The sequence below is a fragment of the Sphaerodactylus townsendi genome, linkage group LG08, assembly GCF_021028975.2.
Source record: "Sphaerodactylus townsendi isolate TG3544 linkage group LG08, MPM_Stown_v2.3, whole genome shotgun sequence".
NCBI lineage: Eukaryota > Metazoa > Chordata > Lepidosauria > Squamata > Sphaerodactylidae > Sphaerodactylus > Sphaerodactylus townsendi.
This window is the reverse complement of record NC_059432.1, coordinates 50,337,928-50,482,106: the sequence shown is the minus strand read 5'-3', so window position 1 is coordinate 50,482,106 and position 144,179 is coordinate 50,337,928. Positions and strand designations below refer to the sequence as shown.

Here is a 144,179-nt window from a genome sequence, read left to right as displayed (position 1 = left end):
GGTGAAACTGTGATGAAAAGGTGCCGTTTCTTTTGAAACTTGGTTGTATCTGGATTTAATTTCTCAGTGGGAAAATGGCCACTGCTGTCTTCCAGTACCAGAACGTTTTAACATATTAAGCGGGCCCAGCCACGCTTTGCTGTGGCTTTGTGTGGTGAGCTCAGAGGGGAAGGGAGGAGGGAGGGGAGAGGTGTTACGGCTGTTTCTTACCGGGTGCCTGGGAACACTCCTCCTTCCTCTTCCTGTGCAAGAGAGTCCGGCAGCCTTCAGTTTAGGCTGGCATGCATGCACACGCTGCAGCGAAGGCGGGCAAGCCACGCCCCCTGCACGGCGGCTCCTGATTGGTTTGCCACAGGTTTTGCAGAAACGTGCAGTTTACCGGGTTCAGGTATGGACTTTCGGCGATTTGAAGGTCTGATTATCTGCCAACAATGGGGAGGGACATCGTGGGAAAATTTGGTAGCATTCGGTCCAGGTGTTCCACGTTAGGGTGTGAGGAACAAATGCACGGTTAGCTTTTTATATATATAGATCAGATAGTACTAGCCCCAAGACCCCACTGCTTACCTCCTTCCTTTGAGAGAACTGCCCATTTATGCCTACTCTTTGCTTCCTGTCATTTAACAAAATTTTAATCCATAAGAAGACCCATTCTTTTATCCCATGACTGCTAAAGGTTAGTCAGGAGTCTTTGGTGATGTACCTTTTTAGAAGCCTTTGAAAGTCCAAGTATATAATATGTACCTGGTGATTGTTATCTACATGCTTGTTCACTTTCTCAAAGAACTCCAAAAGGTTGGTGTGGCAGGTCTTCTCTTTGCAGAACCATGCTGATTTCCCCTCAATAGGTTTTGTTCCTCTGTGTGCCTAATCATTCTGTCTTCAATTACAGTTTCTACGAATTTGCCTGGGACAGATTTTAGGCTAACTGGTCTGTAATTTCCTGGTTGCCCTCAGGACCCTCTTTTAAAAATCTATTTAACATTTGTTACTCTCCCATCTTCTGGTACAGTGGCTGCTTTTAGTGATAATTCACATATATGAATTAGCAGATCAACAATCTCACATCAACAATCTACACCTCTGAAGATGCCAGCCACAGATGCAGGTGAAACGTTAGGAACAAGATCTCCCAGACCACGGCCACACAGCCCGGAAAACCCACCTCAACCGATCTCACATTTGATTTTTTTTCTCTCTTGGGTGTATGCAATCAGGACCTGGAGAATTGTGAGTTTCTAATTTCCCATGTAAATCTGGAACGCTGTCTCTTATCACCTCAATTTAACTCAGTTCTTCAGACTTCCTTCCAGAAAATAGTGCTATAGCCTGGGTACTTGCCACACACTTTCCACAGTGAACAGATGCAAAGAATTAATTTAACTTCTTTGCCATCTCCCCATCTTCCTTCACTAATCCTCTTATTCTTTGGTCATCTGAAGGCACAACTGCTGTTCTATCTGGTTTCTTGCTTTGGATATATTGCTTATTGTTTGTCTTAATGCTTTTAGCAATCTGCTGCTCTAATTCTCTTTTCACATGCCTAATTATTACACTTCTTTTTCCTTCTGTTTCAACTTTTTAAAAGAAGACTTTTTGCCTTTTATAGTTTCCTTGACTTGAGGCATTAATCATGTAGGCATCCTTTTGACTTGGCAATATCTTTCCTAACCTGGGGAATACATTCTCTGTGGGATTCACTTCATGTGGTTTTAATTAGCTTCCAAGCATCATTTAGGGATTTGACTGTCTTGTGTCTCCCTTTCAGCTTTCTTCCAATTAATTCCCTCATTTCTGAAAATGTCGCTCTTTTCAAATCAAATGTTATTGTTTTGAACTGTAGCAGTAAATTTCTATTGATGTGAATGCTGAACTTAATAGCACTGTAGTTGTTCCTTATTGGTGCAACTACATCTTCATTTTGCACAAGATCTTGAGCTCTACTCGAAACCAAGTCCAAGATCACTATCCCTCACATATATGTGAATTATCACTAAAATCAGCCACTATACCAGAAGATGGGAGAGAAACAAATGTTAAACCAGGAAATTACAGGCCAAGTCCAAGATCACTATCAAGAACAAGTCCAAGATTACTATCCCTCAAGTCAGTTCTACAACCAACTGTTCCAGTGCTCATTTATGATGTCAAGGAATCTCATTTCTACATCTGGGTTCCAACATCTCTTTACTCAGCCAATGTGAGGGTAGTTGAAGTTACCCAGTATCACCATATCTTAGTCACCTCCTATAACAGAAGGTGCTTATATATTCTTCTTTTCGCTGCCACCAAAAATTTATTTTCCTATAGCCCACTAAAACTGATTTCAACAGATACCACCTCCCTTTTTGTTTGAGGGGACACACAGACACAGACAGAAAAAATAAAGACTGGAACGGTTTTTAAAGATGAACAAAACTTAAAACTTTTATTGCTGGCTTGACAGAGGCTTCTCAGGTAAACTGGAGAGGATGAAAGCGTATTGGTTTCAGAGAAAGTTTGTTTAAGCTTAACGGTTGCAGAGTAAGTTTGGTTTTAAGCTTAATGGTTGCAGGCACTTCACTTAAGTTACAGAATGGACACTCGCAGGTGTCACTTTACTTAAGACTTTTCACTTTAGACAAAGATGTTCCACAAAGATGTTTCTTTGGAGGTTTCACACTCCCTCATAAAAATAAAAAGATTTCAGTCCGCTGCACCTCACCACAAAATAAAACACCCAGTCTACGCCCAGTGGGATTCAGGCATACAGCCTCCCTCTCCCACACTCCCACAATCTGGCTTCTCTGCCACAGGAACTGGGCCTCCCAAGACTGGTGTTCACTTTGACAGACTTTTGGACTTTTCAGAGGTTTCCCTCACAAATAAAACAAAACACTTGAGGGCGGACACTCGCCTCCAAACTCAGGGTTTTAGCTGGTATAATAGCTTCTTCAGCTAATACTACCACAGCAGTGAGAGATCTGGTCGGATTCTCCTCACTCTGTCACCAAAAAGTACCCGAGGGCACACAAGCTCAGTCAGAGCCAAAAAGCCAAAAACAAGAACCCTTCAGCACTCTCGCTCACAGTATTTATAGTATGTGCGTTTTTTTTCTCTGGCCAATCAGGGTTGGCCAGGGCTTAACTCTTTCAGGGGCGGTTCCACCCTGTAACCTGAATGCAGGATAATGCATTCGTCACACCTCCCTTATTTGCTCCTACATTTTGAGAACAGCCCCCAACTTAGGTGGATAATAGTATGGCCCCAATTTTAAGTAACACCTAGGGACCAAAAGCTATGCCCATACTACTTCTGTTAGGAAGTTCATTCCTTTAGTATTGTCTAACTTATTTGACTTCCTTCCCAGAGGAAGGTTAAGGAAAAAATGTTATACAGAGATATAGAAATATGCATGACCTAAATCCTGGTGAATATTACACTAGCTGAAGTCCTGTAAATTCAGACAAGCTATTCTTTTGCACTTCATTATTTGTATTTGAGTCTTAAGCATGCTTTTGGGAGTCCTCATCATGTCTATCACACATCACTATAATTTCATCACCACTTCATTTTCCATATACATTCTAATGAAACAGCTGTAGGCCTTTGCTACAGTTTCTACTGTTCCCATGGTAACCAGTAGAGCAATTTACATCTGCCTAGATTTCACCACAAGAATGCAATACATCACTTCTGGCCCTTCAAGTGGTGTTGAAGAGGCAGTTATCCCAGGAGTGTGGGAAGGTGGATGTAGCATCTCATGAACTTGAGTTTAAATCCCAACTAGCCATGGCTTCACTGGATATTTCTGAGCAAAATTATTTATTTACTCATCTGCAGATCTGGATAGTCTGATGCAATCACATTTAGTAGCTGTTACAGTACAAGTAAAAATTCCTACCAAAATAACTATGGTAGCTTCCCACACAAGGCAGGGCAAACAAAGCAAAAGAAAACAGGTCCTCTAAAAACAAAGGAAGTTACCTTGCTGTGGCTTCTGGTTAGTGCCAAGTTGCAGCACTGGCTGTGGTGGAGACAGTTAATTACACACATATCTTCTCAGGACCAAATATGATCACTCTTCAGGATTACCTATATTTTTGCTTATTGCAAAGTGTGTAGAAAAGTAAATCCCCAAAAAGTAAATATTCTCACAATCCACTGCTTCTAGTAGTTGAATCTGAATATGGCACCATCCTCATATTGGTGGACATTCTGCTATTGCTGCTCTGTAGCAACCTTGAACAACTGTATTGCCTTATTCACACAGTAAAATCCAGATATGGATTGTTGCTTTGGTGCACAAAACAATAGCACAAAACTGAATGATTTCTGGATGCAGCTCACATATAGCAGAAGATAATCAATTGAACTGTGAATCTTGCAACACACTATGCTGCACACTACTCAGGTGAGCCTTTTGGTCAGGCATGTATCAGAATTTGGAGAAAACTCAGTTATTATGGCCTTTTGTGCGCTTACTGTTTGCAGCATGGCTGTGCACTTTGCAGTGGGTTTCCCCCATGGTTTTCCCTTCAAAATGGAAGTCTCCTGCTGAGAAGCATCCCTAGATGAGATTAATCTATCAGCCATTTTGCCTGCCCTCTGCTGCCTTGCTTGCTTTGGTGTGTTTTTTGGTTTCCTGTCTTTGGTCTAGTATTATTTCACTGGATTAAAGATCTTCACTGCTAATGTTAAAAAAATCTGCTAATTTTTTTTTAAAGCCCTTCAGATTGCTCTGAATGTAATGATGAAACTGGTGAAACTACTGTCTACCTTCTGGTTCCTTGTTTCCATTGCCTGCTGCCTTTTTTGTTTGTTTGCTGACCTCTTTTTGCTTTTTAAAAAAATGACTTCAGCATTGCTTTGTTAGCAAAGTCTTTTGCTGCATCAATAGACCTTTAGACTTGTAAAAATAAAAAATAAAGGAAGCCCTTCTGAATGATCTCAAATGGTGAAACTAGGACAAGAGAAGGCAGAGAGGAATGAGAAAACTCAAAGAGAGAGTAATGCATGCCATCTCCTTCACTTTTCCTGTGTAAGTAGCACTTTCCACACTTTTGGAAATTGTGGGGATTCTGTCATCTGCAACACACTGAGTTCAGGAGCAGGGGAAAGATGTGCAATTAAGAATCTGAGCCAAAGGTAGCATGCACTCACTGCACACACAAATGGCCAGAATTAAAAACAGAGAACCCTGGTTAGTAGAGCTCATTAACGACTATATGCTATTGTGTATGTTAATAAAGCAACAAGTCTCACTACTTTAAAAATACACACAAAAACCCCTAAGAAGAGGTCAACATGAGAGAATTCTCCATTAATGGAAACTACGGAGGGACTCTTTGCCGATAGTCTCTGAGGTCCTGTAGCTGACACTGTCCCATAACAAAGTATCTTTGAGTCCCTTGACTGAAGTCAAAATGGCACTTGCTCCACTGACAGGAGTGTAGGCCAACTGAACAGGCCTTAAGATGGAGTATAAGGGGTGGATAGACTTTATCTTGTGGAATGGCTTACCTGAAAAGGTCAGGAGGGCCCCTGCGCTCGGACATTCTGCAAACTATGTAAAACAGAATTGTTCAAGAGTGCATTTTCTGTAAAGGCAATATGATTATAAAGGCAATGGATCAAGAAGGTAATTTACTGAAGGAAATGGGAGTGTGGGCTATTCTGTTGTGTACTGTATTGTGTTGTATTGTATTATTTGATTTGTATACCACCCTCCCACAAAGGGCTCAGGGTTGGGAAAAACAACAGCATTCCAGCAGACATCAATAATCATATCAAACTACAAAACATCAATAAATATAGGGTTATAAACAACAAAACATTGATAATCACAACATCATAAACTATAAAACATCAGTAAACATAGCATCATAACTAATCAACATAGAATAAATATGAATAAGCATTAGATGACGACTTCTCCCCTTCTGTAACCTAAGACTACAGAAAACACAATGACCTAAGATTAACCCTCAAAACAATCTACAGCAGTGTTAGTACAAAAAGCTTAGCCTAGTGACTAATCTAAAAAATACAATATCACATCACTAAACTAAGCCTAAAACAAATCTAAATATATCTGACACTAGCTGTATACAAATTACAAACTATACAATAAACACACTACCTAAGAATATTAAACATCAGAGTGGGAGGGAAACCAGTACAACCTAACTAACCAACCTACACTCACCTCCCATTTAAAGATACAAAACACCTTAAAACTAATTAAAACAGTCAATGAAGGTAACCGGAAACTTCAGGAGATTGAGTGACAGGTCTTTAGTAGTTGTTATCACCATCCCTCGCACAGTCAGCATCATCTCTTTATCTCGCTGTCCACTCACCGGCACACAATCCTCCTGACGGCCGCCACCATGTTCTCACTGAGGCACGCCCCATCTCAGAGTGGAAAACTCTCGCACTCTCTGTGGGGGCCCTGCCACCAGTCCCCACTGCCATCCAGGAGCCTCTGGTGTCAAACAAAAGCATCCTGCCCTGGCACTTTCACTGCCGGTGGGCTGCCGCTGCTGTAGTCACCACCACAGTGCATATTATCTTTGCTGTATGTATTATCATGCTTTCACTATATTGTTATCTATCTCCCTATGAAATTCCCATTTTATTTTGTTTTCACAGCCTTTTAGCAAAGATCAAGTGTAGTATCTGTTCTTAGCAGTTTAATATATAATACTGATCCTTTGCTTTCAGATTTCTGTAACCCTAGGGCTATTTCTGGAACCAACGTGGTTTAGTGGTTAACTCTAATCTGGAGAACCAATTTGATTCCCCACTCTTCCACATGAACTAGTTTGACTCCCCACTGTTCCATACTGGGTAACCTTGGGTCCATCACACTTCTCTCAGAACTCTCTCAGCCCATGCATGGGCAGGCAGTGGCAAATCACTTCCAAAAGTCTCTTGACTTGAAAACCCTACAACACCACCATAAGTCAGCTGTGACTTGATGACACAAACAGACTCACACAGAGGCCTATTACTTCTCTTACTAGATGTCTCATTCATGTGACTACACTGACTTAACACTGTGTAATCTGGGTTGAGTTTCTGCACTGGAACAGAGAATAGGAGCAAGTCTCTGAAGGCTCATTGTGCTTTAACTTAAAATGTTGGAAAGCTGAGTGGGCCAAGAATTGCCCTTTGCTGATTATGGTCACTTCTTCATTGTTAAAGAAAACAGAGAATGTATTTGGAATTTAATGTCTAAATTTATATTACACAGCCTGTGATAAATTAGTTCCATGTTTGAAAGCTTTAAAAAATCATTTATGCTTTCCTATATGAATGAAGGCCATTGTTGCAATCACCCAGAATTCATGCTATCACTGTTCTAAGGGAGGGGGAAAGAAGAATGTCAGGATATGACCAGTGGTGAGATTCAGCGGGTTTGTACCACTTCAGCAAAACTGGTTGTTAAAATGGTGCTTGAAAACAACTAGTTGTTGGATTATTTGAATCCCTCCACCAGAACCGGTTGTTAAATTGTTTGAATCCCACCACTGGATATGATCCTTCATCTTTCCTTCTTCTTTATCTCGCTGTCCACTCTCGCTGTCCCTCCAACATAGCACACGACAATGACAGCACTTGCATGCTGGTAATGAGATTGGCAATAATAGTTATTTCTAACAGTTTTATCCATGTCACTGTTAAGAAAGAGGGGAACACTTTATTTCATACGTTGTTCTGTTTCCATTACCATAGAGTGATTTGTAGTACTTCAAAGAGATTAAAGTATGTTAAACCTTAAAAATCAACATGCGTAATTAGTGCTGATTCACTGTGGCATAGGGGGACGTGGAGAGGCTCAAGCCCTGGGCACTACTTCCTAGGGACAAGCAGAAGGGTAGCACCCTCTCCAACTGCATCCCACCTGGAACTTCCCAGAGTTCAGGATGGTATGCAGTTGAGGGCTGGCAAGCAGGGCTCACCCCAACCTCAATCTCCAGATGAAGATTGGTAGTGGGGCCAGCCAGGCTCACTCTGCCCCCATCTCCATGTGGAGGTCAGGAGTGGGGCCAGCCAGCTTGCCTTACCCCCAATCCCCATGCTGAGTCAGGAGTGGCAAGGGCACATTTGAGCCTGGGTAAGGCCAGGCTTGGATCAAGCTATAAGCAGCAGGCTTCCAGTTTGATCCAAGCCTGGCTAAGGGCAGGCCCAAAAGGGCCCTTGCCATTCCCAACCTCTGCATGCGGATCAAGAGGGTGAGTCAGATGGCCCCCACATAGACATTAGGGGTTGGGCAACCCTGCTCATTGGCCCCCAACTGCAACCACCTCCAATTTCCCAGGTGGGGAGTTCAACACGGCACAGTTCGGGGGGCACGGTGCCCGGGTAAGCTCCTGATGCCATTTTATTCAGCTACACCCCTGCTGATTCATACTTCTTATTAAATGCAGGCTTGCCATGTTTCACTTCTTGTATCCTAGTTAATACTGTAAAGTGTGGTAAATGCAGCAGACATGCTGCCACTGTATAATGAGAATGACCATAAGCATGGCTTTGTGTACCTTTCTCACACTACTTCTTTAATCTGTTTTCCTTCTTTGTGTTCTCCACTTTTCCCTCACGGTTTTCCACCTTTGGTGAGTATTAGCACCTGCCGTTCCCAGGCACCCCACAGTGGAAGGCGCAAAAATTTCAGGTTCATTTGTGTGTGTTTTGTATTTTTTAGTGTTTTTCAGTTTTCGGCCTGCGGGGGGTGCAGGTTTTAGGCTAGCAGCACCAAACTTTCAGGGATCTTTCAGAAGACCCTCCTGATGATACCTCCCAGGTTTGGTGAGGTTTGGTTCAGGAGTCCAAAGTTATGGACTCCCAATAGGGGTGCCCCCATCCCCCATTGTTTCCAATGGGCGCTTATAGGAGATGGAGGCTACACTTCTCTTAAAGATATTCTGAAATTTTGGTGCTGCTAGCCTGTGGTTCTCCAGATGTTCATGGACTACAAACCCCATCAGCCCCTGCCTCCAGAGATGGAGACGACTTCAGTCAGCTCCCTCCTGCGATTGAGGGCTGGCAGTGTGGTGCACTGGCCATCAGATTTATATATAAGGTATCTTTTTGGCCATTTACATTAATCCCCAGAAGTTTAACCTTCTGAGATATGACATCACATGTGTTTCTTCTTGTTTGGTTAAAAACTTTGTAATAATCTCTGTTTTCAATGTGTTGACTTTATATCCTGGAAAACGTCCAGACTGTTCTATTTGGTCCAACAAATACTTTATTGATAATTGAGGGTTTCTGATTGTTATCACCCCATCATCTGCATAACTTTTCCTCTTAAAGTCTTCTCCATCTATTTGCAGGCCTCTAATTCTTTGATCTTATCTAATTTTTGTCAACAATATTTCAAGTGCCAAAATAAATAATAATGGATACAGAGGGCATCCTTGTCATGTTCCTTTTTCAGTTTGTAGTTCATCTGTAAGAGTACCATTAATTAGTATTCTCGCTTATTATTTGGTTCATCAGGTTTATATCTTGTTGAACAATACGATCCATTCTATCTGTTATTTGTTTATATAGGTTTATACTTTTTGAATATTAAAGTGTGTTTTAATTGATCTGCTGAATCTTTTTTCCTTATTTGTGTGTTTTTAAATTGAGAAAAATTGATAAAAATATTTGAAAGTGAAATCTTTATTTCTCTTTATCTAGCTGTCCGTTTAGCTTCAGAGAAAGAGAAAGCAAAATCAGGGGGATTTAGCAGTGAGAAAGAACCCCATCTTCCTGGCATTTGTCCACAAACATTGGTCTCTCCTTCACACCCTGTGATGTTTCTTTAATTGCCCATTTGGTGCACATATGTATCAAAAGAATATGCCACATAAAGTATCAATTGACTATGAAAAGAATTGAGAATGAAGAGCTCTAGAGCTGCATAACTATCACTGACTACCTTTTCTCTGTATGTTCTCTGTATGAGAGCATGCCCTTTGTATGCTGTCTGTATGAGAACCAGAGTGTGGTATAGTGGTTCAGAGCAGGTGGACTCTGATCTGGAGAACCTGGTTTGATTCTCCACTCCTCCACAGGAGTGGTTGACTCTTATCTGGTGAATCAGATTTGTTTCTCCACTCCTACATTCCTGCTGGGTGACCTTGGGTTTGTCACAGTTTTCTCAGAACTTTCTTAGCCACACCTTTCTCAGCCACAAGGTGTCTGTTGTGGGGAGAGGAAGGGAAAGGAGTTTGTAAGCTGCCTTGAGTCTCCTTACAAAACAGAAAGGCGGGGTATAAATCCAAACTCTTCTTCTTTTCTCAACATTTTATATGTACATAATTGAATTATTTTTCTTTACTGTTGGCTTAGTACCAAAAGGCTGTCTTTTGTTGACAACAGAACTTGCAGTGGTGTTTTGGAGAAGAGATATGATATTTGAAAAGTCAAACCATTTAGGGCTTTCAAAGTTAAAAATAGCCCATCGTCAATTAGTGTCTGTGTTCTCTTGTCAGCTCCCCATCCATGGTTAGTCTCCTGCATTAGTGGGAAAAGCTCCCACTCCCCACCTTTTATCTCTGCCCACCACCATTCACATGAATGGTGGGGAAAATGCCTGGCAAAATGGGAGGCAATTGGCATCACCTGATGTGATGATGTCACATCTGATGCAACCGGAAGAGGGATAGAGGGAGTATTCAAGTCCATGACTCCTATGAAGTTCCAAAACATCTGAACCAAGCCACTGTAAGTTGAAAGGACAGCCTTAACTTCAACCCCACAAGTTGGAAAAATGAAAGATTATCATCAAATCCCCATTCAGCCATTCAGCTGAATAAAAGAAAGCAAAACTCGAAGTGAAAGATCTCTGTTGAACTCAATGGCAGAATCAGATTCTTTATTGAAAAGTTACACAGAAAAACAGATTACACATTAAATAACTTGTAAATGGGAGGTATTCACATTGTGTACTGGTAACTGCTGGGCAACTCACTTGGAACAAGATTTATTGATGCTTGAAATAGATTACCTTTAATTTACTGCCTGAGCGTTGATGCAAGAGGAGAAAAAAGCTTTTGCAAGCAGTTCCATTAATGTCTTGCACCTGGCTGTGAGAGACTGCTGGTTGAAAGAAAGTGCACAAAAGACAAAAATGTCCACAAAGCTGAGGCACGCTTCTCTGGATGTTAGCTTCAAGATTCTGAATCAGCTGAATACTGGAAGAAATCATTGTGTTTACAGCTAAATTACAGCCATCTAATAAAGGAGCAATAGTCTGTTCATCAGACTGTTTTATTGACTGAATACAACTAGTTAGAATCTTTTTTTAAGACCCTAGGAAATGTAAGATATGGACAGGAGGTACACCCACACATCAGATGGAAAAATATTTTGTTAATTGGTGTTATTCATGTTCATTAATCAACTTTTGAGGACAAGAATATATCTTAAGGCCTTAAATCATCTTTGTCCATTTCTCCATGCTCTAAAATCATCTATTGAGGTCTGTTTTAGTTTTCTCTTTCCAACATGTTAGGTAAGGGCTGCTCAGAGCAAGGCTTTACTTTGGTAGCACTATAATTTTGAAACATCTTCCCCCAGAGGCCTGCTCACTACCTCCTTGTTTGATTTCAAGAGCAAGTGATGCTTTTTGACCAGGCAAGGTATCTTTTGTCCATGAATCAAGAGTTCCAGAAAACCATTTAGGAAGTTGAGGAAGTTCAAACAAGTGAACAGAATAACATTCAAAAAAGACAGGTGGTAGAACGACGTGACCTGAAATATGATGACACAGATGAAATCTGGTGTGCAGGCAGAGGCAGATAGGCCATTAAGGCCACAGCAGTCCCAGTGGGGCAATTACCTGGTAGACCACCACCACCACTCCTTTGGAGCCATCTGTCTTGGAGCTACCCCACATGAGGTGGGCTGGAGCTATGGTGAGCTGGTAGTATTCACCCCCTATGAGATAGGTAAGATATGCCATGACCACAAGGTAGAGATCTCCCTACCTCGTAAAACACTACTGCAAACCAGCATCACCCCCCTACTCATGCAAGGCAAGCTTGTGATTGGTGACCCCTGCCTTGTGTGAGGTGGGTGCAAGCCACTGCCACACAACAGCAACCCCTGCCCCCACAAAATAGATGGATGCTAGTTGCCACAACTAGCATCCACAACAAGGTGGATGGGAGTTGCCACAAACGTGCTCTTCCATCCTCCCTCTGTCAGGGCCATTTTGGCTTTTCAGTTTGCCTGTGTGCGAAATGAAAAATGAAACCAATGCACTTTGAAGAGTGTAACTGCTTAGGATAGCACTATTCATGATTTTTGAAGAGGAACTTTCATGAGGTAGAACTTAGAAGCACAAAAATATCTGGTAGAAGATGCAGAGTAAAAAATTTGTAGGTCTGTCCTAAACAATTCCATTTCTAGTAATACACCAAAAAGAACTATTAATTTGCACTTTTTCTGTTCCCACATTTAATCATGTCCAAAATCAGAGTAAGCAGAAGAAGATCCACTAGATCTCAATCACTATTGGCTTGGATACTTACAAGAGTTGGTTAGACATTCAGTGTCTGTTCAGATTGGAGCAGGATTGTGTCTGGTTACCTTGCCCCAACATCTGTACATGAAACATCTACAGAGAATCCTACATGCATAAATACATTTCGGAATGTTGCAAAAAGGAGGGTTCTGCTCACATGAATAGTTTATATCTCTACACTGGTTCATGCACTGGGCTCTTGACAGATTTTAGTTGAAGACACAATTTTCAGGAGGTAGGACAGTGGGTATGATCATGCTTTCCTGCATGCCTACAGTCTTCTTTCATTGACATGAATACTGCTTTCTCCTACTGAGTTAGCTCTAATGAATTAGCAGAGTAAGACACATTCCCCCTTTTGTCTTTTTAAAAAACTAAACCTGATCTATAACCAGTGTGATTTTCAGCATGTGAATTTTTAGCAACACTTACTCCCTCGTGAATATATATTCTAGTGTTTTCAACAATGGTGCTATCAGACTATGTTCATTTCTTTATAAAAAGCAATAGTATTATTAGCCTTTGGTATTTTCTATGTTATTTTGTCACAAAGAAAAATTGTTGCTTTTTTTAAAGCTTCCCAAAATATCACACATTGAACCAGTACAATATTGAGATTAACTGACATTAAAGTAACTGTTCAGCTATAATAAAAGACAGTTATTCAACTAAAAAAGATCTTTTACAACCCTAATACAAGCATAGGTCTTGATATGGCCATTTGAAAACACATGTCCAAACATGCTTTGCAGGCTTCCCCTGAAAGGTTTCTTCAGCAGATTTAATCTCTGACATACACCACTACCCACAAGGTGATTGCATTTTTAGGCAATCCCTAGTCTGGATTTGCATGCTGGTTAGATTGTCCAGAACAGATTTTCAATTAACAGCATCCATAAAAACATTGGTCTTCCTTTTCCATTTATGGAAACATTTGAACAAAATGGGGTTCGCAACATGAAAAAGCAAACTGGAAGGAAATAAGAACATGTGGTCCCACTGCACCGTGGGACCAATCAGGATCAGGTCCTCACTGCATTTTTAAATGTCTGACTTCTTCTCTAAAATGATGTCAGAATCCACAGGTTAGACTTGTGAACTCCATAACATCGTAGAAGTCTCTTCAAACATCTATAGGTCCCAATGTTGGCAATAGCCTGTAAAATATATCTTAAAACAAATTTAAATAGTTATAGTATTGTTACCAAATAGTAAATAATACTTCTCAAAATATCAGATGTAGTTTTCTAATCTGGAAATTCTGATTTGTTTCACATTTTCAAATTTGAACATGAATCATTAAATTGAATGTGCTTGTTTCATCATTAGTTACAGTCTGGTTTAAATCCTCTCTCTGAAGAGAGATACTATGTTGTCATAGATTGTTGCAGTAAGAATAGGTAAACCTATGTTCAAATCCCCACTCATCCAAAAATCTAATTATTACCAACCGTAGGTCAATCACTCCATCTCAGCCTAATCTACCTTGAAGGACTGCTGTTCTGATAAAGCCCACCTCATAAGATTGTTTTGATGATAAAAATTAGGGGGGGGGGGGGCACATGTCCTTCCCTGAGCTTTTTAGAGGGAAAATAACATAAAAATGTGATAGACAAATTCACACATTTTTACTCTAAATTGATGATGTGGTTTCTAACAGCAACAAAACACATGTTTATGAAAATGTTCTTAATGTAATAACCATAACAAGATGTGGCTTTGTTTCTCCCAGGTAATTTGTATAATGCAAGCATAGTTTAATATTTTTTCCTCATCAAAGGAAATGAGGCTTACTAAACATTGCACCAAAAGGCAAAATAATATTTTTATTGCATGAGAAATGATCATCTGAAAATGAATACTTTGCACAGGAATCATGTGCTTCAGAGTAGTCATATAAAAAGTCTGTGGTACTTCTCCAAAAGAAGCAATTGCCACCTCTACTTTTTTAATTATTAGGAGCTTGTGCAATTTAGAAAATGCCTCTGTGTAGAAAGAAACATTTGTTTGCAGGACATGCTGGTTTCTCATCAGTCACCATCTTGAAAGTATTTGTGGCTGTATTTTGAACTATAGAGCTGGGTCAGTACCAAAAACATACTTGCTGTGCATTGATGTGGTTACTAGCTAGGAGGCATAGAGGAAGTAAAGGATTTCCCCCTTGGTTTTATTACTGAATGCTCAAAATGTTTCCTGAAGTAAACAACATAAAAGATGTCTGATTTTTTTCCAAAACAAAAAGAGAAACTAAAGAAGACGACGGGTGAACAGGACAGAGTGCAAAATGAAAGACTCATAATGTGCCTCGCTTTTATCTAAACAAAATACATTCATATTCTTGACACGTGCTCTTAACAGCATTCAAAAAGTTCAAATGTTTGATTTCTGGCCTGGTAGAGTCTACCTAATGAATGAGGGAGATAATGATCAAGCCATCAGTGAGCTCATTAAAGACTAACATTTTACTGTGCAAAATTACTGTTTCCCAAGTTCTTTAAATACACAAGAACAGCCTGTTGACTTAATAAGTCACATCCGTCTCTACACAGCTAGGAAGAAAAGCCAAGGCACTGAGACCATGGAAAGTTACAGCAGTTTAGACAAACCCTTTCCACACTTTTACTAATGAGTAGTCCACAAGATTCCTGAAGTAGCATGAATCTGTGCTGGGCCTGCTGGCCTGTGATCCCATTCCACTGCCAATGTGTTTGGACAAGCACATGGGCAGAGCCAATAAAGTTGTTCTTTCCCATGCTATGCCAAATGTTAGTATATCTATGTGAGATTAGCTTGGTTATATATTAGTTATTATTATTTATTTTAAACATTTTTATGCAACGGTTCCACCCAAAATGGGGTGGAAAGAATGAACAGGAAGCCATGAAAACACATAAAACATTAAAAGCACAATTAAAATGTACATATAAAAAATGTAACAATGCAATAAAAATGTGTGTGTTGTGTTAAGTGCCATTAAGTCATTTTGGACTTAGGGTGACCCTATAAATTAAAAGTTAAATATTAAAGGTAGTTTCCTGTAGATGCATCAAGTAATTACTGACTCATGAGCTAATGTTACATAATAACGTTTACTAGGCAGATTGTTTTTATGGGGTGATTTGCTGTTGTCTTCCCTAGTCTCGTACACTTTATTCTCAGCAAGCTGGTATCCATTTTACCAACCTCAGAAAGATGGAAGGCTGTGTCAACCTTGAAAAAGCTACTCAAAACCAACTTTTATCAGGTGAACTCATATTGGGAGCAGAGTTTTGACTACAGTTCTACAGCTTACCACTCTGCACCACAGGGGTCTGATCCTATAAATTAATGACCTCCACAATGCCCTATCATTAACATTGTTGTTCAGGTCTTGGGAAATGTGGGCCATGGCTTCCTTGATTGAATCAGTTGATCTCATGTTGGATTTTTCCTCTTTTTGTGCTGCCTTCAACTTAGCATTATTGCCTTCTCCGGCCGAATCCCCACTGAAAATTAAATACAGATACAACCAGATTTCAAAAGAAACGGTACTTTTTCATTGAGGTTTCACCCTCCCCGCTGCGGCATGTGTGTGATGAGGACATCCATCTCGATCACGCTTTCAAACAGTGCAGCAATCCCCACTACCACACGATCGAAGCGCAATCTGCTCAGCAGCTCTTCCTTCCTCGCCCTGATTGGCTGTCGTGTTGTGTTGTGGTAGGAACTTGGTTTTTTTGTATGAAAAAACCATGCTAACGTTGGAGCAAGTACGGTTCATTCATGCACACATTTAAGCAAGTAATGTTCTCTTCTGCACACATTTAGTAATGTTCTCTCATGCACACATTACAATGATAGGCTCAGCCGGAATGGAACAAAAAAAAGGCTGCGCACACATCGCACACAGCCCGCCGCACTCTGATTGGCTGGAAGGCATTTGCATCACTCTCTACGGCAAGAAATTTGAAACCACATTAGACCCCCGAACCTCCCCACCGATCTGGATTGGAGACGTGGTTTTTTAAAAAAGGTTCACATTCAAGCAGGTTCGAGGGAAACAAGGGATTGGGGGGGTGCCAGAACCGTGATGAATCTGTGTTCAGTGGTTCAGCTGTGGGGAGTTCTTCGTGAAACCTGGATATTTTGAGTGAATATCCCAGAATTAATTGTCAATGGGGATTCAGCCTCTGGTGACTCTTATCTTCTCATAATGTGACCAGTTTAGCCTCTGTTTAGTCACTTTAGTTTCTAGGTAGAATTCAGACTTGATTTGATCTAGAATAAAAACATATAGATAGAAACATAACACATCCAGGGTGGAGGGCCAATAATTTGCTGGAAGAGTGCCAAATGAAACAAAAAAAGTCTTCATTTGGTGGCAGAGGACAATAACAGAGGGAGACAGATCATTCTCCCTGTGGAGGAATTCCCGAGGTTTTCAGTGCTGGGACTGAGACAGTCCTTTCTTGGGTCTAGCTGTCTCAGATGGCAAGGGTACCCAAAGCAAGTCTTCCAAAGATGACCTTGGTGGATGAGTAGTTTCATGTGAAAGTTTGCTCCATGCCTTATGAGGGTTTAAATGTCAATGTTAGCACCTTGAATTTGGCTCAGAAGCAAACTGGGAGCCAGTGTAGATGAAACAAGACTGGAGTGATATGGCTATTGTGACCCACTCCAGTCAACATTCTGGCTGCAGAATTCTGAACCAACTGTAGCTTCCATATGAAAGTATGATTGAGGATTCTGTTTAGTCCTCCCACTCCTAAAATTTAGTGTTAATGTTAATAGGCCTTTGGAACTAGCCAAAAAATTGGTTAGGCAGTTTGCCTCTAAAAACAGATAATTTTTTCAAAATAAGATAATTGTTTATTATTTTGATTGTGATGCTTTATGGTTGGCTTCATACATTGTTACATCTTGTTCACCTTTAGATTGACAGTTTAAAAAATCTAAATAAATAAGTAACTATTAAACTCCAGTGGAAATAATTGCACCCTTATCACAGTAAGCGAATAATAAGAAAAAATGTAGCTCAGCGAAGGGTTTTTTTATGCTTATTGGCTACGATTAACATTTGGAAAGTACAATGGGTTGGCAAGAAAAAAGAAAGTTTACTGATACCTTCTTTAACATCCAGCTGTGTTTTTATAGTGATATGAAAGCACAAAAATGCACGCAGGGAAAAAATATATAACATTGGTGCATCAGGATGTAGCAATAAGAAGATTACCAGGAATCAATCAAACTGAAAGAATCATTGTACATGACCTCATCTGCAGTAAGAATGCATTGCTTTCATGATCCTTTTCTCCAAACTATGGCTCCTTACTTTTGCTTTCAAATATTTTTATTCACATAAACATTATGCATAAAGCAATTAGTGTAGTATTCCTTCCATTTTAATCAGGGCACACTGAAGCAGAGGGCTGTATTCTGTTCTGTCCAATGCCTGCGAATAGTGACCACAGCTGGCCAGCTGTGAAGCAGCTGGCCAGCTGAGAAGCAGCAAGAACATGGTAAAAGTACCCCTAATGGAATGGGCACATTACGCCTTTCTATACATGCTATTAAGACAGAGCAACCACAGAAGCTCTCTCAGCCTGCCATAGCAGGAGTTTCCAACCTGTAAGTTGGTCCTGGAGTTCACTCAGAATGACAAATGATAAATTTCCCAGGCAATGAGCTGCCAATTGGTCAAGGAAGGTTTTTGTTCCTTCTTAGGCCTTTGTGTTAGATTAGTGACTTTGTCCCTCTGCATGTGTAGGAAGCAAATAAACCCATGTAACTGACTCCCTGGAATGAAATAAAAGGCATTACAGAGAGCAGGAAGTAACAAAAGCAAATATAGTGGCATCAGAGTTTTTATTCAGGGAACTGGGAAGAAAGTCTCAGCTTACAAGAACACAAATATTAACCTCAATGTTCAGGCTTTCTCTTGGGGAGAAGGGAGGTATCTATGAATTGCCAAATATTACTGCATCCTTCCTCATATAATTGCTCTACACATGTGGTGTTGAACAACAGAGAATGAACAACCTGTACAGTTATGTAAATATATCTATCAGTGTATGATTACAGCTATTCAACATCTTTCCAACTCCATTAGAATCCAGAAAAATAAAATAAACAAGGCAAGAAACATTTGCATATTTGAGCAAAACAAGACACTATTGCCAGATGGGTAGCACTACTCCAGCAGGGCCGTTGTTCTAAAGGACAGAAGCACACTCACACACACCAGCTGTTTGAGCTGATGATGTTCCCATCTCCAAAATCATTGCCACTGGCTTTCTCCTTATAATTAGTTTGTGCTTTAATGGCTTCAGTTAGCCTATGACAAAGTCTGGAAGATTGTGGACAGCCGTATACAAGATACAATGCAACCATGCCAATCTGTCAGCCAGTACATCTTTGGCGCAAGTCAACCAGGACATAAACCAGGAGTTCTTTATCTCAAGACAGCAGACTGAGCTTTGGCTTAATTGCTCAGCTATGCTAATGAGCCTTGCTGGTGACCTCAGGTGCTTTGTGATGGGCTCTGTTTGGATACAATGCAACACAATCCCTCGAAATGGCTGAAAAGAAAATCCAACCCCGAACAATCCAGGACCTTTACAAGTCTTTTCAAAGGACACATTATCAAAAGCATCAATTAGCAACTGCTCTTGGACATACTCACGTCTTTTTAAAATAAATTGGAAACATGATCAGTGAATAAGAAACAAAGAGAAAACAAGACTCTGGTTGTACATATTGACCTATTCATCCAGCTGTAGCTACTTTCAGTTATTACTCCTGTTTTCTTCATATGCATAATTTCACAAGTTTACAATACAATTTCATGAAAACCAACAAAGATATCTTGAACAGAAAACTAGGCCATTCATAATCAAGGCTGCACCACTCCCTTTGACATAGGTCCAGTTGAAGTCAAAGATGCATAAGTCCTAGTAAGCATGAACAAAAATTGGCCAGCAAGTGTATCAAACACTAATTCAAGTTCTTCCATCTCAGGAATAGTAGCCCCAACCAAAATAAAGGACCAAACATAGGATGCTAATCTATCTACTTTCATGGTTTCACTGACCTTCCATAGTAATTTGCTGAAGAGAGCAGTGAATGTGAGCACATGTAGCAGTACATAATAACTGGCACTTCTTCATACAAAATTATCATGTGAGGATTTAATTGCCCTAGCTACCACGAGACCTGAAATGAGAGTCTAGGAAGATCAGGATGCAGCAAATCAGAGCAGACATTTAAAAGTAGGCACAGTCCATAGCTGGTAGAGGCTCAGGGAAGGATTTGAGAGATAGCATGTCTGTCAAATCATACATTCAGGAGATCTGTCAAATCAGTTGATGGATAAAAACTGACATAAGACCCAAGGCACAACAGGTGAAAGGAAAATCAAAATCACAGGCATGTTCAGAGAAGCAGCAAGCATGGACAAAAAAGCAGGTCCAGGCTGAGTTATTGACCTATCAGTCAGCAATCTGTTGTCTTTTTTGTGGGCTTGATTGTGGATTGAGTCAGTTAAGACCAAATAAGGAGACATAAGTCCTGTGTGAACTTAACTGACAGCTAGCAGGGCAGAATGGATGAATGATTCCTGCACAAATGTTGCAGTCATCAAGTTTAGGGCTCTGTTTATTTGGCAACAGGGAACTATGCTTCAGTCTGGATCTGTTTTCTCACATACCATTAGTCAATGTCCAGTTGGATGAAACTGTACTTAATGAGCATTGTTTCAGGAATATTGTAGATCACATCCACGTTGTGCCTAATAGTACTGGGTAATATCACCTTGCTCTTACAGTCTTTGTAACAGAATTGCATCCCAACTAGTATGTAAAATTTTGGATTTCCTATTGTACTCTGAGATTTTTGATCCTCCAGGGTTCTGACTTTCAGATGGGTGGGCGTGTGTGTGTTAATATATGTCACGTGAGAATGTATTCACGTGAGAATAGTATTCTTGCAGCAGTGAGAAGATGGCACTGGCAAAAGCAGTAAACCACCACTTTGTTGAGGACTCTAATGTCTATTATTCATATTTTAATCCTTATTGCAGATGAGGCTGCTATAATGTAATCCAGTGAGGTCGCATTTTAGCTGAAATTTGAACAAGGTACTACTTGGATTGCAATACATTTTTAATATTATTGAAATGAAATTGTTTTATTAATATGAATCATACCTAATTATTTTATAGTGGTTTTATATAAGTGGTCCTAGTGACTCACAGAACCCTAAAAATTAATAACATCATCTGACCAGTGCAGAATAGAGTGGTACTAGTATGACCCTCAGATTAAACACTATACTCCTATTGATGCGGCCCAGAATTGCATTGGCTTTCTTGGCTTCAGCATCACACTGCTGGCTCATGTTCAGTTTCGGGTCTACTAAGACTCCCAGATCTCTTTCACATGTACTGTTGTCCAGCTACGTATCACCCATCTTATATCTGTGCATTTCATTTTTTCTGCCTAAGTGTAGTACCTTACATTTCTTCCTGCTGAAATTCATTTTGATAGTTTTGGACCAGCTCTTTAATCTGTCCAGGTCATTTTGAATTCTCACTGTTTCTTTTGTTATATTTTTATTTCTGATTGTCTCTTGTGATATGCTGCTTTCAAGGAAAGGTTTTGAGTGTCTGAGAGAATAAAGGGTAATGCAGTACATGAAGCTTTGTCACCCACACATTTTTCAGACTTAAACCAATGAATTACATTTATGAACCTATCCATAGTCTCCCACATAACCATGTGGAGTGGCCCTGTTTGTTTTCAATGGCTTATTTATGACACAGAATATTAAACTGAAAACAACCAAATTCACTTCAACAGGGAACCAACAATCACTTTTAGAAGAGTCAAAATTGGTATACTTGTTCCATCTCTGATGAAACAGATTTTACAGTTTATGAAGAACAACAAAAGCTTTCCACATCTGTGAACAGGGATAATAGCCATGAGATGAATGTTCCCACCACGAATAGAGAAGGGTCTGTTGAAATACTCTTTGAGGAATTCTTGTGGGGTACAAAATTACCCCAATCAGAAAATCCAGTTGTTTTTGAGGTAAAATTGCACCCCAAGTACTTTTGGTCATAGGAAGGAAACAACAAATACCCATGACTCTTTTCACGGTATCGTATACCAGATTGCCCATGACAATGTCCTAAATGGACTAAGTGCTAAAGAAATCATTTGAGTTTTTGTACTTGGGAGAAATAATTATCCCCAAAGTCCAGGTTACTATGCAACCTTTAACTCCGTGGTGGAAAACATCCATTGTCATTATCTAGCCTTTTCTAACAAAAATTTGTACAATTGGACAGTACTTTATTGGATAATGTGGAGCATTTGCGTTCAGAAAATGAAAGGAAGCAGAGATTAGACTACCTCCATTTTCTAGTCACATGAGGTTTAATAAACATTTGTTTGGCTATTTTAGGACTTGAAGCATGCTGTTGAATTATAGGATCTGGGAAGGAGGAAGGCAACAGTCTAGAAAGACATCAGTCTTTCACACACTTGTGATCTTTGTTGGATTGAGCATGCATTCCCTTTGGGTCTCAATCTTACTATCGCACACTCTTCCGCATCTTGGGCAATCACCTCACTTCAGATCTCAGACGTTCCACCATATCTGAAGCCTCTTTAACTGTGATTTTTTTTTCTATCCCTTCACAGTCACTGTGAAAGAGATTGCTGTCTGCTAAGTTCTCTTCAGGTTTTCTTGCTTTTCCCTGCCTTTCCCCACCCAACCAACAGAAGTTCCTCCCTCTCTTCTGGCCGGCATTTCAGAGTTTTCTCATTTCTTTTCTTCTTTTTTTTGTCATTGAGGGTCTTAGCTCAAAAAAAAGGAGCATACAAATAACCAGGAACAAGAAAGCGGCAGCGGCGGCTGGGGACACCAAAGCAGGAGAATCTCTTGCAAACAAATAGGTGGGGGAAAACCCACTGCAAAGCAAACAGCCGCTGGGTAAGTACTCCATGCATAAATGGCCAATATTAACTGATTTTCCTTTCTGGTTATCATCAGTTACTTCTGCAACAATGTTTTGATAGCAGAATTGAGCGGTGCTACTCAGAGTAGACAAGTGGTCTTGCACAGCAAACCCCACCTTCATGAAGAAAAACTCCACACAGCTGTTTCATTCAAAAGAAGGCTTTTACCATTGAGTTGCTCTATGTACAAGAAACTATATACAACGTAGAATAAGCAGGAATATTAAGCAGTCCAACAAAGTGCTTCGCCATGCACTTGTTTCCCTAAGGAACACAGACACAGTACAATGCAGTTGCTTATATACATGGTTCTACCAATCATTGTAAAGGTCACTTGCATCTGGTTAGAACCGGTTCTCTAGCTGTCAGATCATTCCTTTCTTGCTGACTCATACCTCTGCTGGATAGGATATGATCACCATGATCTAACTGTCATGACATGTTTGACTTTTTTTTAAAAAAAGCAACTGAGAAAGATTGGTATCAATTGCTGCACAATGGAAGAAAAACACACCTAGAATTTCTGCTGGCAGATAGTGGCTGATTAGTCTTCCCATACTAATGTTGGTGCCTGGTGTTTCTGTGACTGCTGTTCCCTTGAGCTTCAACTAAATAACAAGCCTCTTTGCACTTTTCATGACATCAGCCCAGTGTGAATCTTTATGTTTTGATTCTGTGATGGGCAAAAATAACAAGCAAGGGGAACAGCACTATCATTTTCTAAGTTGAAATGTGTGGTTATTAGTCCTGATTTCAGGTTATTAGTCCAGATTCAAAATGCAAAAACAACTCCACCATTCAATTGTGCCATTTCTTGTGGATTTTTTAGACAACAGTTAAATGGTACAACTTGTATTAGTCTTAGAAAACTAAAAATAGCTGGGATAAGATGCACCAGAACTGCTTTTTTCACTTCATTCCAATATATCCCAGGTGTCATGGCATTAGCCTTCATTTGTGTTCTCTGTGTGCATACTGTTTCATTTTGACAGTCTGAGGTTGGATTTCCACCACCATTGCAAGCTTGGTTTGTGCGTTCAAGCAGCCATATGCAGACTGGCCTCTTTGATGCATCTGGCCAAAAGCAAAAAAGTCCTGAGACATGGCTGTGAAGGAGCTGGAGTCAGAAATAGTGCTTACTTTCAAGAAACCATCCACACGATGGGTACATGGTGAAATGAACTTAACTTTTAAACTGTAAAGTGCAATACAAGAGTGACAGGTAAATGATGAGATGAATATGTGATGTGACATGTCGTCACCATCAGCCTTACAGAATTAGTACTTGACACAATTGTTTGATCAGTCACTCACAATGTATTCCTTTCCTCAGTCCTCATATTCAGTTAATGCTTGTTATAAGTCTGCTTTTGTTGCCAACAAAATGCAAAAAAACCCCAGACGCAAGCTGTTCAGACCCAATCAGAGAATATGGCTATGTTGGCTAAATTAAATTAAAGAATATGGCTATAATGGCTAAATTAACAAACCTTGTAAATAGATGGGCAAAACATGAATTTGATGAGAGATGGGAACTTTCTTATATGAAGCTGAATCGATCATGTAAAAATAAAAACAAGTGGAAGACTACTAATTTAACAATGATTAAGATATACAAGACAGACCAGTAAAGATGTTGCAGAGTGGTGGACAGAAGATAGTGGATTAAAGATTTTGTGATGGCTTCTTTGATAATATTAGAATGTTACTTTGGAATCCACTGTATTGTTGTTACATTAATGCAGTTTTGGGTAGACATACTGTGTTCTTTTTTGCTCTGTTTCTATCTGTTTCAAATTATTTTTGTTTCATATCATATTTCTATGACTGTTAATTTTGCTGTGAAAAATACAAAAAAAACTTTTTTAAAAAAAGCTGTTTTGAGTCCTTATGTTCAATTGCTATTTTCTTTTTGCCAAGAATCACCAGTTCAGTTCCAAATAAAAACACAGGTCAAAAAATCAGGCATTTCTCAATCATCTTGTTCCTTCCAATATCCCATATTAATATAAAAATATGACCTCTATGCAATGACTCAAAGATAATTGCTCCTCTGGAGACCAGTTATCTGTCCAGGTGACAACCTGCTATATCAACACAGGCAAACATTACAGCTGCAGAGATATGTTTATCCACCTGATTGTGATATATTCTAAATAGCTAACACTTTCAAATAAATAGGAAAACAAAGGCCATTTATGCACTTGTGATCTCCTTCACATTGAGCATACATTCCCTTTGGGTTTGATTCTCAGTTACATACACATTTCCCCTCTTTGATCTGAAGGTCACCTCATCTTCAGATCAGAGAATCCCCACAGTTTCCAAAGCTCTGAAAGTGCAACTTTTCCACTCCCTTTGCAGGGAAAGTGAAGGAGATCAGAATGAGTTTAGCTGTGTTCCTTTTTTTCCACTCCTCCCTGCCTTTTCCCACACACACCACAGTAGCTTCCTCACTCTTCAGGTCATCACTTCAGAAGGGCTTTTTTTTAATTTTCATGCTGATGGTTTACTGTAGGATTGATAGTCCCAGTGAAATTGACAAGAAATTGACATATTCTGGCAAACGAACACCAAATCAAAAAAAGACAGTAAACTATCTCCCCAAATGCACAGGAACAACAAGGAAATGGGGGGGGGGGTGCAAGCAAAATGGCAGATCAGCTTGACCAGTGAAACTTCTCAAGAGAATCCCTGTGCAAACAAAAAAAATGTGGGAAAATCACACTGAGAAGCAAGTAGCCATGCGGAAAGTAGTGTATGCATTAATGGCCAGAGAAGAGCCACACACATTCTGTAAGTTCTTACACTGTTGTAAGGTTCTTTCACCAACAAGGGTGCCAGCAGACCTGGAAAATAATTCTGTCCTTTTCATACAAGCTTAATGTGTGGAAAAGGGCAGCTGAACCTTTTCATGGCATGGAGGTAAATAACATCACTTGGTGAATAACATTCCATTAAACTGCTATTAAAGGGACGGGACTTTTTTTCTCCAGGCAGTCTGCACACTATTTACCAATCAAACTGCAAATAGAAAAGGACAAGCTGCAGATCCGACAAAGGGAAAAGAAGCCAATACATGATTTTCTGAATGTCTTTAGTGTATTTTTTGTGGAAAAAATGAATTGTATCAAAAAATCTCAACTACTCATGTTTTCTTCCTTCCTCATACTGCTTCACGTGCCAGCATTTGTGGAAGTTTCTGAGTGCCTCTGTTCACCACAAAAACATCCCCTCCCACTTCAGTTACTCCCAAAAATAATGCATAAAGAAAATGCAAATTTTATTGTATCTTAATTCAGAAGCAACATGTTAGTACTGGTAGATGAAAGAAGGAAAAAGTTTTTCCTTCTTAAAAAACAACCGCCAAAAAAAATGTGTTGCAAAACAGAGCAAAATGTCAGGACAATGATACTTGTTCAACAAGAAAAGCACATACAAAGTGCTTTCTTTCCCATTTTATGTATTCTCCCCTCCCCCAAGGGATATTAAGCGGTTGTTTTCACATGGTGTATTATACCGGGTAAGTGCGAGTGCATGTTTATAAATGCAAAAGAACTGGGAGCTGTGATTTATCCCTCTTGTGAGTCTGAAAGCTTACACAACAGCAATGAATCAGAATAGCAAAATCCATTTAGCAAAATGTTCATTTTTAAGTCATAATTTTGTTGACAGTTCAGATCTTTTTCACCAGTCTCCTTTCATTATAAACCTGCTTACCATATTGCTCCCTACATTTTGGATTGCACATGCATATACATTCTCCTACTTATATAAACAAACTGTGGATAATAAAAAGAAGAATGTGCATGTGCAATCCAAAATGTAGGGAGCAATATGGTAAGCAGGTTTATATATTCAAAAATCTTTTAAATAAGGAGCTTTTGCAAAATCTTTTTTGCAAAATCCTAGGTGGAAGGCACTCACGCGCAAACGTAACAGGCAGGCAACGCTTTATTCCTCCTGACCGCTTGCTGATTCCCACCAGTCCCCTCCTCCCTTCCACCCAGAGGCAATAGGGACATCTGGGCAGCTCTCCCTGGGTGCCCCCTCCCCCTTCCTCCCCTCCCTTGCATGCCCCCTCACTCACTCCCTTCCCTCCCTTCAATGCTGCCCCTCCCTCCCTCCCCTCCCTTGCATGTCTCCCCTTCCCTTGCATGCCACCCATCCCCATCCCCATTCCTCTGCTAGGGTGGGTGGGCCATGTCCAAATGCCGGGCCCCCTCCCGTCCCTTGCATGCCACCCCTCCCTCCCCTCCCCTCTCTCCCCTCCCTTTGCATGCCACCCCTCCCTCTTCCCTCCCGCTTTCCCCTTCCTCCGCTAGGGTGGGTGGGCCACCTGCCTCTTACCTCCTCCCACCTGGCTACCTGACTTGCCTGCATGTATCGGGGGTGGGGCACAGTTGGGGGTGTTTGGGGGCATTTCAGGGGCAGGGCAGGGGCAGGAGGGGGCGTGCGGGCAGTTCATGTCCTAGGCAGAGTTTCCCCTCCCTTCGTCACTGCTTCCACCCTTTTACTTTCATGTCTGCCACTGTCTCCCATGTCAGGAAGGTTCTGCCTGCACACCATTGTACAAGTCCCCCAAGCATATTTTCTCCCTATGGCAACAAGTATGACTGCCATTTCAATCATAGATCTACAGTAACACATTCCTTATTGCCTGGCCATTTCAAGACAGTCTCTTTTTCTCTTTTTTATTTTGTGTGTTGAACATGCGAAGCTACACAGGTGCAGCCAATTGTGGGGAAACTGGCATGGCCGTGAGGGTTCATTTCTGTATGCAGCTACGCATGCGTTGAAAAATAAAAATAAAAAGAAGCATTCCTGCATGAAGGTGCAAAAGCAATCCAAATTGTTTCCATGGGCTCAACTCGCTTCCTGAACATGTATACAGCACACATGAAAACAGAAAAAAGGAAAATGGATTCACTTATAACAACTGCAACTCATTATAAATATGCTGTGCGGAATTCACCATTACCTCACAAGACTAATGCTGTGAAAATAAAACATAAGAAGGGAGGACAATATTATCACCGGCTTTTAGTTCCCATTGGAAAGAAAAGCAGAGCACAAATATCTAATAAAGAAAGAAATTGCATTTAATTGGTTGGCACTCCAAAAGATTTAGTTTATAAGGAGAATGATATAAGTAATGGCCCTTCCTTGAATCTACAAACAGATGCTCCACAGTGTACTCTGCTTACAATAAGCTGACTCTTACATTCAGTTTATGAACACATTGGTTAAAGTGGATTTAAAACTAATGATCAGAAGGATCATTCACACAGCAACTTTTTGCACTCCAGATCTAAGTTTTCCTGGGACAGGCAGATATTACATTTTGTGGGGAGATGCACGGGCATTGCTAACTGGCATCTCTGCTCATATCTGCCAAATAACAAGCAGTTGAAAAAATGCATGGCTTGACAAAACATTATTATATCAGCATTTTCTTGCTCCCGAAAGCCAATGAACCAAAGCAGAGAGAAAGCAGTATACTAATATGATGGCATTTTATCACATAGTTTTCTAATTACATGTTACCAGGATGATATAGGTCTACAATCCTAAAATAATATAGACTCTCATTCACTGCAATCAGGAGAAGAAGGTAGTGTGTGTGCTTGCATGTGTGCCTGTGTGCATGTGTGTGTGCACATGCCCATGCATTTATGATGTAAGCATATGATACTGTTTCTTAGTAAATGTGTATAGGTCTTATAAAGTGCTCTGAGTGGACAACTATTTAATTATTTACCACACTTTACCTATGGAGCACTATGAGTATTATAAACACATTTGTGTAATCCACATGTTCATCATCTTGGTCAAGTATCTTGGTCAACGGAGAATATGCCATACTAACAATTATATTAGCTCTGCCCATCTCATTCTGGAATGATTGCTCACTTTACCTCTAGGGTGCCTACCATACTTGTAGCATGACACCTCATGTGAAACAGTGAGAATGTAAGTTGATATGTGTACAGTCAGTAAAGTTAATTCTTAACTATATTACCAGTCATCTTCTCAGTACATCTACACTGTGACTAGTGATATGAATGGCATGGACTCTAGAAAATAAAATTTCATTAATTAATATTTTTATTTTTGTTTTTACAACTTTTTCAAAATATAACTCCCCCAGTATTTGAAGAACCATGTTGCCACCTTCTCTGCTACACATGCACACTTTTGGGTACCCAAGAAAGGCTAATTTTACCTAATTTACAACCTGGAAATCAAGCAGTGTCTAATAACCATGTGAGGTCATCAAAAGCTGCTTTGGAGATATTTTAGATTCATTTTTCTCAAACTAAAAAAAAATTAGTAGCAGACAGTGACTTTTCACAAATTGGTTGCATCAAAAGCATGTCTTCCTATCTTGGCTTTGTATATTTATGAATTCTTTTCCCATTCCAGTGAGATTATCCAGTTTAAATCAACTCAGTATGACAACTGAATTCCTCTGCCTACCCTCCCCCTCCCCCTTAAGTCAACCTTGCAGTTTCCAGTGAATAATCACAATGCTTAAAAAATTGACTTGGCACTCAAATGGGAGCATGTGATTCTTTAATGCAAGAGGTCTACAAACCGAGGCATGAATGCAGTGAGGCACAATGTTGGCTATGTGCTGGGAATTCAAATGAATTCTCAAAATGAGGAAAGAAGGTCTTGTGATAAAAGTATAAGATAGATCACTGTTTCTTTGTCCCGATTCTGCCACCAGCTATCCGTCTGACTTTCAGCAAACCAATTAATCTCAGGGTGACATTTTCCAGTCTGTGTCAGACCTCTCTCCCATATTCCCAGTTAGCTGTAATCATTACAGGGATTCAGTGCTTAATTTCCAAAAAGAGGTGTTGTGGCTCATACCAAGAATTTTTACCACTGGGGTGGAAACTGCTACCACAACCACCCCCATATATTGTTAGAGCCATTGATGCACTAGTAGCTGCTGCTGCCAGTCCACCTCATTTCTACTGATGCTACCCTAAGGAGACAGCCTTCTTTTACTACCCCATTCCTCTTTAAAATAATGTCGTAAATCACACACGCCTTATAGGGCTTGTTAAAATCTCTTCACCTCAAGAGTTCAGCCACTGTTTTGGTTGCCCTGACAAATGACAATCAACCTAGGGCCCACTATCCTGGAGGACTGTCTCTTTCCATATATCCCCATGCCCCAGTTATGGTCATCTAGCTACTACCTATTGGTTGTCCAACCACTTAAAGTTGCCTATTTTGCAGCTACCAGGACCCAGTCATTTCCACTGGTGGTTCCCATTTTGTGAAGCTGGCTCCCTGAGGAAATGCGGGTGGCACCCTCCTTATTTATTTTCAGGAGCCACTGTAAGGCTGCTTTATTGGTGAGGGTACTTAATGGGATTTGAAGTGCAAACATTTTCTAGGGGTGTTAATAGCCTTTTATTGCATTATGAATGGTTTTAATTTAAAATTGTAAGCTCCTTTCAACCACAAGAGAAAGGGGAAATATGAATATTTTAATTAATCCATAAAAACAGAAATGGTGGCCAAACTCACTCAGCAAGATGAAATATCCCAATAATTCAGGAACTAGTATGTGTGGTTTGCCTTGCAGTTTCTAAAGAGATCTTGAAGAACACAGAGGTGAAAAGAACTGTCTTCTCTACCTCCATGTTGGCGGTAACAATAGGCAGATGTCTGATAGGAAATGGGAGGTAGAAAGCTGGCAGCTGCAGGATGAGAGGCTGTTACTTACCCGGCACCCCAAAATCTACCTCCTGAGGTAATCATCTTGGATCACGCCACTATTAAGCACTGTTCACCCTACATCAAAACTGTGTCCTGGAAGTCCTGGAAGACTGTAAAGGAGTAAGAGATTTTACAGAAAATTAAGTGGACTTTTTTTCTGGTTCAGAGTTTATCTTAAATTTCAAACCAGCATCCCCAGCTTATGTTAAAAACTGTAGAAGATGCATTGGGAGCCAGCGGACTGCATGTGAAAGGCTTGCATTGGCAGTTTTTGCCTTCAGTGGAAGATTACGAACATGTTACACTCTAATTGATCTGAATAAACAGGAAGAAAATTCCTGGCCAGCAACTCTTGCTTATTTGAACACCTGTAAAACCAACTGGCTCTGAGTATCTCCAAAGTGAACTGACATTGTTCTTGTATCTATTCAGTGAACTTCATTATTTTACAGAGAACTGATCCTTGTGAGATAGCAAAATCTAGTCTGTACCCACTCCAGACAAGTACCTCAGTGAATGCCTAAAACAACAGATACGGATACTGTTACATTTGAGCATTTTGTACATAGGCTGCAATACAGTTCAACAAGTGGGGGAGGGGGAGTTGTTACTAATTTTAGTGCTACAAATCCATCAGCAGAAGTATTTGCCCTAAAGCCTGAAGAGATCATATAGGAAAAGAAAACACACACACACAAATCAGAATACATGTGAACAAAATGTCATGCAACATGGAAGAGCTTCAGGGAGGAAATAGGAAAAATCACCTTCTCTCTAGGGATCCTCAAACACCCACCCATTCAGCCTGCATTCTGTTCACCAGTTGCAATCACAGCAGGGGGAGGGGGTTGTTCTTGAACAGTTTGAAAAACCTGTTCATCTGGTTACCTTTCATGTATTCAAACAGCATATTACAATATGTTACAATCAGCACGATTTCATCTCATGTGCATTCTCACAACACCAGATGACAATTCCAGTTTTCCTCCTTCACTTACACTTGTTGTTGCTGCTGCATACTGGCCAGCACCCAACTGTTTAAATGACGACTATGCAAATTTATTTAAAGTATTACTTTTTGGAATTTAAGTTCATATTTTGACATTCCATTATGTCCATTGATTCATAGTCTTATAGGAGATGTAGGTTCCCCTCTCTTATATAATGTAATTACTTGACTCAATTGTCCATGCCCAGGGGATTTCACCTACTGCACAGATACAAAAAAGCGCACAAGGCAAAGCAACAAAACTGCACCATTACAAAGAAGTACAGCTTCACATGATCTACTGTACAGTTACAAGGAGGATGAAGGACAAGCAAACAGATCCAAAACAGATCCACGGGAGTAAACAGAGTATGCTTATCTACAATGAAGTTCGCAGCAACACTACTTCTTTCTGACTGTACCTATAGAATCTCTTGTGACACTGGAGGTACTACTGGCAAATGAGGCAGAAGAGGTGATACAAATGCCATATGCTTGCGGTGCACTGGACCCAATGCACAGTTTACACTGAATTTAGCCATTTTCAGGTTAAAAGGAACATACAAAAATTGTGTTAAAACAATTAACAATCAACAACCTGGTTAAACAGAAAGATTTAGCCAGAAAGAGTGTAGCCCTAGTTCCAGGCAAGTCTCAAGGGAAAGGGTATTCTGCACATGAGGTGCCACTACTAAAAAGGCTTGTCTCTGGTCACCATTCACCTCACCTCTGACTATGGGGCACAGAATGCAAAGTTTGTGAGGAAGAACTTAACAGTCATGATGCAAAGTATTGGAGGAGGCAGTCCTTCAAGTACCCTGCTGGCTGCAAGCTATCTAAGGCTTTAAACGTAAGAACTGGTACTTTGAATTATGTCCAGAAACAAAGGAGCAGCCAGTGCAGACCAGCCGTGGAGTGCATTCCACCTGCATTCCACCCCTGATAGTAGCCTGGCAGCTTAATTTTGGACCCACTCACTATTTTGCTTTGGTATTTACATGGCAAAAACTTTACAATGGTTTTCCCAGAGTGTGATATAAAGTTGACATAGACAACCCATCAGTTCCATTTTATTTGTGCCATCTACAGTTCAAAGCCCTTGTGCCCTATCAATACATATGCTGTCTAGCTGTCTAGTAATTTTTTACCCCAGCATCCTTGATTCTGCTTCCCTCATTTATCCTCATAACAAGAGGCCCTTGATGTTGCAAAGGACTTATATTTTCATGCAAATATATGCATGATTTCAGTCAGTACAGGAACAGTCAGTACAGTACAGCAGAACACCGACAGGATAACTTTGCATTTGAAAATGGGGTTAGGTCTAGAAAATCATGCGAGAGGCAAAACTGCCCAACATCTTTCCCTTCCTTGGTGGAGGAAATGGAGCCAGCTTTCCATTGCTACAAAACAGAAGGGATGGTTTTGCCCAGTTCCTTCTCACTACAGTGAACCATTCCTCATGACATTCTGTTCTGAAGGTTCCTTCACTCCCAGCATCAACTCCTGGGGAGTCTCTGGGGACTGCCATGGAAATGAGGAGAAAGATCTACCACCATGATTAACTTTCACTTTCCATTAATGGTTTGTTGCAAGTGCTTTAATATGAGGCCCTCCATTATGAAGACCCTGTCATATTAATTATATTATATCAATGTGTGTATTTGATGGTGTTAAAAACAACTTTAAGGATAGCTGTCAATGGCCTTTATAATTTGCCCTTATTCCATTTTTTAGTGATACAAAAATGTTTGCAATTCTTACTGTGGGAGACTTGTATCTATTTCTGTCAATCTGGAACATAAGCATAGAGAATATATATTCTTTTCAAAAAATGAATAATGTCTATTGTGCTACGTAACTGACAGCTTCCCAAGTCTATACTACTATCTTTGAGAATTTGAGAATACTGTTAACAGGGATGATAATGCAAGTTCTCAAGTAATTATTAGGTACTCTGAGAGTGTAGGAACAGATTTTTAGATATTGCAGACTGAATGTTCTTGATAGCTACCTTATTCAACTGTAGATTTTTGCATGATAAAAAGCCCAGTGAAAAGGATTCTCAATAGTTATAGTTTCTCTCCCCACCTAAGTCCCCAGCATGATATGAGCACAGGGAACCATGGCAGTGTAGTTTTAGTTGTACGGAATTAAAGTGGGAGTCAGGAACAGCACCTTTTTATTAAAGTCATTGAAAACTTTCCAGTTAAAACAGCTGAATTCCCAAAGCACTGACTAATTTGCTTGACACATTGTCAGGCAGCCGAAACAAGTTTGGAGTACTCAAATCTCCTGACAAAAGAAAGGTGGAAATTGTCCTCTAGAATCTGGAGGAAGTGATCTCACTATCTCCCCTTCCCACATTTCATCATTTTTGTCATCCTCTTCTTTGACCTCCTGCCTCTTTCCCCAGTCCCTGCCCTCTATCCTACATTCAACAGTGATTAAAAGTTTGCCAGCATTATAGACATGAGCATGATCTCCAAACTCCTGATGATGGAAACAATGCAAGGAGGGAGCTATGAGTGTACCTGAACCATTTACCATACCGTACCAATTCACTTGCAATGCCAAAAACCCTGCTGGTTTTCTAATGGATGTTGAATGAGGCAAAATATTCATGATAGCAATTCAAAATGTCTGCGGTGAATGTCCATCCTTCTCCAGTCCAACCTTCTTCTGCACATACTCCCTTGAGATTCCTAGTTGGAAAGTTTTCATTATCAGTGTAGGAAATATTAGATTGCAAGGCAAAATGGCCAGGGTCTAAGTGTCAGTGTCTAGAAGGAACAAATGCAAGTCTGAAGTGAGAGCTGTCACGTACATATTGTTGGTATGATCATGTTTTGAACAAACAAATGTACTGTCAAGGAAAACAAGGAGTATGTGACATGTTTATCTTGACTGTGCTGTTTTGCCCTGCTACAAGCTCTGCTGTGTCATACCTGGGTCCACTGATACTTTTAACTAGCTGCAGACAGACCCTTTGCTCAGTAGGAGATAGGTGGTCCCACCATTCAGCTGGCCTAGGGGTGGTCAATTCTGACACCAGACCCATCACCTTCAGATTATTGTGTGGTAGCAAAATGTAACCAATCAGGTATTTGCAAAGCTAAATTGCCTTCTTGAAAGACTGTATTAAAAGTGTCTTTGAAATGTGTTCTTTGGACGTTTTTTGGCTGACTACAGCACATTGTCCTGCTATTATTGCAATAAAAGCTTATCTGCTTCGTTAAACCAATCTATGTGTCTCTGTGTAACTGGGAGACTATTGGAATTTTCCAACATCAGGACTCCGTGGATCTAAAGTTATCTTCACCTATTATTTCAAAGGAAAACATATTGGATTAGGTTATATGGATCCATTCTTTCTACTAGTGACAATGCTTTCCTCTGGTGTAAGGAGCATTACAGAAGGATTTCTGTACCCCTTAAAAAATATATATATTCCATAATACACCCAGCATTCAATATTCGCTCCCTGCATCTCTGACTTGGCATCACCACCTCTTTTTTATGAGACATCTCTGGCCCACTCAGCACAGGCCAAAAACAGCACCCCGTACACAATAAAAGCACTGTTCCTCCAAAATGAGGCAGCACTGTGCTTCCCCCCCCCCCAAAACCGGCAGGGAAACACTGTTTTTGAAACTTGCTCAACGAGCGAGGTTTTTCAAAAACAGTGTTTTGTACCCAGTGCCAAGCGAACAGCACCGGGTTGGAGGTTCCGTTTTTAGGTGCGTCCTATTTTTAAAAAACTTACCTTCTCTCCCTGCGCAGCTCCACAGGGACAAGGAGTCACACCCACACAGTCCCCCAACCTCCAAGGTGTTGGCCTGGCAGCGGGGGCATGTTTCTTTGTCCCTGCAGAGCTGCACAGGGAGAGAAGGTATGTTTTTAAAAAACAGGATGCACCTCCGTGCAGGAGCGCCTCCCTGGGCCACAGCAGCTCTGGGGCCACCCACATGGAAGTGTGCAAACGGTCCTGAAGCTCCACCGGGGTCATTTACCCCAGTGTGCAGCTTCCCTGGCCTGTACGGAAAGGGCTTCTGTGACCTTAAAAGTGCAGCAAACATTCAGCTGGTATAATAATCTTCAACCCTGGGAAACACTGCATCTGTTGAATTTCTCCAAAGGCACACAGAATCCCTTTGAGAAGGGAAACAGAATTCTAGTGAACCTCATCTTCTCTAAACAAAAACCTTGAGGCTAGGAAAGTTTAGAAATTTCAAGTAAAATCCTCTCTCCCAGTACTTTGAATAATACATGGTTTACTTCTCCTGACTTAAAAAAAATGTTAAGAATGTTAATCACCAGACATCTTTTTCCAACTGTGTCCTGCAGAGAAGCTTATAATCCAGATCTTGTGATACCTCAATCATGCAACTAACATAGGCCCTAGAGTAAAAACAAGAAAGCAATTCCACCATAGAAACAGAAGAACCCCCAACCAACAACAACAATAAAACACACAGCCTCAGTCATAAACAATTTGAATGTAGAACATTTTCATTACAGCTGCCAAGCGCAGTGTCTTACCCTGAAGACACATAACTGGGTCGTTCAATTATCTTCTTGTCTATTTCTACGACTTTCTGCATATTTTTGCAATGTGATCATTTCTAGCTGACTGGTAGGCATATCTGAATGGATAAATCAGTACGCCTGTCAAAAAAGCACATTTTATGTATTTACTTAAAACATTTGTGGGCCATCTTTCAGTTACAAGCTTCCAAAGTAGCTAACAGAGCATAAAAATGATCAAACTTAGAATTACAATCAATAAAATGATTATCTAAGCAAGAAATCACTACACTAATAAAACAGAAGCCTTGGAAATCATAATGGCATAACAGACAGATCACGCCTGTCAACAGCAACATGCCCAACATGAAAATCTTCTTTTATAGCTAGAGTATTGAAATGTTCCCAAGAAAGGCTGAATTCTTCTGCCATTTAGCTTTGCATCTGAAGGCTTATATTCTGACTGAGTCATGAAATGTCCAGGTCAGGATATGATGGGATATAGACACATCAACATGCTTTGTCACTGAAGTTTTTTTTTTTTAATTAATGTTTTATATTATATTATGGTTGACAGGATGGAATTCAGAGACTCCACCCCTGAACCTTTTCCGCCTCCAAATTAGGAGATGACGCAGCAGCAACAGATTCTCCTACTTGTTTCCTGCTGGTCCATTATTTGTTGCAGCCCCCGCACTGTAGAAAACTGTGCTCCAAATGTGCTGAACAGCAGGTAAGGGAGGAGGATGCCAGGAATTGTGGAACAAAGCTCCATGAATCTCTGTACCTCTGCTTTTCCATGGTACCTTGTTTCCTGGATTTATCGTTTTAAAGCTAGGAAAGAAATTATTGTATTTATTCACATGATCAGCAGTCGGGAGATGACTCTGAATTATGGTAATCCCAATCAAGGATATTTTATTTACCTTGAAACAAGAAAAAAGGCAAACATCTTGGGTGTGTCCTTCTGTAAATCCCTGTGGAATAGAGGGGAACATGATAAAATCTGTGGATAGGGTGTATGTTGTGATACAGATGCAGAGATTACAGTGATGATTGGCATCAGGGATAAAATAACTTGATTCTCTGCTCAAGTCATGGAACTTAGGTGATCCTAGGGTCTAGCCCATTACATGTCCTACACTTAAACTATCTCATGGGTTGCCACTGGAAAACCCAAGCTAGCCCCTTTCAGGTGCACCTCTCTGAATTCCTTGAAAGAAAGTGGGATCTGTGAATCTGTGAATGAACCCAATACAGAACAATTCATGCTAATCTCAGGTTTGATCTGCACTTTTCTTTCTCTTCATCAGCTATCATGCAAGCAAGCATTCATGGTCCCTTCAGCTTCAAAAGAGCAAGCAGAACCTGTCTTTTACCCAGAAAGACCTCGCCAGAGAAAGACTGCAGAACAGCCTGCAGTGGCCCTGATCTGCGTAGACCCAGGCAGTCTGTCTCATGTGGGCAAGCCTGGCAGCCTTCCTTTGTGCAAGTGTTTGATTTCTTTTTAAACCCTGCTTGGCAATCTCTTTGAAGTGAGGATATAATATTTTGGTACCTTTCTTATCTGTTCTCCCATTCAGCAGTTTTTACCCTTCACTCACTTTGTTTTGCTATAGAACAAAAGAGCCAACATGGATTTTCTTTGTTTTGCTTTTTTGCGTTTTTATAAGCAGCTTAGAAGCTATGACAGTCCTAGCATTCGGGTCATGAGTTTACCAGGTTCTTTGCAGGATGATTCTGAAGTGAGGAAACCAAAATGAAATGGTCAGGTAGGGCTGAGGTTTGTGGCATTTTGAAAGTTATGATAGTTAAAAACTTGAACTTCCAATGAAAGCTCCAAATATTTGTGCAGTATTTGTAGACAGTGACCTAAATAATATATTCTCTGAGCAATTCACAACACAGTTGCTTTAGCTTGCCAGGCGTAGTAGCTGTAACTTAACTCAGGTCCATTTTTTCCCTCTAAATGTGGGTCATTTTTTTTTTAAAAAAAAAGTTTAACCTACTTGACAAATGAACCTATATAATCTGTGGCTCTTACTAATGAGGTTTAATTACATATAGCGTAAAAGCCTAAGAATTTTTGGGGAGACATAGGATTTTCTGATGATGCCTGCTGGTATGGTTTGAGCCTACCTTGTCTCCATTGTAGAGATTTAGAAGCATTTTCCTCATGGCAGTTCTCAGTTCTTATCACTGGTACCTTCTCTCTGATATCATTTTGTGACTGTTTAGATCAGACCAAAACCACTGGCCTTTTTGGGTTAAGTTATGTCAGGTTTGTAACACAATGGGGAAAATGTGAGCAGATCTTTCTGTTATGTCAGGTTTGTAACACAATGGGGAAAATGTGAGCAGATCTTTTCAGTGCTTTGGGGGATACTTAGTATGGCATGATTTCATAGTAGCTAATTCGTAGCATTGTTGTTTAAAATAGTTGCTCAAGCTAATAAATGTCTTCCCATGATCTGGGTGTCCACTGAAGCATTCACAACTAGTGGTGAAAATGAATTGCACATTTTGGCATAAATCTGTCATGGTATGTGGAAAAAAAAGTGTAAGCAGTTGGACTACTAGACCTCCTTGTCTACTATGGGTAGCTCCACTCTGCTGATAAAATCCCATAATATTTGTCTGATCTCTCGAGAGAGCATTCCTAAGCATGTTTACTCAGAATCCTACTAAAATCTATTCAATGGGGCTTACTCCTATGAAAGTGCTTTTAGGATGACACTGCATTAGTGCATCCTAAGCAGGTAAAGACCCCTTGGTAGGGGTCTGCAGCTCAAGCTATCCCTTTTCTAGCTGTTGCTGAGACTCGGAAGAAGCAGGTGGGAAAGGTCTGAACTATCTTTTGGGGTGAGCTTGGGGCATGAGAATGTTCTGACTCTGGAGTTCATCCTAGGGACACAGAGACTTCTGGAAGATCTAGAAGAGATACTGGATGCTCTTTTCTGGCTCCTCCAGAGTCCACCAGGCCTTCTAAGGAGAAACAGGAGGGGAAGCCAGAGGCTCCTCTGGGAATGAGACAGGATATGGCAGCTGCCATAATGAGGGAGTATCTTTCAGAGCCATAAATATAAGTGAGTCTGAGTTCTAGTGGGCTAACGGTGCCACATTGTCACTGAATTCTGCTGGGGTGAATCCAACTGGACAATGCATCATTCAACAAAGAAATAAGGAAACTGATGTATTTGCAACCTTTTTATTTGAGTGAGACCAAAACAAATTACTCAAAGAAACATCCACAGAGTTTGGCTCAATTCCATGAGCCAAAGCTGGCGTTTATATACACCTCTTGTATTTTTAAATATTTGTGGCCTACCTTTTGTAGAACTTCCAACACAGTAACAAATTCCAACTAAAGAATATCCTACGAGCACATCAGAACCACAAGAGATGACAAGTAGTGACGTCAAGTGATTTTGTTCATTTAGCTCATTTCAAGGAGAGTTAATTAAATCTCATTTGTTTCTTCTCAGTAATAACTCTATCTTTCAGAAACTGAGGCGTGAAATTATCAGAACATACTGTGAAATAACTGTACACCTTTCAATTTCCTTTCCATATCTCGTTGTGATATTTCCCAGGACTATGCTTAAGATTCATCACACTCCGAAATGGCAGTGTTGGCAGTTTTTATTAAACCTCCACAAAGGGATCTAATATAGAAATGCAGCTCTGTGGCACAAAAGACTTCAGTACCAACAGCCCAACATTTTACCATTTCTACCACTTTGTCTCCTCTTCACAATTTTACCAAAACTCAACCATACAAAATCTGTCTGTAAATTCCTTCAGACAGCAACTAAGCCAGAGTAATGTAATGATACTGTTTATTTATTTAAAATGTTTGTTTGTGGCTTTTCTTCTGTGTGACTCGAAGCTTTAAATTCCAAGCTTTAAATTCACAATACATCACCCTACAGCCAAATACACTGAGACATCAACAACTAATTAGGGATGTTGTCAACTTTTCGTCTAAAATGTTTGATAGCAAAATCAACCATTTTCAGCAGCTGTGATCAGCTACAAACCAAACCTCCCGTTTGTTCACTTGTCTGCAGCCAGTCTTGAATGCAGTTGTGCAGCTGCACAGTAGCTGTGGTGACTCTTCTTTCCATGCCTTGCAGGGGCTTTTTGGTAAGCAGTCTTTCCTGTACTAGCCCAAGGCAGCAGGTCATTTATAGTGGGGTGATTCCCACAGTCCTCTAAGAAGTCTTTCTCCAGCCTAATGCACCTTGCTCCAATTTAAAGTGATTCTTCTAATGGAATAAGCATTTAATTTGGAGAAAGGCTCTTTAGGTTGGAGGGAGGTTTTAAACTTGAGCCATATGGAAAGGTGGGGTATAAATGCTTTAATGAATAAATAAATAATCTTTGATCAATGCAGTGGTAAAATAGGGATAGAATCCATTCCACCATCTCTAGTCAGGACATGGAGCTGGAGAACCTCACTTTTACAGGGTGGGTAGCGTGGTGGCCAAGCTTGCAGATAATACCAAATTATGTAGGGTGGTGAGAACTACAAAGGATTGCGAAGAGCTCCAAGCGGATCTTGATAAATTAGGTGAGTGGGCTAAGAAATGGCAAATGCAGTTCAATGTAGCAAAATGTAAAGGGATGAACATGGGGCAAAAAAATTGAACTTCACATACACGCTACAGGGGTCAGTGCTATCAGTCACAGACCAGGAAAGGGATTTGGGCGTCTTAGTTGATAGTTCCATGGGAATGTCAACTCAATGCATGGCAGCTGTGAAAAAGGCAAACTCTATGCTGGGGAAAATTTGGAAAGGAGTTGATAATAAAACTGCAAGGATTGTCATGCCCTTATATAAAGCTGTGGTGCGACCGCACTTGGAGTACTGTGTTCAGTTCTGGTCGCCACATCTCAAAAAGGATATTGAAGAGATAGAAAAAGTGCAGAGAAGGGCAACGAGGATGATTGAAGGATTGGAGCACCTTCCTTATGAGGAGAGGCTGCAGCGTTTGGGACTCTTAATTTGGAGAGGAGACGTCTGAGGGGGGATATGATTGAAGTCTATAAAATTATGCATGGGGTAGAAAATGTTGACAGAGAGAAATTTTTCTCTCTTTCTCACAATACTAGAACCAGGGGGCATTCATTGAAAATGCTGGGGGGAAGAATTAGGACTAATAAAAGGAAACACTTCTTCACACAACGTGTGATTGGTGTTTGGAATATGCTGCCACAGGAGGTGGTGGTGGTGGCCACTAACCTGGATAGCTTTAAAAAGGGCTTGGACAGATTTATGGAGGAGAAGTCGATCTATGGCTACCAATCTTGATCCTCCTTGATCTCAGATTGTAAATGCCTTAGCAGACCAGGTGCTCAGGAGCAGCAGCAACAGAAGGCCATTGCTTTCACATCCTGCATGTGAGCTCCCAAAGGCACCTGGTGGGCCACTGCAAGTAGCAGAGAGCTGGACTAGATGGACTCTGGTCTGATCCAGCAGGCTAGTTCTTATGTTCTTAAGTAGTAAACATGGAATATCACAGGGAAATATTGATATAATTCAGAGATATGTTGACATAGTACCTCAAGCCAATGAAAACATAGCATGGTTGTGCCAGCATACGTGCTAAAATGAGTGACATGTAAGGAAGGAGCAGGGACTAGTCAGCTTTTGGCCTGTCCCAGCACCAACATAATATTACATGAACAAAAAATCTGGCATACGTATAGACATTCACATTGAATTCAATGAACCCACACTCTTAGCGGTATGCAATACTGCCAGTTAGCAGCTTATTTTCACCACTGAATGACTTCTCACATTGCAGTGTTTATGTAGTGTGTACTGGCTAAATTACTGTCCCTTTCCCAAGGATCATTTTCCTCATCAGTAACCATTTGCACCCTTTTTGCTCTGCATATTTAAGGGTTCGAAGTACAGAAGCTGATGTGTTATTTTTCTGTGCCTTTAGAACCCTCCAATCTATCGGCCGGGATAGCTTCCTGCAGGACTTTCATTAGTGCCCTAGCACTAATGTCTTTAAATAGGCTGTGTAACCTGGTAATGTGACTTGGCCAGTTTGCTTCCAGTTGATCCAATGGCTGCCATGATCGATTTCCTGGGGCTCTAGAATGTGGTGCACCACAGTGTAGTTTAAATGCATTATAGTAGGGAGGTAGAAACTCACTAAGGAGGAATGGATGGGATTTGGAAAGATTTTAGGTACACTAATTCTTAATTTGGAAGCATGGGATAAATGCTGCCAATGGAGCAGCAGTTTTCTACAGTGTGTACAACCACAGGGGGTGCTAGTCATCTGTGAGATTTCTACCACTGATCCCAGTGTGAGAGTTTTACCACAGTTCTGCCATTGACTGAAAAAGTGTTAAAATGTTAAAATTATCTTAAACATTTGCATATAATCATAGCTGATTCCACAAGGGTGCCAGCTAGAGGGTGAAAAATTTGGAGGGGGGAGACCCCAGAGGTGGGATCCAACCAGTTCTCACCACTTCTGTAGAAGTGGTTACTAATTTTTTCTGAGTGCCAAGAAGGGGTTACTAAAGCAACCTCCCTGCCCAATAGGGACTGGAGGTGGTGTGTGTGCGGGGACGCCACTGTTTGAATCCCACCACGATTGGAACCTGTTATTAAAAATTTTAGATCCCACCACACCTACTAGTTCTGGTGTCCCCAGCATCATGATGTCATTTCCAGTATGAATTGTAAGTGATGTCAACCTATCAGGGAATACTCTAGCATGTATTCGAAATGCTAAGTTTTACCATAAGAGTGTCAGGTATCATCCCAATTTGTCGACATTGCTTCTGGATTGTATTGAAAGTGATATTGTAATACTGGGGGGGGGGGGACATGCCAATTCCCCCCCTTTTGCCCTGACAGGCTCAAAAGCAGAGGGCAGGACCATGGGGCCATAACTAGAAGGCTTCCCATTGTAGGAAACTCTGGATGGTCCCAATCCTGCACACACAGCAGCCATTTTCCTGGCCCCAGGCAGTCATTCCCCACCACCACCAAATGTGGACTTTTAGAGATTTGTTTGTTTTATTGATATAATGGTATGTCAATATGCCCATAAAAATGTCTCTCCCCATAGTGCAGCAAAGGGAATGGCTGCCATTGAGACTGGGCTAGGGAAAGCTGCCATCTGGAAGCCCTATTCGCACTGCCTTACATTAACAGTGCAAGTGACACCAGAGCTAGGAAAGTGTTACAAAGAGGAAAAGGACAGTGTCTCATTTTTAAGGTAGTATCCAAGGTAATTCCAATAGGCCCATATCTGCCTAGCTCCATCAGTCCTGAAGCATCAGGTCCCACCTTAAAATTCTTACTATGTAGGTAGATGTTACAGACATCCAACTCCCACACGGTTGTATAGCCACTGCAGTAAGCAGTCACTTGATAAACGGCCATCTCTACCCATCTGTCAGTGGCACAAATATTAACGGGTCTGTTGCTCCCATGAACTGTATCAGTTTTTCTTTAGAAGGTAGCTCCAAATCTTCCAGCATCCTGACATCCTTTTACCTTGACTGGTTCCACTTGGAGCACTGCAGGAGTCCCCACAGGGTGTAAACAGTCATGCAAAGCTGAGAAAAATTTTCGCTCCTGTCCCAGCAGACATGGACAACGTGCATTAGCATTCATGGAGGTCTCATGCTAATAGCAGCAATAACTCCCAATTTAAACATTAAAACCTCTCGGAAATACTCCAAGGGTCTAATTTCGTAAAGGACAGATCAACAAAAGGAATTTGGAGTTTATTGCCTAACTTCTTTCTCAGTGCGTCTTTGGGAAGAACACTTCCAGAGACTTTTTAAAATTTTTGTTAACATACTTTGTTAACATAAACAACCTGAAATGCAAAAGGCAAAGAGGAGAACTGGTTCATAATGTCAAGCTTGTTGAGTGAACAATTGAAAATGAATTAGAAGCACTTTGAAAAGGTTCAGGCATTATTTAAATTCTCAGTATTATTATGATTTTTGTTATCTTTACTGGTACTCAGCCAGAGCTGCAATGTCTCCCAAAATAGTGACAGACTTCTTGCCCTATACATTACTTGGTAGGCAGAGAGTTGTGGGGGACGGGGGGTGGGGAGGCAGGATGTAGCAAAGAACTGTCACTCAGATGGCACAATTTCACTTCCTGCACAAACCCAGAAGTGGCAATATTGCATTGCTCTAGAATTCCAATAAACTGTATGGTTTAACCTCAAACTTACAGTCAAATCCTAGAATATTACTCCATGTGGTGATGTTAATTCCAGGTTTGTACCAGGGGGCAGGAATTCTTAAATTCTTCTCCATTCAATGCACGGCCACAATTTAAGTTTAAAAACTGCTGAGAAGATCCAGTTATGGATCTCACAGGATCTCTTCTAGTGTAACCCTACAATTATGGAAGGAGTTCCCATATCTCAAGATGGGGCACACTCTGTGGAAAAGAGTAGGGAGAGAAGTAGAAAATGAATGTATAAATAAATAAAAAATAATCTCATCCCGTGTAAGTAATCTTATGAGACAAAAACAAAAAAAATTCTATTTTATTTCTAAAATTATGTGTGTAAAGTGACATTAAGACATAGCCAATTTATGGCAACCCACCAGGATTTTCAAGGCAAGAGACTCTCTAAGAGTGGTGGCTTGCTATTGCCTTCTTCATATCAATCCTGATATTCCTTGGTGGTCTCCCATCCTAGTACTGACCAGGGCTGACCCTGCTTGGCTTGTGAGATCTGATGAGATCAAGTTAGTCTGGGCCATCTAGGTCAGGGTCTGAACTAATATAAGAAGGCTATATCATGGCCATGCGCCTCACTTGAGTCAGGCCTCACTTGACCTCCTGATCTCAGTAAATGGTATCCATCGTCCTCCGTCTACCTGGATTCTGGACAAAGCATCTACAAGGTTATGCAATATACTGTCAATCTTTCCACAGCTTTTACCTGCTCAAACCAGAGTCTAAAGCAGACTGGATAAGGCGGGGGGGGGGGGGGGGGGGCACACTTCATATCTCTGTGGTGGATTGTCTGATCAGCGTTCTAGTGAAAAGAAAATTCTTTCCATATATGAGAACTGCTGTGTTTACAGATCTGGTATTATTTCTGTTGTATTTGCAAAATAAATCTGCACAAAACTGCTCCATATAAAAGATGCCTTTGGAATTTCAATTTTTGAAAGGCTGCTTGGTTTTCATTTAAAGAGAATATATGAATATCCATGCCACTTTCACTTTACCCTAAAGCCATCTGATTTATAACATCCTGGGGGTGGGGGGAGTGTTTTCATGACAAACATTAGCTTCAAGATTGCACTCATATTCATAGCAATGTACCTTGGAATGATAAGATGAAATTCTATTACCCTTTAAAAACCTGTCTGTGTCTTTCATCTCAATGACAGTAAATTGGATATACTGCATATAGTTGCTTGTTGACAAAAATACATGTTCTATTTCAATATCTGGGACATGTATTTGTTGTATTTCTGTTGGCTTAAGTTATTTTTACTAGCCAAAAACCTTTTTATAAACTAATTTCAAATTGTGAACTTTCTCACATGATGCTATCCAGTCTTTTTAGAGCAAATAGATTTTTAGAGCAAATAAAATAAAAGTTGATAATTTGATACAAAGTTAACAAAAAGAGGCAAAGAAGGTCTGCTTACTTCCAGCACGAGGCACAGAAAGGCCCAGGAACAGAGGAGCAACTTGATTGGCTGTGGCCTCCAGCACTCTGATTGGGCAAGTAACATGACTCTAATTGGGCAAGTCACACATAACCATGCAGAAGCACTTCAGTGTTGATTGAACTGGTCAGTATGGAATTTCAAGTCACAGAGATGAAACTCAACAACAGACTTGGAGAAACTCACACTAAATTTTACACTCACACTCAACTGTAAGGGTATGAGTAGGTTACAACCCAGAGATTTGAGTATTCTCTTGCCCTTCCTGCTCTGAGGAAACATTGATGTCTGTGCAAGGGAGGGAACTAAACGTGGACAGTAGTGTAAAATTTTCTTTACCTGATGTACTTTCAAGCTTCCTTGGGGATCATTTGGTTGGAAGGCAGCCTACAGGCAACATAACATTGCAATCCTAAACAGTTATATCTTGCTAATCCTGTTGGCTTAAAAGATGGTAACTCTGATTAGGATTGCACTGTAAGGAACCCACATCAACAAGAGGATTGGAGATTGGAATTTGTGCATCATTTCTCCCACCAACACCTTCAACAACAGTCATTGAGATTTCTGAAAGATGATGCCATCTACTCAGTGGTGACAAAGCATTTAGAGCAGTGGTTCTCAACCTGGGGGTTGGGAGCCCTTTGGGGGTCGAACAACCCTTTCACAGGGGTCACCTAAGACTCTCTGCATCAGTGTTCTCTATCTGTAAAATGGATAAATGTTAGGGTTGGGGGTCACCACAACATGAGGAACTGTATTAAAGGGTCGTGGCATTAGGAAGGTTGAGAACCACAGATTTAGAGAATGGGGGAAGGAGACTCTGAAGAACAATTTTGTGCCAAACAATTGCCACTGCTGCTGCTGAGGGGGAGCACAGCCTGGAACTGCAGCAAGTAGACTCCGTTCCTTTGCACAAATTGAACCAATGAGCTTATACACCGTTTTGATACTTTGTGCCTGGTTTTTCATGTGAGATTTTATGCAATTTTAAATGTTATTTTATGTCAATGGCATACAAATGGCGTATCCGATATCAGTTGTGTAAAAATAGCATAAAGTAAATAAATTAAATGAGGAGCACCAGAAATCAAAATGCTCACAGCAATAACTTACAGAAACAAAAAGAAGCAAAAAGGGGCATAGTCAAACTTTTCCATTCTCAACCTGTATCAATGCAAGCAGAGGTGGCGGTTTTCTCATTCAAACAATAAGGTGACCAATTCAAGGTTATCAGGGAAAGCTTTAGAAGTTGTAGTGACACTCCAGATAGCTGTATCAATGGAAATCATATACTGGAATCATATACTTACCCTCTAAACGTCGCTACAGAGCACTGCACACCAAGACAACTAGACATAAGAACAGTTTTTTCCCGAATGCCATCACTCTGTTAAACAAATAATTCCCTCGATAATGTTAAACTATTTATTATATACTTATTATATAATTACTGCACTACTTTTTTCATCATTCCTATTACCCATCTCCTCCCACTTATGACTGTATGACTATAGCCTGTGCTGACATTTTATTTTATTTTATTTTATGATTTTACATTTTATGTTTTCATTACTACTGATTGTTTCCTGATTGCTTACTAGACCTATATGACAATCATTAAGTGCTGTACCTTATGATTCTTGACAAATGTATTTTTCTTTTATGTACACTGAGAGCATATGCACCGGAGACAAATTCCTTGTGTGTCCAATCACACTTGGCCAATAAAGATTCTATTCTATTCTATTCTATTCTGTATGATAGTTACACAATTAAATCAATTGATTTTTTTTTCATATTCACATGTACTATTTCTTCTGTATATTAGCTCTCCCACAATTAATTATTGACAGAAACATTTTTGAAACATTTTAAGTTCCCCTTTCTTCCCCTCTATTTCCCTTTCTGATGTCTCCTGCATACCAACAAAAAGTCAATAACAGATCTTCTTTTAATTTCTTTACTGTGCCTTAAGATAGTTCAGTTCCCCAAAGTGTATGCAAATCAATGACCTGTAAACAGAAAAAAGATGGTGAAAAAATGCAGTTGTGACACACCCAGATTGTCAAGCAAACACAGATGCATCAAACACTTACCGGTACTTTGGCTTACATTGACAACACAGCCATCTGCAAGAGAAGGTCACCTGTGAATCTCAACAGGTTTATTTCCGAACACCAGCACCACCTTTGCAGATCGTTTTAAAAAGCTATATGCACACAAACAAGATTACCTGTTGTTCCAAGTACTTGTTGGCAGAATCCTACATAAGAGGCTGAAATGTTACCTTCTTATAGCTCCCCTTTCCAGTAAGAAATCTGACTTTCCCCTATCAAGCCAGACTAATCTTTGTATCATATTAAATTTAGCATATGTCCTGCTGAAGGAAGCCCTGATTTCTTGACAATTTTATGTGTCATCCTTGCATAAGGGTTACACTAGTTTTTCTGTACCATTCTAATTTCACCACATATGTTATTCTCAGCAAAGGCAAAATTCATGAGGTGTTTATGGTGGTGGCAGAAGGAGGACTGTGAGGGCTAAATGTGAGGCCTGTGCCACTGCCAGCCCAGATGAGCTTTTAAACAGCAGTTGTATTCCTCAGACCAGAACCAGATAAAAAAGGAAACCCAGCTGGGAGAGGGGCGGAAGAATTGTAAAGATAGGAGGCTGCCAAGCAAAGACTTACTCAAGAGACAACTCTCAAGAAAGGAAAAGGCTCTGGAACTGGAGACAAGTAGGACCAGGCAGCAGAGCAGAGAGCTGCTCCTCCAATGAGATGGGGCCAGCAGGCAGGTTCCATACCCAGGGGAGGGACCACAGACGAGTCAAATTAAAAGGATAGCAACCTTTTTGCTGTGGATAAAGGAGAGTAAATGAAAGGCTCCTGGCAACTGATGATGAAGGTAGGAAAAGGGAACCCTGCCCTCTGAAGGGCTGTTCTAGGGTTGCCATTCTGGGACATTCCTGGAGATTGGGGGTGGGGGGGAGGAGGGGAGGGGAGTGTTTGGGGATGGAAGTGACCTCAGTGTAGTATAATGACATAGATTCCATGTTCAAAAGTGGCCGTTTTATGCAGGTGAACTGATCTCTGTCACCTGGATATCAGTTGTAATAATAGGAGATCTCCAGCCACCACCTGGGGATTGGTAACCCTGTGTTCACTACAAGCACAACAGGTGCCAATTCACTAATTCTGGGTTATCCCTTTCTGACTGAGAATAGATGACTCAGTAAATGAGAGAGGGTTGGTGGGCCAGTCCCCAACCAGGGCGTGCCATGTTACTGTAGTTAGAATGCCGGACTAGGAGACTTGGGTTCAAATTCTCATTCAGCCACGAAGCTCACTAGGTTTGCCAGTCACACTCTATGTCAGCATACCTGACCTGATCAGGTTCTTGTGAGGATAAAATGGAGAGAGAATAATGTATGCCATCCTGAACTCTTGATAGAAAAGGCAGGACAGGCCTTTTCAAGTCAATGGCAGTTTAATGTGATGGAGTTCACAGTCACATTTTTTTTGCACAACAGATATTGGCATAGCTGGATAACTGACCGAAGGCATACAAGCTCGCACAAGCCCACACACATATGCACAAACGTATGCTGCAGATGAGATGCAAACTACCTCTAGGTACTGTACGGGAAAACTCTAACCAACTCCAGTGCAGTAATGATTTTCCCCTTAGTTTCTCAGGCTCCTGCTCTAAGAGTTATTTGACAATGTTTAATATTTTAGTTGATTAAATTCCAATAATACACAGTAATCTGTATTTAATTACAAGGGATGTTCATGTCAGGGTTAGGAATCAAGGTTGTCCTAGCAACAGTGAAGGAAATATCACCTCTGAAAGAGGAAACTGAGCCCACTTCACTCTGCACAGCAAGCCATCCAATAGAGCTGGAAAGCAATAATAGTATTGTATATATTGCAACTGGTGAGAAAAAAACATTCAGAATTGGATTCGTCTCACAAAGTGCATTTCAAGTCTCTAGCTTAAAGCTTTGTGATCATTTTTCTGCTGTGAGCCTCCAACACACAGTAATATTTGGAAGTTAAATAGTTATATTTTTATTTTTGTCAGGCTTTCTTCTTTTATTTTTAATGTTTCAGCTCATCTTGCTGAAAGGAGCTCAAGGCATCTTACAATAAGTGCTTTGAATTGGGCTAGAAAAAAACTGTTGAGAACTTTTAAAATGGGGGTGATATGTCGACAGTAACGAACCCCAAACAGGGCAGCTCTATTCTGAATCAGTTGAAGCTTCCAAACTATTTGCAAAGGCAGCCACACATAGAGATCATTACAATAATCTGACCCAGAGATGATCAGGATAGGTACAGAAATAGCTAGATCCTGCCTTTTGAGAAAGTTGAACATCTGGCAAAGCAGTCAAAGCGGTAGGTGCTACAAGGTACAGTGGATATTTGTGTCTCCCTTTTAAAGTCTGGCTTCATATTAAATAGGTTGGGACAGAATGGAATCCTAGGGAACGCCATACAAGAAAGTCCCATGAAGAAGCGTTCCCAACTTCAATAATCTACTTTCATTCCTACTCAAACCTTGGTTGTAATAAATGGGAACCTTGGCTTGGAACCAGCAGAAAACAAAGCTGTGCTTGAAGTGATGCTCATTTTAAAGCCTCTTAATCCACTTTACCCTGAAAGGGTAAAAAGTTAAAGTGAGGAGGCAGCAGGTATATGCATACTCCTTTTAAAAATAACAGCAAATAATCCCACTTCTGAATTGCTTGTTCATGAGACTATTGCCATAAAGGACCATGACCTTCTCACCTTTCTCTACAGAGCTGGTTTACAGCTTAAGAGCAATGTGATTCATAAGGAAATCAACCTTTTTTGGTTTCCTCTTCCACATGCACCTCAGTTTACAGTGCAACTATTAGCGGGGTTCCACCATTGCAAGCCTGTTGAATTCAACAGAAGGGTGTCACTAGGACTGCCTGTTTAATCTTCCACATGGAATACAGTAGGAGGAAGATGTTTTCCTACAGAACTTAAAAACAAAACAGAAATCTGGCACGTTCTTGAATAAAGATGCATCCGGTGCTATTCATGTGATTTCCTCTGAGGAGAAATTAAACTGTTTTTCATGTGTGAAAAGAGGCAGGATGTTTAAGGAAAAGGAAAAAAAGAAAGACAGGTATAACAGGCAGGGAACTATAAAGCTGGTGAGAGAAAGAGGGTTATAGATCCCAAGCTAATACTTAATCATATAGGTGGGTGGTGAGGAAGAAAGATTGTCCGTACATACATAAAATGGAACCACAGAATAATCAGTAGAGGGCGAGTCCATGCGTAAGAATTGGCATTACCTCATGTAATCTGAAAGTGGTAAAAACACGTCTCTTCAGATAATGTCATGTTTTTCTTGTGACTTACCTCAAGGAAATGCTAGAGAGCCACAGGCAAACAGTGTGTCAGTGTGAATCCTTTCACGGGATGCCCGTTTGCTCAAAAGCCCAGTTGTTGCCTATGAGGGCAGGAAGGGCCTAGTGATAAAAGCAAACCAGGCAACTGCCCTGCCTGCCAACATCCCAAGAACACCTGACTCTGTGATGGTAGGAGAGGGAGGTATTGCCTGCAAGGGAGAAATCAGGACTATGATCAAAGCCTTCTGAACACCATCACAGGGAGTTACAGAAACACAAAAGAGGTGAAAATTGAAGGGGGGGGGGGCTAGTATGTCAGTCACAATTGCTTGATGTGCTATTGTGACATCTGCCCAGCATCTGGAGGTGGGCGGATTCTTAACAATTACGTAACAGGCAGAAATCAACAAGTGATTTTTTTTTCATCCCTGCATCTCTACACTATGAAGATGAACAGAGACACACAACAGGGAAAAATCCAATTGCTGTACAGATATCCCAATACTGCGACCCTCTCTATTCTGTTTCTATAATGACTCAACACGATAGTAGTGCATGATACTTACCTCCTGATATGTGATCTTCTGTTTTAGATTAAAACACTATGTATAAATGTGGACCTGTGTGGACACTCTCTACTGTATCTTGGTGGCCTGCCTTTCTAATCCAAGCATTCTTGGGCCCCTTACCTGCTTCAAATCAAAGCAGTGGAAATCAACACCGTTCGTGCCCAGCTGTAAGAGATGAAAGGATGCTAAAACCTCATCAGCCAATAAGAAGCGTCCCGGACGGTGGGACAGCTTTGGCTGGTGGCCAATTAGAGCGCGGCCCTGAGGCTGCGCCTCCTCCGTCCCTCCCGCCCCCGAATGTATCTATTTCAGCAGCTGCAAGCACTAAAGGGCTGGCAAAGGGGGAGGCGGAGTTTTCAGCTGCTGTCGAGGAGCGCTGCTGGTCGCCTGGAATAGCGAGGCGCCGATTAACACTGGGCAGCGACCCTCCCTTGCTTCTGTTCCTGATGGAGACTTTCCACCCCAGCCAGCTGGAGAAGCACCATCACCAGTCCGTGGAGTTTTTGCAAGGCGCCAGCAGGTACGGGGCGAAGAGCCACGGCGCCCCCGGCAACGCGTTTAACTCGTGGAACGATTACCTGGGGCTGGCCACCCTCATCACCAAGGCGGTGAGCCACGAGAAGGGCTTCAGGACCGGGCCCTCCTCGGTGGTGGTGGCGGCGACCGTGCAGCAGGTTCAGGCAGCGGAGGAAGGGGAGGACGAGGAAGAAGACGAGGAGGAGGAGGACGAGGAGGAGGACGTGGGAACCCCTTATTTCGAAAACTCCTTGGACCTGCACGACTTCGATTTGTGCAACCACCACCACCACCACCACCACCTGAGCCACGGCGAAAGCCTGCTGGAGGAGCGCTTCGCCGACTTCAGCCCTTTCTCTGGCCGCTCCAGCCCGGCCTCGGTGGTGTTCAATTGTGCCTCGGATCACCTGGAGCGGGACCGCTCGCCCCACGCTTGGGGCGGCCGCTTGGTAGTCAACAGCCGGCTGCAGGCTCCCCCGAAAAGCGGCTCTCGGCTGCTGAAGCCGGAATTGCAAGTCTGTGTCTTCTGCAGGAATAACAAGGAAGCCGTGGCCCTCTACACCACGCACATCCTCAAGGGTCCCGACGGCAGGGTCCTGTGCCCGGTGCTGCGGCGATACACATGCCCGCTGTGCGGGGCGAGCGGGGACAACGCGCACACCATCAAGTATTGCCCCTTGTCCAAAATGCACGGCAGCGCCCCCAAGCAGCCGCTCAAAAACGCCAGGCACATCCTGGGCAAGAAGCTCCGCTAGGGGGCGCTGTTAGAAGTCCGCAGGGTTTGGATTCAATTGGAGGGGGGGGAGTTTTGAGCGCGCGCGCGCCCTCTTCAGGAAGAAACAGACATTTTCCTTTGGAGTTTTTCTTCATTTTTTCCAAAAGCGAATCTTTAATCGAATGATGTCTCTTTAACACTTAATATATTTAAACTTGGAGACGGTAGAATGTACAGAGGAAAAATGCTCTTGGTTTACGTATCAAATAATCGAGTATAGTTTCTAGTTTGTATACATAGTCGCCAGAGAATCTGGCCCTGAATTTAACTCTATAAGAATTATACAAGTTTTAGAAGTCCTGTATTTGTTTACTGTAAATGATATCTAATTTTTAAATGGAATTGAGTGCTTTTCTGTGGATGTGGCTTTCCTTGAACATTAATCATGGGCTGGAAGTTGAGCCACCCACTTGAAGAAAAGAATGCCACAGAACCTGAAAAGAACCCATTGAGCTGTTTGAGGTGGCAGCTAACATACACATGACCAAAATGAAGATTTTTAGGTAATTTTTAAAAAGAGACAAGGCTGAAGGCATGCCGAGGGGAAACGCAATGTATTGAACTGTTGTTTTGTTTCTAATGATGTCTTTGCTGTTTGTCTGTAAGCAGTATTGGTTGTAAGAGTTGGAACTGGAAGTTACAGTTTGTTGGGGAAGGTGATTTCTCATGATATATTCACTTTTAATTTTTTCCTATGTTTAAGTCTTATTTGGAGTGTATGCTTCCTCTTTTGGTTCACCATTCCAAAACGAGTTTTCCCAATACTCCCACTGCTTTTTTTTAAATGCTGATTCTCTCCCTGTAGCCCAACTGAGGATATTTTGTCAAAACTGAGATACGCAGTGGAAGTAAAAATGTTGCAGAGACCAGACTAGTCTGTTGTTTCCTCCCTCATCTTTGCCTGTGCTCCCTTACAATGGTAAAACATCAAGAACTCTGGAGGGAGAGCAGCTCCTTCAGAGAAAACTACTCAAGTTTCTTCTGTAAAAGCCACTAATCATCCTAATTTAATGTAGAGATGTTTGAGCTAACACACTTTCACTTCTGTTGTGGTAATGTGGTAAAAGAAAATCTGATTTTGTAGGAAATACCTGAATTTGCTGCTCTTCTATGCAGGTTTTTTTAAAGAAAAGAAAAACAGGGTAAAGGCAGCCATGTATACTGTATGCACTTCGCGCGTGTTTAAGTAATCATTGTTGCATAGAATACTCCAGCTAACTGATATGGAGGTGAGTGATGATGGGCCAAGTGAGAGCACAGGGCAGGCTGCATGGCTTACTAGCCTTTGCCTAACTGCTGTGGAAAAACCAGGGGAAGGGGTACAGAATTGAGTGGGGTTGAGTTATTTATGCAGCTGGGTAGATAAGAGCCAGCCTGATGGAGGAACCGTGTGGATACCAGAAAGGTCACTTCAGCCATTTTAAAAAATCCTTTTATAATTTGGACTGGTGGTTGCTACCTGTATACCGATATGTGCCTCTATACTGATTATGTGTATGGTGTAGTAGTAGTAGTAGCCAGGAGTGTACACTTGTATCAGACAGGGATGTGGCCTGTTCATGTTGCCTCAAGACAATACCAGCAATTAACCACATTCTTTTGAGTGGAGGTCAGAAGTTCAAGGTGCTTTAATGACTTTATTTGCAGTGTATTGAGGGGTGTTCATGTTTCAGTTCTACAGCCTATGCCAGTGGTGGCGAACCTATGGCACTCCAGATGTTCGTGACTACAATCCCCATCAGCCCCTGCCAGCATGGCCAATTGGCCATGCTAGCAGGGGCTGATGGGAATTGTAGTCCATGAACATCTGGAGTGCCATAGGTTCACCACCACTGGCCTATGCCCTCAGTGGGGCACACAGCAATCCTCCCCCAATCCCCAGCTACCTTAGCCAATGAATGTTTTCTCCACAATTCAGAAAGATTAAGTCATCCTTTAAAATAGATGCTATGTTAAATTCATCAGCATGTCTCTCAAGAATATGAATATCTGTGTTGTTGCATAGAAGTAACATGTCTAGGATGAAATTTAGTATTTTCAAGGTAGTGAATGGGGAACAGGGAAGCTGTTTAGCTGTGTTTGGTAGTCACTTGAAATCAAATTTCCATGTCAATGAGGTTTGGTGGTGGAAAGTGTTGCGTGTTGCCACTGGCAAAAGTTGTTTACGGCCCTGCGTGTTTTTATGGTCACCCTTCCAAATACTAACCAGGCTGACCCACCTTAGCTCACAATATCTAATAAAATCAGGCTAGCCTAGGCTATCCAGATCTGGGTGTCAGTGAGGTTTAGTTACAAATACACGAGCATAGATCAGGCAGAATCAAATTGAATCCATTAAGGAAACTTGTTTAGCAATGCAATTTAGTCTGAGGGCAGATGCTGTAAAAAAATGGAATGGCTTTGCTGTAAACAACTAGGAGAGGTTTTTTAAAAAAACAAGTGCTAGTGGAACTTGCGAACCTTTTAGTTTAATGAAAACTGTCACTGTCCTTTTCAATTATGGGGCTACAAGCTTGTTATGAAGAGAGCAATCTGATATGTGCATTCTCTTTACCAGTTGTGTGCAAATTTCTAGGGGATAGATTTCAGAGGGCTTATCTGCCCAGAAAACATTGAGAAGGCTTCCTGAGCAGGTGAGCAGTATCTAGTCTGTAAATAATAGCACAAAAAGGGGCTATGGGCTACAGGTGTGTGGCTTCCAGTGACATTCAACAGCTATAGCCGCTTACATTTCTTTCAGAAACAAGCTAATAACTGGAATATTTGGAGAGTGCAGATTCTGTATTCTACCACCCTGCTAATAAGTAAACAAGGTGCACTGAAAAAGACTATGAAGTGTTCAGGAAAATTGCCAGGGCCAGCCATGTTTAGGTGTCTATTTAATTGATTTGTTTTATAGGCTGCTCTTCCCCATATGGGCTCAGGATGGCATGCAACATCAGTCAGCAACAATTTTTATTTATTTATTTTTATTTTCCTGTATACTTATCCCACAACTGTTTCTCGGCATCATAATCTCCACTAACGGGTATTATGTTAAAATTAAAACTGTACCCCTTAAAAATCATCATTGACAGCAGTATTAAAGAAGGAAAAAAAGAGGGAACAGGAGAGGCCAATAGATGAATGTGGTTGTTGTCTTCAACTGTAAACCTGGAGGAACAGCTTTGTTTCTGGCAGAAGCCTATAAACTTATGAAATGGGAGGGGTGTGTGAGGGAATTGGTTTTATGGTATATGAGGAAGATCTTTACTGTAGGCTATATTTTACGCATCCTTTTCTCTAGCCTGGGAAATAAGAGGAGGGAGATAGTTCCATTCTTTTCCAATGCACTCCTTACAGTAAAGATAACCCTGCTCAGCACCCTTCTGAGCTTACTACCCAAATAGGGTAGACACATGTTACACATACTGCTTTCCTCTCATATCTAACTTGACTCCATGCCTGAAGACTGATAGCAGTTTGTAACTGGTGCACAAGAATAAGCTTTCACTGTAACCTTGAGAATACGAAAAATATCATTTTGCATCCTTAGTTCTCTGCAGCTGACTGTTGTTTCCTATTACTTTCTTAACATCAAGGGTAAATAGTACTACTTGTACACATAGCTGTTGCAGTTCTGCCAGTTTAAACAGGAATGTGCCGTAACACATTTATTGCTTATGTTCTGTGGCAACTTTCCAAATAAGTTCTAGTATCAAGATTTTGAGGACAGAAAGTTGGAAGGGAAAGAGGTTCTGCAAAGAGTTCATTTTTCTATTAAACCATTTACATCTACAGGACAAAGTTAGGTGTTTAAAGAGAGGCAATGGCTGCCAAGATATCTCATTTGGGCCTTAGACAATGATCAGAAAGCTTCTCCAGATGCCTGATCTATTCAGCCAATAAAACTGAATCATCAAGCACCTGCTTGTGGATTTGAAGTCAGCTCAGTTCATCACACAAGTGCCTAAATAGCAGATTTTTTCAGTATGCAGTATTATGAAACTAATGTTACAGAATTCTACCTGATTAGCTTATTCCAGGAGTGGCCTAGTTCACCATGTCCTCATAAAAAAACAATCTGGTGTTTTTATAATATAAGGCATTTCACACAGTGTAAGGAATCTGGTCCTTCCCCCCGCAAAGGCTTGGATCCTTGGTAAGTAAGCATAGCAGTGGAAAGAAACATTCTATTACATCTAAATACTGAAGTGTTCAAAAACACTAAGTTGCAGTACATTTTAACTAACACAGCATTTCAAAAATTGTTTATTTGGGCAATGCTGAACTACCCAGCAATGCTTGTGCAGGCATGTTGTGTGCCCACTTATAACTGTCTTGGTTAACTGTCTTATTCGCTGTCATGGGAAGCATGAGAGACAAATGCTAGCTAACCTATAGCTGCTAATGACAGACTAATCAATTTGCTTCAGAATTCACTCTATTTTGATGAAGCAAAATTTGGACCCCTAAATTACAGTTTGATTATCATGGTTGTATTCCCCCCTGGCTCAAGGTGACTTACAAACTCAAATTTAGAACAAAACCCCAAACAATACCTGCAGCCTGCATCCCATTAAAAGCCCTAGCAGAGCAGTGTCTTGTAGCACCTCATGAAGAATATAAGCTAGTGCTGACTGCCTCTTCACCACCTCAGGAAGCCCCTTTTCATACAGTTGGGGCTATGACACAAAAATCACAGGTTTTGCCAGGCAGGCCACACTGACAGAGAGAGTAGAAAACAGCCTGAAGAGAGCAATTAACACACTGGGACATATAGGAAAAAGTAGTCCTTTAAGCTGATCCTAGGCCATGAAGGCTTTTGACAACTTCTGAGGTTTAATTAAAGTATCTCCATAATACTTACCTAAACAAGTCAAGACACAGAAGCCCTCCACAAATCCTACTATATTTCCCGTAAAACACACTGGGCACTGGAAAAGTGTAATGCAAGAGACTGCTCGTGAAGCTGTATGCTTCTGAATTACTCTTCATGTATAGAATCCAGAAATCTTTCTATTTTTATGTGCAAATATAGACCATGAAATCCAAAGAAAACTGAAAATAAAGTTTGAAAACACTTAACATTGTTCACATCTAGAACATTGTTCACATCTAGAAGCCCGCTCAAATAGATTTTTCAATGTTAACTCATGGTTTTATTCTAACAGTTAACATACAATTTAGTTTTGTATAATCCCCTTGCAGAACAGGGTAAATAGCTAGGGCTATCTTTAGGCACACCTGGGGCTTTTACCTACCTGTTGGGATTTTTTTTTAAAACCCACCCAAACATCAGCCTCAGAACTGAGCAGGACCTCATGCTGTTTTTGAAACACCAGTTTTAAAAGCAGCTTGCCAGTATGGCGTGGTCAGGTGCTAGTACAATCCCCCTTTCTCCCCCACCAAAAACACCAGCTCCTGCACACACATACAATAACATTTGTGCATTTCTTTGGATACAGCTGTAGATCTGGAGTTTAGCTCCAGGTTCTGAAGAAGCAATTATTACTTAGCAACAAGTCCTTTTCCCAGAGAAGTGCTTTGAAACAGGAAGTTGCAGACATGTCAACCATCTGGCAGGCTGTACGACTCTGATAATATTTTCCCGACTAAATCTATTTCAGGATGGAGGACTACTTCCCAAGGAAACATTTTACTGTGAAGAAGTTTTCCTCCAAATTATCCAACTAGTTGAATGGGAATGATGGGAACTGATGTCTGCACATTTCACAGATATGCATCTGATTCCACACACAAGAACTTATTCATTCAAAGAAAACTGTGAAGAAGTCTGTTGAAGTTCAGAACAAGCAGAACTTACGGACACAAGAGTAAGGCAGGGAGGGGACATTGTGCTGATATCTAGCTTAGCTACATCATGTCCCTGAACATCCTACAGACATTTAGCTTAACTTAAATACCATGTTTTCTTTTGACAGAAATTCTGTAACCAAATTTCTGTAACCGAATTGGCCACATTCCTTAAAGCTGAGATTTGAGTTAATCATAAAAACCTACTCAGTTACTCCAAAAGGGTACTACAGGAGTTGCATTTCTAATAGTTTCTGCTGGCCAAGGTGATGTGTGCTTTAAGTGCTCCACACTGGTGAACAGCAACAATTCCACATGGACTACTGTACTTTTCTCCCTAATCAGGGACTCACACTGGCTTATCATATAATTCTCCCCTCCATCTTAGCCTCACAATAACCACCTTGTAAGGTAAGTTAGGCCAAGGAATTGTAATGGGACCAAGGTCCCCACAGTGAGTTTCCATGGATGAACGGTAATTTAATCCTCACTGTTTCAGATCACAGTCCGACATTCTAACCACACTGGCTTTCACGACTATGACCATACAAAGCTGAAATTCTAATTAAGAGGCCACAACAAAAAGCACATCATTTTGTTAAGTTTATTTATCATTGAAGTTAACACACAGCAGCAAGTTCTGTGTTGGCTTCAATTAAAAACAACCATTCATGTGCTACTTCAACCCACCCCTCACTGAAGTCGACCCAGCCCTTACTACAAAGCACCTGTTTAAAGGCAAAGCACCTACCCCCAAAGACAAGAAACTGGGAAGGAAGGGAAGAGCAAGCAGTTCCTCCAGACCACATATCTGAAATATGACACTATATATAAATGCTTCAAAAGGTTTGAATTATCTATAACAGAAAAAGCAGATAGTCTATTGGCAACTGGGGGTGGGGAAACCTCAGCAGTATGGTTTACTCAAACACTTTCATGTTAAAAGCCTGATGTTTTGTTGTTTTGACACTGTAGTGACATTCACTGTCAGAATAAAGACTGTAAAAGGGTATAAGTATCAGCATTTAAGTGAAATCTACAAAAGAAAAAAAATCCCAGTGAAGCTAGAAGTCCATAACAATTACTGAATGCAATCCAGATTAACACATACTAAATGTGTATATGATCACCAGCAAAAAAAAACAAACCCTCTTTCCATAAAAATACCCCAATATGAAGGTGCTCTTATATCCCCTTAGACCATATGGTTTTTTCAAAGCATAGATTTATAGAATTATAAATGTATGCTTTGTAAACTATACCCAAGTTCAGAGTTACTCAAAATAAACATTAGGTTTACTTTTGACAGATATATGTGCCACTCAAAGTTACTGACAGAGTTATTATTATTTCTTACCACCAAGTGATCTGTCACATATACAACATTTGAAGTTTTGGGTTACCAGTATTTAATTTCCAACTTTTAATTGCAAGTTCTGTGCATGATCAGTCTACGTACAAGTAATAGAATTTCATGCTTCCATATTACCTAGAAAATTTTGTTAAAGAATACCAATTCAAAGTGTTAAAGCACCAACGTTATATTCTGTTATCAAATCAATGCTAAACACCATATGAAAAACCATGTTCAGGTTTTAAACTTAACGTCGCACGGTGGTCCAACCATCTTCATCAGTTTCATTTTTAGTGCGACGAAGGAATTCTTTCTCTTTTTCGGTTCTCCAGGCTCCCTTCTCTTTCTCATCATCTTTTTCTTGCTCTTTTGAGACAGAAGGTGGAGGAGCAGCAGAAACAGGCAGTCGCCGAACCACTTCACGTTCTTCTCGCTCTTCCTTTCGGTCATCGCCTCGTCTCCAGGAGCTCACTAAGAACACAAGACAATATTCAACCCTGCCTTGTTCACTGTCCTCAACAACAGACAGCTGTCGCTGAAGTTGATGATTTGTTGCAATTAGAGGTGTGGGGATCCCACAAAATTGCAGATTTTTACCCCCTCCCCTCCAATTTCAGTTTTCCATCAGAAATATTGGGAAAGCACTAGTGAAAACACACTCCTTTTCTTATAGAAAATGAAGACATTTATACTTTTAAAACTGCATAAATATGCGAAATCGAACAATTGTATATCCTAAGTTATAAATGATATTTCAATGAGTAAAAAGTCATTTAGGTTTGATAGGAAAGTAGGTATTGCATGTAGTTCAATTTCCCCCAAAATTTCCGAACTTTTTTCCTGACCTGCCCACTATTTCTGTGCTTTTAAAATTTCCAAAAATGTTACATCTCCAATTGCAATGCATAATACAGAATCTTCCACCCTGAAAGAACATCAAGAGAGAAACCTGAAACAAAGTTAAAGAATGACAACTATGATGTCATTCTTTAAAAACTATGATGCTTCTTTAAAAAGGGAGGGGGGAGGAACTGAAATGACAGGTTGGAAAATAGCAAAAATGTTTAAGGACTCACCCTTGGATTCAAAGATTAAGAGCATATGCTTTGTATATCTCACAACTTTAAAAGGATATCAAAAGTGAAACAGCATATAAATTCTCTATGGGACAAAAGAATCAACACTAAATGTGTTTCTCCATCTATCAGGAAAGCATTCCAGTTTAACGCAAGTCTACAGTGTGGCTGGATGTGCATTTGTTTTCAAATTAATCTGCTTAAAATATCCATACTTATCCAATGATGCAAACTGGATAATGGAAATGCCCTTCCTTATTACACCCCTCATATATGAAATATATAAACAGAAATCAATCCTACTTTCTTCCCGATCTATTCTGGGAGGTGGTGGTCCTCTCTTTTCTCTTTCTTCTCCACGTCGATCTCGGTCACGGCCACTCCAGTCATCTCTAGAGTCACGACCAGGTCGATCCCGTTCATCACGACGACCTGAATCTCTCCAGCTGGAGGCTTCTTCAGCTGGACCTTTCCTCCAGCCAGCATCATCCCTTTAGTCAAAATATTGTAGAGGAAATTGCTTAATTCCAGTTTCTGCTGAACAGAAAGCAGCTGTATTAAACTAGTTATATAATTTAAAACCTATTTCAATGTAAGCAACTGATCCAATGGAACTGTGGCAGATTTTAAATTTTAAACCATTTTAGGATATTTTGACACATTGGGCTTAAGGGTTTGCTTTTTAGTTTTTCGTGTAAACCTGCAAACATGCATTTGCTTCATTTTTCCAGGAAACTGGCAGTTTGCAGAAAACAAATTAGATGTTTTCCCAAAAATAAGCCAGGGTCTTATATTAATTTTTGCAGCAAAAGCTGCGTAAGAGCTTATTTTTGGGGCAAGTCCTTTTTTTTTGCATCCCAGGAGGCAAGGGTGTTCCTGGGCGTTCTGGGGGGGCGTGGCGGCCGTGTTCCTGAGCATGGGGGGCACGCTCTGGGGGTGGGGGCTTTTTGGGGCCATGGTGGGCACATTCTGGGAGTGTGGGGGGAGGTGCATTCCAGGGGTGTGGCAGGGGCTGTGCTAGAGAATCTGGGAGTAGGGCTTATTTTTGGAGTAGGGCTTATATTTCAACCCTCCTCCAAAAATACCAAAAAATTGTGCTAGGACTTATTTTGGGGAAAACATGGTATATAACACAGGAACACCATAAACCCCTTGAATCTCTCAAATCTGGGTTGTAGTGACACTTGGTAAGGCTTAGTAAGGATTGTAGAATTTGGCTGTTGTGGGTTTTCAGGTCTGTGTGGCCATGATCTGGCAGTTTATGCTTCCAAAGTTTTGTTAGATGAAGGCAAAACATTAGCAGCAAAAACTATCAGGCCATGGCCACACAGCCTAGAAAATCCACAACAGCCAGTTGATTCTGGCCATGAAAGCATTTGACGATACAATTGTAGAATTTGCATTTCAATCTTAAATTGGGATGACAGGTATGTTTTTTATTTACATATTTTAACGTTTTCTAAAAAATTGCAATTCTTGTTTATTGAATCTGTTCAAGGATAACTTTAGTGATGTTCAATAAAGTTCTTAAAGTCAGAATTGCGTGATCATTGTTTGGGATACAAGATTATTATCGAGACCTGGAATAAATACACTTCTAACTGCTCAGTCAGAAGACTGACACTGTTACTCAATGATCATTAGAGAGACTGATCATTCTTCACACAAACTCACAGTTTAGTGGTAAATGCACTGTAACAGAACAAAACCAAACTGGATTTCAAAAATTGATATTCTAATGCACTCTTTTAAATTTGTGCTGAAAGTAAATTGCAAACAATTACGTGGCTTGTATCTCCAAAGCAACAAATGCTAATTTTGACAGTTTAGAATTATGACCTTTTTAAAATAAAATCTATGAAAGTAAATACTGCTGCTGGTTACTACTGAGAACTTGGCTCACACAGCTATATGCCTTCATATGGTGCCACTATCTCTATATTTCTCTGGTGGAGTTATTGACTCCTCATAATATATAAAAAAACTGGGTTCACAGAAGGAAAATAATCTATGAACTCCATTAAAAGCAAAAAAAATATTAAAAACCTAGGACGCCTAAAACGATCTTCTCGATCCAAGTCACGATCTTTGTCAATCTCTCGGTCCTTTTCATTCTCGTCACAATCTTTATCTTTATCCCATTCCCGATCTTCTGAAGGCCTGGAGTCTCGTGGCGGCCCCCAGCTGTCTTCACGAGCTTTTTCTCTTTCTCTCCATCCACCTAACAACAACACATTACAAATTTTTATGGACTAATTTCAGCAGAATATGAATGTACATAAGGTGGACAGGCAGCTAGCGTGAAGATAGCCACGTATTTATAGCAAGTATTTATAGCAAGCAACAAATTATCAAACACTGGTCTACAGACAAATAACAGACTGAATTGAGTCTATGTTGCCTTGAGCCACAACTACACAATTTGAACATTATGTTTGTCCACTATAGGCAGCTATGACGTCATTTCTGGATGAGGAACATGAAATAATTTCTAATTTTGGTTACCAGAATTTTCCTATTATAAAAGCAAATGCTACCAGGAAGCGTGGTGTGAACGGCACAACAACTTGTTTCATGTTGATATATAGTATTTAGTGAAACAGGTACAGATTTTTTTAACCTGTACTTAACACTTGAAAACTCAACATTTTAGGAACCAGAGTAGATTACATGATGAATCACAACTCAGAAGCTCAAATATCAGAATGATTGTGCATTCAATGAGAGTGGTCTGCCTGGCCAACACCTGATCCCCAACCAATCTTCTCAATCCTTACATATTGAAACTCACTGAAGGTTTTTAGAGGTGCAAACAGCACTATTATTTCAATGGGCATTTCTCTGATGAGATACATGTGGATTTTAATGTATATATGTAGGCTTTCTGTACTGAAACTGGCTGGTTATATTTTTTAATTGCTTTTGTTGTTATACGGTACTGGCTGCCTTTAGTCTATGAAGGAAACTTGGGATACAAAATTGTTTCAAATTAAAAATAAATCAAGTTTTAAAATTATGTCTAAAACTATTCCTTTGAAACGTAGTGTTGGAAAAGAGTTTGACACCATGAACAGTCAAAGAAAAAATAAACAGTGGGTTGTAAATCAAATCAAGCATGAAATTTTCCTAGAAGCTAAAGTGACTAAATTGAGGCTATCATACTTTGGTCACATTATGAGACAACAAGAGTCACTGGAAAAGACAATAAAGCTAGGAAAAGTTGAAGGAAGCAGACTCTATAAAGGAAATCATGGTCTTCAGTTTGTAAGACCAAAGCTGTCAGCAATAGGATGCTTTGGAGGTCATTAATTCAGAGTTGAAATGGAGTCGGAAGTGACTTGACAGCACTTAGCACGCACACACAGACACACACAGACGCACAAATGTGCCTGAGGAAACAATGCCAAAAAAGAGAACCATTTGGATATGTTACGTTACAGCACCAGTAATGAAAGGAACAAATGGAAAAGAAACTTTCCATGAATCTGTTTTGGTTCTCATTTTCAATAAACATATTTAGTTTCTTATACAGTTTTCATTACATTCCAGAGAAAATTCAATAATTCAGTCACCTCTCACTAAATAATGCTCATATTACTGTGGCTCAAGAGTAAATGCAGATAGCACTAAGCAGAGTCCGCAGTAATTTAACTGGAGAGGAAACCAAAAATAAGAGTGTTCAAGATCATCAGTTTACCTGGTTTGCCAAAAGGTCTCCAAGGTCCAGGTCTGGAATCATCCCCATGTCTCGAATCGTCTCCACGTCTAGGGCCTCTGTCGTCATCCCCAGTACGCCTGGGTCCACGATCATCATCACGCCTTGAGATTCTATCCTCATCTGCATTACGCCATGATCCCCTATCTTCATCACGTCTTGAAATTCTGTCATCATCCAGCCCCCGCCTTTGGCCCCTGTCATCATCTGTGTTGCGCCAACTAGACCGTTCATCATCCAGCCCCCGCCTCAGGCCTCTGTCATCGTCCAGTCCCCGCCTCGGGCCTCTGTCGTCGTCCAGCCCCCGCCTCGGGCCTCTGTCCTCATCCAGTGCTCGCCTCGGGCCTCTGTCATCATCCAGTCCCCACCTCGGGCCTCTGTCGTCGTCCAGTCCCCGCCTCGGGCCTCTGTCGTCGTCCAGTCCCCGCCTCGGGCCTCTGTCATCGTCCAGCCCCCGCCTCGGGCCTCTGTCATCATCCAGTCCCCGCCTCGGGCCTCTGTCATCGTCCAGCCCCCGCCTTGGGCCTCTGTCATCGTCCAGCCCCCGCCTCGGGCCTCTGTCATCGTCCAGTCCTCGCCTCGGCCCTCTGTCATCATCCAGCCCTCGCCTTGGGCCTCTGTCATCGTCCAGTCCCCTCCTCGGTCCCCGGTCATCCATGGAGCGCCAACTAGGTCTGTCATCATCCTGGGCTCTTTTACTATCTCTTTCTTCATCAAGATCACGCTTCAAGACTTTTTCCTCTGATGCTTCATGGGGGGATGATGCTCTGTCTTCTGGAGCATTCTGTTGAACTGCTTCATCTTTTCTGAAAGGTTTTTCTTCATCACGTGTTTCCCCACGACGCCAGTCTCTGAAAGAGCACAACAAAGTTGTATATGAAAAAAAGTTTGGTTTCAACACAGAAGCACTGTCTAATATTAAATGTATATTTGACTTGTGTTACCCGCCTTGAGCCCCAGTGTAGTGGGGGAAGGGTGAGATACAAATCAAAATATAGACAGACAGACAGACAGACAGACAGACAGACAGACAACTTTCTCTTTTTGGTACATTATGGGAAGAGTGAGTGTACTTCAGCCATACTTCAAAGGAATTTCATAGGTACATCCAAGGAGTATCACAGCTGACAACGACTCCAAGTACTGCAAGAATCTGGGAAGGGTCCCACCAGCTATTCAGAACAGCTTTCTGGGTACCCAGCAGGAAATTCAGAAGATTCTGTGTGCATGAGGAAACCCCAACAGATGCTTCATCTTTGGAAGTTTTGTACCTGTCCTATGTACCCAGTTATGTAAAAGTCACAAAATTGTTTCAATACACCTCCATCCTTGTATTTTTTTATATCTAAGTAGTATTTTTGCTCTATCTAGCCTCCCTGTATCTTAAAGTAACAGGATAACTACATAATGGAAAACTGTACAGTATCAAGGTCATAAATAGCAGAAGTTGATTTAATAGGTCTCAGGTGTCCCTCACACCAGCCCTTGGAATTTTTTTTAAATGAAAAAGAACACAAGGCGTTAAATATCATAATTTAAAATGCAAAAGAGAACTTAAGAACATAATAAAAGTCATGCTGGATCAGACCACGATCCACCAAGTCCAGCAGTCTGTTCACACAGGGGCCAACCAGGTGCCTCTATGCCCACCAAAAAGACGACTGCGGCAGCATTATCCTGCCAGTATTCCACAGTGCCTAATATAACAGGCATGCTCCTCTGATACTGGGCACAATAGGTATGCATCATGACTAGTCTCCATTTTGAGAAGTAGCCATGGATAGCCCAAACCTCCATGGGTAGCCCTATCTTCCAGGAACATTCTTAAAGCCTTCCAGGTTTGCAGTCATCACTGGTGCAAGGAGTTCCACAATTTGAGAAACACTTTACTTTGTCTGCTTTGAATCTCTCACTCTTTCACTTCAGCAGATGACCATGTGTTCCAGGATTATGACAGGGAGGAATTCTTTACCCAAAGGGGTGTGCGTGAATGTGTGGGTTATGTTGACTATTATTTAGTCTTTCATAGTGACAGAATGACAAGAGAATTTTCAACAATTTGTAGACTGTTTAAGCATTATTCCAACAAATACCTTTCTGGTGCTGGGCGTCTCCACTCTGACTCTGGCTCAGCACTTCTTCTCCAGTTACCTTCAGTTTCTCTATCACCCCAGCGAGAGTCCTACATTTAACAAAGCCAAAAACCCTTATTTAAATCTAGAATGGCTTCTGATTATATAATTTTAGAAACATAAACTGCACACATATTATGCTTTAAATGTTTTCATCCTATTTTAAATGTTAGCCTTTGAAATGGGAGAGTTCTTAATTTGTATTCTTTATTTTTATGTCATTTTTCTCCTGCGTAGCCAAAGCAGCAGTATATAAAGAGGATTCAGTTTATTAGAAACAATATTTACCTTCCTCGAAAGTGGATCTTCATGGCTTCTCCTCTCTTCCTCTCGACGACGCTCTCTCTCTTCAATCTCCAGTTCTCTCTGGCGTTTCTTCCTCTCCATTTCCTCTAGTTTTCTGACCTGTTCCTGATATTCAAGCATTTTTTGCTCACGTTCTTCACGTTCAGCACGTTCTTTTTCTTCTTGTTCTGCCAAGACAATGATGCAGGCAACTCTTCTCAAAATTCATAACCAATAAGATCACCAGTTTGAAGATGTCTACCACTTCTTCACAACTGTTGATTCTGGATTCTATACAAATAAGTACCATTTCTCATGCAGAAGGGGAGGTTAATGTGTGGGCTGTGTTGGGGAGGGGAGGTTTATGCAAGTAATATTTCATACATCTAAAATTTCATATAATTTTTGCAAATGGTAAAATTTATTTCACAAGAAGCAACTGTAGAACATTTCTATCTGGAGAAGCAACATTGTGACTGTAAGAAAATATATGAACATATGAACAAAAAGATAACATTGTTTTCAGCAACACCACTTCAGCATTTACCCTTAAGCATCTTCTCCTCCTTCAGCCTTTCTTCTTCCTCCTGCTTCTCCTGGTAATAAGTAATACGCCTTTCCTCTTTGCGCTGTCTCTTCCGTTCCTCCATACGGTTATGCCTTTCTTCTGCCAGTCGTTCTTGAAATTGTTTAAGTTTTTCCTGAAAAATGTTGTGTGTGTGTAAATACATATGTAAATCCAGCTGAATAAAACAGTTCAGGAGAGAATTTCTATAAAACAGGACTATATCGTATCAAAATAGTTTAGAAAGGTATTTTTGAACTACATCACATTGTTCAATTAAGTATTGTCTGTTTTATCCTGCTTTCACTACACTGTTTTATACTTTTGAAACACCATGTTCTGCATTATGTAACGTACCATGTCTAATGCTTTATCCTTTGTTTCAGATTCTGTTAACTTAATCCTATTACAATGGTTATTAGTTTTCTCATCCTAGTGACTAGACTGACTTACTACACTCTGTAATCTGCTTTGAGTCTCACTGAAACAAGTGGACTATAAATAGAGTAAATAAATAAAAATAAAATAACCCCATTAATTCAATCCTGAATCCTCAGGAGGAACTAATTAACACAGAACTGGTAGTAAAATCAAAGAGTTTTTAAATCAGACCATCACTTTAAAAATGCCTCTCTGCTGATGCTCTTGGAATGCAGAAGGCACAAATATGGCAAAAGGAAGACAGACTCATACCACTCCTCATTCAGTCTTCTAGAAAAATCCACTTCATAATCTCAAGGTGCAATCTCATACATGGGCTGTAGAGAAAATCAGATTTACCTCATAAACAGATTTCCTTGCTGCCTTGAGCCTAGCTACAAATAAATCTCTGTCTTCCATCATCCTTGATAGTCTGCCCTTATGCTCAAGGGCCTTTTCACGCTCCAATTGCATGGTTGTAATCTGTAACATATGCAAAACAAAGTCAAAATTAAACCAAAACATGATTTCTCCAACACATCCTTTGTATCTTTCCTGGCTTCACAGTCCTCCTACCCCTACCTTGTTCAATATCAAATTTAGAATTTAGAGACCCAGTTGATCTTTAGGAAAAACATACCAGAGAAACCTAGTATCACAGGTGGGAGTCAGCAGGTTGGCACCACTTCGGCAGAACCGGTTGTTAAAATGCTTGTAAACAACCAGTTGTTAAATTATTTGAATCCCACCACCGGAACCGGTTGTTAAATTATTTGAATCCCACCACTGCCTAGTATATACAAATTAATTCACTTACTATGTACTGGGGCTAGAAAAGTATTTAGATCACATTTCTTACAATGAAAATAATGATTTTGAGTTTTAAACTAAATAAAATCCTGTTATGATTATTGTTATGCCAAATAAAGGCTTATTATTAAATAAATAAAATCCAAGATTGCCAAACCATAAACATTGTGAAACATTAAAATAACACAATTTGGAAATCAAACCCAGGTTGAGATTGTCTGATTATATTGTGATGGATCAGTTCCACTAACAGGGTTCTTTTTCTCTAGTGAAAGGTGTCTTCAGCAAGCAAAACAGCCTTATGCATGGGTCAAAAGCTCATTGGGCCGAAGAAGGCATTGCTATTAAAGGAACGGATCCACAGGATCTAACTTAATATACGCAGAAATTCTCTTGTCACAGTTCAGAATTCTGCCATCAACACTTGAAGTGTGAAATGCTAATAATAATGCTGACTACTGGGACAAATGAAATCATTATAGAATATTATTTATTCAGACGGATAGAGAAGAAATATCAAAAGTAACATGTCTCTCAAACCCAAGAATTTTCCTTCAAAACCTCACCCTCTCCTCTTCTTGCTGCTCCCAAAGCTCCATATCTCTGATTCTTTGCTCTTCATAGGCACTCTTAATGAGAGGAATTTCTTCTAAGCGCTTTGCTCTTTCAAAATGGTCAATCTAAATAAAGGCAGAAAATGACATCAACCAGGTTAAAATGGAAAGGGAAAAAATTTCCTCAGCATCTTCTTTTTTAAATTACCTTTTTCTCCTGATTCTTCAGACGCTCCTGAAGTTCCTTTTTTTCTTTCTCCAGCTGTTCAACTTGTTTTGCCATAATGAAATCAGGATCCAATTCTTCAAGATCCTAAATCATAAATTAGAAGTTGAAGAATAAAAGTCAAGTCAACTTTATTGTAGAGGGGTGGCACAACTATGTCTTGCAGGCCCTGCAGAATTGCAAAAAAAGCTCACAAAAGCCTCACAGCTAATAACCAAATCCCTACTATTCTGGAATCCCGGTGAAAAAGGAGTCAAAGGCCAAATATATAGTCCCATGTGTATTAATGCTCCTCAGACAACCTTCTCCTTGTGGTTCCCTCACCTAAAAGCATCCATCTGAAAACACTAAGGTTACAGGTGTTCCCTGTGACACACCCATTCTTCTGGAATGGCTTACAGAAGCAGATGCAGAGATGCCTTTATTTTCTGCATTCAGAAAGGCTGTTTTATTCCAGAGGTGATTGGGTGCTGACTGAACTGCTGTGTTTGGCTGAACTTTTAACTCTTCGTTTTAATGGTGTGCCATGCCCCAATATTTGTACAGTTATGGCTGGCATAACTCGATAGGCAGAAGATCTCTGTTTCTCACCTTTTGTAAAAGTTCTGGGATGGGACTAGAACACAGCAGTAGGGCAGAGTACTGCATGAGGGTCTGAAATTCAGTTCCTATCACACCCCTCAAGTTAAAAGGATCTCAAGCAGCAAGAGTAGAAAAGTTCTCTACCAGATGATCTCAGAAAGCATAACTCTAGAACCCAGCCTCACAGATTCTGCAAAATAATTCTTAATTAATAGATTAAAATGAATGTCATCTGCACAATCTGAGGATAATCAAATGGTTTTTTACTTCAATGTCAATATCTTTGAAGGCCTTGGCTCCCAGTTCAGTCTTCTTAATCTGCTCCAGTCGTTCACGAACAGTCTTCTTTTTGATTTGTTCATGTTCCTGCAGAATGCGCTCTTTTTCTCTCTCCTTTGCCTCCTGCCGCAGCCTCTCCTCTTCAGCTTTGCGAACCTTTTGAAGTTCAGCCTCACGCTGTTCCAACTCTTCTTTTTCACGCTGAATATTCAAATTCTCAAGACGTTCCTTTCTTTCCTCAATGGTCTGACGTCGAGCAAGGATACGCTGATGCTCTTTCCGTGAATTTTTTAAGTAAGCTGTTACAGCCTGTTGATGCTGCTCTTCCTTCTCTAGCTAAGATTAAAAAGCATAGCAAAACACACTGTGAGAGGCGAAAGCATGGCAGAACTACAAAGTACTACTGCATTTTTTTTGTTATGTTGCGATCCTGAGATGACTTACTCCAGTTGCTGAAATAAATGAGTTCAGAATGAATAGCTCTGCATGGGATTAATTACTCCAAACAAACTAGCACACACAATGTGTAAAAAAGTTTATGTTGGAATGCACTGCTGTTTAGAACACTAGTAAAATTAAATATACAGGAAATACTAAGCAGCCTTTAACATGGACAACATAACTCTTTAACACAGTGGTTCTCAACCTTCCTAATGCTGCGACCCTTTAATACAATTCCTCATGTTGTGGTGACCCGCAACCATAAAATTATTTGTGTCTCGGTTCCTAAGACCATCGGAAATATGTGTTCTCCGATGGTCTTAGGCGACCCCTGTGAAAGGGTTGTTCAATCCCCAAAGGAGTCGCGACCCACAGGTTGAGAACCGCTGCTTTAACACTTTCATCCCATAACTATGCATACGCAGGATTTGAAGAGGACCTTACTGTGATGCAATAACATAAATGTGAAACTGGAGTGCAACAAGATTTTACACATTTTCAAAACAAAAGTCATCTGAACATTTTTTCTGCCAATATAACTATGACAGGACTGAATAATTTAGAAAACACAGAGTATTTATAAATTTCACTGAATAGTGATTACCAGGACAAGTACTACCATCTCTTATTGAGATCATTGGCAATCATTGTATACAAAGATTCTCTCCCTCCAAGACTGAAAAAAATTGCTGCAATTTAGCAAACCGTGAATCACAGATGCACTGAAGAAGAATGAGCCAACAGATGTCTCAAGTCCAAAGTAACAAAAGTGAAAACAGGAACTATTCAAATGATGACCAAAAACACCAATCCCTTTCCCACAAGACTTTCATGGGTACTCCTTCAAAGGTTTTCCAAAACCTAATGACTTACCAACAAGTGAGGTGGCTTAATCACCTCAAGAGCCTTTGCTAGCGCAGAAGACATAGCAGTCAGCTGGTTCCTGATCTGCTCAGAAGGCATGCTTTGCAGCTGCGGTCCAACAGGAGCATCTTCCCGAGTACAGTAATTCAAATCTGATCCAAAGCTCAGTGTTCGAGTGGTGTGATCAATACGAACCTTTTAACATTTGAAAGTAAAACTATTTATTTATGTCTTAGGATAATATTCTGTAGTCTATTTTTATAGCTGTGTTAAAGTTTTCCACTAACATTTTCCCCACACTCGACACTGAGTGCTGAGATTAGTACAGTATATATGATTCATCCTTCTTAAACGAAATAGTAAAAGACGACAGATTAAATTAGAGTGGATCTAATGAAATGTAATCTTTGTAAGTTAATGAAGTAAGTCTCTACGATTTCCCTGAATACTACACTTCAAGCTGCTCTTAATGATTAGGGGACCCCCAGGAACCATGTAGGATACAGCAGAGGGGCTGAAACTTGAGGGAGAAATATTGTAAATCATTCCCTCCCCTCCTCTATGACTACAAAGCAAGAGGTTGTGCTGACTGAATGCTTCTATGTGTTTTCTACTAATTCTCCCTTCTTATTGCAGCTCCCTGTGCCACATCCCACTCCATTCCTTTCATTAATAAGCCCTTTTGACCAGAGCATACTGGATCAGGAGCTGTCAACAGAAGAGTCACAATCCAGGGTTCAACAGGAAGCTATTATCTAATCAAGATAGCCATCATCCAAAGATTTGAGTACTATCCTCTGATCACAAAATAATGTAAGAAGGATCTCTTTATTGCACCAGACTTGAAACAGCAAAATGAGCCAAGAATGGGGTTGTGGGCAAGGCACCCCAATTCTTTGGTCAGTAAAACATTCAGCCTGCTAAGCATGAAAGCTCACCTGTGATTGTAAGAACATTTAAATATGATGGCAGGATTGGAGGGGATGAAATTCCTAATGCAAAACAGAGCACCTGAGCCTTGCATACAATGGCACAGTAACATGATCCAAATTAATTGCCCTCTTTTTGATCATCCTCAGTGCTTCCTGATAGCCCATATTCCTAATCACAATGAGAGAAGGCCAAGGGACTTGAGTCTATCTGCATGCATCTCCCAAACTGTTCTGAAAGTATATTTCTTCAGAGATGCAAGACTGCATCCAGCGCTCCCCCCCCCACCCCAAAGACATTGGCCACATCCAGCTCTGTTCCAAAAATTTCTCCAATCCAGAGGAAGAGCTTTGCGAGAGGGAAAGGTTTATTCTGAGAACTTGTTCCATTCATCAATTATTGGATCTCATCTATTATCTTTAATTACCTGAATTTCTAATTATACTTCTTCTAGCAATAAAGCCTGGCATAGGGGAAAATACAATGGGCTCTAAAAAGCAATGTCAACAATCGGCGCACCCTGTCCCTTTTTACAGTAAATAATGCACTTACATTAGAGCGGCCGACCCCCTCCATTCCTGTGCAGCTGTTTTAAAAGTTCCAAACACACAGAAACAGTGTGCAAACGCCCACACCAGTACTTGTGCAACACTGCACTGGGTGCATGCCAAGCAGGAAAGAAACAAAGTGTGTACGTCACGTGGGGGGAAGGGATATGGTGTGTTGTGGGGTGGGAGAAAGTCTCTTCCCCGCACCATAAAATCTGAGAGGAGAAAGTGGGAAAAGGGAGGGGGTGCTGTTTCCTTGTGGCTGGCAAGTCTCAAGAGGAAAACTGTTGTCTCACTTTTTAAAGGGCTAAATAGGTGTGTGAGTGGCCTACCCACTCCGACTGCAGGCCTGAACAGTATTTTTAAAAAATGAGTCATCGCAAACACGTCTTGCTTTTATATATAACAGTAACTTTTACATATCCAATCAACTGACTAAATATTTTTGTAAAAATCTGCAGCAACAAAAAAAATTAAGAATAAATTAGCCTAATATTCATTGTTTGTATCTAGAAGAACAAAACAGTTTCACACGTGAACAGGTTTTAACAGGCTTTAATCCATAATCTCAGATTCACTTAAAAGAACAAAGCATCTGAACATTTTGAAGAGTACTGCTATAACACTTACTTGCAAGTCACAATGCCTGGCTGCATCTACTATTGCACGCTCCAGTTGGAAAGCATCAACAAAAGGAACCAGAGTAGTCAGACGAGAAAAGTCAATGGACTGATAAATTTGGGCCACCTGCATGACAGAAAAATATTCAGCTTTTTTCCAATTAATAATTCTAAATGACTGCAAGTACTATTGAGAGTTAACTTTAGCTTTAAAATATTAACAATAATTATTGGTCAACATTTAAGTAAAATGTATGGTTTCAGAATGTATTTAAACGAGCCTGATAATTCTATCAACAGGCTAATATGTATGAAAGAGACTGGCAGGTGTCACTATTTACAGTAACAGTGCTAATTAGCTTTCAAATTGTTACTTTAGCACATCAGAAATAACACTGCTTACCAATGCAAAGAAAGCAGGTCAATGAAATGTGCGTTTGAAAAACCAAGATGTTAAAGGCCAGTATCTTTATGCGTCCTTCTGCTGGTCAAGGAGATGCCTTGTGTTGCAAGAGGTTCTACTGATGCAGTAAACAAGACTTCCCACTTCTTCCCCACCTCACTGCTGGTCTCCTATGATTTATCTGTATTTGTCCACCAACATCTAGTATTCTTTTAGGCATGCACAAGAAGCTGCTAGGGAATGGGGAAAGCAGGAAAGATCACTGATGCCTTTTGTTAGTGCTGCACAGATCCAATCGAAAAATTCTGAATTTTAAAATGCCACATACATGGAATGTATGAATGATTCAGCAAATTGCATAAACAAATGGGTAAAATATCTCATACTAAAATTATTAAAAAGAATTGATAGGATGCTGACAAATAGGTTATTGCCTTCCTCGTGCACTTTTTATGTTGAGTGGTAGAGGTCTGACATGAGCCAATGGGAGAACTTTGACTATTTTGATGCTGGCTCTTTCATGTGAAAAACTTAGGCAATGATCCTTTTTTAAAATATGAGTTTCAAGCAGTGAGCACTTTGGTGCTGCTTACAGACAATTCAGAGCACAGAGGAACAGTTGCAAACTATTTTTAACAGTTCAGGATTTTACTGTTAAGGCAAAAATCCAAGGCCTCATAACCAAAGAAACAGAGCTACTGCTGAATTACAGTTCCATATTGCTTTCTAATGTTAACACGGCTTCCTTGCATGACAGGGCATATCACACTGATAAGTACCACACTAGTAACACATCTCCTCGAAAAGCAAAGATTACTGCTCCAACCTCCTGGACAGATGTTGCAGAGTTTACTCTGCACAGAATCATGACAAACTGCAACAACCATGTTGTTCATTTAATGTAGAAACTGAACATCATAGACAACTGTCAATCACACCAAACAACAACAACCTAGTTACATCCTAGTTACAGGTGCAATTAAAATAAGACTCTCTTTCAAAGATTTGAATCAACAGAACAGAACTACACTTCCGCATTTGATGGATTTTGAGGTGCAAAGAAATTTACATCCCCAACCAAAGCCCTCATCAGCAGGATGAGGTGCTGATGCGGCACTGCTGCCTCCAAGAGGGCTTTCTAGCAGTGCAGGGAGCACAATATGACAACACCCCACCCTCCCCGGTGGAAAGAGGTTACAGAGCGGCATAAGTCCGAGGGTTGGGGTGCCATGCTCCTGGCCCTAAACTCTAGGTGGAACGCTCCTACCTCTCCCTGCTTCCCACTGGTGTCTGATCAGGTTCTGCAGGGGGCTAAGAGGCAGGCGGCCATCAGCGCATCTGCCTTCTCAGCCAGAATAAGTGGCCTGGGGAGGGCAAACGTGCTGATGCAAGTCTTTTTGTCCCCCCTCCAGATGTTGTCCCCACTCTCTCAAGCCTTTTTGTCTCCCCCTCCAGATGTTAGAAAAAAGTTACCTCAACCATTCACTACTTTTAAAAACTTGGTTTATAGTCATACCTGCTGAAGAAGTCTGAGGATAGTATTGTTTTGCAGATGAGGGATATACAACTGCAGTTCTGGTTCCTTTTCAGATTGGTCTCTTACCCAGTTTAGAACCTAAAACAGAATCATTCAGAGGCTTATAAGACACCCGGGCTAGTTCAGGCAACATAACATTCTGAAAGTACTGAACACCCTCATTCACATCCATACCCAGTTCTTTCCAAATGGTCACTTTCAGGAACCATTTTAACATTCAAGTGACAAACTCACAAATCTTGGCTAATGAAACTTTAGCAACACTGCAACACGCTTCTGTTCTGCTGGGATTATAAGAATTTTGACAGACCTGGTTGCTTCTAATTTGCACACTTTTACTACTCATGAAAGTTCACTTTGGAATGTGGGAAGAGCTCAAACAAGTGAATCTAAAGAATCCTTTAAACTTTTCCAGAAAATTACCCTCAAGACCAAACTTAGCCTTCCACTTTAAATATAATCAGTTCAAACACTAGTGTGTCTTTTTGATGTTTCATAATGTGAACATCAAGTTCAATTTTGTTCGAATGTGTACATCAAGTTCGGTGATGACTAACATTTGCACACTGCTAGTACACTTTTATTATCTAGGATTATCAGAAATTTATTTGTTCTTCAACATTCTAAAAACAAGCCAATGAAATATGTTTTAACCCATACAATTCAAAACAACTCTCTGAACACATATCTACTGAACACATATCTGATCCAGCAGGCTCTTTCTTATGTTCACTAATAGGCAACTATTCACTTTTCTGGCTAATACCACAAGCCACTTTTACACAGGTTTGAAATTCTTCTTGCTATCAGTACCATTTTTCGTAGTTCAATGAAGAAGTCTCTGAAACGCTATTTTTTAATCTGTATGACAAGTAGTTTTTTATTTTGTAGTGTGTACATGACTTCAAATTAATCCATAATACAGGACAAATTTCCTTCATTTTAGGAAGCATGCCAAAGTGTTAGGAGATGAACTTATTTGCAGCCTTTAAGGTTTTATATGTTAATGGTAATTATACTTCTGAATTATTACTATTAAAAAACCTATTCCTAAACTGTTTACAGTTGCTTGTCATATTTTTAAAATTATAACAAAAGTGTTGTAGTGTATACAGTGGAGTATTATTATAACAAAAAGCTAACTGCTACTCCTCACCTAAGTATTGTATTTCAACTGAGACACGAGACACTTACAATAAATAACTGATAAAAATACCAGGTGCCATGATGAAATTTGTAAGCACCGTGGCATCTAAGATTTATTGCTTTATCTTGTTAGAAATTATTGGGTTTTTAAAAACTGGAATGTTTTTTATACAGCCTTCTAAAATCAATTCTGTACACTGTTAACATATCCTGCCTTGGCTCTGGGGCTGAGCGAATGGTCCCGGCAGGGAGGCGGGGTTGACAGCAGCTGCACCATCCCCTCCCCCCCTAACGTGGCTACGCAGGCACGGGTGGCCAGCTGGTCACCACAGCAACGCCAGACTGTGGGTGGGGGGAGGGTCCCCGGGGTGCAGGCGGCAGCTGCAACTCCATGCAGAGTCGCAAGAGCAACCTGCTGCAGCCTCACATGCAAATGGTCTGGGGCATTCCCAGGGCAATTTAAAAATGGCCCATGTGGAAAGGGCCCAAGTGTGACACAGATTCTCCCTCTCCCTGTTGCAGCTTCAGAAGCAGCAATTTAATGGGACAGAAGTTAGAGGGAACTCTTTAAATCCTTAATCTTTGCCCACAAATATAACTTTGCCAAATTAAAAAATCATTATCTCCAAGTTGCTTTTACATCTGCTGAGGAAAATGTGTAAGGATACACGTTTCCCCAAAAGAGGATAAAACAGTTGGAAACAGGGGTGCTTTGCTGTGGGGGGGAAAAGTGTTGTCCCCCTTCCCCCATCTAGTCTACTACCTTAAATTGCTGACCACCACCACCACCAACCCCACCCCCACCCCAGTAAAACCTCTTTTAAAGAACAACCTCAGAGAAAAAAAAATGATTATGGAAAAGCACAGTGTCCCAACCAACAATTTCAAAAAGGACTACATACAAGTGAAATGGAAGTCCTCCATTTACCTTACAAACACGACCACATAACTTCAGTGGGTGAAAATCTACTTCCAGCCAGTTATAAAGTTCTTTCACATCCGGGACAACATACTGTACAACATTGAATCTCACCTATGAAGAAATATTATGGAAGTTGTTATTTTGTTAAGTTCAAGAAGACTGCTAGACAGCATTACTGCAATGCTGATATCACCAAGTTTTGTTTTAAGCAAATAATTTAGCCAATTAATATTTAAGGAATAGTTTTGCAAGCATCATGATGGGGCCATGCTTCTTCAGCTGCAACAATGTGCAGAATGTCACCTTTGTTAGATTGCTTGCGGAAGCAATGCAAGTCATAACTTATGTCCCCTTGGACATGAATAGCTCTAGTTCTAACTAGCAAAGCATCCCTTAGAGACTGCAATTACAAAGACAAAGTAGAAGCAGAGAGAACTAAAGAAACCAATAGCTTTTACTAATATTTGGTAGTTATCAGAATATTATTCAGTACTTCCAAGTGTCATTCATGCAACTTTTGATCAAGGACATAAATGATCTAAAAGTTACTTTCTAAATATTACTACCATGTCATTAATGAGAGAGATTCGTGTAGGAGGAGCCTGAAGTCCCAGGAGCGTTGCTAACCGCCTTTGCTTTTCAACAATTATGCCATCCATGTCCAAAAGACGAGCAATGTCAGTTCGCTCTGGAGTTATTGGGATTGACAGAGTGGCCAAGAGGACTCTTGTTGACATCCTGCCAATAAAAGATTGGAGAAACAAAGTAAGTATAGCATTGCTTCATTTATGATCGACTTTTCCTCTTTCACATCACTTTCACATCATCACCCATACAATCCCAAATAGGTCATAGAATCATAGAGTTGGAAGGGACCACAAGGGCCATCAAATCCAACCCCCTGCAATGCAGGAACACACAATCAAAGCACCCCTGACAGATGGCCATCCAGACTCTGTTTAAAAACCTCCACTACACTCAGAGGAAGTATAGCCCTGTTAAGAAGTTCCTTCTAATGTTTAGATGGAATCTTTTTTCCTGCAACTTGAACCCATGATTCCTTGTCCTAATATCTGGAGCAACAGAAAACAAGCTTGCTCCCTCTTCGATGTGACATCCCTTCAAATATTTAAACATGGCTATCATGTCACCCCTTAACCTTCTCTTAACCAAACTAAACATAACCAGCTCCCTAAGTCTCTCCTCATAGGGCATGGATTCCAGAACTTTTACCATTTTGGTCGCCCTCCTCTGGACCCAATCCAGTTTGTCAATATCCTTCTTGAATTGCGGTGTCCAGAACTGAACACAATATTCGAGGTGAGGTCTGACCAATGCAGAATAGAGAGGTACTATTACGTCCCTTGATCTAGACACTATACTCCTACTGATGAATAGGCTTTCTTGGCAGCTGCATCATACTGCTGACTCGTGTGGTCTACTAAGACTCTCAGATTCCTTTCACATGCACTGTTGTCAAATCAGGTGTCACCCATCCTATATCTGTGCATTTAAAATTTTCTGTCTGAGTGGAATATCTTACATTTATCTCTGTTGAAGTTCATTTTGTTAGCTTTGGCCCATCTCTCTAACCTGTCCAGGTCATTTTGATTCCTGTCTCTGTCCTCTGGGGTATTAGCTACTCCTCCTAATTTGGTGTCATCTGCAAATATGATTAGCATGCCCTCCATTTCATCATCCAAGTCACTGATAAAAAATATTGAATAGCACTGGGCCCAGGACAGAACCCTGTGGCACCCCACTAGTCACTTCTCTCCAGGATGAAGATGAGCCATTGATGAGCACCTTTGGGTTCGGTCAGTCAACTAATTGCAAATCCATCTAGCAGTGGCACTGTCCAGTCCACATTTTACTAGCTTACTTGCAAGAATGTCACGGGTCACCTTATCAAAGGCTTTACTAAAATCTAGGTATACTATATCAACAGCATTCCCTTTGTCTACCAAGTGTGTCACTTTATCAAAAAAGAGATGAGATTACTCCAGCATGATTTGGTTTTGAGAAACCCTTGTTAACTTTTAGTGATCATACTGTTCCCTTCTAAGTGCTTAATACTGTCTGATTATCTGCTCCAGAATCTTTCCTGGTACTGATATCAGGCTGACTGGACAGACATTGTTTGGGTCCTCTTTTTTCCACTTTTTGAAGATGTGAATAACATTAGCCCTCCCCAGCCCACTGGGACATCTCCTGTTCTCCAGGAGTTCTCAAAGAATACTTCTGCCCATTCTTTTAATACCCTGGGATGTAGCTTATCAGGGCCTGGAGATTTGAAATAATTTAAGGTATCCAGATATTCCTGCACTACCTCTTTATTTATTCTGTGCTGAATTTCCCCTACAGAATCTTCTGTTCCATTTTCCCCTGGATGAGAACTGTTTTATTTTTGAGAAAAACCGAGGCAAAGAAGATGTTAAGTAGGTTCTGTCTTTTCTCCATCCCGTTAGCATTTTGCCATTTTCTCCATTCAGTGACTCTATCCTACCTTTTCTTACCCTTTTTCTACAGACATACCCAAAAAAGTATTTTTTGTTGTTTTCAACCTCTCTGGCAAGCCTGAGCTCACTGTGAACTTTAGCTTTTCTGACTTTCTCCCTACATGTCCTCACTATTTGTTTGAATTACTCTTTGGTGATTTCTCCCCTTTTCCATTTCTTATACATGTCCTTTTTAAATCTTAGCTCAGCTGAAAGTTCTTTAGACATCCGTCCTGGTTTCCTTAGAACACCTCCTATTTTTCCACCTCACTGGAATAGTTTCAAATTGTGCCTTCAAGATCTCACTTTTAAGAAATTCATCAATCATGCACTCCCTTCTGTCTTAGTATTTTGAACTACTGGTTCACACCCAGTGGTTTCCTAAGCTTACTGAAGTCTGCTTTCTTAAACTCTAGGATGTAGGTCTGACTACACTTAGTATCCCCTTTTCATTGTATAACAAACTCCAGGACAGCATGATCACTCCCACCTAAGGATCCTACCACTTCCACTCCACTAATCAGGTCATCATTACTGGTGAGAAGTAGATCTAAAATAGTGTGTCTGCCTATTGGATCTACGCAATTGCTTTTAGGATTGACCTGCAAGCCTCCTCATCATTCGAGATGCCAAACTTAAAAAGATGTTTAGAAATTTAGAATGATTTCAATATACAGTAACATCAGAACATGCTGTCCAGTCACAGCAGATTCACAGTGACCCCAATCATGGGGTGTTCAAGGCACAAGGTGAGCAGAGATGGTTTCCCATTGCCTTCTTCTGCATAGCAACCAGAGTCTTTGTTGTTGATCTCCCATCAAAGTACTGACCATGACCAAGCTTACTTAGCCAAACTGGGATATTTGGGCTGTTCATACTATAACATGGGTACTATTATAAATAACAACCCCACACACAAACATTTGCCCACCTCTGCATTTCCTCCTGCGTAAGATTCTTTCGCATTTCCCTTGAGAGATGGTAAAGACGATGAAGTGTGGAAGCATGAAAAAGTGCATTTCCTGATTTCCAGAATACAGTAGAAACTTTGTGGTAATAATTTGCCATCAGTTGCGGCTTGGGAGGTTTTTTGGACAAGGAGAAGAGTCCATGTATATCCTCCACTGCTTTGAAGGCTTCCTGAAAGGGGGGGAAATTGCTTGACAGTTGGAGTGGTGGTTGGAGAAGGCAAAAAATGACATGATGCAAGTTTACTAACATCTAAGCATGCTTATTTGTAAATTCCTATAAATAATCTTATATTAAACTGTGTTTAGGGTTATGCTATAAAATGAACTCACTTGCAAAGTTCTCTTAGTTACTGGGTCTTATAAAGCATGAAAACAGACTTTACAGTTAACAAGACACAAGGAAATATATGTCATTGCCAAAAACACACACCTGCCACAGTTCCATGCTGATAGCACTGTCCAGCTGTACAAGCCTGGTTTCCAAGTGCATTGACTGACTTTCAGGATTATTGAGATTGATGGCTGTACTTTGATTGTGATGTCGCTGAATCTGACCCAAATGCATTCTCAGATTGTCACAGAGTTTGCGAAATTCAGCCTTACGAGTATACTGCAAACAGAACTTGAAAGCTGCAAGAATTAATTATTCCAAATATTAAATACTTTAACAGCTGAAACAATAGTATGACATACTGAAAAAAGCAAGTATCATTTCTCAAAACATCTTGTTTTTAAAAAAACTTGCACTATTTTTGAAATAGTAGAGAAAAGGCATGCATTATTATAATTTAAAAATTAGAATTAAATTTTAATTTTGAAAAATTCCTAAAATAATAAGGTTTTGATTTTTTTAAAGTTTTGGTTCACCCATCACCTGATCAATTACTTTTATATATGTGTCTGTGTATAAAATAATTAAGCAATAGTTCCAAGAGCCAAATCTTTTAAACCCCCACTTTTAAAAAGGCTGCATAAGTTTCACAGTAATTCCAATTTTACCTTGCTGTGCAATATCATGGTAGAGGCGCTCCACTCTAGAATTGTTTCTAAGAAGATCCAGGCATTGCCTGTATGACTCCCATAGAAATTTAACCCAAGGTGTCAGAAGTAGCCGATCAGTACGATCTTGAGTGTCTTCCCCACTTACAGCACTTAGGAGAACACTAGTTAAGGAATAAAAAGAATATCTTAAGCCATAAAATCAATTGTTTTTGCTTCCAAATATGTGCATAAAGTACCACAACGCAGTACACTACATCATATTGCTATTGTATATCCCAGATCGAAGAACAGTACACTCCTTCTATCTGGGATGGTCGTCCTCTTCCACCAAGCGAGCAGCTTTACGAGAGACACACATGGAGCGGTGAGGGAGGTGGGGGACACCTGCCTAGCCAGCCAGATCAACCAAATCAATCCTGGTGATCAATGGGGTGACAGAAGTTGCAGCTAGATCACCCTAACATCCTTTAAATTTCTTGGTATGACATTTCATGGCCATCTGAAAGCCAGCCTCACAACAGCACACCATACGATGGGAGCCTTATTGAAATTTTTCCATACTAAAGGGGAACAATTTATAGCCCCAGCTTTCAAAGCATTCCAGGGCAAAATTATCCCTCAGCTCCTGTATGGTGAGGAGGTTTGGGGATGGAAGAGGATGATCCTGGATAAGCTGGATATAATTTAAAATATCTTTAGAAGGAAAATTCTTGATCTCCCACATGAAATACCTGCCATCCACTGAAGAACAGAAGTAGGTTTACCATCAATCTGTATGAGGGCGTATCTAAGACTATCAAAATATTGTATTCAGTGGAAAATATTTTGGATACTCACTTAGTCAAGTATGGATTTTGGTTTTATGGGGAAAGGAACCAATAGGTTCACTTGCTGATACCCATATTCCAAACATATCATTACCTTCTACTGAATTGTTAAAAAAATGGGATTCCAAAAATATTTGTAAATGGCTGAGAAGGATGCATCAAATTTCTCAATGTGGTAAACACAACTTAAAATAAATGTTCTCCTGTTATTTAACAAACCTCATAAATGCTGCTCTAAGGAAAGCCTTTACAAGTATAAGATTTCAAACAATGCCCTCTGCATTTCTACAGGGGAGATTTAAAAAGTACCTATGGAACTGAGGTTTTGCCCATGATGTTCTAAAAGATCAAAGACATTATTCATTATATCATATGCTGCCTGATGTATGACAATATATGTGAGATTGTTTCCAGATGTGGCAAATTTTCATGGTACTGATGAGGATCGAATTCAGTTTCTTCTGGTAGATGCTACTCCTTCAATTACTTTTAAAGTTGCTATTTTTGCCTTTTTATCTCTTGCTATAAGAAATTTGTTACTTAAACATTTTAGAGAACTTTTAGGATAACCTATCTCAGATGAGATTTTAGTCATGTTCAGTTCATGGTTTATTATTTTAGTGCTTTATTTGATATCCAACAGGTTTTGAGTATTGTTACAATCTATACTGTCGTTGTATTATTATTCCATCGAACTTTATGCTATGCTGCATGTTGTTTGTTATCTGCTGCCGTACGGTGCTTGTTGTTACTGCCTTTGGCACAACCCTAAATAAATTCATTTATACAGACAGCATATTTTGAAAGTTTCTTTCAGAGTTATGGAGATATAACAATAGCTTCAGGTAGGCCTGTTATGGACTTCACAGCAAATGGTATAGATTTAGAATGTTGGAATTGGTTCTGGTTAATGTTTTCATTTTGTGGAACCTCAGCATACAACTCAGCTAGCCAACCTTCTTCCCGAACAAGCACATTATTTCTTAAAGTTAAAAATAATCCCCATACCAAAAAACACAGATTCCTACCTCTCTGGAGTCTGAATATTATCTAAATCTTCTATATCCAGCACCATCTGCTGAGATTCTTCTTTGGCAGCTTCAGTTTTTTCTTCTGCTAGTTTTAAATAGGCTCGAACTACATCTTCCAAGGATTTGATGTTCACCTATAACAGAATTGGAACAATTAAGAAGGAGGAGGAGGAGTTGGATTTATAGGAGGAGTTGGATTTATATCCCCCCTTTCTCTCCTATAGGAGACTCAAAGGGGCTTATAAGAGGAGTTGGATTTATATCCCCCCTTTCTCTCCTATAGGAGACTCAAAAGGGCTTACAAACTCCTTTCCCTTCCCCCCTCACAACAAACACCCTGTGAGGTAGGTGGGTTTGCCTAGACATGAGAGTCAGTATTTTAACTGGGAAACTCAAAATGTAGTAGTAAAAAGTAGTGATAGATCTGAACACAAATACATCACTGTTTCTATAATTCAGATATACTAAGAAACCAATTGATATTAAAAATCAATTGCTGAACATGTCTGATCAACCTGAGGCGTTTTACAGACAAATCTCATATACAGTTAAGGACCATCATGAACATTTTTCTACTGCTTCTACAAATATTGATCTTATTAACCTCCTGTTGTTAACAGAACTTTTGAAGTCCTCTACCTGTTGGCAGATATTCTTGTACTGATATAACCCTTCTTTTGCCAGATGGCTCTTGCGGAGGTCCACACAGAGTTCTAGGTACTTCAGCATAATCGGCTCGTGGATCTTTTGCCATGTTCGGTGTTTTTTACTTTTCATAACATCATAGAGAACATCAAGGGCAGGTTGCTTCTTCCCAACCTCAAGAAATTCTGGAGGAGAAAAAAACTGATTAAAGAGAGTTCTAAATATTTTAATTATTATTCATTTACTTAATTTATGCCCCACTCTAATTAGGACCAAGAATGCCATATAACATTCTTCCCCTCTATGACATAGATTAGAACAAGTATCTACTTTAAACTGAAAATGCATTATAATTGGGAGGGGTGCTATGATCAAATTGAGGCCACTCACCTAGTTGTAAGTGGAAAGCAAGAGACACCTTCAGATAGCCAGATGAGAAAACTTTTCTAAACTACAATTTATTCTTTGAAGGATATTAGTAGGTCACAAACTTTTTCAAACTTGCACAAAAACTCGCAAGGCTGCAAAAAAACACCATAGCATTCCAAATTCTCTATGACGTGGACAAACAACCATTCCCTGGTCCAGTGACCCTTCTCCCACTCCTTTTAGCTCCTGCTCATAGGTGCTCCTTCTACTGGAGTTGTGTTCTGAGCTACACTGTGTCCTGCTTTGCAACCTCAAAGCATAAATGAGGGTTAAACAGACTAACATTGAATATAGTTTAACATTTAGCTACCAGGAGGGTACGATTTTCCCCATGAACAGGATTTTGTGGGGCGTTTGATGTTTGGGTGGGAGAAGGCAGGAAAATTGACACTCCACTGGGTAGAAATTCTTGCATGTATGGAAACTCCAGTCGGCATCCAAGCCATCTGGAGGATTATTTCAAACCTGAAGCATGTGAATATATGGACAGTTGGGAAGCCATTCTGTAAGAGAATGATTCTTCAGAACTACGTATTCCCTATTAAGAAAGTCATCCTTTGGGGGGGGGGGGGGGGGTGCAGTCAGCCACACTGAGATGTCTTTCTTTCCACAATACCCATTTTTGTGGTAAACCATCATTTGAAGCCTCATTTCAGACTAATCATTTCAAACATTAGAAACATCATCATTTCTATACATTTCAAACTGCTAGACAGAACACGATTGAATTAAAAACTGAGGAATAGAATTTTCTTAGTCTGGCGGAGCTTAAAGAAACTAAGAGTTACAATCAAAGAAACATAAAGCAACTATTGTGAAAGTGTTAAGTTTTTAGGAAGATTTGGCCAAATTTGCAATACGGCTGATGCATCCTGAGCAAGGAAATTTATTTCTTGCTGTCTTAGCAGGGTTTTTTAAAATCACTGAAGTGCTACAGATTATTTCCGTCTCGTGTGAACATATGCTCACTGTCAAAGCCAGTGTTACATTCAGTAGCTCAGCAGCCAATGGAATCTCCAAGTGCCCCTCAGAAACAATCCATATAATTTAATTTGCATCTTATAAAACAGAACAGGCAGAAAGAACAAAGGGTATATGTCTTCTCTCAACATCTTGCGCTGTTAATTTCAGTGCCCAAGAAGATTCAGAGATCTAGACTTAAATACAGTCTCTGACTCTAGCTATGTCTTCTTGTTCTTGAAAAACCTGCTAGTCTTTCTTAACTTGTATAGCAACTTTACTTGGAAGGAAATTAAAACACACATCTTACTGATTCAAATGTAAGTTTTCCCTGCATTTGGGATTTTGTACAAAAGACAGTAATATTTAGGAGTCATTTATAAAACATTAGTTATTTCATATAAAAGAAAACTGTCAAAAATGTGAAAGTACAGCACTATCAACAATTTATACACCGTCTAAGACAGGGGTAGGGAACCTGCGGCTCTCCAGATGTTCAGGAACTACAATTCCCATCAGCCTCTGTCAGCATGGCCAATTGGCCATGCTGACAGAGGCTGATGGGAATTGTAGTTCCTGAACATCTGGAGAGCCGCAGGTTCTGGGGGGGGGGGGGGTGGGGGGGGGGGGGGGTGGGGGGGGGGGGGGGTGGGGGGGGGGGGGGGTGGGGGGGGGGGGGGGTGGGGGGGGGGGGGGGTGGGGGGGGGGGGGGGTGGGGGGGGGGGGGGGTGGGGGGGGGGGGGGGTGGGGGGGGGGGGGGGTGGGGGGGGGGGGGGGTGGGGGGGGGGGGGGGTGGGGGGGGGGGGGGGTGGGGGGGGGGGGGGGTGGGGGGGGGGGGGGGTGGGGGGGGGGGGGGGTGGGGGGGGGGGGGGGTGGGGGGGGGGGGGGGTGGGGGGGGGGGGGGGTGGGGGGGGGGGGGGGTGGGGGGGGGGGGGGGTGGGGGGGGGGGGGGGTGGGGGGGGGGGGGGGTGGGGGGGGGGGGGGGTGGGGGGGGGGGGGGGTGAACCTGCGGCTCTCCAGATGTTCAGGAACTACAATTCCCATCAGCCTCTGTCAGCATGGCCAATTGGCCATGCTGGTAGGGGCTGATGGGAATTGTAGTTCCTGAACATCTGGAGAGCCGCAGGTTCCCTACCCCTAAGACTTCCATATCCACTCTTCTTACACACTTCACTTTACTTTCATTACTATTACTTATTTTGTTAAGTGTATTTCTAAACTTTCTGGAAGTATTAATACACAATGTACAACTTATAACTTAATAGTAAGCTTTTTTTTAGGTTTCTGTGGGCCGGGGGAAATTCCAAATATTGACTGCAACCTTTTCCCTCTACTCCGTTTTTTATATTACCACAGTAACAGAGAGGTGCCACTGCAATTCAGTAGCAATACGAAAAACTCCAGTTCAAGTGAAGGGGTCCATAACCACCTAACCATGCTAGTAGTGCCCCAATTTTCATGAAATAAAAGGCTGGCGATGTTTAGAAACTGCAATGTGAGGCCCTTACATGGAACTATGATAAAAATTCACACTGCAGTAGCAAAATATAAGCAGACCCAAGCCCTGTCCAGAGCTTTTTAAAGGATTCCTAAATCACAATGTTTGTTGCTGCTATTTTCCATGCCTTTGGAAGTGCAAGATGGAACATGTGCCAGTGGTCTTCACAGACATATCCTCCAGTTGGTAATTCTTGCTGCTGGGAAAGGTATCTCTTGCTATGCTGCTTCCAGTAGAGGGCTTTCAGGGCAGCATAAGGAGTAAGCAAAAGGTGAAAAAAAAACCCTGCCACCTGGAAAGTCCTCCATAGGGCTCAACGGGGTTATGCCACCCAAAAGTTCAAGGCCCCTAGGTCAGCGTTCTTGGCTTGAAAGCCTGGGTAAAAGCTGACTAACGAAGTACTGAAATTAGATTCCAAATCAACTTTAAGATCAAGGTCCTAGGTACCTAACATTTGTTATTTTTAATTGTTTTGAGCAGATTGTCATGTTAACCCATTAGTAGACTAAGTCCAGGGTCACCTTGGAGACTTACAAAATTTTTCTCAGTTCCCTCTGTGATACACCTCTGAAGATGCCAGCCACAGATGCAGGCGAAACGTTAGGAACAAGATTCACCAGACCATGGCCACACAGCCCAGAAAACCCACCAGAACCAGATTCTAGATGAATTATTCCCACAGAAAATGTCTTTAATTTCTTCTGCTTATGACTTCCACCAGTACAAAATTATATATTAACTGTATGATTATAGCCTACTTTAAACTACACTGTGTACATATATTTGGTGGGAAAGTATTTAAGATACATATTTAAAGCTTGTTCCTACCAGCAATTAGGTTTCACCGAACTAGCTTTAATGCATGCATCTTATGTTGCTGGTATTTTGCTGCACATAGTAAAACAGGATCTTAAATTGAAGTAAGGAAAATGAGTCAGGTCTAACAGCTGGGAGCTTACTAAATACTAGGCTATCACCGCTAAATTCGACTAAAGTTCTTAAGGAAATACAGCTTAACTTCCCAATTGCAGGAGGAAAGTGACATCCTCTGATAAGCTTCGATGTTCGATAAGATATCCTTTGATAAGCTGATAAGTCTAAACGACTGCCCCTTTAAAATGTATCACAGGCAGTTGCCAAACAATAACTGTTTACTAAACTATACTATAGAAAGTACAAACAATTCATAATTTTCTTCTTCCCCATTCTCATCTACTGTTTTGTATCCCTCATGGAAAACACATCCAATCCCACTCAATGCTGCCTACTACTTGACTGACACCTAGCAGTTTAAAAAATATTACTTAAGTGAAGGATGTAATGGGTTCAACAGCAAAAAGAAAAAGCTGTGTGATCAGAAATCTAAAAGGGGGGGGGTGCAAATAACTTAAAAAACTTGGGGTCGGGAAAAAGTAGACTTTTCGACAGGAAACGTACAACAGTAACAAGACGCATCGAAGACTAACGCTGCAGACTTTTTTTTAAATTGTGGCAGATGTCTACAGGCGAAGTACGGTTGTGCTGTTCACCGACTTCCAGCGCCAGTCGGCCGCCGGCAGGTCCTGAATAGGAGGCAAGGCCTGCCTGTTGCCCGTGTTGAGTTGGATATTTCACATCCATCCTGGCGTGCAATTTCCAACTGAACACGGGCAAAGGCAAGCCTTGCCTCCTATTCAGGACTTGCCAGTGGCCGACTGGCGGTTTACCCCGTCAGACCTGTTTTCCCCTCTCCGCCAAGAAGAACTGGGGCAGAAGGGGAGGCGTTGCACTCATGGGCGCGCGGAAGGAACAAGCGAGCCTAGGCCTCGGCCTCCATTAACTCATCCTAAGGCTCAGGCGGGCGGGACTTCGAGGCGGCCTTCGCCAGGATGCCGGCGGTCGACAGAGACCCGCACTCACCGTTCGCCCGCTTCAGGGCGTTCTCGGGCCGCTGGAAATAGACCGGCATGATGGCGGCAGCTACTCCTCACGCGGCAGCCAGACCCCAAGGAGCGCCCAGCCAGGCAGCAGCGAGGCCGGAAAGGGAGGAGGTCACGTGGTCCTTACGCATAAACGTATGCGGAAGCGAGGCGGTTTTCCCCGGTTCGCCTCGTCGCTTGGAAGGGCGCATGCGCGGACTCCCCCACCCGTTCGATGTTGCTCTTTGACCTTCCTGTAATAATTCGCGTTGTTTGAGTTCGAGCCCGCTATTGCTCCTGAAGTAATATTGTCGTGGAAGTTATTAATTTATCCTTTGTTTTGTTTATTGAGGTTTTCTGTGGGTTTGGAGATCAGAATATTTTTAAAATATTAGTTTTCTCATTAAGTAACTACGACGAAGTAATGAGTCCTGTTATTATGTAAAGTATGAATTGTATTGAAATTACACTTTAAATGTCTTTAAGCAACATAGAACTTGTGGTCTTGATGTGTGTGTTTTAACTTACCCCCCACTCCAACCATCTTTGCACATAACACTGGAAAATAACCTTTTGTTTTCATATGTTATATGTTATGCAAGTGTAAACGTTGACAGAATTCCTTGTAGTACAGCCTGCTATTGGTTTAAGTAATGTACCGTTCCTAGAAACATTGAGAACCAGCATGGTGTTAGATTGTTTCTGCTCATGCAATGGAAACCGATCACTGGTACTTACCCATGAAGGGTCCTTCTCCTTTGAGCAGAAGATGACATCTGGGTGTTTTCCACTGACCAATCAGAGGAGGCAGGAATAAATCCTCCACTCAAAGGGATAATTGCTGCTTCACCTTGTACCGGTCACACACACTCAACTCTGACCCTGACAAGTATTTGGATGGAAGATGTCCAAAGAATACTAGGGGTGGATTTGGAGGCAGACAGTGGCAAACCATCTCCAAAGGTCACTTGCCTTGAAAATCCTATGAGTTACCATAAGTCATCTGTAACTTGGGGTAAAAAAAAAATATATGTGCATGAGACTACTGAATACATTTATAATACGACTTTTGTCTAGCTTGGGCTTAAATGCAATTTAGGCAGGACGTCTCCCAACCCAGAACTGATGAGACAGGCTAATTTAGATGTAATAAGGTTACTTCATCATGGGGCATCTAATCTAATCACGTGATTCCAACAAAAATTTCAACACTCACCAAACAATTCTCCCCAGGATTCTTCAGTATCAACCTTGACCAAAGTGTTTTCTGGTATTAATTTGCTTCTTGAATTTTGGAGATAAAATTCCAATAATCTTTAATGAAGCAGATAAAAACAAAACAGAAAGCTCTGAGTTGACTAACAAAGCACTGAGCTCAATGCCAGATAGGCATACCACAGTTATGCACCCATAGCATGGCTACAGACATAGACACCAATTTTCTGTGCTGGGAAATTTCTTCCAGTGACCATGCAGGGTGCAGAACCTCCCCATAGTTTGGAAAATGATGCCACAGACCCGCTAGTCTCAAAATTGCAAAATGCCTGCAAGCTGAAAAAGGATGGGAACCCCTGTAAGTGCACTATAGATATATTTCTGTGCATAGGGGAAAAACATTTTGAATTGGAAAATGGGACTCTTCTGCTTTCTAGGGATTATGGAAGGAGTGAACAATTTGGAAATTCTCACTACTGCTCCCAAAATTTCTTCATCCAGCATTTTGTAATCTCTGTAACTTCAGCAGCCCGTGTCTTCTGTTCCTTTAACTGAAACTGGATCATTTTCAGCCCTCATCAGGTCAGCCTCATGAAAGTTTTTCCCTCCTTTTGTTAATTTATCATTTATAATAATTAACAGCAAGTGAAGTAGAAGAAGAAGAGTTGGATTTATATTCCCCCTTTCTCTCCTGCAAGGAGACTCAAAGGGGCTTACAAATCATTTCCCTTCCCCCCTCACAACAAACACCCTGTGAGGTAAGTGGGGCTGAGAGAGCTCAGAAGAACTATGACTAGCCCAAGGTCACCCAGCTGGCATGTGTTGGAGTGTACAGGCTAATCTGAATTCCCCAGACAAGCCTCCAAAACTCAAGCGGCAGAGCAAGGAATCAAAACCAGTTCCTCCAGATTAGAGTATGCCTGCTCTTAACCACTACACCACTGCTGTGGTGTGATTTTTGATCATCCTTGTAAGCTAATGCCTTTTATTCAACACCAGAAACAGAAACTAGACAGGCTTTAAAATACTCCAGAATTCTTCAGTCTTTTGTGAGCAAAATTGTTGCTTCTTCACATAAGACCAAAGGTGCAACCTGACACTACCTCCCCATCCCACACTATTTTCTCTGTTCACGCAGGCTGCTTGCGAAGTCTTTAAGATCATATCTGAAAAAGTTAGCGGTGACATGTAAACTCATATTGAAATAAATGTTGTTAGTCTTAAGATGTCTTAAATGTTGTTAATCTTACGATGCCTTTTATTTTATTTTGCCCTTTGCAATCATTTGAGATCATGGCTTGAAATCATTTTGCTCTAAGTTTTAGTCAACTTGTTTTACATCACGTGTGATGAAACGTTATGGAACTACTATAACTATGTGTACTATGTTTTGTTATTTTAGCTGCTCTTAATAAAAGCTAGTACATGGTTTTTGTTATTCAGTTTTGCTTTGCATTTAGTGGTTACCAGCAACTTTTTTCTATTTATGGACTAAACATCTGATTAGTGTTAAAAATGGAGGTCTACAATAACCGTGTTGAGTGTTATTCTCTTACTGCAGTATACTGAAGCCATATGTACAACCATTCTGTATTATCAGGCAAGAGTGTTATTAAAGTGGAACATAAAGCAACTATTAAGCTCTTCAAAACCTGCATATTCTTTGTTGATAGAAGAGAATATTAAAGGCATGGGTCTCCACTACCCAATACGCACGTCACTCAAGCACACAGAACAAATTCGCAGGTTGTACGGATATTGCAAATGCATTCATTTTGTATGCATCTACTTGGCCTCGCAACACGCATCATACCAAATACCTCGGGCTGCAGCAAACGTAAAGCTAATTAGAAACTGCCACGTCTTAAGACAAGCCCGGCGCTCTACATGCGTGTTTATCATACTGAACAGTACAATTTGCAACACCCAAATCCCGCCGGAAGACAGAGGGCGACTGTGGCTGCCGCCTTTCTATCTACGGGGCCAGGCAGGCCTGGAGGAAGCGGGCGGGTCTAAGCAGAGGGCCGGGCTCTGGCTGGGAGGAGAAAGATGGCAGAGAGCGAGGCTCAGCTGCTCTTGGGTGTGGGGCTGATTGGTAAGAAGAAGCACGTCTCTGTCCTCTGCTTTACTTTGCAGGCGAGTGGACAGGAGGAGGCGGACTTGCACCTTCCTTCCCTTGCCCCTCAATAGCCCGTTGCAAGATAATGGGTCATAGACGGTGTGTAGATGTAGCAACTGGGAGAGGGGGTAGTTTCCTGTTCCCTATTCTTTCGTTTAGGACGAGGAATGCCTTCCTTTTTGTCTGGCTAGGCTGCCCTAAATGCTTTGCTTTTGGGATTGCTGGCAATGCAAACAAATGGGTAGCTCAGTCTGTAGTTATGGATGAAGGGTATAGCAAAGGTTGTGGAAAGGCAGCTACTGAATACAGGGTGTAACGGTTCTTTTACATGGACTATGCCTAAACCCACCATCCATCGTCTTACACTGCTCGTGGACCCCTGCCCAGCTATAAAAAGCCCTAAAATGGGGGTGCAGTTCTACCTCTAGCCTGGTCATTTTGATAGAAAAACCCAATATTATAAATATGTTGCTTTATCTGTACTGATATCCTCTCTGGCTTCTGAATATCAAAATCGTGGTGTATAGTTTCCCTTTAATCCCTATTTGTCTGATAGTGTTTCTTACAATAAGGATGGTAATCTGGAACTTTTAAAAATTCTTCTCCAGTATGTCTGGCCTGAGCATTATAAGTAATGCATTATACAGACTTTTATGTAAACAACTCACACATCTGTATATGTGGGCAAATATATGTATGTATACAATATGAGAGAAAATGACTTAACAAGTATGTGTAGAAGCTAACATGAGTTGACAGTGTGTGTGAAGTAAGCTTGTTAAAGAGATCTGATTAACCAATCAATTTACTTCCTTGCTGCTGTTGGCATTCTCACAGTGAACATCTTTCCACCATAGAAAAAGATACCAATGGAGATGCTCTGTGGGTCTGGTGCTACCCTTCTACAACAACTGAGTTAAGGGATCTGTTGTTGAGGAAATGCTGCCTTACAGATGAAAGCAAACAACTTCACACTTTTGTATTTGGTCAGTACAGACTGGCATGGTTTTACGTTACAACCATGGAAGTTCCAGATTCTTCAGCCTTGAAAAAGGTAGGAATGAAATCCCAAGAAATTATTTTGGTATGCCATCACTGGACACTGGTAATAATCTTTTTAATATGAGTGAGTAATGAGGTCACGTTTATATCCTGTGATGTTTGCATTTTTAAAAAAACCCTAGTTTTTACCACAAAGAATCTACATTGTTCATGTATTTGAATATGTGATTAATGTTGCTGAAATACAGTTTTAATTATTAAAACTTCCCTTTATAAAAGCAAGTTATATGGAAAATTGATTTAAACTGTATTTTCTTTGTATGTGTAGAACTACAGTCTTTCATCTTGTTTTGTACTTGGAAAAAGAAGACTTTTTGTGTAGTCATTTTTGAAAACTTCAATAAATTTTTGAATTATCCTTTTCCTGATTGTCTGGAAAATGACTCTTGTGTGTAGTAGATCATAAAAACATTGAACTTTCTGATTTTGATCACGACCAAATTCAATTTTGTCTCTACTGTTCTGTATCTGATGTAGTAAGAGGGCATTAATGCCATCTAGTGTTACACTGAAGTATTGTTTAGTAAAGACAGCTCTTTTTTTTACTATGTATTGGATAGGTAACACATTTTTCCATTGTCTTGACTACGAAAGACTTCAATCCAGAAAAATATGCAGCCTTCACTAGGATCCTCTGTAGGTATGTCTAACAGCTTTATTTCATACTAACATGGCAGTGTTTAGTTAACATATCAATTTTAACCTTTTGATTGTGAAATAAATTACAACTAGGGGGTCTGTGAGAAGTTTCTGGGAGGGATAATTAACAAGAATACATAAGAAGTGTAGACTTTTATGCATTTGCACAGAATGGGTAAAAACAGGCAAAATTCTATTGAGTTTTGTCAGACTGTTCCACATTCAAGTGAAGTAAACTCATGCACCTGGACTGAGTCCCTATTATAAAGTAAATACGGGGGTATGGATAAATTATAATGTTCTGTTCCTGAAAAGAGTCTTAAGGAATGCTGGAAGTTGAAAAGGTACAGCTGAGTCTGCAATTCTGCTCAGCACTTTAGTGACTGAGTGCTGCAGTGTTCAAAACAAAAATCCCCTGTGCATTCCAGGAATTAGACTGGGTTGGCAGCCTTATTCCCGAATACAGTAAACAAATTAACATGTTGTCTTCCTTTATGAAGTGAATCTTAGATTGATTTGGAATTCAGTCATATGCATTCTCAAGTGGTACAGCTCACACAGATTTACCATATCAGATCTAGGCTAAAACCAACGGTATCTATCTGTGGATGGGATGTAGGAAGTATCTGTTCCCTTTCATCTCTTTTTAAGTGGCATATTCAAATTAGTTCTATGGTCAGAACTTGAAAAAGAATCAGAAATAAACAGCAGAGTGATGAATCCAAATGTAATGTGCATTTTTGGACTGGAGAGCTTTCTAGAAAGCCTGCAGTCCTACAGTTTATCTTTAGACTTCATAGTTGTAACTGACTTGCAAAACAGGAAGTTTAATCATAATCATGAGTCAAGTGCAGACTGATATATGCTTGCACGCAAATCTTCAAATTCTTTGATTTAGGCATAACATAGTATATGTTGTATCAGTTGTCCTTGCAGTAACTTTTTTATCCTTTTGGAGGGCAGGGTTTGTGCACAGTTAAAAAGGTGGAGACTTGTTTTATTTTACAGAATATACCTGAAATATGGAAGTCCTGTAAAAATGATGGAGAGTTATATTTCTGTTCTTACAAAGGGAATCTGCCAGAGTGAAGAAAATGGCTCTTTCCTAAGCAAAGATTTTGATGTCAGAAAAGCTTATCTCGCAGGCTCAGTTAAAGGTGGGGTAACATTCTTCTGAAATTATCATTGCAATTTAACCCATCTGGTCTAAGCATTTTTTCTTGAAAATAAGTTCCATTTATTTCAGTACAATATATTTTCAAGTAAATATTGCAGCAGAAATGCCAATTGTATTGACATTGTGGACGTGACACATTACATGCACCACTGTAACTCTTTCTGAATATTCAGTATTTGAGTGATCAGCTTGTGAACCATAAGCATTTGAAGCTGTTTGCCTTGGTCTAAAGACCTCTCTCCAAAACCACCTCAACGCATACTATGTGTTCTCAAGTGTAGTAAAAATGTTGCTATCCAGTATTTGTGCAGAATGCTGGATTAAGGTCAGATACTCAAAGTCGTGGCTCTGCCTTGCCCCCTACCCTGAGAAATCCACAGCAACAAACCCCCACCCCATTAGGAATGCCTTGGCAATATCCCCATGCTGGCCCAGGTTGATGTCAGAATCCTGCACTGCCTGCCAGAAGCCCAGCAATGGCTGGAGGCATCAGACTGGCCAGCTGCAGAGATGGGATCAGAGTATGCATTCCCAAAGACACAGAGGCAATGGATCTTGCTTTCTGGATAATGCCATTTACTCTCTGTATTCTGGATAATCAAGCGTCTGTTAGCAAATCTTTTGCTGTAGAACCCATTTGATTTTTGAACCATGCCACTCTCTGACAATCAGCTGGCAGAGGCAGACATTTCACAGTTCTTAATACCATTGTTCTCTAGGACTATTTAGTAAGGTATCACTGAAACTGTAGCTGTGTTTCAAATTAGTTTTTTCAACTGATAGATTAGGATGCATCAGCCATACAGCCACGCTTAGAACTTGGGGAGTCTCTGTAATGACAGTTCAGCTAAGTTACACATATGGGCAAGACATGAAACTTAATATAAGAAAAGTAATTATTTAGCTAATGTGGATTATTAACAGGTTGAATCTGATAAAGAAACACAGAACATTTTTATAGTCTAAAAAGATAATGGACTGGATCCTGAGCTTGGTGCTTGTAAAACAGAATTTTCTCACCTTCCCCTTCAGCCTGCCATTCTCATTGAAGTCCTGCTGTGGTTGTATAGTGGGAGAGAAGAATCTACAGAAATCTCACTTGAGTGGCTCACAGAACAGGATACAATCCAGGATAAATACATGCTGTAATGTGAATGGTAGCCAAGATAAATTGTAGCCTTTTTGCCTCCAGAATACGTTTCCTTGTGACTGTGTGTTGATTATTCATTCTTGTGGTCATTTGAGTTATTTTACAGTTAATTAAAAAGTGTTATGTTCTTACTGGTTTTTACATAGCACTTGGCTGTCACGTTTTACTAAAATTACCTTCTCTTTTGTTGGTTCTAGATATAATATCTCAGTTTGGAATGGAAACAGTCATCCTCTATACTGCACTCATGTTAAAGAAAAGAATTGTTGTATATCACCCGCGAATAGAAGCTATTCAGGAATTTACAAGGTACAGTAGCAAATAAAATAAAGACTCAGATGTGTTTGTTTTCTTTTGAAAGCCTGCTGACTATGTCTGTGAGTTGTGCATATAGTATGTTCTTTTCATGAGTTGCAATCCAATCCTTTTAGTGTCATTCAGTACTTCAGAACAGTAATCAAAGCACTGTCTCTACTTTCACTTCTTTTCCTTTTAGGACGTTACCTGCGTTAGTATGGCATCGACAAGACTGGTCTGTCCTTCATTCATATGTACACCTAAATGATGATGAGCTGGAAGCACTGAAGATGTGTCCAGGTACTAGGGAATAATTTTTGTCATCCGTAGGACTCAGTTGCTGTATTCTTTTTGGTTTAATGGCATCACCGAGTCCCAAAACATAAACAGATGTGCATTTTTGTTATATTGACCTCTCAGTTGTTCTTTTCAAATATAGTTGGACCAAAAATCCCAGCTTCAAGTATATGCTAATGCAGGCGTCTGCAACCTGCAGCTCTCCAGATGTTCATGGACTATAAATCCCATCAGCCCCTGCCAGCATGGCCAATTGGCCATGCTGGTAGGGGCTGATGGGATTTGTAGTTCATGAACATCTGGAGAGCCGCAGGTTGCACACTCCTGTGCTAATGGAATCTGAACTTACTGAGGCTGAGAGGGAAAAAGTTCTTGTGGTCACAGTAGATCGCTCAGTTTAAAATGTCAATGCAGCATGGCACCGGAGGAAAAAAAGCAAACACCAAGATGAAGATTTATTAAGAAGGGGGTTGAAAATAAAATGGCCAATATCATAATGCCTCTGTATAGATTTATGGTGCAGCCTTATTTCACATACTGTGTGCAGTTCCGGTCACTGTATCTCAAAAAGGATATTGCAGAGCTGGAAAAAAATATAAAAGAGGGCAGCCAAGATGATCAGAGAGTTGGAGCACCTTCCCTATAAGGAAAGGCTGAAGAGTCTGGGACTGTTCAGTTTAGAAAAGGGATGACTTGCATGAGAAAAGGTGGGGAGGGAGCATGAGGAAGGTGTTAAAATTATGTAAGAGGCAGAGAAAGTTGACAAAGATAATAAAATTATGTAAGAGGCAGAGAAAGTTGACAAAGATAACTTTTTGTCCCTCCTCCAAAATACTAGAACTTGAGAGTATCCCGTGAAGCTGTTAGGCAGTAGAGATGGACAAAAGGAAATCCAACTTTGTACAAGTGCCAGAGGATTCAGTGTAAATGTGAAATTTTCTGCCAGAGGATGTAGTGATGGCCACAGGCATAGATGGCTTTAAAAGAGGATTAGAGAGAGATTCACGGAGGGTAGGTCTGTCCTAGCTATGGGGATTAAAAGGAACATCCAGGTTCAGAGGCAGTAAACCTCTAAATCCTAGTGCCAGGAGACAAACTCAAAGGAAGGTCTCAGCTTTGGTGCCCTGTTGTTGGACCTTCAGGGGAATTGGTGGGTCACTATATGAGACAGGATGCTGGATTAGATGGTCTGATTCAGCAGAGATCTTCTTATGTTTATTTTATTGGGCTTGCTATCCTGCCCTTTTCCAGCCAAAGCCGGGCTTAGGGCAGTTAACATACATTATAATAATACAGTATGAATTCCATAAAATATAGCCAGCAATTTTAAATATTAAAATTTTCATCCCCCATAATATTATACTTCTAAAGATGGTGACAGCAAAAATAAACCTTTCAGGATCCAATTTCAGGTCTGGAAAACAGCCTAAAAATTTCTCACCTGCCCACCAAACAAATTGAGCAGATAGGAGGGGGACAAGAGGAGGGGTAGGTGGGGAGGCCAGCAAGATAGAATAGAAGCACAGCTTCCTCAAACAAAGGCTCGGTGGAGCATCTCTGTTTTTCAGACCCTGTGGAACTGGGTAAGAACCTCTGAATCCTTGTGCCAGGAGTTCTTCTAGTTTGCTAGATTCCAAATTTTTAATCCCACAAATATTCATTGCTCAAAGGATTTTCCTTGTTCCTTCTTTCCCTTGATGCTGCATTATTCATTTAGACCAGGGGTAGGGAACCTGCGGCTCTCCAGATGTTCAGGAACTACAATTCCCATCAGCCCCTTTCAGCATGGCCAATTGGCCATGCTGAAAGGGGCTGATGGGAATTGTAGTTCCTGAACATCTGGAGAGCCGCAGGTTCCCTACCCCTGATTTAGACTGTTTCTGTGCTCTCCTCTTATAGCCTGCTTGAGGCAACATCTGTCTCACTGTAGTTCTGTAGTCTTTTGATTGATCCCAGTTCAGCATCTGAAAATTCCTGTTTGCTGTATTACATTATTTATCTTTCCATTCCTCGAAGAAGCTTGCTTTATTCTCACAAAAGATCACAGGTTAAGTTTAGAGAGAGCAACTGGGCCAGGATCACACAGCAAGATTGTTTCATGTCAAGTAGGGAGCTGATTCTGTTCAGGCTTACCCCTTAATCTCTGCCCAACATATAACATTATTGCACTGTATAACATTACCTTTCCCATTTTTAAAAAGTCATTTTTCCCTTTCAAGAACTGAAGAAAAACTCAAAATGTACCATAAGCCTGTATTTTATTTTGAAATTAAGTATCTTAATGGGTGTTCTATACCATTTGTGGTGTACATCATATGCTTCAGATGATGTTCTGTGAATGCCTTTTGACAGTAAATATCAATTAAGTCAGCAGGAAGTTAGTATCCTGCTTTAAGATAACTATAATGCAAACATGCATCTAATTAAATCACCCTATTAGAATTTTCTTGCTTAGTGATCATTATTAATCTTTGCTGATCAGGTTACATTGCTGGATTTATAGACTCGGAAGTCAGCAACAGGCTAGATCTCTATGATGTGTATGTGAATCTGGCCGAAAGTGAAATCACCATTTCGCAAAAAGCAAAAGGTTTGTTGCTTCTATTCTGTTCGTTAGTATTTTCCTGGAAGCGGATTCCCCATGAGTTTGGTACAATTTTCTGATTTTGAGAAATGTCCCACAATCTTGACTCCATGATTGTGATTAATTGTATCCTTTTCTTCTGAACTCAACTATTACACCTGCCTTTGTTGCCAAAAACTAACCTTGTTATCAAGGCCTGCCAAAGGAAATATACAGAAAAGGCCATAAAGAATTATGGTTTTAAGTACTAACGCAGAGCTTAATTCAGGATGCAGAGAACAGGATCAAAGTTGGGCAGTGACTCAGATTTCTAATTCATCTATTGCATCTGTAGCTTGTTCTTCTGTTGAATTGGCTCCTATTACATTTACATTGTAATATACAACAGGCATATGTGTGTGTGGCCAAGAAAGGAAGACACGGATATTTGCTCAGACTTCCAGCTTCATTTTGTTTCTTCGTTGCATTTTGAGCTGCTATCTGGCCAGTATATACCTACTCAGTATTTTTAAAGCCAGTAATAGACAGCCAACTGTAAATTTTCTGTCACAGAAACAACAAATGGAGTTCACCCTACCAAAGTGGATACAGTCAGGGAACTCTCCAGGCATGCACAAATACATTATTTTGTTAACTTACATGCACCCTTAGTCTTGCTAAGGACTGGGTATACTCATTGACTTTAGAATGTTGTGAGTCAAAGAGGTGGGAAAAGAGGGTGACAACGAAACTGGCCTGCTGCAGCCCCTAAAAGCTTTTACTAGTCTTGAACAGGAGATTTGGGTCAGTGACAAGGGGGAATTCTCCAGTGGTCCATTTTCTTCCACAATGGGCAGCACCTTGTTGAAGCCATTTGGTGAAATGCTCTTTCCATTTTCATCAACAATGAAAGAAGTTTCACTAAACCTGGCAATATCTACTGGAGCCCAGTAGAATCCTGAGATGCTGGCATTCAGAGGCTGATGGATTGATGGGGAGGAGGAAAGTGTCCAGTCTCATCCCTACTTTATAACTGATGAATATTGTGCGATGTGCCCACCCAGGGGTGAGGGCTTCCTTACTGGAAGTGTGCTCTAAAGGAAATGAAATGCACAGCACAGACAATCATCTGGTTACTCTTAAAGACCTGTGAACCACTGAAGTACCTAGAATCTAGATTATGAAGGAAATGTATAAAACATCAAATGCTAAAATGATGTAGTGAGAAGAATTCTGCTAGCCCATCTGTGTGTGATAATGACTAGATGCGGCAGATATATGATACGATAGCTGTAGTATAGATATAGTTGGAAGTCACAAGTGTGGTGATCAAAGGAGGTGACACACTTCTGACAGACCACATATAAATACAAAAATATAAATGATTTTTTTCATTTCTATTCACTGAGCTTGATAATGGGGTAAAATGAATGACAACAGCTCTCTTATCTCCCCAGAGGCAATGACAATGGGAAAACTGCACAAAGAAATTGGTCAGCTCATCGTTCAGTCTGCAGAAGACCCAGACAGATCAAATATTCAAGTTGTAAAGGTTAAGTTTCTTATGCCTGTACTGCATCAATCTTTATCATGGTATTGTTGTTTTGGTCTTTTCAAAGAGCAAGTACTGTGGCTTGACCTTGTCTTTGAGACTGGAGAACCACGTTTGTGAAAAACTATTATATTGCAAGAAGACAAATGAAGGGAAAAGCAATTGTACAATGTAATATGCCATTACATCATTCATTCACAGGCTCACTTTTAAAGTGAGATAGAGTATTTAGGCCTGCAACTTCCTGATCTTCTGGCTTTTCCACTATTCACATAAGTGGGTCAGAATTAGACTTGGACTATAATTTATGCAGCACTGTTCTGATGCATTCCTAAGAATATTTATGTGAAGTAACTCCCACAGAAATTAATGGATTTCTCACTGAACATGTCTAAGATTAGGCTGTTGATGCTTCTGTAGTCCTTGCCTATTTAATTTCTCTGTGAAGATGTTTCCCATTGCAGTGGTGAGAAGTCAAGGCTGACAGAGCATCTGGTTGTATTGCCTCGAAGTCGAAAGTGATTCAATTGAGCATCATGTTCTGAAACTTCCAAGTTATGCTACACAGTATTTTGAGTCATCTCATTGTGGCACATTACACAGAATATAAATTAAGGCTTTGAAATGGCAGGGCTTATTCCGTTATCGTAAAGTTGTTTGCTATTCTGATGGGCTTTTTGTAGACAATATTTGCACCTTCAGCTGTAGCACAGAGGAACAGACATAACTCTCCCCCACTTCCATGATACTAGACGAAGACGAAGGCTGAATGGTGTAATGATTGTGAGCTGAAGGCTGGAATGGATCGAAGAGCTGAAATTCAAGGTAGTGGAGGGAGAGCTCTACAGGCCCTTCAGCTCTTCAGTCAAGCAAAGACCATATTTCTGGATTGCCTGTCCACATGGACACAGACTATACAATAGAAGTGACACTAGCTTCTCCATCCGCTGGTGGTACAGAGTGCTTAAGAGATGAAACTGCTACACTGTCTTTTAGAATCTTTTGATATTTTGGTTAAGCAGCTCTCTATAAAAATAAATCTGCACCGTTGCTGGTCAGATACAAATAAAGAGGGGAAAAGGTTAACACTACTTCTAAAATCTGTGAGCCCGACCTCTTGTTGTATTATTTGTCATAAACTTATTTTGCTATCCTATATTCATATTTTAACTGGTTCTTCTTCTAAGGATATTTCTCTGAAGACAAAAGAGATCTTGACAAACCTGGCCTCGCTTACAGAAGTCTTACATGAGAATGAGAAACCATCACTGAACTATGAAGCACTGAAAAAGAAGCGATTTCCACCAGCAACTGAAAATTTTCTCTATCATCTGGCAGCTGCTGAACAAATGCTGAAGATATGATTTTTTTAAAAAAAGAAGTATCTAAGTATTAAGTTTCAAAAGGAAATTCTTCTTTCATAATCTGAATATTCTATACGTCTGTATGATCAGCAGAGGAAAAATATCTTCTTTGGATGTTTCAGCGGGAACTCATTGGAACTCAATGGGTGTAGGTCCTAGATTTCCTCCCCCCAACTTATGATTTTATATGAAATGGGGCAGATTTTTTTAAAAGAAAAAAAAGCCCTATTTACCCAGGACTGAAAAAGTAACAGCATGATTGTTTTGAGCTGAAAATGGTCATTGTGATTTAAGAGGGAAAAATATTTGGTAGTATACTGAAATCATAGTATAACAAACCGTGCTTCAAAAGTGACACAGAATTTGAAAGCTGTTACAATGATTAAGATAAAAGTTATTTATCTATTGGTAATTGTTTACATTCAGCTCTGAAGCTCTGGTCACAATTTTCAAGAAAGAGATAAGGGCAAGGTCAATTTTATGTGTGTGTATATGTATTAAAACTCAATGGCTGCTGCTTCTAAGGAAAATGAGCAACATCTGGCAGAAAAATGCATGGGAGGGAGAGCTTAATTATCCCAATGATTGCTTTTCTGAAGCAACATCCTATGGGTTTAATTTTCATGTATATCCCCTTGGACAAAAAATGCCTGGGATATTTAATTGAGGTATCTGTCCATGCACCAAGCTATTTTTCTGTTGAAAAGTAGCATTCTTAAGACTGCTGTTCTGTTGAAACAGCTTTTTAAGAACTGTAGACACATGTTGGTATGCACTATGTATTATGGCTCATAAATTCTTTGATTCAGAGAATACATATTGTAAACCAAGGATTTTGCAGGAACTCCAAAACTGCTGTTGGAGGCTCTGCACTAAGCACTTTGCTTTATTAAAAAAAAGTACATTTATTCCCCCTTAGTGTTCCTAAGGATACGCTGCAGCACACAAGAATCCCTGTATACTAGATTTTTTTAAAAAAAATCAGTAATTTCTACAACTCACACTTCGGAAATAACTATTCAATTTAACAGACATTGCTGTGTACTAGCCATATTAATTTGAGAATCCTTTTTATACCATGTTTAAGGAATCTGTGTTGTGTTTAGAAGATGGAAGGTAAAAAAGGAGAAATCAATAACTTTGTACAAATATCTAATGAATGCTAAGAAGGCTGTAAGCATGCGCACTGCTCCCCTATTTTCAGGGGTGTTTGTTCCATCTTTGTTCAGAAATGTTTCAGTGGAGATCTAAACATGTGTATCTCAAAAAGCCAATTTCTTACAGTTGTCTTATTTAACTTTTGTACTTCAGCTGTAGACTTAACCTTGTAAACCTGGCACTTCAGTGTGGATAGTCTTCCCATCTTCATCCCCTCGCACATCACAAATTCATGTTTGTTTGTTTTTTAAAAGGCAAATCTCAGGTCTGACTGTCAATTTTAAGGCTAGGTATATACAAAAAGCTGGTTTGCATGCTGTGCCTTGTTGATACCATCTATTTTAAGTCTAGTCACTCACCCCTAATGTGTGCATGGGTCATCAGTATGACAGGAATGTGAGACAGCAAGAGTAAGGCAATCTGTTAAGAGTTCCAGTAGAGGCTTGCCACCTGCAGTTCAGCCTCTTGATTCAGCCTTTGGTGGGGCGTGGAGCCAGCATGGTTAAGAGCCGATGGATTCTAATCTGGAGAACCAGGTTCCCCACTCCTCCACCTGAGTGGCAGAGGTTTATCTGGTGTTTCCTGCTGGGTGAGCTTGGGCTAGTCACAGTTCTTCGGAACTTTCACAGCCCCACCTACCTCACGAGGTGTATGTTGTAGAGAGAGGAAGGGAAAGGAGTTTGTAAGCCACCTTGAGTCTCCTTACAGGAGAAAAAGGTGGGGTATAAATCCAAACTCCTCCTTTTACAGAACATTGCCTCGTTCAGATGAAGTTTTGAAAGAGTTTTTTCCATCTTCCTTATAGCACCTGGAAGAGGGGGGCGGGGATTGGTCAAGCAACCTAGTCTACTATCTCTCCTAAGACTTGAGGCCAATGCCCCTAAAAAAAAAATGTGAGGGAAAGATTATCCGTTGCCCATCTTGCTGCTTTCACTAGATGACTGAGTTCTTAAGACATGAAGCCAATATTGAGATAAATGAGGCTTTGATACTGACAATTATTCTTTCTAGGCTATTTTCCCAGTGGAAGAGTTAACAGTTTTCAGGACTAGCTTCTTTAGCCTACCCCGTCCTTCTTGTTAACTATATGCTAAAACAGCATTTTTGTCCAGAGGTGCTTGGTCCTGGTCATTTTACCCACCTTATACTTATACAGGTGTGATTTTATTTTCCTGTTCCCATTAACATTCAACCATGCTGAATTTATTTTCACTAACTGTCCCTTGTTGCAGAGTAATCATCTTGGCATGAGATGTGAGGCCAGTGGTCAAAGAACACTGCTCTTTAATAGAGTATCAGCTTTCGTGGGAAAGGGTACTTAATAAATAAAATGCAAAAGGAGGCAGGCCAGAAGTTGCACTCCCAACAGCATCAAAATCAATATTAGACTATACAAAGAACTCTACTTGACTCTGTATTATTTTTTAATCTCAGGGAGCATATGTTGCACTTTGTTTTATCATCACAACAACCCTGAAGAAAAAAGTTGGGGATTAGATTCTGCATAGATAAAAAGATGTATTACTTTTCACAGCAAGTTATTAAACTGTGGAATTCACTGCAACCCACTCTGTACGGGCCTTAAGAGCAGCAGTGCACTGGCATACTTGATGCTGATGCACCCCCAGGACCATTTGCATGCTTTTCTGTGTGTGGCCCCAGAACCGCTGCAGCCTGTGGAGGCACCTCCAGATGGAGAGTCGCCGCTTCTTTTTTGTACTTACCTCCTCTTCCCTGCATAGCTCTGCAGAGACGAGGGAACATGCCACCGTAGCCATGGCGCCGCCTCAGGGGTTGGGCCAGGAGGCATGTCCCCTCGTCCCTATGTCCCCATGGAGCTATGCAGGGAAGAGGAGGTATAAAGATGAAGCCGAGGAGAAGTGCACCAGAAAATAGCGTCTTCCACCCGGTGCCATTCTGTTGGCACCAGGTGGATGCCGCTGTTCTCAAAAACAGCTTCTCGGGAAGAAAAGTGCAGCGCTGCCTTGCTCAGGAGGTGGCAGTCGTGTGAACAGTGCCCCAGGGATGGTGTTTTTGCCAGGGGTGCTGTTTACGGCTCGTGCAGAATCCGCCTGCCAATAGATTTGGTGGTGGCTACTAGTGTTGATAGCTTTAAAAGGGGATGAGAACTACATGTGGAGGATATATCTATTTGAATAGCAATATTAGGAGGCAACATAAGAGAAAGGCCTTCCCCTCTATGTTCTATTTGTTCCCCCTCCCTTTGGGAAACAAGATGTGGGCAGGTGGTCAAATTCAGCAAGGCACCTCTTACATTCTTATGACTTGCTAAAGGCTTCCAAGATATCTTAAAGACTTAGAGATTCATACCTGTGTGCTTTCAGTACAAATCCAACCATTTAACCAGGAAATTCCTCCCTCTGAGACTTTGGACAGCTTACCCTAGGCAGCAAGATGATGACAATGCAAGAAGAGGACACAATTTCTACTGGAAAGTTCACTACAATTATTCCACTTAGCTGCCATAAAATGGCAGAAGAAAAAATATACAGTGGTCCCTTAGTTGTTCACTATTGGCTTTAATAATTACATACAGTAATCACAAAATTAAATCCTCTGTCTTTGGAAAAGACATTCGTGATTTTATGTTCCTTTCTCCCAGTTGGGGTGGTGAAGTTTCCACACATGATGTAAGTTCTGTGACAATGTATAGAATACTGATTCAAGCTTATCACATATAACCAAGATACTTCTTCAAACTTAGAAACAAAACCTTCAAATGAATGTATCACAAAACATCCTACAAGTTATTAAATTCCTCTGCTGTAAAAGAATTCTGTTTCTTCAGTGGATGAGATTATTTGTGGCTCAATTAAACTTCGTTGTATCTGAAACACAAACACACCATTAACATTTCAAACCATTACTAGCTTCCTTATTTCAGTTCAGTTTTGTGTATGAAAATAATGTGCAAATGCATTTACCACAAAAAAAAGGTTTTCTAGGGTCACTGAAAGTTGAAGTATTGCCACTAAGCTAGTATATGCCTTGAAACGGTAAATGTGAAGAAGCAGCAGCAAGGCCAATATCTTTACTCAACGTAAGAGACACCTGGGCTCCAGAATATGTCAAGTTCTCTAAAATCAACAGCAGGAAATTATTTGGGAATGGACTCTCATTTGGTTAGACATGATATCTCGGTGATAATTTGATCTCATTCATGTAAATTCAGCCTTAAGGACACCTATGGCATGTGAGAGAAACATACTCTTTTCAAGATTTTAAAGAATGACTTCTCTGTCTTTCAGGAAAATCAGTCATCAAATGAACCAGTATTCAGTCCTGCCAGTACTACATATACAGTATTGGCACCTTTGATACTGACAACATTTGGAAATCATGGCTGCCTCTATTATCCCCATTTTAAAGAGGAACTGAAGGAAGACTACAATGCAATATTGGCAGCTGCTGCAAGGAAAATAAAATCCCTAAAATGTTAGGAAAAGAAAGTAAGATTTACCGTTCCTAATTGTGGGATCCAACTAAATGAAACAGGTATCATCAGTCCAAGGATTGAAATCATCATAACAGCTCTCAGTGGACCCAAAACAAATAGATTTCGGCGTAAAACATTTGTGCTGTTAGAGACAATAGGACAAATTATTTATGAGAAAATAGTCTCAGGACTCAAGTTGGGTTTGAAAGCAAAGGATAGACACTGAGGAGACGCCACTAAATTACTGCTGCTTACCCTACTCTCCTTCAAATTGTTTCCCTACAATGATTCTGGTTCAAGGAAGCCATTAGGCCACAAGGTACTGAGTGGTGTCTTCTAGGTACTCCCTGAAGTAGTTCACCAAAGCTGCTTACAGAATCAGACATGGAACATCCACTTTTGAATATAAATGCACCCTGTAGGAGGGAGCTTGCAACTAGCTGGTGGGATCTGAGATGGAGAAATGGAAGTCACTTGAAGGAAATCAGACTGTCTGTCCCTGCTTTGGCTGCAGATATGAGGGAAAGTGGGTTCAAATCACCTAGCCTCTGTTCCCCCCTCCTCCAATTAGACTGCTCCAGAAGCCATTGGCTCTCTCTTTGCCTGGACAGGCAGAAGAGGAGCAGTCCCAAACACATCCTCCTCAGCCAGGGCCTACAATGCCCTAAATCCCCCAGCCACTCTCCCTGGCTATGCCCTCCCCCTAATTTGCCCTCTGTTTGCATTTTGGAGCTGGGGCCGTCTAGGAGCCCCTAGTGGTCAACTGAGCCACAGCCACTTGAAGAAGTGTTTAAATCTCTCTCACACTTCCTTATACACATATATACAGGAGTTCTCTCTCTATATATACAGAACAGGTCACTCATTGCAAAGTCACAATCTGTATCTAAACAAATGGATCATATGTTCATTATCAATATCTATGCAAAGAAAATTTCAGTCTCAGAGATCAATGTTCCATGTACTAAATACATATAAATAAGCTTTTTTAGACAATATGCCTGTTCATTATTTGGTGTCCAATTGTCTCTTTAAGGTTTACAGTAACTTATATACAGTTCAACTGCCTTGTTCTCACAAGTTCATAATGTTGTCTCCAAACAGAAATATGGAGATAAATAACTTATTGCATAGTCACTTCGAGATCAGATTCTCCTGTTCTTAACGTTTGTTCTTAATGTTTGAATCATTAATCTTTTATTGTTCTTTGACAAACTCTTGTTTATTGCTTGTTTTGAGGCTCCTTCATTAAAAATCCTGACTTCCGCAAGTATGATATAACAGACTTTCAATGGTATGGTTCTGCAATGCTCATACAAGAGTAAAGGACAAACGAATTGTATATAAAGAGATGATTTGATACCAAATAATGAACAGACATAAGGTTTAAAAGCTTGCATTTATCTATATGTATGCTATACATGGAACATTGATCTGAGATACTGAAATTTTCTTGGAATGGATATTGATAATGAACAAATCATCTGTTTGGGTACAGTTTGTAATTTTGCAGTGAGTCACTTGAGGAAATTTGGCAGGCTGTAACCTTCCCGTGATGGTGACTGGGGGAAAGGGAAGGCTGAAAGCAGTGGGAGGAGGAAGGTCCACCATCCAGGACACCCAACACATGCCACTGCAATGACAAGATGGTAGGGGTTATTTTGTAGCTCAAAGGGGTGACATTCATACAGATCCTTTGTCCTTGGAGTTTTCTTTGCAGAGAAAAAAAACCTTACACTTTAACTAAGGAAAAATTCTAATACTAAATAAGAATTCAACTCATATCCAATGCAAAAACCCTTTTACATATAATCCCTTTAGCCACAGGAAAATCACAGCTGTTAATAGGCACAATTGCACCCTTATGGGGGTCATGGGGGTGTGATGTTGATGACATCACCACATAATTTTAGGGTACAATCTGAAAGTAATGATCAGTAGCTCTAGAAATGTATCCAGAAGTGGCATACCAGTGCAGAAGATGTCAGCAAGTTTTAAATTACAGAAAGCAGTTAGCGATGCTGACAAACAAAGTAAATCAATAGATTCCAATAGATGCATAAAACATACATATATGAACTACACAGCATACACAAGTAGCAGTAAAAACTGCTACACTCTTACCGTTTTACATAGTCCAGAACAACGTCTGGAATACATACTGCTGTCCCAAAAAGTAGTGCTCTTGATAATGCTGTTTCTCTCACTGCCTGGGAAGAAAAAGAAGGAAAAATAACGCTCCACATTGGCAGTAATACCTGCTATGATCCAAAATGTATCAGCTTCAGTAAAAGTTTATGAAGCTAGGTTTGTTCATAAAGTGGTCAAAATAGCCACAAGTAGCCTGATAGAAAACATCCAAGTCCAACAAAAGTGAATCACTGTGATACAGTCTTCTTGAATCATTTCTATTATGTTTTTACATTGTTTTTCTGACTTTCCACAGATTGGAACCATTCAATCTACAATCCAGTTCCAAAAAATGAGATGTCAAAGACTGCAGCAACTATAAGATCATCATCATATTAATTTCTTATACAAGCAAAGTGATGCTCAAAATCTTACAACCAAGACTGTTACTATATATAAAACAAGAAACACCAGATAGTCAAGCTAGATTCAGAAAAGGAAGGGGCACTAGAGTTCATATTGCAAATTTATGTTGGGAACTGGAGCATGAGAGAATTTCACAAGAAAATACTCTGGACAGGAGGCTACTATTAAGACAGAATGTGGAGAAACAGAATGGTTTCCAGTTGTCAAAGATATCACTAGGATTCCTTTGACAAAGCAAATCCTCACATACACATACACACACCACTGCCTGCCCAGTAGGCACAGTGGAGACATGCAAGAGGTGGTCCTAAGGATGGAGCCGATGTTAGTTGGCTTCCTCCTCAGGTCTGCAAACAGCTATGCTAGTTATGCTACCATTTTGGGCAGCATAAGTCCATTGAGCACTATGAAGGGCTTTTCTGTATTTTTTTCTGTATTTGCTCCCTCCCCACACCGCTGGAAAGCCCCCTGGAGGCGGTAGGATGGCAGCGGCATTATCCCTGGCTGCCTCGCGTTGGGGATTGTGCTGTTAGAAGTAGTTGCTTCAATTTAATTCAGAGTTGTTGGAGTGAAAAAAGCTTACCTTTTCTCCTGCATTCTGTGACACTCCAACAATGCTGCCTTTGCTATCCATAATTTCTATCCCATTCTCAGACTCTCTTCCTCTGATTACCAGCACGTTAAATGCACACAAAATGGCTATAAAAAGAGAAAGAGGCTTGGAAGGAAAATACTTGAGCACATGTGGCAAGAATCAGCCATTCGCTTGACCATCAAATGAATCCCATTGAACACACATTGTACAATACACCATCTCTAAGGCCTGGACCCAGGAGTGCAAAGCAACCAAAGCAGCAAGAACCCCTGAAGAATTACTAGCAGCTTCCACATTAAGACACTACTATGCATGAAGAGAACGTATCTGCATTGAAGAAAACCAGTTTCTTTGGGTGTCACATTTTCACACCTGAAATATTTTGGCAAGGACTTGTGGAAGAGAAGAAAAAGTATGAAGGAGACTGCAGGAACAGAAGTTCCTTCTCCCTCTTCCAACATTTGGAACAGTTTATTACTTCAGAATGCCAAAAAAGAAGTTTCTTCTTATAGTGACTGTAGAACACCTTGTTGGGGATGAAATATTGTCCTAACACCAGCATGGTGGGAAAAAAAATTCCACCTCAGATGCTTCTGCTCACTCACCTGTTAATGGACCAGGTAAGATTTTCTTGAGGAACAGTTGCATAGAAGGATTCTGCACTTTATAGCGAGTCATGATGTAATGAGGTAAAGCCTAGAAGCATTCAGAAAAGAAAAATCAGAATGTACAAGGGCTGCCCAACAGTGTGACATACATGACCATTTGCACTGGTTCCCCTGTTCAAAGAGAAAAGCTACAGGAGTGCTTTATCAAGTAAATCCATGTGGGAAGAATCACCTGGCCATAATTTTTTAACACCAGAGATGGTGAAGTCAACTAGGTTTGAAATAGTCACAAGGTTTTGGGAATCTTATCTAGCCTCTCAGGCAGCCCCTTCCAAACCCAGAGGTGGTGGGCCATGGCGCCCGTCACCTTGCTATCTCCAAGAGGGCAGGAAAACCCCTGAAACCCCTCCCCCCCCCACCACCACCATAAAGACCTGTGCTCACAGTCCTCAATTCCAGGTGGGAGCAGACAAACATTGGCTCCGCCCCCAGGAATGCCTTGGCTTTTCCCACCCTCCACACACTCTGGTGTCTAAGCAGGACTCCAGTGCAGACCTACCGCCACCCAGACTTCCAGATTTTGTGGCAGTGAGGATGCAGAATGGGCAGCCACCAGTGCATCTGCCCCCTCTGCGGGGTAAGCACCCTAGGGAGGGCAAATGCACCAATGCAAGGCCTCATCGCTCCCTGAAACCCTTCCCCCCCTCCCCCTTTGGATGGGGATATAAGTCAAAAAAGGCTAAATTGTTTTCTTAAGTGGGGCCTGGGTGAAATTTCAAGTGTGAGATTTTATTTATTGAGTTTTTCCATGAAACTCAAAGTGAGTTGTTCTCTACTTTCTCTCAGATTGTCCTTAAAACAGCCCTGCAACATAATTAAGCTCAGAGGTACTGAGTGGCCCAAGGGTAGCCAAAGAGCTTCACGGTGGAGTGAAAATGTGAACATGGGTCTCCCCAATCCTAGTTCTGATGTATTAACACCATCTGTACATCTATATCCCTGCCTCCCAAAACTTATTTTTCTGAGTCAGACAGCAATACAGCCCGAAAGAGCTACCACCTTCTATGCTGCAAATTATCAACACTGATATAAAATACAAAAATCGGAAAAAAATATCAGAAAGATTTGGAAAGACATACTCCCACGAATGCACAATACAGAACTGCCCCTGTGCTGAGAAGCATCTGCTTGACTGGAAATTCCTACAAAAAAACAAAACAAATAAAATTGTATTCTTCCACTATCTATGACAACATTGGCAATTCATTCATAGTATCCTTTCCAAATTAACACCTACTTTTGTGTCTTCTGTAAGACTCCCATTTGCCAAGTTGAATCCGCCTGTACACGCGTGGAAAAGGGCCTGAAAGTTTGGAAATTACGAACATGTAACATGTAAGTTGAGTTGCCTCATAGCAAAGTGAAACAGTTTGAAACACACTGAATTGGTTCAGTACCTGACAACAAAATGCTTGCTTCGCTCCTTTGTGCGATAATATAATACTAAAGGCCTGTGAAGAAAATCTCGTAAGGAAAGAGAACATGGTATCAAAGGGAAAACACAGCAGCACCAGAAACATAGGATCCTACACCTAGTTTCTGTTTATGCACTTCTTAGCCCATTTCTCTAGCACTAGGCACTTTTTGCCCCATTGAATGATACTGGTCCTGCAAGAGAGAAATTACCTAGTACAGGAGGAATGTATATAGCCGCAAATGGCACTGCATAAGCAGAAATAAGGTTTCAATTGCAAGCCTTAGTTTTTGTTTCTCTTAATTTAAAAAATATTTTGAAATATTTTTTTTAATTTAAAAATATTTTCATGTCATTTTGTTTATATGCTTCGTTGTAGCATTTAGAAGAGACAGGTGTCCACTGACCCAGAAGCAACACACACACCAATGCATCTCTCAGGTCAATTCCGTACCTTACCAGCAGTAGTGAGAGAAGCCACTGCGGAATGACCGTTCCTACACTAACAACTAAAGTAAGTGAGCCATGTGACCAGTCTGACAACATGCTTATTTTTCATGCCAGCAAAACACACGCTAGGCCATGGGACCCTACCATGGTGCCTTTCACCACCTTTCCTGGTGCCTATCAAGTGTTTTTCACAAGTGGGTGGGGCCAGGTGAAACTTTTGCCCAGCAAGGCTTCTGACTGACCACTGGAGATTTGACTGTGCAAATTTTTAAAAAACACTGCTTGGGCAGTAGCTGCTGCACCAGCACATGGATCTTCAAATGTCTGACTGAAGGTGAGCTGTGGCAATATTTGGCAGTTGTGCCCACCATGCCATGTCAGAATTCCAAAGGTGCCTGCAGGCTTTAAAAGATTGGGAACGCTTGCCCAAGGCCAGCATTACACATCATAAAGGTGCTATACCACTTCTGGTAATGAGTAAAGTGAAACATAATGAAGGAGGTGAAACTGGTTAGTATGGGTGATGTTCTGGAAGGGACTGTTTTGCTAACATTGAATGAGATGACGTACTCACTGGCTGATTCAGTGGTAGGTTTGTTAGACCCTGTCCTGTTGATGGAAAAAAGGGTACGGGATCAAAAAACACCTTTCATCACCTGCATTTGGTGCAGAGGTGGCACTCTCTTCTGGAGCCAGCTGATCTGACTACAATTATTCACGCTACAATAACCTTGAGACTTGACTTCTGAGACATGTTCCACATGGGTCTGTCCTTGAAAACAACTCTGTTTGTGGCAAACAGTAATATGAACTTGACAGCATAAACTGTTAGACAGCGTGTGGAAAGGACCTATTGAGTAAATGGCACTGCCTTTTAGGGAAGGGAAACAATCTTTTCATCCCACTTGAATTCTTCGTGCAAGTCCTGTAAAGTTCAGGAAACATAGTGAGCTGACATGCTGGAAACTTCCATCATTACTCACCAATGGAGCAGTAACTGGCAGGAAAGCTTTGAAGAAGAAAAACAAATAACGGTTATTTAGTGAAATCAGCTGTTGTGAAGGCTTTCTTGGTGGCCTAACAGGAAAAGCAAACCAACAATATACAACAGCATTTCAAAAGAAGCCTTGACTCTAGATCTTGCACCTCAAGCTGAGGTTGATGTCCAGTTCTGCTCCAAGTCCAACATGACCCTTTGCATCCATCCATCCCAAGAATGCTAATTGAGAACCACTGAGCTGACCTTCTGGGAAAACTCTGAGGCAATGTGGTTTGTGATGAAAGGAAGCAAAGGGTTAGCTCAGGTAAATGAAGAGAGAAAAAAAACTTCATGAAAAGCATGCTTGTGTTTGCACTAGGCTCCGTGAGTTCCATTGCCTCTGTGTGTCACAAGCACAACCATACTTTAACCACAAGGAGCAAATCCAAACAAGTATCTAAATAAGAGTGGATGGCTGGACAGAACTCAGTATAAGAAAATGGGAATGTTTTATGTGGTCTGTAAATGCAAAAGTTGGTCATCTGGTACACAAAAATTGTTGATTAAACAGAGCATTTTTTTTCTATAGCAGCAAAATTCCACAGAATACAAGTATTAATTTTCAAGAGAGTACAAAAACAAAGTACCAGGCAAGACACGTATTCAATCATGATTTAGTGTGCCCTGGCTAATATGCAAAGTTACAAAACTCACTGGAAATGAATGCAATGCCAATTATATTGAAACAAAAGCCATGGGCTGTGAGTGCACTAGTAAACAATACAGATTGAAACATAATCTTACAAACATAGGATAAAAGCTCCTATAGCAATTTATGAGGTAAGCTGGTACTAGAAAGGGTATGTACAATCAATCCAGCTTTCTCAGTCAAAATCTTACAGACAATATTTGGTGAAACAGACAATAAAGAAAGTCAATGTGAGCTAGACCCCTAAGGAATACAAAAAGTCAAACTAGCTCCTTCAGTCACTTTCTGTATGATTATAAATAGCCAGACTGAGACAACCAGTATAATAAATCCCATTTTGCAGAGAAACAAGCCCCTTCTTCAGCTTTCAGGCTTGTAGCTGTTACTCTGCTGTTGCCTCAGTCACTAAGAACTGTGAGAAATAGTATTACAGGCAAATGTACATCAGATAAGTAATTGGCTATCTTATAAATGTATGAATATTTGTACACAAATCCAATAAAATATTATAAATACCGATTATATAAATAGGTAATAAATATTGCATTTTAAACATTATACATTGATCTAAAAAAGGTCCATAAATAAACCTCTTGTGAAAACTTCTTATATGAGTATAAAAGCCAAAAAGTGCATTTTTGTCTTGTCTTAAGGTTAGCTGTGCGGATGCAATTAGTCTGGCACTAAAGAATCACCTGGGTGTTGCTGCACATATAGAAAAATACCCAATTACACTTTTCTAGTTTTATTTCTAGATCCTGACATAACTTATATATAAATTCTCCATACTGGATTATAAAAAGCTATGACACTCCATATTCCCACTTACTCCTGCTGGCTGAACTGTATTTAACCTAAAAAAATCCCTCTAGTTTCTGTCTGAAAAAGGCGCTTTTAATGTCTATTTTTGTATATAAATGTATTTCATATTTGTGCAAAATGCAGAGTGTATTATCATTCTCTGTATGATATTTTGAATAAAATGAACCACCAAGGGTACATCCAATTATTTATTTTTAATCTTGGATCTGTGTTCCAAAATTCACGTTTTGACAGATCTTTGGCACGTTTCTACATAAATTTTTGAACAAGGGCATAAAATGGCATGAACGCCATTTTTTTGTCTGGAAGGTGAAAAAAGGTTCAAATTTCCAGACAAAATTATTAGTTGGGTGTCTAAACTCTTTGATGAACAAAGAAAAGGGACAGGCTGCGCAGTGACCACAGGAGAAATGTTTCTGTGTGGTAAGTCTCACCTCTGGAATTGGCATCATATCTGATCTTATGAGAAGCTGCTTGAAATTTTCTTTATTCCTCATTCCTATTCTGGACAATTGTTCACATCTTGGGATATTACTTATTAAATGCCGGTGTCTGCCTATTATAGCTGAGATGGATCCAGCTAATGGGGTATGGTTTAGAGCAAAAGTTAGTCTGGTTTTTTTGCTTAACACTTTTAGATTTGAATAATGCTGATATTTCTACCCCTTTGACTCTGCTCCGGGTTTTATTATGCCCTCCTATTGGGCATCCTCTAGAACAATAAATATTCAACAGACCTTTACCATCCTTTATAAAGTCTTTCTCTTCACTAGAGTTATGTTTTAAACATAATAACTGACTGAAAGGTAAGCTATCCCCAAGGTGTTTGGGATGAAAAGATTTATAATGTAACTCCATGGACATATCAGTTGGCTTTTTGTAAGTTCTTACTGTCAGCTTATACTTCCTTTTTAAACACCTGGGTATCTAAAAAAATTACCTCCCTAGTAGAATAGGAGGCTATGCATTTATGTTATGTTATGTAAATGTTACGTTATGTAAATTATTAATCCGTTCAAGGAATGCTGGTAACTACTCTTCTTTAGCTAGAACTTGGAATATATAATCAATGAATCTCCTGTAGATCAAGATATTCTCCCAAAATGGATTGTAGCGTGGATTGCAAATCTAGATATCCTCAAGATGCACCATGAAAAGACAAGTTGCACTTGGTGCATGGCACTACCCATACTAACCCCATTTGTTTGGAACCTAAAATAATTATTTTCTAATATAATATCTAGCAGTTCCAGAAGAAAAAAAAATAGGTGGCTCCTGAATTTCCCTCTTACGAAGAATGTTTTCACTAACTGATCTTAATTCTTGATGGGTATATTTGTGTATAGTGCACCTACATCTAAAGTTACAAGTAAAGTTCCTCCATTGCCAATAAAATCCCTGATGTCTTTAAGAAAGCTCTGGATTTTCAATAACCATGGCTATAGGAATGAATCTAAATATTTAGCCAACGGCTCTAAAGAGGACCCCGACCCGAGATACGATGTGTCCTCCTGGAGCAGGGAATCCTGACTTGTGTATCTTGGGTACAGTATAGAATACTGGAATTTTGGGAAATTGTTTGATATGAAAAGCGGCCTACTGGTCTGAGGTGTGTCCCAAAACATTGGACTCCTGGACTGTAATCCTTCTGATGGACATAATATGTTCTGTTGGATCCTCATCCCATCTTTTACAATATCTTTCATTACGAAATTGTTTCTCAATTTCCAACAAATAGTCTTTTTTGCTCATTAGTATAATACCTCCTCCTTCGTCCGCTTCTTTAATGTCTCCAGGAGTTGCTTTCCACTCCCTCCCCGCCCCCAAGATTGGGCCATAAATGTTTTAAAGCAGAAAAAAAATGAGTAATGTATTTTTAGTAAATCTGACCTGGTGGTCGAAATATAGTAGGAATTATATTGCCAGTGACAGGATTCACAGAGGCCTTGAAGGAAAAACAAACACACACAATACCCTAATGAATCAGGTAATCACTATCAGAAAATTTAAAAAAGAGAAAGAATTCCTAGAATTTTTGTAAACTCACCAAACTTAACTTCCCAGCTGCTTTAATCTAAACAATTAGAAAAATGAGATTTTAGAAACCATTTTTTGGAATAGTCTTAGTAGACATGTACATATGTCCTCTGAATTGTGAAAAATTACCTTTAGAGATAATGTGCAACATTTTTGGTAACTTATAGTAATTACTATTCCCACTATTAATTTAATAACTATTACCAAAGTGCTATTTGGTAATTAAACTATTGTTATTTGGTAATTGTTATTCAGTAATTTTGTTTAAAATTATCTGGTAATTAAACCATTTGCAGTTCCAGCCATATAATTACCTATGTCAGAAATCCCCAATGTACCTCTTGGGTGCCATGACACCCACTAACAACTTTTCTGGTGCCTGCCAATGTTTTTAGAAAATGGGTGTGGCCAGGTGGGACTGCTGCCCAGCAAGGCTTCTGATTGGCTGTGCATATTTTAAAAAATGTTGCTTTGGCAGCAGCTGCCCCCACAAGGCTAAAGATCTTCATTGTGTGACCTAAAGAAATCATTTTGCAGCCATCTTTGCTTCCAATGGCATCAATTTTGTGGCCACACCCATCATGCTGTGTCAGAATTCCAAAGGCTCAAAAAGTTTAGAGACCCCCAGGCCTACATGCTATGTAAATTGTTTCTCTGTCATTTCCACTTTGATGACCACTTTCCTAACTAGGAAAACTGATGAGGTATACTATTTTTTTAAAAAACCACACACACACATATAATTGAAACAACTTCTTCAAATGTTTAAACCATGAAAAAGGCAGCACTTCCAGGAATGCTGCTATACACCAAATGATTACACATGTTGGATCAGGGCTGAGCAAGGAAGAGATGCTCCACAGGGTTTCTCAACAGCATGTAGCAATTCCTTAAAGGCACTCAGATATAGCGTCCTCCCCATGGCTGTATTTCCCTGGGATGGATGGGCTGCTCTGCAGAGTATGCATCTGCACTGGCTCTCAGATTCCCTGGCATAACACACAGTGACCGTACAAGCAGCCTTGAGTGAACATAAAGTAAGCGAGTCTCTGATGTTGTGTCTCTGAGAGATTGAAACAAGTGGTGTGTGTTATCACTACTTTAAAATCCAAAGCTCACAAATTAAAATATTCTACTCTACTATAGCGATGGCCATGGAGAAAAAAGCTACTCAGAGCATTGAAGCCTGCTCCTCTAACAACTGAAACCAAAGCCTAACAATTACCTCCAATTCTTGAGATTCTACCAAGCATTGACATTAAACCTATCTGTGCAGCTTTTAAAGATCAGGTAAGGTTTTGTATTGTTCCTTAAGAAGACTGAGTCTCATGTGAAAATCACATTTATGGGGGACGGGGCAGTGTTAATTTAAAAAAAAAAAGATAACAATCCCGGGCACATTGACTGAAAATAATCTTTCCGTTGCCTTGAAAAACAACATTTTACCCATTTGTCATTTTTGAAAGCACACAGTCTACTGTACCTGACTTCAAAATCCAGTCAGTTATGCATTCACTGAATGGGCCAAGTAAGACTCCACCTCTCAGCTTCAGTTTCAAAAATGCCGTCCCCAGGGAGCTTTGCAGCCGCACCGCCCTCATGCCTCCCCAGCGGCGCGAAGCCGCTGTTTCCCAACCTCGCTCCCCGAGTGAGGTTTTTGGGAACAGCGGCTTCCAACCGCTGCCATGCAAACGGCAGCAGCTGGAAGGCGCCATCCCTCCCCCCTTTCCCAATCGACTTACCTTCCCTGCGACCGTCCGGCGTGTCGCCGAGGCCTGGGAACACGCCCTCCCTGCCCTGCAACTCCGGAGCGGTCGCGCAGGGCAGGGGGGCGTGTTCCCTGGCCTCAGCGACGCGCTGGACGGTTGCAGGGAAGGTACGTCGATCGGGCGACGGCGCAGCACGGCACCGTCTTCCTGGTAGTTTCCAGGACCGTTCGTGCAAACGGTCCCAGGGGGGTTGGGTCGGCGTCATGTACACCGACCCAACCCCCAGCGTGGCCGTGCGGAAACGATCAGAGGTAGCTACAAGCACTTAGCACACTAAAATGACAATTAACAACAACAGCAATGTATGTAAAATATTATTACACTGGGAAAAGAAAATTAGATACCTCTTCGTTCTGTAAGGACTCTGTGATGTCTGGCCCACTAGTTAGTAAAAGTGCTCTGGATCTTTCGATTTCCTTCTGTATTTAGAAGAAAAAAGCATTACAAAAAGCAAGATAAATTATTGTTTTCCCTGACAACCTTGCACCCAATTATACTGCTGGAGCTGAACTTTTTTGTTTTTGCTTGTGAATGCAAAATCTCAAGTCACTCTCAAACAGTTACTGCTTCAGGCCTAAATCATTTACTCAGGCTTGAAGTCACACATGCTGATTGTCTGCTTCAGTCTTTAACTAGCCATTCTGGAAGTAGCATTAGGCCAAACCAAAGGCTCCTGTGGAAAAGAATATCTTCTCCATTCCCTCTTTCCTGTAATCCACCAGGCTGCAAATGTCAACATTTGTACAACTTGCATTATATCTTGAACTCTATTCTGGTGATGAGGAAGCTTTCCCCAGGAGAAAAAGTTCCCAGTAGCATACGAGAAAAAGGCAAGGACTCTCTCAACATGTTTATGTCATATCATACATTGAGTATCCTTAGGATTCATAATATAAATCATACATTGGATTCATAATATAAATCATACATATAAATCATAATATAAATCATATCATACATTGAGTATCCTTAGGATTCATAATATAAATACTTCAAGTAGAAATGCCCACATTAACTGGAAGTAACACCATGTGTCGCCACAGTGCTCTAGAACGTTCCTATATTTCTATAGTTCTACTGTCACAGAACTTCCCCTTTTATTTTATTTATTTTTCGATTTCTATCCCATCCTATCACTGTAGGGCTCAGGGCGGGTTACAACACAATTCCGCTGTTACAGTAGGAAACCTAATAAGCATGGACCGGAATCCCTATCATTAGGATTAAGTAAATATCAAAAAAATGTGTACAAGGTCTCCAGAACTGTTTCTAATCTCCCCCTCTTTAACATAAAAAGAAAGGGGATTATTTTTCACTGGAAAACCCATCAATGGAGATCTTCTTGGAAGAAGAAACACTTTGTTTCAGACAAAAATCTAACAACAGTCACTTGGAATTCCTTCGAAGAGGTTCAGAATCTAGGTTCTTCTCAGAATGTTTCCAAATCTTACATCAGTCACATATGCAAGTCAAGGGACAAAACTCAAAATATGTAAACAACTTACCGTGGGTTTAAGTAAGAGCAAAGGGTCTAAAATATCTATCCAGTGATAAAATCTTTGGGGAAAAGTCTAAAGAAAAATGAGAGATTTGCTTTAAAAAGTTAACGGAACTGGTAAGTTTTTACCACACAGAATGATGTATCAGCAGTTCCTACACGAGCAGAGCAATCCTCCAGCCTAAGCCCATTAACAGTGAATTTAAACTGCAGAAACTCAGCGTAGCAATGCACTTAAGATGTCTTAGTAGCTCTCCAGCTCTTTTTTCCACAGTCAACAATCACCAACCTAGATTTGTTCCATGTATGCTCTGCAGAAGATTACTATTTTACAGCAGTTTCTGCCTAAATTTTAGCATCCCAGTGTCACTGATTAGCTGAATGTCAACACCTTCAGCTAGGGTTGCCAACTTTCAGTGATGACTGGAGCCCTGGGATTACAACTCATCTCCAGGTAACAGAGGCCCCATCTGCACATGCAAAATAATGCGTTTGCAAACAACTGTTTGCAAGTGGATTTTGCCATTCCGCCCAGCTTCAAAGAGCGCTGAAAGCAGTTTGAAAGTGCATTATTCTGCATGTGCGGAATGAGCCAGAGATGAGTTCACCTGGGGAAAATGACAACTTTGGAAGGAGGAATGTATGACATTATACCCCACTTAAATCCTTTCTTTCCCCCAAACCCTGCCTTCCTCAGGCTCAATCCCCAAAATCTCTAGGTATTTACTAACCCAGAGCTGGAAACCCCACCTTCAGCAGCTGCACCATTTCTAGAACACAATAACGGGACCCTGGTGCGCAACGTCCCTCTGTGCAATTTCGCGCGTATCCCATTCATTCTTACAACTTTTTTCGGAAGCATTGTTCAGATATTTCTAGTGGGGCTGGCTTGGTGAGGAATGTACAAAGTTTTAAGTACACAGTTTTAAGCAGTTTGACTTTTCAGTGCAGCTCCCTATTTGCAACTCATTCAGCCCTCGCTGCTTTTTGCAGGCTTCCATTTAAGCCGTGCAGAGGACGCCAGCCTCGCTTAGCTAGTAGATTTCGCCACGGGACTGCAGCCTTGCTCCCACCCCCTACCCCGGCGCTTCACCCATGCCAATGTCCTACTTTGCCCTCGCTTTGCCAGAACTGCAAGTTCCAATCCATGAGGCTCAGTGCAAAACGCCGGAAAGCGCCTCCTGGGGAAGCTCACTGGCTACACCTTCCGGCAGCCACTTCCTTCCTTTGCAAAACGTCACTGTGAGACTGAATCTTGTTAGCGATGGGTGGTAATGCTGTCTGTATGACAGTTTAGTGGAAGATAATGCATGCTAAACTACACCCGACTAGTGTTTGCTCGTTGAAGTCAACTCCCGTGATATCTTTCTGCCTTTCCACGCATTTTATAAACCGTGCAGAACCCGTATCCACATACAAGCGGAAGTGGGGCTGAAATGATTCCCAGCCCTGAGAAACGTAACGACGCTTCTTTTGGAATAAGAGCATACCTAGAATCAGGGCCGCTTTCCCTACCACCAGGATGCAGGGATGGAGAAACCTTACTAGCAGATTTTTATTTTTTTTCCCGTCTTGTAGCAGGAAGACACAAATGCTGTCATTAAAAGACACCCAAAACAAATGTTCTGGCCATTTCATAGAATTATACAAATAATATTTCATACAGTTTAATCCAAAATGAATAACATCCCTGTACTGATAAACATTTATAGGATAAGATCGTCTTTCACCCATAAATAATGCATTTTAATGAGAGGACAGGGTAAAAGCCAGAAAAGACTGGAATGGGCAAGTAAACAAATACCAATATATGGACAGTGGGATGTATTAAAGGCACTCCAGATCAATTTTTTGGAAAATAGAACTCAGAAACATAGAACTTTTATTAATCCTTTCCAGTCACATTGCCTCTGGAACACTCCAGGACAGGCCGGAACGGGCATTAAACAAATAGCGGTACTGACAGACTCTTCTGCTTATAAAACTTACATGGAAACAGAAAACACTACCAACACAGCTTCTCTCACTACATCTCTCTACTGCAAACTGTGATGGGGAAAGTCTGGTCTTTAAGGTTATTTTTAATAATAAATGAACATACATAGGACTGCAGTCCTGAATCCCTTCAATCTTAAAGATAACAGAAAAGTTCACGTGGTATGTCAGACAGATCTGTAAAATGCTTTGTAACAAGGGTGTTGGAGTGCTAAGATATCAAGTGATTTTAATAGTAGGTAGTAGCCCAAAGCATTGGAAATAATCAACAAAGTGTAAACTCCATCCAAATATAACACACCATAGTCTAAAGACAAATTTTGCAGTCCCAGGAATAGGGTTGCCAACCTCAATGTGGAGACTAAAGATCTCCCAGAATTACTACTGATGTCCAGACTGCACAAATTGCTTACTTCATTTAAAACATTTATTTCACGTATTATGGAGAAAATAGCTGCTTTGGAAAGCGGAGCGCATGGCGTTATACCCTCCGCTCCCTAAACACTAGTCTCCCCCAGTCTCCACCCTCAAATCTCCAAATATTTCTGAAACCTGGAGTTGACAACCCTACCCACATGCAAGGGAGGGAGGAAGGGTGAGGAGGAAGAACAAAAACACAGACCAGGTTCAGGTAAAATAGGCCCCAGCTTTTATTGAACACAACCGCACAAGCAGTGGTGCATGAGAACAGATCCTGCATTGGGGGACTCGCCTGATATTACCCCATCCACCCAGCCCACCTGCTTGGTGTAAACTACGGAGTGGCAAAACCCAGATTCCACATGGGCACAAGCTGCCACATGGTTGTAAGGACCAAATGAAGGTGAAGCCCTAGCAACAGCCTGGTTAAATAGGGAAGGGGCAAACCAGAGTGGAAACTCTGAAGTCCAAGTCTGCCAGGAGTTCTACTCCTCTCCCCATCAAAGTCCCTGCTGGGCTCAAAGCTTACAAGACAGCCTTCCTCAACTGGCTCCTGGCCTTGCGATCACAAACACAGCTCCAGGGAAGTTCAGGGCCATTGCTTGTTCTGAATTTCTTTTGCTTAAGACTCCACATGGCACCTCTTATTCCTACCTGAGAGTAAGTCTCACTGGACAGAGTGCAAGTTACTTCTTTTGAACTATGTTTAAGGACTGCACTACACATCTGTAATAGCGTGGCATTTTACCTATAAGACCAACTGAGCATAAAGGGAGACTTGAGGAGTGAACATGCTTAGGAATCCTTTTTCCCCCTGACCCTATTCCTGTACTTTTATCAGTTGGTTCATTACATTACCCTACCCGTACAAACATATTCAGTCATGATTGCATGGAAAAGTCAATATGGACAAAATGCTTTTGTGAACATCAGGTTTAGAAGGGGTTCAGAAGGTCCAAAGCCCATATTGTGGCCTGATAGATGCAATCAGTAACCCACAGGAATATACAGAGTCATAGAATGTTCATGTCCTGACAAACAAGTGCACAGAAACACCAGTTATCTCAACCAATGTCTTCATGTGGTTCCTCTACATTGCTATAGTTACACCAGGCATGACATCTTTCCTTTTTTAAAGGTGATTATACATTCAGGAAGGCATGTTTGTATGCACTCCAAACAATTCTACAGAAAACTGCTAGGGTTGAGCATTGCACTGTCCCTTTGCGAGCTAGATGGATACCCTGAAATGAAGCAGAAGCTTTCAAGGTTAACAAGCTCCCATTAGTATAACCAGAGAAGTGGTTCTCAACCTGGGGGTCGGGACCCCTTTGGGGGTCAAACAACCCTTTCACAGGGGTCGCCTAAGACTCTCTGCATCAGTGTTCTCCATCTGTAAAATGGATAAATGTTAGGGTTGGGGTCACCACAACATGAGGAACTGTATTAAAGGGTCGCGGCATTAGGAAGGTTGAAAACCACTGAACTAGAGGAACAAACATGTGCAATGATTTCTAGATCAGAGAAAAGAACTACAGGATATCCCAGGCAGGTTTTCTTAAACCTTATTTATTCAAGGTTGCACAGCTTAAGGCATCCATTCAAAATCATTTTGAAACTAAGCTTTTAAAATTCAGATTCATCAACGAATCTTCAACATAATTACAAGCATGCCATGGTGCCACAGTCGAGAGTAGGTATCCAAAGCATCCAAAAGTCAGCATAAATTGTAACTAAAGTCACTGTGGTAGCAAGTGAGGTTTCAGCTCATACCATTATAGTTATTGTATAAAAAAATCCTTCATTTCTCTCCCCCCAAGCATTTTAATACAATCATAATACCTTACGTATGACAACTGACTATAGTTTTAGCCTTCATTGTTACTCCAATTTACTGAGCAGCCCAGGTGGTTTTACATGAAAATGATCTGCAGAAGCGTCTTGGACTCATACACATATACACAATCGGTAGAATATTTATTGGGCATTTAGATCTATAAACATACATCTGAATACAAGTATACCTCATCCACACAGGGCATAAAAGGAAATGCTGAGATCTACATGGGCTGGCAGTAGACCTGTACAGATAAATATAGGCCAGGCATGCTGAAACATATTTAATATAGTGGAACTGGAAGGTGCACAAATCTATCTGTTGAAGGCATGTGTAAATCCGCTCTTCATCTTTCAGCAGAACAGGAAGGTGGTAAAGTTCATTTGTTAGAGCGTAACTTGCTTCCTCTTTTCTAAATAGCCTATGGCAGGTAAAGGTAACCAATCACTTCTTGATGCACAATCCCAAAGTGTCAATGTGTTCCAGACAGAATATAAGCATCATAGTTCACCAGACGACTATTGAAAAAGGAGCTCCTTCTCTTAGTGCTGTTTCATGTTACAAGTGCCAAAGGCTTAGTACTGTCACTCAAATGCATCTGGGGCTACTTAAATGTACCTGGGAGGGAGGAAAATCCTTTAAAATATGTTTTTATTTGTATGATGACTCTGTGTGCTCTAAAAAAATCAATTTCTGGTTTCAGCCTGCAATATTCCACTAACCCCTAACCTCCTTTGGCTTACTGATGTACTTTTTCAAAATACGCCTTTGAAGCTTCAGGGCTAGGCTTGATCTGCAAATAAAAAAACAAACAATTGGTAAATGATTTTCAGCAGAGGTAGGAACTAAATACCTTGAGGGTTTTAAAAAGTAGCTAAATGTAGCAACAGAAATTTTGAATATTTGTCTAAATATTTTACTTGATTAAAAATATTTTCAAATAAAAAATATATTTCAGTCAACATTCTGGGGTCCAGCATGGCTTGGAATTTGTTGTATGACTTAGCTCAACACCATTTCAAGTCACCTTCTTGTGACCCAAGAACCAAGAAAGATGTTTGACATGTAGTAAAATGCTGGCAACTGTGCATTTGCAAGGACTCACTGTACTGCAGCCCCTGGATGCTCAGCTTTTGAAGTTAATGAGAGCAAGGGTGAACCTTGTTGTGTTAATATGGATATGCCAACTTATTTCTACTCCCATATTTTGTCCTAATATATCTCCTCCTCCCCACAAACAATCACAACTCACATAAGGATATGAACAGTAGAACCGCTCTTACACAGCTGTCCCACACACACCTTTTACTAGTATAACATGAACTACATTATTTTAAAGGCACAACTGCTCTCTTTCTAATCCTATCCCAACAAAATCTAATCCTATCCAACTCAAGTTCCTCATATCACAAGTATATCTAATTTCATTATCAATGTATTGTCGAAGGCTTTCACGGCTGGAATCACTGGAGTGCTGTGCGGTTTCTGGGCTGTATTCTCTCCTGAGGTTTCACCTGCATCTGTGGCTGGCATCTTCAGAGGATCTGATAGTAGGAAAGGAAAGCAAGTGGAGTATATATGCCTGTGAGTAAAGGTCAATAGGTGAGGCCATCTGAATAGGAGTGGCCTGGCAAGTGAGTAACAATGAAGTGTAGCATGTGAGTAACAATGGAGATAGCAAGGCCATTGTTAATCACATGCTACACTTCATTGTTACTCACTTGCCAGGCCACTCCTATTCAGATGCCCTCACCTATTGACCTTTACTCACAGGCATATATACTCCACTTGCTTTCCTTTCCTACTATCAGATCCTCTGAAGATGCCAGCCACAGATACAGGTGAAACGTCAGGAGAGAATGCTGCTAGAACATGGCCATACAGCCCGGAAACCACACAGCACCCCAATTTTATTATTGGTTGATTAATCCCACTTTGTTTAGGCAGTTCGAAGTGCCTGAGCTTATCATCAGAATCCTGAAGTTTTATCACACTTTTATGCTTTCAAGAAACTCAACAAAAACAAAACAAGAAACTTGTCTCTCATTGTGAAGATGGGATGCTTGAAAAACTTGCATTTAAGAACACCATATTCGGTTCAGTAACACACCGTGGGGGAGTTTGGAGTCCAGTTTGCTGGGCAGACGTCTCCATGCGTTTCTACGTACTGGAACGCTTTCACCAAACGAAGTGTTTCTTCTACACTGCGACCAACTGGGAGGTCATTGATGCTCAAATGCTTGATAATTCCACTGGGATCAATGATGAAAAGCCCCCTTTAGAGAAATAAAATAGAATGCATAGATTTAATGTTTTCAGCCTGTGGGCACCTTTTGAATTCTGACCAGCATGGCAGGCAAAGCAACAGCTTACATTCGGTCACACCATGAAGATCCTTGTGCTGTAGTGGGAGAGACTGCCAAAGCAAAGTTTTAAAAATCAGCACAGCCAATCGAATCTCTAAAAGCCAATCAGAAGCCCTGCTGGGCAAGAGCCCCACTTGGCCATGCCCATTTTCTAAAAACTCAGCAGATGCTGTTTTTCTTAATATCTTTTGTTTTTGTTTTCTTTAATAAAAGATAATGGTTTCTGGTTGTTTTCAGTTTGCTGGTCATAGTTGAAAGAATAGCACTCACACCTTACTTGTTTGTATTTAGAAGTTTATAAACAGTCTTTTAACAGATAAATCCTAGAGAACTCTACCACTAAATGGTTTGAATACACCAAGTCCATTTAAAAATTATTCAGAACAGATTTCCCAGATGCAGGAGCAAAAGTCTCTCATTACATGGTCTTATCTAATGCAGACTTTAAAACAGTCAAGTAGTAAACCATTCCACTGAAGGTGCAAACTTTTGGCAGCTTTAACAGTGAAACCATGAACATTTAGCACCATCCCAAAGAAATGATAAATACATTCTCACCTTAATGCAATTCCAGATGCTTCCAGAAGTACACCATAATCTCGAGAAATTTGCTTTGTTAAATCTGATAGAAGAGAGATGTTCATATGGCCCAATCCACCACTCTAATGAAAAACAGGGAGAGAAGGGACAAGGACCAAAATTAAATCCTGGTTTACTTTTCCTCTCAGTTTCATCAATGTCCAAACACTGGAAGAGTCTTTAAAGAATCACCTGACCCAGGACATACTTCCAATGCACAGAACAACAAAAGATACCTAAATTTGCACAGATTATTCCTAAATTCCCGCCCAATAAACAGAGACCAATAAAATCCTACCCCAAGTCACACTTGGACATGAAAATTGGATGTCCAGTTCTTTTATTGTAGCATTCTACAATAAGTAGATAGATGTAAAATGAGATTCAGTGCACAATGCAACTGATTTTGCAGTGTGAAATGACACAATTCACTTGCAAACCATTGTTAAAGTGGATTAAAAGTGCATTATTCACTGCGTGTAAAAGCAGCATTAAGCCAGCAACACCCACAAAATGGGTAAGGTTTCAACTATATATTTTTGCATTTCAAGAATGAAATGCTGCTACTCGCATAAATATGTTTCCCATTGTAGTGGTGCACACTGCATCTATTGAATTTCTCAGCCAGGAAGACAAACTACACATCCTTGAAACAAGGCTGTCAAGTTTCATCAGTGTTCAGGGACTATTCAGGGTCTGTTGCTGGGTGATCTTGGGTAGTCACTGTATTGTATTTTGCAAGTGCTTTCGCAGATGCATAAATTTCTCTACGCTGGCTTCAAGGATGTTAGACACATAAACACCGTAAAACCATTTCCAGCTGCACCCATCCATCAAATCTGATGCATTCCTGATTCATTCAAGCAGTAATTATCCTGCATTGTCAACACATTTGGAATCTGAGTTAGGATCCATACCTTGAAGATTTCAGGAAATGCTGCTAGTGTGCAAACAATGGCTATAAGAAATTCTTACTAAGCCCGAATAACAGAATTTGATTTACTACACAGCAAATATTCCCTAGATCCATAAAAGGGTAAGAAAAAAACAGCAGGGTCCAGCTCATTCAAGCCTTCCATATACTTTCAGAGGAAACAAGAGAAAGGACAATTGTGATAGTAATACTGGTGTTATAAGACAGCTATATATTTTCTTCGCCATCAGGCCTAAACATTTTTCCTAAGGACCTGGAAATTACTGGAATTAGGTTCCATGGCCGGGGTGGCCAAACTGTGACTCATGAGATGCATGCTTCTCCTTGCCTCATAATGTGCAGCTCGTGGATCTGGGCCCCCTTCCAGTCAGTCTCCAGCTGTGCACGTCCTTGTCCCTGACTGCACTGCTGACCTCTGCTACAGGGCAGGATGGTCACAAGGCACAGCAAGAGCTCGGGCATGGGAGGTGGAAGGGCCCAAAACCTGTAGCCCCCGTAATGTGTACAGCCTTGAAACATATCAGCCGGATTTTAAATGACTCACAGCAAAGATGGAGATGAACAAGATTTCTACTACCAGTAACAGCCAGTAACTATCACTAGCAAGATCTGCCCCTTTTGTTTTTATTTTTGGAAGTTTGATCACAGACAACAATTATGTATAGACTTATTTTTAGATATCTGGAAACCCTTTATAGGAACTTATGTGTAGACCTGCCACCACTGTTGATAAATTTTGCTAGTACTTTATGTATACTTTTAATTTTTGTATTTAGTTGTTGGATTTTAAGTTTTTTATCCCCTTGTTCTTTTTTTCTTGTTCTGTTTGAAAGGAAGGCAGGCAGGCAGGCAGGCTTTGGATTATCCTACAGCCATATTTTTTATCCAGGTTTCCACCCTATTCATGAGCCACATCAGGATTCCTATCAGTGTTTCAGTTACAATCTTTTTGAACACCAACAGAATTTCCTTCAAGTTTGTACCATTCAGAAAATCAGCTACTGACTTAGAAACCTCTCATCAAATACAGCCAAACTCACCAGTTCCCCCTAGGCGAACAAGCAAGCACATTGACCAGGAACAGTCAGGCAGTTAAACAGGAGTTGATCTGTACTGTACTTTTCTAATATATGGTTGCAACACTATATGGTTGCAATCTGGATGTCACTTGAAGAACCCTGGCATGACAACCATGCTGAGAAAGTCAGAAGAACATCAAAAAAGAAGAGTTCTGCCCGAATTGTTGAAGTGGTTATTATGCTATACCAGCTGTGGCGAACCTATGGCACAAGTGCCAGAGGTGGAACTCAGAGCCCTTTTTGTGGGCATGCGTGCAGAGTCCGCCATGTTGAGGGGCGTAAAATCACACACACACACACACACACACCCCTAGGGTGGTCTGGGCACGATCCTTTACCTGGGAGTAAGTTCAGTTGCTGGCAATGGGGCTTGCTTCTGAGTAAACCCTCCTAGGGTCGTGAGTCACCCTTCAAAGCGACGCATGGTTGCTTCACCAAGCTTACTCCCGAGTAACGCACGCCTCTTGAGCCAACCGTTTTTTCTAAACTTTTTCTAAACTGTTTTAGGATATACCTGTTGTTTTAAACTGTATGTATGATTTTATATGAAGTTTTATATTGTGCACCGCCCTGAGCCCCTCGAGGATAGGGCGGTATATTAAATTAAATAAATAAATAATAATAATAAACTAAAACCTCAGTATTCAGGTTAAATTGCCGTGTTGGCACTTTGCGATAAATAAGTGGGTTTTAGGTTGCAATTTGGGCACTCAGTCTCAAAAAGGTTTGCCTTCACTGTGCTATACCATGCCCCACCCTTTCCTGTGACAGCACAGCAAAGAGCTCAGTTTGTACCTTTCGCGGTGTATTTATCCAGGCAAGATGACAAAAGTGAGAATCCACCGATACAGCAACAACCTCACAATTCACGTCATGGAATTCATTAGCTTTGTCACTGAAAGCAATAATCTCTGTTGGGCATACAAAGGTGCTAATGGAAAGAAACAGTACAAAGAGAATGTAAGGAATAAGCAGTCAGCCCTGATTAAAGAATGTATAGTCTTGCACTCCAAATTCATTTGGCAAAAGAGAGTAAAAAAATCTTTGTTTTCAATAGAGAACACTAAAAAAATCCCAAATGTTTCAAAGCCTTTCAGTTTACACATTTGGTACAAAGGTCAAAGAAAAGAAAACATGTTCTACAACGATGAAGAGAACTACCTCTCTAGCTCCATGCAGATGGTGATCTAGATATATATACACAACTGGACAGTGTATGTATCTATTCCTAAGGGGCCCCCAATGGTCTGAAATAAGCAGAAGCCTGCAGTTCCCCCATCAATTAACCTCTTCCCATTCTTCAAAAAACAGATTCCCTTGCTAAGACCAGATCAGAACAGAACTACAAACAGGTGAAAGATGGTTACTTTTCAAGAGCAGGATCTCAAGGGTAGAAATGTGTTGGATCTGGTAGACCTATTGCCATGTATCCCGCCAAACAAGGACTTTACACAATGTGACCATATGCTAGCTAGAGAACTACATGCCTGGATTTATGATATAGCTTCAAATGTAAACAATTTGCAATATGAGAAACATACATACAGATATAGTGAACTCTGTCATGATGGTACTCAGGTATCAATCACACCTCTAACACATTTTTACAGTGCAGTCCTAAGCAGAATTCCATCCTTCTAGTGCTCTGAAGTAGAAGTATAAGGCTGTTTACAATGGTGATGCAAGTTCACTACTAAACCCTGTCCATTTTGGTAAGCTAGGCAATGAAAACTAAGAACAGCAAGTTGCCACCAAGATACCCATAATGTAAACGGCTACTGCCAAAAGTGAATAGGTATCAAGATAATCCAGACACTATACTAGGAGGCAAGAATTGATAGTAGTCTCACGATTACATTTCTCAAAGTCAGTTTACCACTACATTTGTGTTAAAATATGTACTCTGTGGTAGGTCATGATTGCTGTTTCTACAGTACTTTGTTGTTTTATTGTACTTCTTTTGAATTCGAATGCACTCAGATCTTAACAGAACATGTAGTACAGTGGAACCTCGGTTATCGTCACCTTTGGATATCATTGTTTTCGATTTTCACCGGTCGCCCCCGGCCATTTTTTGCCTTTGGTTTTCACCAGCATCTTGGTTTTCGCCTGCGCAGTTTGCGTAAATTTGCTACACCATTTGCGTAGCGCATGCACAAATGCCATAGCCTCGGTTTTCACCGGTTTCAGTATTAGCCAAGCATCGCCGGACGGATTACTGGCAAAAATCAAGGTTCCACTGTAACTCATTAGTGAGAATCACTGGATGAGGGTAGGAGTTATTATTCCACCTTGGTCTAAAATGTTTTCAAGGACAGCAATAAAGCCGTACTGGAGACAGACTTGATCTGGCTTACTAACAGTCTACCTGTTTATTTCTTCTTATTTCAACAAACCTCAGCAAAATCACTGTTCTTTTTTTTAGCGACCAACCTCCATGCACTTTGTTCAAATGAGGCAGTAATGCAAGAACACTCCTGCTTCCAGTTTAATTTTTATCACTCACACACTACACAGAGGAACACCCACTGCTCTATACAAAGGCAGGCACAATGAAAATAGAGAAAAGTTATGTTTTCTGCAGATAAAGGGGCCATGAGTTATTATATTTGCAGGCCCCATCTGTTTAAAAGAGATGAATGTAGTTACTTACAAATCCAAAGGATAGAAGAATAGGACCAGATATTTCCCTTTGAACTCATCCAAACTGAGTTCTTTGAACTCTCCGTTAACCACAGCTGTGCCTTTAAAATAGGGAGCATGCTGGGTGACAGCAGGAACAAACCTTGAAGAACCTGGGAAAAGTTCAATACAAAAGGGGATACTGATATTGTGGTTCCTTAAGAAACTGTACATAAAACATAAGAGACATTTCTGCCCCAAGGCAAAAACAATACACATGACATGCAACCAACCAGCCTTACCACAGAATGACACACAGAGCAGTTATGTACACCTATCACCTTCTCACATTAAAACAACTGAGTTCCTGGGATGTAGGACTCCCTGGACAGGTCCAGGACTTCCCACTCTATTACACCTTTATTCAAAAACACAGTCCCTGAAAGAAATAACTTAAACAATTACCACAGAAAATCAGAAAAACTTGTTTATATTATACTGCACACATCACTATAGTCAGGCAGGAAGAAATCCAAACAGGAGTTTCAACAGAACGTCAAACCTAAGTTGCATCTGTGTTTTTGATGCTGCTATGCAAATAGGGTAATGTCTTACCACTGGCCAGAACAGCTGTATTTTTATCTTCACCCCTTCCCATGACAGAACCATTTAGGCAATCTGGACACACATGCTTACCCACTCTACAGAGTTACACATTTATTTATTAAAACATTTATATCCCACATTTCCTTTTGGTTCAAGTAATAGTTAAGAGAGAGGAACAAGACAGCGCGTCACACAATGAAGACGGAGGATCAATATATTCAATAAATATATTTATGTATATTATTATAATTGTCCAGTTACTGAATCCAATGATTGTACATGCGCACACACACACACCTTCCATTTAATGGTACATCTTATAGGTCTGCATATTTCAAACAATTGTTTGAAAGTGGATTTTGCTATTCCGCACAGTAAAATCCAGCTGCAAAGTGGACTGGAAGTGGATTGAAAGTACATTATTCGGCATGTGCGGAAGGGGCCATACTCTATACCAGGGGTCCCCAAACTTTTTAAACAGGGGGCCAGTTCACTGTCCCTCAGACTGTTGGAGGGCCGGACTAAAAAAAACTATGAACAAATTCCTATGCACAAATGATTGTAAAATGTTGGATTTCACCTTTCAGCCTTTCTGTCATGGTCTATTTTTAGAACAGTGATCAAAGTATGTCAAGTACAGGGTGGGCTCCAAATATTGTTGGGGAGGCTGTGGAATACCTTCCCCTGTAAAAAAAAAAAAGCAGAACTTTCCCAATGAAACATTCCATCTAACCCAGGATCAAGTATCTTCCTGGATTCTTTCCTCCCTAGCAGCCAGCGAGTGATTCGCCAGCCTGGCTGATGCCAACGGGAGTGAGGCGGAACAGAAAGCCTGAGAGCAACACATGGAGTAGCTGAGAGGGAAGAGTGGAGTAGGCGTTGCCACATGTAAGGTTTCCAACTCTGGGTCAGAAAATTCATGGAGATTTGGGGGTGCCATCATGTAACTGGAATCAACAGCCGTTGGGGCTGGTTCCTCCTCTCCCTCGAGCCCCCACTGCACATGAATGGAGCCATCACCACCATGCCTGGAGGGCCGGATAAATGCCTTCAGGGGGCCACATTTGGCCCCCGGGCCGTAGTTTGGGGACCCCTGCTCTATACCGTAGAAGGAAAAAGCTATAAGTTGCAGAGAGTGGCCCATCTGACATCTCTTTTAGGAACTGACAAAGCAATCACGCAAAAGCCAGTAAAACGAGAACCAGTATTAGTTGCCACAAAGCGCACTCACTTGTACTGAATTGCACCCGAGAAAAAGGAGGCGTCACGTGGGTTTCACACTTGCTCCAGGCTGCTGCTGTGGCGACTCGAAGGGGCTTTCCGGCAGCTGAGCACGCCCTCCAGGGATAGGAAACTGGCCGGCCGAGCTGTAAGGGAAAAGACGACAGAAAAATGGATGGGGCAACCCGGGTGCATTACACGGATCTCCAGTCAAAGCTAGCGGCTGGGGAGGTTATGCAGAAAGGGTGCACAAGTCCGTAGCCTGCAAGCTAGTCGAGGCGGGCCCCAGTTGCACCCAGCAACCCATTAACGAGGCTGTCCGCCTGCAAAACCCCAAAAGTACTACGATCAGTTCATTGCCGTCCCCAAAGAAGGGTCCGAAAGGCGCAGAGCAACTTTGCAGGCGGGAAAGGCCCGAGGGCTGGAAGAACGAACAGCTTGCAATGGGAAGGAGAGCACAAAATAAAATTAGGCTTGATTCCCTCGGCATGCCTTTTTTTGAGAACAACGTTAATAGTCGCGAGGGTCCCAAACGGGATAGGCTGCAAACCTGTACAGTTGCAGAGAAGGCAGGTCGAACAGGTTGCCGAAATGGCTCCTGCGTGAAGAAAAAGAGCAGGCAAAGTTGTTGGGGTGACTGGAAGCATAACCGGACCAACAGCCTCTGCTCAGCAAATCTTTCTCTCTCGGTCTACGCATATCAACGAGCGACCAAGAGACCTGCAAATCGCTGGGCCGCACTTACCCAGGGTTTCAGTAACCTTCCCAGTGCAGCTGCGGCAGCCATCTTCAGCTCCTGGGACCGCCGAGTAAAGGAAGTGGAAGCTCTGCCGGAGCTCTGCACGTGGAGAGGGCGGGCCGTGCAATAGCATCGCTCCGGGCTGCCCGTTTTTGAACGACAGAATGCACGCCCCTTGAGAGGAGTTTGTCCCCTAAATAAAGGCCCAGTCACAGTTTGCAATATATATTCCTAGTTTTAGTTAACCTTTTTGTTTACGGGGTTGGTTTTTTTTTTTTTTGCCAAATTGCCGAGAAAGAACTGCAGGCGATATATAAAGTATTTTTCCAGTATATTAAAGCAGCATTAAAGACAAAATTTCAGTTCCCCTAGTTCTCGCGTGGCTCGAAATAATTTAGCTAATCGCTACGTTAGCAAAAGTAACACCGTTCATGAAAGACCCAGAAGAGTAACTATTGTGGTCGCTTTTTGTGGAAAGGTTAATTACGCTGATTCAATGCAAACAAAACAACCCTCTCTTGCAACTCAGCCCAGTCCGGAATATGGCCCCGCACCTTGATACGGACAGTGTGGCAACTTGGATCCACGCCATTGTAACACCCTGGCTAGACTACTGTAATGCATCCTACATAAGCCTCCCCTCAAGTTAGTCCGGAGACAGTAGATGATACAAAATGGTGCAGCTCTGTTATTACTGGAAGCCAGATGGAGCATTTCCCCCCACCCCCCATTCTGTAGTCCCATTGACTGTCTATCAACTAGTGCACTCAATTTCAGGTGCTGGCTATCACATACAAAGCTCTCTGTGGCCTAGGTCACTTCTATCTGTGGGGAAGTCACTCCGTCTGTGGTCCACCACAAAATCTTTGCTCATCTGAACAAGGTCTTTTAAAGGTGTCACCCTGCAAATGAGTTAAATCAACAACTGCCTGTACATGCGATTGTCTGTTGCAACCCCACCTTGTGTAATGGTCTGCCTGATAAAGTCAGAAACGCTGCGCTCTCCTGATTGTCTGCAAGCTAAAATAAGTTGAATTACTTTGGAGGGCTTTTTGCACAGGAAATAGCACTGCTCTGTAACGATATGTTTCAGAAAGAAGCTTGGGTAAAGGCATGGGGCTGTAGATAATACCATAGATGATATTATCTTTTCTGTGAGTAGACTCCTTACTACTTAATTTTTTTTCTTTTGTCTGATGGGTCGTGTCCATTCTTATGCTATGCTTATTCTCTGGTTATGTTTAGATCTGTACAAGTTAAATTCTAGTGCATTGTCTTCTGAATGTCCAACTCTGTTAATTGGATTGATTCATTCTGTGTAATTCACCTCAAGTCGCAACAAGGGGAAACTGCGCCTGAGGCACAAGTGCACCCTGTGCCCCTGCCGCAGTGCCATCCACCCCCGCCCCACCCAGGGGCGTAACGAGGCAGCCCTGGGCAAACTGTAGCCCTGGGCAAAACCTGAGTTGGATGCCCCCCCCCACCCCACCATGGGCGGCCACTCCACCACAACCAAATTTCTTTTTGCACCAGGACATTGGTGCCTGCAGGGGGTGCATTTGTAGACATATCAGCACCAAAATTTCAGCATATCATCAGGAGACTGTCCTTATGCTACTCCCCAAGTGTGGTGCGGTTTGGTTCAAGGAATTCAAAGTTATGGACTCCCAAAGGGGGTGCCCCATCCCCCATTGTTTCCAATGGGAGCTAATAGGAGATGAGGGCTTTAGTTTTGAGGGTCCATAACTTTGGACCCCCTGAACCAAACTGCACCAAACTTGGGGGGTGCCATCATCTCCAGATGATACCCTGAAACCTTGGTGCCGATACATCCAAAAATGCACCCCCTGCAGGAACATCCTAGAAATTTGCCCAAGAATCTTTGTTCTGCATTGCTGTCAATGGGGGTTGCAGGCTGGGGGGGCACATTTCTGAAGGCACAGTCTCAAAACTTTCAGGGTCTCATCAGGAGACTGCCCTAATGATACCCCCCAAGTTTGGTGCAGTTTGGTTCAGGGGGGCCAAAGTTATGGACCCTCAAAACTGTAGCCCCATCTCCTATTAGCTCCCATTGTAAACAATGGGGGATAGGGGCGCCTCCTTTGGGAGTTCATAACTTTGGACTCCCTGAACCAAACCACACCAAACCTGGGGGGTAGCATAAGGACAGTCTCCTGATGAAACACTGAAATTTTGGTGCCGCTAGCCTGAAAACTGCGCCCCCTGCAGGCCAAAAATGGAAAACCACTAAAATACCCAAAAACCAACCCAGCATTTTGATGCCCCCCACAAGGTGATGCCCTGGGCAGCTGCCCACCTTGCCCAATGGGCATTACGCCAGTGGCCCCACCACAGAATGCCCCGCCACACCCCCATCGCAGCATGGCCACGGCACTGCTACAGCAGCAGCCAGGGCGTCGCGCACACACACACACACCCATTCCGTTAGCACTACGCCACTGAGTTCCAGTCAGAGAGATGTTTTTAAAGCTGTTTTTATGCTGTAATGTTTTATGATTATTCTATTTTATATTGTTTATTGTTGTTGTTCACTGCCCTGAGCCCTTCAGGGAAGGGCAAGTAATAAAATTTTACATGGAACACTTTGAAAAACAATCCCTGGAAACAGCACTAAAAAGTCCACTATTTTGTAGATGACACGTTCACAATTTGGAGCCACAGAGAAGAACTACATAAGTTTCTGGACTTTATTAACAATATCTACCCAAACATCGAATTTACTATAGAAAAAGAAAATGAGGGGAAACTACAATTTCCAGTCTTAGTCATCCACAAACCCAACCAACAATTGGGCCACATAGTATACAGAGAACCTACACACACTGATAGATATCTACATAAAAACTCCAATCACTCAGGACAAAAAAGGAGCACAATAACGAGTTGAATCCATCTGTGAAAGCCTTCGACAATACTTTCAATGTTTTTTTTAATCTAGGGAGCCCAGATTCTCCCTTTAAATCCATGCAGAAGGGGGGGGGGTGATTTAAAGGGAGAATCTGGGGGAAATTGAAGGGTGCATGTCAGGGGAGCAATATTTAAATTAGCAGTACTAAAATTTCAGGCTACTTTCAGGAGACTCTCCTGATGATACCACCCAGGTTTGGTGAAATTTGGTTCAGGGGTCCAAGGTTATGGACCTTCAAAAGGGTAATCTCATCTGAGGTCCCCAGTTTAAACATTGAAAGCGATGCTGTTTCAGGGTGGGGGATAATCCACCACAAAACAGCATCACTTTACAGTTTGTTTTAACTGGGGACCCCAGATTCTCCCTTTAAGGTAGACTTAAAATGAGAATTTGGGCTCCCTTGTTTAAACACCATTGGAAGTGATGCTGTTTGGGGGCGGATTCCATCATCACAGCGGCCGCCCATGGGCCCCCCCCCCCGCAAAACTCAGATTTTGCACTGGGCTCCATTTTCCCTAGCTATGCCTCTGCCCAGAGGGGAGGGCAGAAGGGATTGCCGGCTGTCGACTGGGAGCCCAGCTGGTGGAGGGAGGGGCGGGATTGGCGGAGCAGGGAAGTCTGCCGTCCCTGGCCTTGGAGAGCTGCTTTTATAAGCACTCCATCCCTTGCATGCCACCCCTCCCTCCGCTGGGTGGGTGGGTAATGTCCAGATGCCGGGACCCCTCCCTTTCCTTGCATGCCACACCTCCCTCCCCTCTCCCTCCCTCCACTAGGATGGGTGGGTCATGTCCAGATGCCGGGCCCCTCCCCCTCCCCTCCCTTGAATGCCACCCCTGACTCCCCCCCTTTCCTTGCATGCCATCCCTCCCTCCCCTCCCCCAACTAGATTGCAACAGTGCTTTCTGACCATCTTGGAAAAGAAGTCAACTTTGCCAAGGATCTGACATGATTCTTTATGATTAGTTTTATTCATAAACCAATATCTAAATACCCCTTAAGTACTAGGTACTGTTCAACAATTAACCTCAGTCACTTAATCAGAGCAAATCTAACCACCAAAGCAAAGTGTGGCCATGCTCCCGGGGGGGGGGCGACCCCCCCCTAAAAAATCTATGCCTATGTCCCTGTGTGAGTGGTCACTGTGCCCATCTGTGATGTCCTGCTTACATACCGTAGAGGGTTAGCACAGTAGCCATGTATGTACAGATCTACAAGCATATGTGCTGAGGGTATTGAAGCAAGATAACAGTCACATGGACTTACACAAAAGGAAAATTACCCAGAAAGAAAGATAACTCCCTCTTAACAGTATTATATGCAAAACATTTTATTACTGCACATAACATACATTGACATAAGCTAGTTTTTCTTTTAAATAAACATAGTGTTTTGCTGAATAAGAGTTAGTGGAATTTCAGAACAGTAATTCATTTCATTTGATCCCTGTTCCCTCACAAGGATATATTCGTCCACCTGTTGTTGAGGAATAAACAATAGAGAGTGGAAAGCTTTTGAAAAGGCAGGCACAACATGTGTTAACTGCTGGACTTTCCTCCTTCCTCTATGTCAAATTGTATGTTTCTGGAAACAATTTGAAGTGTTTGAATTGCTGGTGGAATCATTTGGCAATGGCTGCTTTAAATTAAGTAATAATTTTGCAAGGGATTTTGGAAATGGGCAATGTGGGTGTAACATTGACATGCAGGCCTCACATCCAAACAACTATAAAATGCTAAGCATGAGAAACTGGAATGTTTTAAATAAGACTCATTGCCCTGTTGCAAGTGCTAGGTGGCAGCAGATTCTTTCCATATACTCAGAAAGTGTGCAAGCATTATATGATAGGCAAGCTGCTTGCCAGATGTTTTGTACGAGGCCAGTGTACTCCTGACCTGCTATTATGACACATCACAGAATGTTGATGCAATTCCCCAGTTTTGTACGACTATAGCCTTGCAATTATCACAATTAATTGAAGGCTGAAAAATGGTTTATCACGTTGAGGGGGATGCTTAAAAATATATAATGGGCTGTGGGACACCAGCTAAATTTGCAGATTTCATTCTGCAAAGGAAACAGAATTTAAGTCATTTACTTAAACATTGGCATGAGCATGTGAAAACTCTGACCACAACTTCTAGATATATATTTGCCCTCCAGCAGCATCTTTTTTTCCTGCAGCCTTTCATACGTCAGCAGTAGGGAGAAGTTTCGAGACCCTACAGATGTGCTCATTTGCTCTCAAGTGCCCATTTTGAAGCTTCAGTTTGGAAAATATCTGTAAACAAAGGCTGCCAATTGAGTAAGTAAATGAAGGCTCTCTGTACCAGTTTTGCCAATTTTTCAAAATTAGGAACATTGATATAAGGAAACGTAGATTGATATGAATAAAAGATGAGCTCCTGGGTTCTAACAAACATTTTGTACCGTACGGATGTGTATAGAAGCATCTAAGCAGCCTAAAAGCTGGAGTCCATCTACACCTATAGTAAACGTCTGTGACACAGACAGAAAGGGGAACAAGCTTTCCCCCTATGAACAGTCCTTACAAAGGTATTGTTTTTGGTTACCTCTGGACCAGAAATTCTGTCTTAAGAATCAGGATTTTTAGCGTGGAGACAAGAGACGGTCTGTTGCTGCAATGCTCACAGCTGCAGCCCTACAAGCCCACTCAGTTGGTGACTCATCAGCTGCAACGGCTCATAACACAGCCCTCCATTTACCCGTCCTCTTTTCTTCTTACAGCAAGGCCAAATCTCAGCTTTTGTACAGAAAAATCATCTTAGTGTTTCGTTCACAAACACACACCCCGCCACCCAAAAAATGGCTGCTAGACCTCCTCCTACTTTCCATAGCCCATAATAATCAAAAGTTGTATTATGAAGTGTTATTGCTATAGCTGCAAAATAAAAACACCTTCCTTCCCAAAGGAGACCGTGAAGCAGTTCCCCCACACTTCAAATCTCTTTCATATGTTTATAATTGTAGGCTTAATGCCACCCCCCTCAACCAGCTTCAAATGAAAACTATACTGAATGAGTATAGTTTCTCCTCCAGAAAACCATAATGCACATTTCAGATACTGACATCCTGCCTTCGCAATGAATTCATTTCAATGAATTAAACCAGATGTGCATATATGCTTCCTGGAAGTAATCCGCAATGGGACCTGCTTCTGAATAAATATACATAGTATTAGGTTGCACTGTTACAATCCTTTGCATTCTAACCCAGGAATCCGTCCCATGCAATTCATTAGGATTTCTGATTTACAAAAATTTTCTTAGGCTCATATCCTGCAGAGATCTGTCACCAATTTTATTTAAATTTGTGATGCATTCTTAATAGTTGGTAGCAAGCATGAAATGGGTATCAGCCACTAACTAATAAGCACAGTTAATACAAATAAATAAAAAGTAACAGGGATCCAAGTTAAAATTCAGGAAGATGTTATAGTCTGCCAATTTAATCTTGCCAATACCAAAAAGATTATTTTTTTTACAACAAGGGCTGTTGATCAGAAATCTGACATCTGTGAGGGAAGAAACTGTATATCTGTGGGATAGACACTGAGAATGCACATCTACATGCTCAAGCTCTTTTGAACTGGCATGCAGGTGGTAACTAAGATGACCCCAGTGGCCTCGATTGGCGAAGACCTCTGGACACTTATTCAGCAAAGAAGGTTTGATGCTGTCATAACCTACCCTCTGATTTAGCTAGCCAAGTGCAGTCAGCAGCCATTCTCCAGGATCAAAGGCAAAAAGTCTTCTCCTAGTCTTAACAGCCCGAAGAGATTTCTTTCTAGGTAGAGGTGGCAAGAATAAACCTGAACCATTCTGCATGCATACTAAATGTATTGCCACTTTGTTATGCCCATCACTCTGAGAAAGATGAAATAATTACTGTACCCAGGTAAACATATCATTTCAGATGATTTAAGCAAATGTTGACATAAGTTAATTGAATTTGAGTATCGTTTTACATATTCAATCAATTTTAGAGTTTGTTACTTGAAAAGAACCAAATAGAATCAATGAATTGCTTTCTAACAAAAAGTTTATTCAAAGCCATTAATCAGCCTGGTTATTAATAATAACAGTTTTGCACTTGTTCATTTCTACCTGCAAACTTACAGAATCATTTTGTTTTCTTTGAAATAGTTTATACCATAATAAAAAATGAGATGAAGAGTTGGTTTTTATACCCTGCTTTTCTCTACCTTTAAGGAGTTGCAAATCAGCTTACAAACTCCTTTCATACCTCTCCCTGCAACAGACACCTTGTGAGATAGGTAGGACTGAGAGAGGTTCGAGAGAACTGTGACTAGTCCAAGGTCATCTAGCAGGCTTCATGTGGAGGAGCAGGGAAACAAATTCAGTTCACCAGGTAAGAGTCTGCCACTCATGTGGAGGAGTAGGTAATCAAATCTGGTTCACCAGATTAGAGTTGGTTGCTCTTAACCACTATACCATGCTGGCACTTTCGTTGGGCTTAAGCCAGGGATTCTGTGCACATAGTATAAAAGAACCAAGTGGATTTGCCTCCCAGTATGCATGCAGAACAATAAATTCTCCCTTGGTTTAAATAAATGGCTGTAAAAGTATACAAATAAACTTATTTATATTGGAGTGGCAGAAGGTAACTGTGAATCCCTCCCCTGCTCCTTATATAGGATAGGTATATGGTATCTACAGTTGCTAACATGTCTTTATAAATATTCTGCCATTGGGCATGCTAAAGTAAGGAATGTTACCTGCTAAATAATGGCCATTAAGCCTCAGTTAAAGGGACAGGGCTTTTTTCTCCAGGATGGTCATGAGGAAAACAATAATTCTAAAAAATTGAGCTGCTACTATGTTTTACTACAACAGGAAAAACAGTTAGATGACAATATACTGGGAAGTGGAATTAAAACTCTGTATCCTGAATGACAGCTAAATGATCTTACTGAGGAAAAAATATGATGAGCATTTTCAAATGAAGATTCCACAACTATGGAGCCACCACAGAAAAGGCCCTGTAATATGGCACTATAGTTTATTTTTGATTTGACATGTCAATATTAGGTATAGCCTTTCCTCTTCACTAGATGCCACTAGATGGCACCATGGCACAACTCAAAGCCTATCATGCCTCTTCCTACTGTGGGTAATCCTGTGGTCAATTAACTGGACTTCTCTCACAGCTGTTGCTGAAGTAATGTTATTAATCATTCCTGAGAAAAGACAGAAATTCTGGACTTGTTTCCAAACATGCAAGTATCCAAATCATGGTTCTCATGAGACCTCATAACCATTTTTTATGTCTTAAAAGGTTTACTGTAAACAAATTTGACTCTATCCAAGGAGGAGTCAGTCAGCTAGAGGACACAGCTAAAGGCCAGTTCAAATGCAGAGGCACTGAAAATTGCTTCCATGTGACCATGCAGTAGTTGTTACATTTGAAAGCTGTTTTCCATGTGATTCAGCCTAATCTGTGGAGAATTGCCACACCACTGCTGCGATTGTGCAATACTTGTGTGTGGAGTCCATATGAACAGCTTCCTATTGAATTGCCATTGACAAAATGGAGATGTTAGAGCAGTAGAAACATGTGTACTGGCAAATCCAGCTGAAAATTGGCAGTCCAGG

General features: G+C 40.9%; 5 protein-coding genes, 1 non-coding gene and 1 pseudogene across 11 annotated transcripts; 3 read left to right on the top strand and 4 right to left on the bottom strand.

Moving 5' to 3' along the window:
- The first annotated feature begins 6,621 nt into the window (after positions 1 to 6,621).
- Positions 6,622 to 6,793, top strand: LOC125438656 (annotated as a pseudogene).
- Positions 6,794 to 51,729: 44,936 nt separating this feature from the next.
- On the top strand, positions 51,730 to 53,577 carry NANOS1 (nanos C2HC-type zinc finger 1). The gene has a single exon (XM_048506199.1). It carries the CDS (start codon positions 51,864 to 51,866, stop codon positions 52,686 to 52,688), a length of 825 nt encoding a protein of 274 aa, XP_048362156.1. The 5' UTR covers positions 51,730 to 51,863; the 3' UTR covers positions 52,689 to 53,577.
- Positions 53,578 to 59,094: 5,517 nt separating this feature from the next.
- Positions 59,095 to 89,828, bottom strand: EIF3A (eukaryotic translation initiation factor 3 subunit A). The gene is made up of 22 exons (XM_048506198.1): positions 89,674 to 89,828; positions 84,882 to 85,072; positions 84,240 to 84,376; positions 82,382 to 82,545; positions 81,813 to 82,012; positions 81,343 to 81,551; positions 78,480 to 78,651; positions 77,920 to 78,024; positions 75,825 to 75,923; positions 73,916 to 74,032; positions 71,817 to 72,002; positions 70,491 to 70,838; positions 69,624 to 69,728; positions 69,428 to 69,541; positions 68,412 to 68,534; positions 67,614 to 67,767; positions 67,070 to 67,254; positions 66,743 to 66,831; positions 64,632 to 65,500; positions 62,981 to 63,155; positions 61,238 to 61,425; positions 59,095 to 60,329 (listed from the first exon to the last, which is right to left on the bottom strand). The coding sequence occupies exons 1-22, from the start codon at positions 89,720 to 89,722 to the stop codon at positions 60,106 to 60,108; spliced, it is 4,203 nt and encodes a 1,400-aa protein (XP_048362155.1). The 5' UTR covers positions 89,723 to 89,828; the 3' UTR covers positions 59,095 to 60,105.
- LOC125438668 lies at positions 74,210 to 74,342 on the bottom strand. Its single transcript, XR_007245373.1, has one exon. It is a non-coding gene; the product is annotated as a small nucleolar RNA SNORA19 (small nucleolar RNA).
- Positions 89,829 to 92,903: 3,075 nt separating the features above from the next.
- Positions 92,904 to 104,376, top strand: DENND10 (DENN domain containing 10). The gene is made up of 9 exons (XM_048505532.1): positions 92,904 to 92,982; positions 93,864 to 94,060; positions 94,629 to 94,708; positions 95,716 to 95,864; positions 97,232 to 97,343; positions 97,531 to 97,631; positions 100,111 to 100,218; positions 101,649 to 101,743; positions 102,931 to 104,376. The coding sequence occupies exons 1-9, from the start codon at positions 92,937 to 92,939 to the stop codon at positions 103,105 to 103,107; spliced, it is 1,065 nt and encodes a 354-aa protein (XP_048361489.1). The 5' UTR covers positions 92,904 to 92,936; the 3' UTR covers positions 103,108 to 104,376.
- Positions 104,377 to 106,785: 2,409 nt separating this feature from the next.
- On the bottom strand, positions 106,786 to 122,466 carry SFXN4 (sideroflexin 4). Of its 6 annotated transcripts, none has more exons than XM_048505533.1 (14): positions 122,330 to 122,466; positions 121,227 to 121,292; positions 120,066 to 120,140; positions 117,963 to 117,989; positions 117,806 to 117,890; positions 114,389 to 114,414; positions 112,939 to 112,992; positions 112,779 to 112,844; positions 112,621 to 112,683; positions 111,479 to 111,569; positions 110,862 to 110,977; positions 109,847 to 109,932; positions 107,747 to 107,864; positions 106,786 to 107,114 (listed from the first exon to the last, which is right to left on the bottom strand). In XM_048505533.1, exons 1-14 carry the CDS (start codon positions 122,366 to 122,368, stop codon positions 107,037 to 107,039), a joined length of 990 nt encoding a protein of 329 aa, XP_048361490.1. In that variant the 5' UTR covers positions 122,369 to 122,466; the 3' UTR covers positions 106,786 to 107,036. The 6 variants fall into 6 exon arrangements, with proteins under 6 accessions (XP_048361490.1, XP_048361491.1, XP_048361492.1 ...); XM_048505534.1 differs by having other exon boundaries at positions 117,806 to 117,860; XM_048505535.1 differs by lacking the exon at positions 112,939 to 112,992.
- A 2,721-nt stretch (positions 122,467 to 125,187) lies between these two features.
- PRDX3 (peroxiredoxin 3) lies at positions 125,188 to 135,751 on the bottom strand. Its single transcript, XM_048506602.1, has 7 exons — positions 135,624 to 135,751; positions 134,889 to 135,024; positions 133,083 to 133,224; positions 131,225 to 131,360; positions 128,396 to 128,499; positions 127,582 to 127,747; positions 125,188 to 126,264 (listed from the first exon to the last, which is right to left on the bottom strand). The coding sequence occupies exons 1-7, from the start codon at positions 135,663 to 135,665 to the stop codon at positions 126,211 to 126,213; spliced, it is 780 nt and encodes a 259-aa protein (XP_048362559.1). The 5' UTR covers positions 135,666 to 135,751; the 3' UTR covers positions 125,188 to 126,210.
- Positions 135,752 to 144,179: the final 8,428 nt, after the last annotated feature.

Excerpts from the sequence above, each read along its gene's own strand:
- NANOS1 (XM_048506199.1), top strand. The coding sequence starts at position 51,864 with ATGGAGACTTTCCACCCCAGCCAGCTGGAGAAGCACCATCACCAGTCC.
- EIF3A (XM_048506198.1), bottom strand. The coding sequence starts at position 89,722 with ATGCCGGTCTATTTCCAGCGGCCCGAGAACGCCCTGAAGCGGGCGAAC. Across the intron at positions 78,025-78,479 it reads TCTCTCTCATTAATGACATG|GTGAGATTCAATGTTGTACA; the intron begins GTAGTAATATTT and ends ATTTCTTCATAG. Across the intron at positions 70,839-71,816 it reads TTAAGCCACCTCACTTGTTG|CTAGAGAAGGAAGAGCAGCA; the intron begins GTAAGTCATTAG and ends TTTTAATCTTAG.
- DENND10 (XM_048505532.1), top strand. The coding sequence starts at position 92,937 with ATGGCAGAGAGCGAGGCTCAGCTGCTCTTGGGTGTGGGGCTGATTG. Across the intron at positions 97,632-100,110 it reads AGCACTGAAGATGTGTCCAG|GTTACATTGCTGGATTTATA; the intron begins GTACTAGGGAAT and ends TTTGCTGATCAG. Across the intron at positions 100,219-101,648 it reads CATTTCGCAAAAAGCAAAAG|AGGCAATGACAATGGGAAAA; the intron begins GTTTGTTGCTTC and ends TTATCTCCCCAG.
- SFXN4 (XM_048505533.1), bottom strand. The coding sequence starts at position 122,368 with ATGGATTGGAACTTGCAGTTCTGGCAAAGCGAGGGCAAA. Across the intron at positions 120,141-121,226 it reads TGCTCTTACTTAAACCCACG|AAGGAAATCGAAAGATCCAG; the intron begins GTAAGTTGTTTA and ends TTCTAAATACAG. Across the intron at positions 112,845-112,938 it reads AGCAAGCATTTTGTTGTCAG|GCCCTTTTCCACGCGTGTAC; the intron begins GTACTGAACCAA and ends CCAAACTTTCAG.
- PRDX3 (XM_048506602.1), bottom strand. The coding sequence starts at position 135,665 with ATGGCTGCCGCAGCTGCACTGGGAAGGTTACTGAAACCCTGG. Across the intron at positions 135,025-135,623 it reads GAAGGTTACTGAAACCCTGG|CTCGGCCGGCCAGTTTCCTA; the intron begins GTAAGTGCGGCC and ends TTTCCCTTACAG. Across the intron at positions 133,225-134,888 it reads TCGGGTGCAATTCAGTACAA|GTTCTTCAAGGTTTGTTCCT; the intron begins GTGAGTGCGCTT and ends AACTTTTCCCAG.